This window comes from Columba livia, chromosome W, assembly GCF_036013475.1.
Source record: "Columba livia isolate bColLiv1 breed racing homer chromosome W, bColLiv1.pat.W.v2, whole genome shotgun sequence".
NCBI classification, from domain to species: domain Eukaryota; kingdom Metazoa; phylum Chordata; class Aves; order Columbiformes; family Columbidae; genus Columba; species Columba livia.
This window is the reverse complement of record NC_088641.1, coordinates 15,634,452-15,778,630: the sequence shown is the minus strand read 5'-3', so window position 1 is coordinate 15,778,630 and position 144,179 is coordinate 15,634,452. Positions and strand designations below refer to the sequence as shown.

General features: G+C 43.4%; 1 long non-coding RNA gene across 1 annotated transcript; it reads right to left on the bottom strand.

The window, feature by feature from the left end:
- Nucleotides 1–45,294: 45,294 nt before the first annotated feature.
- LOC135577151 (uncharacterized) lies at nucleotides 45,295–122,798 on the bottom strand. The gene is made up of 3 exons (XR_010468735.1): nucleotides 121,388–122,798; nucleotides 81,548–81,648; nucleotides 45,295–45,405 (listed from the first exon to the last, which is right to left on the bottom strand). It is a non-coding gene; the product is annotated as an uncharacterized LOC135577151 (long non-coding RNA).
- Nucleotides 122,799–144,179: the final 21,381 nt, after the last annotated feature.

The window sequence follows — 144,179 nt, the reverse complement described above, 5'->3', positions numbered from 1 at the left end:
CAACTTGTGGCGACTCCATCGCCACTACTGTATACCTTGAAGGTGCTAGCAACCCGGTATATGCTATCCTGCGTACAACTTATGGATAGTTCCCTGACCGGTCCCACTTTCTTTCTGTTCTTGAAAAGAATGCCTTCTTACCAGAGGTCCTTGTCTGTCCCCACAACAATCCGATTGAGATGAGGAGTCTCCCCAGAGCGATCTCCAGGGTGCATCAAGAGAGTCCTTGACTCAACCGGTCATGCAGCCAGGCAGATCAGGTTCTCCTGGCTTGCTTGCCAGCTGAAATGAAAAAATAAACTTAACAGCAGAGTCGATACTGTTAAGTGGCATTCTTTATTTCATCAGTGCTGGGGAACACTGGGGATCATCCTCTATAAGTGCTCCAGTGACTGGATGCTCTTGCATTGCTTATGTTCACATGATTATTACATATGCATTACAATTTTTGAAAATTTTGACATACAATACATCTATACTAAGAAATAATTGATGATGTTAGTTATAATTGTTTAGCTTCTTACTTACAATACACCTATTAATTATTAGTTAAATATAAACTAAGCACTCTGCTTCTAAACAATGTATTACTTAATCTTCTGTCTCCTCCTTATTATGCAGAAGGATCTAAAACCTGAAAAATATCCCTTTGTTTTGCAGGTGTTCAGAAAGCATTTATCTCTTGTCAATTGGTTACAAGAATTTGTCAGCTTCTCTTCAGGATCCTCACTATTCTTGTGTTGTTGTACCCTGATTATCTCCTCAAATGATATCTGAATCTGTATTTTATGTTGTCGGAGTGCTAAATAATTGTATAAACCCTGTTTCTAGTCGGTTTATTGGCCACACTTTTCCGGCTAGAATAAAGTCTGTTTTGGAACTTGTTGTCCACATAAAACTGACTTTTGGTCTTCTGTAAAGACAACTTCTGCTGAGACTGGAGAGCACTCATCTCAGGGGAAGAATAAAAATCAACAACTATTCACACCTCTGCAATAAATATATGTGAAGCAGCCCTGTTGTGGATACGAGATGGACAGAACACTTGGGCTACCAGAATAAAACTTGTTATTTGGAATATACTCAAAAGGATTCATGTGTAACACCATTAAAATGGAATGATAGTGTTCGTGAGTGGAATCAAGTGAAACAACATCTCCAGAGAGCACACTCAGCTTATGTGCAAGGCCTGGTTCAGGCCCTGCAAAAAACAATTGCATGATTTGCAAGAATTAACGCTGCAAGACCTAATGGATAACATTTTCTAATAGCGTGAAGTGGTTAGACCCAAAAACATGGTTTTCAGGCCTCAATCTGCATACATGGGTTTTTGTGGGAATTGGATGTGCTTGTGTAATATTTTTTCTTTTAGTCCTCTGGATCAGCTGGAGAATGATACAGAATGTAAAGAATAAAGCCAGGGTCCTTGCTGCACTCACTGTGAACCCGATGTTCAAAAAAAAAAAAGGGGAGAGAGATGGGAACGACAGGACCTGCAGTTCCAGCTAAAGGGCCTTGGACAAGGTTATACAGAAGTATGTTTTTTATGAGTGTAAGGAGTGATAGCCCAGACCAGTGAGAATGAAATCTCAGACCGGAAAACTGCCCACATATATATGTTGTGTGAATGTTGGGCCTGGGCGTGTGAATAAGTGGGTCAGAACACCGCCCACAAGATATGCATGGGAACGTGACTGAAAACAGTCACAAGATGAGCGTGGTGTGTTTGGAATAACATCTTTTGAAAAGACATCCTGTCTAGCCTCTTGGTCCAGGCCTGTATCTGTAAACCTATAAATTGAGAACTTAATAAAAGTCAGCTCAGCTTGGCTCAGCTCTCCTCTGCTCTGCCTGGCTCTGCTCTCGCTGCTAACACAAATTCTGTTTTTGTGCATCTCTGTCTGCATCTGTATGCATCGTTCCTCATCACTGCAGATGACATCTTAGTGGGCAGAGACAATAAGGAACGGTTTCAGCAGGTAGATGAGACTATCTGGAATCTACTGGAAAAAAAAAAAAAAGGATATTCCACCTTCCAAATGCCAAGGTTCCAGGCAGGAAGTTCCTAGGGGCTTGGTGGACAGCAGGAGCTATTGCAGTACCTTATGATTCCCTATCTGCTATTGAGAAGGGGCAGACCCTGAACAGCAAAAAGGAGTTGCAACACCTATTGAGCACATTGGGGTAGTGAAGAAAGACATAGCAGGATTTTAGGTGATTGCCTGCCCTTTATACAACCTCCTTCAGAAGAAAAGGAAATGGGATTGGACCTTGCAGCATACAGAGGCCCTTAAGATGAACTTAAAATCTATCACAATCTGGGCCTGCTGCACCCACAAGATCAATTAAGGGTGGAATGGGTTTTAGCAGAGCATGCTTCCTATTGTGGCATATTAGAAAAGGGACCCCAAGAGTCAGCCAGACCCTTGCTGTTTTACCAAAAAACGTGAGTGTTGTGTGAGTGGTTTTAACAACCCCTGAGAATATTCAAAGTGATAATGGAACACACTTTACAGCCACAGTGGTTCAAGATTGGGCTCGAGGGGAAGGTATTAAGTGGGTGTTCCATACACCATATTATCCCCAAGCCAATGGGATCATTGAGTGGACTAATGGTCTGAATAAAAAGCATACTGGTGTCCCAAAACCCGGTTGGGACACATAGCTAACACAAGCAGTCCTCATTGTTAATAACCTCTGAGGGAGTTATGGAAGCCCCCAAATTAGGGCATTTTGTCCTGAGATCAGGTACCTTAGAGTTTCTCACAGGCCTATGTTATCTAACGGAGAGGTTCTACTTGTCAAGCATACAAGGTCAGTAAAACAATTAGTGTGATGTATGTGCTTTTTCTACACCACAGCTGCAAGTCACTTGAGCGTATTTACATTTAACCAACCTCCTTGCCATTCTTTCGCTATATTCCCATACAGTGAGAATACTCAGTATTGAATCACATGATGTTAATTGCTTCATGATGCTATATACCATACTAACAGTGTTCAAGAAGTGTCTTTCAGATTAATGCAGTGGTGATGTAACCAGAGCTGGCTTCAACAAGTGGCACCTGGCAACTTCTAATTTGACAACTTTAACCAACAAACTGTGGGCACAAGCTGCACTAGATACACCATCTTTCCTGCCCTGGGAGACTGTTGTGATAAATGAAGCATAAAGTCATTAACTAAATTAACTTAATGAACTTTTCAAAAGGATGGCTGTCACGGAGGCACCCCGAGGTTAGTTTAAGGGACAACAGGGTCCAAAACAAGTTTTATTAAACTGGTGAGAAGCAGGGTTTTAGCACTCCAAAAGTGACTTAAATACAGGTTCGGATATCAGTTGAGGAAAATTATTAAGGGGCAGCAACTAATACAACAGGCGGTCCACAGAGTGCATGCACATGGCCTCACCCAAAACAATGCCGGAGCTGTCTCTGAGTCCGGGAGGAGTACACACTTGCCTGAACAAGGTGCGGGATTATTTTAAAAGAGATACATGTACTCGTAGTGAGTACGGAAAGTTAGTACATTCGCAATTGTGCAAGGGTAAATTTATAATACACTCGCAATCCTGCGAGGGTTAATTTACTTACACGTGCAAATGTGCACGGAATATTACACATGCTTATGTGGAAGCACGGGAGGAAAATACACTCGCAATTGTGCAAGGAAATAATTTATACACATGCTCGTATTGAGCATGGAAAGTTACACGTGCTTATGTGGAAACACGGGAGGAAAATACACCTGCGATTATGTGAGGATTAATTTTACACGTGCTCATATTGAGCACAGAAAGTTACACGTGCATATGTGCACGGAAAGTATAAATATACTCGCAATCCTGCGAGAAGTTTTACTCACACACGTGGCGGCAAGGCAAGCGGAGTCTCCATCCTGGGGAGGGGGGCTCTCGGCAGCAGCATCTTGCTCGTGCCCCGAGAGACCCGCGACAATGGGCGAAGTCTCGACAAGAGTCCCGTTTTTTATATTGGCTGATCAGATCTGACTGTAGGCATTCTAGAAGCTTCTCTGCACCCTCACATCTGTGTATATATGGATATATGTACATACGTATATATGTAAAAGTAGTAATTAACTAGAATGTATTGATAAGGCCTAAGCATGCCATAAATGGTATGGAATAAGGAGTGGAATGTATTGGTTTGACTGAAAATGAGTTAATTTTCTTCATGCAGTTAGAAACCTTTCTTTTTCGTAGACAGCACAGTCATTATTTGGACTTAGTTTGAGAACAAGAGATAACACCCTGGGACAGAGTTAATATTTTTAATTGCTCTGGTCTGTGAGCCAAGGACATTCTGAGCGCTCTGGGCCTTTCTGCCTTTTTCCTCTTTTCTCTCTCTGGGATCAGCTGTTTGGGACCAGGGTGCTGCTTCCTGGGACTGGCTGCTCAGTGTGGATGGAGTTCATGAGGAATTGCATTGAGTATCTTTTAATTTATATTCTATTGCTATTTTTATAGATATATTTACTACTTGTGTATTTGTATTTTGTTATTTTATTAAACTGTGTTTATCTCAATCCAAGTTTCTCCCTTCCCTTTCAATTCTCTCCCCTATTTGGGGGGTGGGGAGGGGAGTAAGTGAGCAGCTATCGTGGTTATATTGGTAGCTCGAGTTAAACCATGACACCATGGCAGGAGGACTGGAACTAGATGATCTTTAAAGGTCCCTTCCAACCCACACCATTTTATTATTCTATGATATTATTGTTATTATTATTATTATTATTATAACAGTGTTTCAGAAGTGAGTATGGGAATGCATTTCTATAGACACTTATTTAGATTCCTTCTGATTCTTCACAGGTGTTATGTAAATAAATGGCATACAAGTTTATGGCAGTCAAAAATACAGGGTGTTTCGAAAAGATGGTCACTTTGAGAGGCATTTGGGACGAATTCAACTCAATGTTGTCCGTACAGCAGGTGGAGGGAACACAGAACATTTATAAAAAGGTTATTAAAACTTGATAACTCATTAAACCATTTTAAGTCTTTGGTTAATTGTAACATGTTGCCATAGTGAAATATACTGCTTTGAAATTGGGTCCATCTTTTTGAAAAACCTTGTACTACAGCTTGATCTGCATTTTTAACACTTTTTTTAAAATTGAAAAAGTCATTTTGGCACATCAAGAGTAAAATTTTGAAGTTTAAAACAATATAAATATTAAAACAATTGATATGAATTATCATTCAAATTTTTCATTTAAAATACTGTCTTTTAAAATATTTTTTTACTAAAACTATTTAATAAATTAAAGAGGTGCTTCTGGTGATGATAATGTACATTATTTGATTAAAATCTTCTCAAACATTTTTACTAGAATCTCACATAAGCTGATATGGCCGATTACATACTTAATTGCAGCATTTAGTCTTGTATTCTAAACACAGGATTGACTTCTATTTAGAATGGAAGCTTTCTATGTTATTAAAAAAATGATAATTATTTTTGCTACTGAATGATATCTTTGTGTGTGTATGTAAACAGCTGTTTATGTATCTGTATGTAACAATGTATATTTTACACAGTTGCTTCATATAAAAATGCAGTTTTGGTCCAGGCATATATTATATTACAGTATCACAGTATCACAGTATGTTTGGGATGGGAAGGGACCTCAAAAGATCATCTAGTCCAATCCCCCTGATGGAGCAGGAACGCCTAGGTGAGGTCACACAGGAACATATCCAGGCGGGTTTTGAATGTCTCCAGAGAAGGAGACTCCACAACCTCCCTGGGCAGCCTGTTCCAGTGCTCTGTTACCCTCACTGAGAATAAGTTTCTTCTCAAGATTAAGTGGAAACTCTTGTGTTCCAGCTTAAACCCATTACCCCTTGTCCTATCATTGTTTGCCACCAAGAAGAGCCTGGCTCCATCCTCATGGCACTCACCCTTTATATATTTATAATCATTGATAAGGTCCCCCCTTAGTCTCCTCTTCTCCAAACTAAAGAGACCCAGCTCCCTCAGCCTTTCTTCATAAGGGAGGTGCTCCACTCCCTTAATCATCTTCGTTGCCCTACGCTGGACCCTCTCCAGCAGTTCCCTGTCCTTCTTGAACTGAGGGGCCCAGAACTGGACACAATATTCCAGATGTGGTCTCACCAGGGCGGAGTAGAGGGGAAGGAGGACCTCTCTCGATCTACTAACCACCCCCCTTCTAATACACCCCAGGATGCCATTGGCCTTCCTGGCCACAAGGGCACAGTGCTGGCTCATGGTCATCCTGTTGTCCACCAGGACCCCCAGGTCCCTTTCCCCTACACTGCTCTCTAATATGTAATTTCCCAACCTATACTGGAACCTGGGGTTGTTCCTGCCCAGATGCAGGACTCTACACTTTCCCTTGTTAAATTTCATTAGGTTATTCCCCGCCCAACTCTCCAGCCTGTCCAGGTCCCGCTGGATGGCAGCACAGCCTTCTGGCGTGTCAGCCACCCCTCCCAGCTTAGTGTCATCAGCAAACTTGCTAATAGTACACTCTATTCCCTTGTCTAAATCATTAATGAATATATTGAATAATATTGGCCCCAGTACTGACCCCTGAGGCACTCCACTAGATACTGGCCTCCAACTAGACTCCGCACCATTGACTACCACTCTCTGGCTTCTCTCCTTAAGCCAGTTTGCAACCCACCTCACTAGTCTATTGTCTAGACCACACCTCCTCAACTTAGCTGTGAGGATGCTGTGGGAGACTGTGTCAAAGGCTTTACTGAAGTCAAGGTAGACCACATCCACCGCTCTGCCATCATCCATCCATCTTGTTACATTCTCATAAAAGGCTATGAGGTTGGTCAAGCATGACCTACCCTTGGTGAAGCCATGCTGACTGCCCCTAATAACCCTCTTATCCTTGATATGCCTTGAGATGGCACCAAGGATAAGCTGTTACATTACTTTCCCAGGGACAGAGGTAAGGCTGACCGGTCTATAATTACCCGGGTCCTCCTTCTTGCCCTTTTTGAAGACTGGAGTGACATTTGCTTTCCTCCAATCCTCGGGCACCTCCCCCGTTTCCCAAGACTTGGCAAAGATGATGGAGAGCGGTCCAGCAATGACTTCAGCCAGCTCCCTCAGCACCCGCGGATGCATCCCATCTGGACCCATGGATTTATGGATGTCCAGACTATTTAATTGCTCCCTAACCCAGTCCTCATCGACTAAAGCAAACTCCTCCATTGACCTGGCTTCATCCGGGGTCTCAGGGGTACAGGGCTCCTCAGGACAGCCTCCGGCAGTGTAGACAGAGACAAAGAAGGCATTCAGTAATTCTGCCTTCTCTGTATCTTCTGCCACCAGAGCACCCACCCCATCCATCAGTGGGCCTACATTGCCTCTGGTATTAGTTTTATCTGCTATGTATTTGAAAAAGTTCTTTTTGCTGTCCTTGACCCCCTCTCGCCAGCTGTAATTCTAAGGAGGCCTTGGCTATCCTAGCTGCCTTCCTACATCCTCTAACAGCAGCCTTATATTCTTCCCAAGCGGCCAGCCCCTGCTTCCACGACCTGTAAACTCTCCTCTTCTGCTTGAGCATACCCAACAGATCCCTATTCAACCACGCAGGCCTCCTGGCTCCCTTCCTTGACTTCCTTCGTGTGGGGATGCTCTGATCCTGAGCATGGAAGAAGCAATCTCTGAATGCAATCCAGCTATCTTGGGCCCCTTTTCCTTCAAGCAGTCTTGCCCATGGGATTTCCCCCAGCAATTGCTTGAAAAGGACAAAGTTAGCCCTGCTAAAGTCCAGGGTTGCAATTCTACTTGCTATTCTGTTCCTGCCACACAAGATGCTGAACTCCACCATCTCGTGGTCACTGCAACCCAGGCAGCCCTCAACCTTTACTGCTTCGACCAGACCCTCCTTGTTAGTGAGGATGAGATCCAGCAGTGCACCTCTCCTAGTCGGCTCCTCCACCATCTGCATGAGGAAGTTATCATCAACGCACTGGAGGAACCTCCTGGACTGTGGCTGGCTGGCTGAATGGTCCTTCCAGCAAACATCAGGGAAGTTAAAATCCCCCACAACAACCAGGGCCTGTGACTGTGAGGCCACTCTCAACTGCCCATAGAAGGCCTCATCAACTTCCTCAGCCTGATTTGGTGGCCTGTAACAGACGCCCACAACAGTGTCACCCCTGCCAGCCTGCCCCTTGATCCTGACCCATACACTCTCAACTCACTCGTCATCCGCTCCTGGGCAGACTTTAGTACATTGTAGTTGCTCTCTCACATAGAGAGCAACTCCACCACCACGTCTGGCTGGCCTGTCTTTCCTGAAAAGGGCATAGCCATCCATGACCACATTCCAGTCATGTGAACTGTCCCACCATGTTTCCGTAATTGCCACCAGATCATAATCTCCCGACCGAACACAGGATTCTAACTCCTCCTGCTTATTCCCCATGCTACGTGCATTGGTGTACAGGCATTTCAGGGAGCGAGCAGAGCACACCAATTTCTCCCTAGGGGCATAGGAGGCCACCCGGTCCTCATCGGTTTGAGAATGCTGCCCCACCTGGACAAGCCCAGCTACAGCCCCATCCCCCTTCGAGCCTAGTTTAAAGCTCTCCAGATGAGCCCAGCTAATTCCTGCCCCAGCATCCTTTTGCCCCTGCGGGATAAACCTTTCCTGCGTGACACTGTCCGGACTGGTGTCTTATAACACCAACCATTATAAAAAAATCCAAAGCCCTGCCTGTAGCACCAGTCTTGGAGCCAACCATTAAGAGACTGAATTTTCCTATTCCATCCCAAATCGTCACTAGAAGACGGAAGGAGAGAAGAGAAGATCACTTGAGCCCCTGAGTCTTTCACCATCCTTCCCAAGACCTTGAAATCGTTCTTCATTCCCCTCAGACTACGGGAAGCAGCTTCCTCCCCATCTGTCTGGAAGACCAGCAGCGGGTAGTAGTCTGTCGGGTGCACCAGTTTGGGGAGCTCTCTAGCAATATCCTTGATCTGGGCTCCAGGTAGACTACAAACTTCCCTAAGATGAGGTTCAGCTCTGCATATTGGGCCCTCTGTTCCTTTCAGAAGGGAATTTCCTATTACAATCACCCTTCTTTCTTTCTTATCAGAGGCAGTCTTAAGTTGTGAAGTCAACCGCCTCTTCCTATGTGATCTTGTAGGCAGGCTTGGCACCACCTCCTCACCTACCTCTTCTTCAAGATCCAGGGCCTCAAACCTATTACGGAGGGGCACCTGGGGAGACAAAGCAGGCAGGGAGGGGGGCTGCCCGTGACGCCGAACCGGAATACACTTCCAACCCTCGTCGTCTTTTAGGTCCCCTACCTCTGCCCGACAGCGACAAGGGTGGGGCCGTCTCAGGACTTCCGCCTCTGTCCGAGAGGGCAGGAGGTCCATCTCCTTTTGGGGGGTACCTCCCTGGGACCTTTCCGACTGTCACGTCAGGGTGTTACTCCACCAGTCGATCTCCCTTTCGCACTCCCTGATGGTCCTCAGCGTCTCAACCTCCTCCTTAAGTTTCACAACCATGTCGAGCAGGTCTTGCACCTGCTCACACCTCACAAAAGTGGACTGCTGGCCTCCCTCCCCCGGCAGCAGCAGGCTCTGGCACTCCCTGTAGCCGGAGACCTGAACAGCCACCGTTCAGGACAGAACCTCCTCAGTCTGCGTAGCCACAGTCTGTTTGAGACAAACTCTCCTCCTGGAGGCGACCATGGTCGTCAGCAGTCTGGGATGCTGGCAATAAGTTAGAGGGGCTGACAAGCGACAAGTGCTCTCTGCACCCTGCTACACAAGCTACCACACCTGCTGCTGCAGCACAGTGTGGTTGGGACTCACCTGCTACGCAACCCGGTTGCTCCTCCCTACACCTGGTGGCCAGCGACCGGTCACTGCCCTCCCAAAGGCTTTTTCAAGACAAGGGGAGAGGGTGTGGTCACCGTCACCGTGGGAACGCCCCCCGCCACGTCAGCCGCTCTCTCGCAATGGCTGCCGGGGCTTTGGGGATCGGGACTCGCTGGGAATCACGCTGTCCCTGTGCGTTTCCCTCTGAGCTTCCTAATCTCGGCTGAACCTCGTGGTCGGCTGAACCCCGCCGGCTCCGACTCTCGCTGGGCTGGCTCCGATCAGCTGACTCATAATTTCAAATTCATAATTTGAAACCTACACTAAGTTCGCTGAAAACCAAATAGAGAGAAAGAAGTCTACTGAAGGAAGAGCCTCACACATTTCTTTTAAACCCACACTTGTTTCTCTAATTTACCTTACCTCCTGACTTCAAATAAACTTTTTGTTCATAAATGTACATAAGGAAGCAGTGAAAAATCACTGTAAAATTTAGTTAAGTCTTTAACTAGGAGAAGAGTGGATATTTTTGACTTGCTAGTAATTATTTTTCTTTCAGGTAAAAGCAAAGTATTTTTTTTCATATTTTGGGTCAAAGCAGAATAACAATTTTTATGTCATGATGTTTTGATTGGCTTTCACACTTCAAAGTTTATACTTTTAAAGGGAATTTCTAAACAAAGAATAATTGGAAAAGGAATCACTGGAACATCTTATTTACAATAGTGGCATAAGAAAAAAGGCTCAATCTGAAATATTTTAGGCTTTAATTCAAAGCAAGGAAGTTGGCAGAACTGATACAAATTCACAAAACATGATATCACTACATCTAATTTTTTAAGTTAAAAGGATTCAGTGGAAAATATTTGTCCAGGTCCTGTTGTGCCTAATAACCAAAAATAATCATTGGTAATTGCCCTGGGATAGAGCTAATTTTCTTGCTAGTAGCTGTTATAGTGCTGTGTTATGGATTTTGTATGAGAAGAATGTTGATAATACTCTGATGCTTTGGTTGTTGCCAAGCAATGTTTAAACCAAGTCAAGGACTTTTCAGTGAGAAGGCTTCAGGTGCATAAGAAGCTGGGAGGGAGCAAAGCCAGGACAGCTGACCCAAGCTGGCCAAAGGGGTTTTCCTTACCATTTGATGTCATGCTCATTATATAAACTGGAGATGACTGGGGGGCAAATACTGCTGCTCGGGAACTGATAGGCTATTGGTGTCATGGGCAACAAGCAACTGCATTGTGCATCACTTGTGGTGGTATTATTATTATTTCTTCATTCACTGTCCTATTAAACTGTTCTTATCTCAACTCATGAATTTTTTTCCTTACCCCCTTTTGATTCTCTCTCCCATCCCTCTTGGGGGGGGGGGGGTGTGAGTGAGTGGCTGTGTGGTCTTAGTTACCGGCTGGGATTAAACCACGACAGTCCTTTTTGGTGCCCAATATGGAGTATGAAAGATTTGAGATAATAACAGATTAACTAGAACATATAAAGGGATTTATATCTGTTAACAGTTGCGGGTCACACTATTGAGTCATCTGTTCTCGATATTAGTTTACTTGATCTGCATTATGCTCTTGTTTTTGCGGTACATGTTAAAGATCAGTGTTGGCTTTTGCAGTTTGCTGTGCTCTGCAATTAGCGATGCTTTGCTTGGGAAACTTGTTATTAAAACACTGACCTTGAGCTTAATCTGGTATTTGAGCTTTGTACCAAAGCCATTACTGTACTTTGGGTACTATCTCATGGAGACAATAATTATACCTCTTCCTCTGAGAAGTTTTTTAGGGAGGAAATACAGAATGGCACCTTTGCTGCCTTCTGTGATCTTTCCTCCTTCATTAGAATAAATTGTGAGTATCTTCAACATCCTTGGGTAGTTAAAACATTTGTATTGCTGTTTCTTAGGACTATTGTTTCCCTTTTGTCTAAGGTTAACAAGCAATTTATGAATATCATTCAGAGATCTGCCCCAAGGCTGGATAGTTATGAGTGTCAGGGTGTGTGGAATAGCATGGGCAAATGTCTAGAACAGTGGGCACCTCCAGTATTTTAGAACTTCACCCTTGAACAAGTGCAGACTCCTGAAAAGCTAGTAGAACATTTGGAATAAGTATGCTGTCACCCTGGCAGTTCCAGGGAGACACAAATCACTGCAATGTGCTGGGGCCTGGCCCATGCCTACTGAGCCCTGTTTAACACTATTAAAAACCCTCAAAGGGAAGAGAGGGTCTTTGGATCTAATGACAACGTGACAAGCACTGCAGTTACTCCACCCCCTGTGACAGCCACTGTGGCTGCTCCAACCCTGGTGACAGGCACTGCAGATGGGCCAGAGGACCAATCCGTGCTAGTATCTGTTGCCCCTATACAAAAGAAGAAAGATGGAAAGCGAGAGTCAGCTCATTTAGTAAGGGATGAGGATGAAAAAGCAGGGTGATCATGAGGAGGGAAGGAGGAAGAGGAAGAACATGAGATGGTAACCACTCAGTCCCTAGCCCTGAGTGAGCTGCAAGACATGCAAAAACATTTCATCCGTCGTCCAGGCGAGCACGTTGTCACGTGACTGCTCTGATACTGGGATAACAGGGCCAGTAGCCTGGAAACAGAGGGTGAGGAAGCCAAGCAGCTGGGATCCCTTTCTAGGGAAGGAGATATTGACAGAATCAAAGAATCACAGAAAGGTTGGGGTCAGAAGGGACCTCTCGAGATCATCTAGTCCAACTCACCTGCTAAAGCAGTTTAACCTAGAGCAGAGCACACAGGAGTGTGTCCAGTCAGGTTTTGAATGTCTCCAGAGAAGGACACTACAACCTCTCTGGGCATCCTGTTCCAGTGCTCTGGCACCTTCAAAGTAAAGAAGTTTCTCCTCATGTTCAGATGGAAACTCCTATGTTTCAGTCTGTGCCCGTTGCCCCTCAGCCTGTCGTTGGGCACCACTGAAAAGAGTCTGGTCCCATCCTCTTGACATCCACCCCTGAGATATTTATAAACATTGACAAGATCCCCTCTCAGCCTTTTCTTCTCCAGGCTAAACAGACCCAAGTCTCTCAGTCTCTCCTCATAAGAAAGATACTCCAGACCCCTAATCATCTTCATAGCCCACCACTGGACTCTCACCAGTGTTTTCTTGCCCTTCTTAAACTGGGGAGCCCAGAACTGGACACAGTACTCCAGATGTGGCCTCACCAGGGCAGAGTAGAAGGGGAGGATAACCTCCCTTGACCTGCCGACCACACTTTTCATAATGCACCTGTCCTAGTTTTATTAAAAAACAAGTTTCTCTTTTAGTAATTTTGCCTGTCAGCTAAAGCCTTCATATTAACTGCATTTTCCTGGAGAACCAGACACATGTTTTGGTAAACATAGCAATGGAATGCAAACTTATTGATAAGCATGGATGGACATCTCGCGAGAGGGGCAACGAGAAACCGGTGACCAAGAAACTGACCAACTATGTATAGCATTCCATTCACATGAATACTTCATATAAAAGTGGGAGATCACGAGGATCTCCTGCCTTTTTCCTTTTCCTCATGGCTGACATTAGGAGAGGACCTTGCTAGTCATCCCTGCGAACTGAGGCCTAGTGAGAGACTAAATCCAGCTCCGGTTGGCTGCAGAGTCTAATCCAGGACTTTGGGTGCCGGCTCTGCAGTTGCTGAGACTTTCAAGATTGGTTTTGTATATTTTGTATTATTTTCTCTATTCTTATTAGTAGCATTAGTAAAACATTGTTAATTTTTCCAACTCTCTTCTCTCTGTCCTTCTTTCCCTCCCGATCGCCTGTCCTTAGTGGAAAGGGGGGAGAGGGAGGGGCAAAAGGGGTTAAGTGGGGGGGAGAGGAGGTTAACAATACGTCTGCCAGGGTTTTATTATCACCCCGCAATCTAAACCCTCGACAGCACCCCACAATGCTGTTGGCCTTCTTGGCCACAAGGGCAAATTGTTGACTCATGGTCAACCTTTTGTCCACCAGAACTCCCAGGTCCTTCTCCACAATGCTGCTTTCCAGCAGGTCTACCCCTAACCTGTTCTGGTGCCTGGGGTTATTCCTACCCAGGTGCAGGACCCTACACTTGTCCTTGTTGAATTTCATCAGGTTCTTCTCTGCCCAGTCCTCCAGCCTGTCCGGGTCTCGCTGGATGGCAGCACAGCTTTCTGGTGTATCAGCTACTCCTCCCAGTTTGGTATCATCAGCAAAATTGCTGAGGGTATACTCAGTCTCTTCATCCAGGTCACTGATGGACAGGTTAAACAAGACTGGACCCAGTACTGACCCCTGGGGAACCCCACTAGCTCCATGTCTCCAACCAGACTCTGCACCATTGATCACAACCCTCTGAGGTCTGCCATCCAGCCAGTTCAGGATCCATCTCACTGTGCATTCATCTAACCTGCACTTCCTAATCTTACCTATGAGGATGTTGTGAGAGATGGTGTCAAAAACCTTACTGAAGTCAAGGTAGACAATGTCCACTGCTCTTCCCTCATCTACCCAGCCAGTCATACCATCATAGAAGGCCATCAGGTTGGTCAAACATGATTTCCCCTTGGTGAATCCAGGCTGACTACTCCTGATAACCTTCTTTTCCTCCACATCCAGATGAGATGACATCCAGAATGAACTGTTCCATCACCTTACCAGGGACAGAGGTGAGGCTGACTGGCCTGTAGTTTCCTCCATCATCCTTCTTGCCCTTTTTGAAGACTGGAGTGACACTGGCTTTCTTCCAGTCCTTAGGCACCTCTCCTGTTCTCCATGACCTTTCAAAGATGATGGAGAGTGGCTTTGAAATAACATCTGCCAACTCTTTCAGCACTCGTGGGTGCATCCCATCAGGGCCCATGGATTTGTGGATGTCCAGTTTGCCTAAATGATCTCTAACCTGATCCTCCTCAACCAAGGGAAAGTCTTCCTTTTGTCAGACTTTTTCTCCTACCTCTAGGGTCTGGGATTCCTGTGGGCTGGTCTTAGCAGTAGAGATGGAAGCAAAGAAGGCATTCAATAACTCTGCCTTCTCTGTATCATCCACTGCCAGGGCATCTGCCCCATTCAGCAGTGGACCTACATTTTCCCTCACCTTCCTTTTGCTGCTGATATACTTGAAGAAGCCCTTCTTGTGTTCCTTGACATCCCTGGCCACATTTAATTCCAAGTGGAGCTTAGCCTTTCTCACCGCATCCCTACATACTTTAACAGCCCCCCTTATATTAATCTCAGGAATATAATACAAAGAGATTGCAAAAGGGGCACAATCCCTCAGCATTTGGAGATTACTCCCGTCAAGCCTGAAGGAAAGGTATCCCTTCAAGGAAGATATTATATGCAACTCAGGCAAGTGGACTACTGTGGAGAGAAGTATCCATTATCTGAGGAAATTAGCCATGCTAGAGATTATTTATATTGACTTAGACAATGTGGAGTTATCCACAGATCCAGATGAAGTCCAATGCACACAGCCCAGGTGGTGGAAGGTTGTATGGAGCGCACCATCATCATATGCCACCTCATTGCAAGTACTGAGCTGGAAAGATGGAGAGAGGCCAATGGTGGATTATGTGGTTGGCCAACTCTGGCAATATGGAGAAAATCTCTCTTACTCCCTCGTCTCAGCTGTGGAGAAACTACCAGACATGATAGCCAAGAAACTGTCTCAGGAGTTCCAGCAATTCAAAGAGGATATGTCCTACAGCCCACCAGTATGGACCAGCATCTCAGCTATTAGGAGTTAGCATTTTTTTACTCAAGAGAGGGGATATAGAGGGTATACACCACAGGACACCCTGTGGTTGTATTTGCATGACCACGGAGATGATATGAGGAAGTGGGATGGAAAACCTACCTCAGTATTAGAGGAACAGGTATGTGAGTTGCAAGGAAAAACAATCTCAAATAAAGGTTCTTCCAGAAAAATCACTGCTCCAGTCTCCAGCAGGGCCATTCCCCACACAAAGCAGAAGGGCTGATCTCACTTCTGATCCTGTGGAAGTAACTTCTGATTTGTATTTATGAGAAGTGAATAACAAGGATGAGATTTGAACCCTTGTGTGCCACATTAACACATTCATCATTAATGAATACTATGATCAGGATGAGTGTTGCCCTGCCTCCAGCAAGGTGGAGGAAAGGGACAACCAGGTTTACTGGACTGTGTGGATTCAATGGCTTGGCGCATCAGACACACAGGAGTATAAGGCTCTAGTAGACATGGATGCAGAGTGTACCGTAACACTATCAAGCTATAGAGGGGCAGAACCCATCAGTATTTCTGGAGTGACTTGGGGATCCCAACAGTTGACTGTATTAAAAGCTGAAGTGAGCCTAACTGGGAAGGACTGGGAAAAGCACTCCATTGTGGCTGGCCCAGAGGCTCTATGCATCCTTGGCATAGACTATCTCAAGAGAGGGTATTTTAGGGACCTAAAAGGGTACTGGTGAGCTTTTGGTATGGCCACTGTGGAGAAAGAGGACATTAAACAGCTGTCTGCCTTGCCCTGTCTTGTGGAGGACCTTTCTTTTGTGGGGCTGCTGAGGGTCTAAGAACAACGGGTGCTGATCACTACCACGGTGGTGCACCGGCAGCAATATCACACCAACCAATACTCCCTAATTCCCATCCATAAGCTGATTTTTCAACTGGAGAGCCAAGGAGTGATCAGCAAGACTTGCTCACCCTTTAACAGTCCCATATGGCCACTGCGGAAGTCCAATGGAGAGTGGAGACTAACATTAGTCTATCATGGCCTGAATGAAGTCATGCCATTGCTGAGTACTGCCATGCCAGACATGCTAAAACTTCAATACCAGCTGGAGTCAAAGGCAGCCAAGTGGTATGCCACAATTGGTATTGCTAATGCATTTTTTCTCAGTCCTTTTGGCAGCAGAGCACAAGACACAGTTTGCTTTTACTTGGAGGAGCATCCAGTACACTTGGAATTGCTTGCCCCAGGGGTGGAAACACAGCCCTACCATTTGGCCAGACTGCACTGGAACAAGGTGAAGCTCTGGAACACCTGCAATACATTGATGATATTATTGTGTGGGGCAATACAGCAGAAGAATTTTTTGAGAAAGGGAAGAAAAATGTTCAAATCCTGAAAGCCAGTTTTCTATAAAACAAGGTAAGGTGAAGGGATCTGCACAGAACATTCAGTTTTTAGGAATAAAATGGCAAGATGGATGTCATCAGGTCCCAATGGATGTGATCAACAAATTAGAAGCTATGTCTACATCAACTAGCAAAAAGGAAACACAATCTTTCTAGAGCATTGTGGGTTTTTGGAGAATGCACATTCTAAACTAGTCTGAATGTAAGCCCTCTCTGTCAAGTGACCCAGAAGAAGAACGATTTCAAATGGGGCCCTGAGCAACAGTATGCCTTTGAACAAATTAAACAGGAGATTGTTCATGCAGTAGCCCTTGGGCTGATCTAGGCATGACTAGATGTAAAACATATGCTCTGCACAGCAGCTGAGGAGAATGGCTGGAGCCTCTGGCAGGAAGCACCAGGGGACACTTGAAGTCAGTCCCTAGGGTTTTGGAATTTGGGATACAGAGGATCCAAGACCTGCTATACTCCATCTGAAAAAGAGATATTGGCAGCATATTGAAGGAGTCTGAGCTGCTTTGGAAGTGATTGGTCCTGAAGCACAGCTTCTCCTGACACTGGTACTGGGCTGGATGTTCAACAGGAAGGTTCCCTCTACACATCATGCAATTGATGCTACATGGAGCAAGTGGGTGACACTGTTAACACAACAAGCTCGAATAGGAAGCCTCAGTCACCCAGGAATCTTGGAATTGATCATGGACTGTCCAGAAGGCAAAGATTTTGGAATATCACCAGAAGAGGAGGTGACGTGCTGAAAATGCCCCACTATATAATAAACTACCAGAAAATGAGAAACAACATGTCCTCTTCACTGATGGGTCCTGTTGTATTGTGGGAAAGCATTGGAGGTGGAAAGCTGCTGTGTGGAGTCCTAAATGACAAGTCAGAGGAGCTGCTGAAGGACAAGGTGAATTGAGTCAGTTTGCAGAGGTGAAAGCCATCCAGATATTGCTGAATGAGCAAAATGGCCGGTACTTTATCTCTGTACTGACTCATGGATGGTGGCAAATGCCCTGTGGGTGTGGTTGCAGGAATGGAGGCAGACCAACTGGCAGTGGAGAGGTAAACCTATCTGGGCTACTGAATTATGGTGATATATTGCTGCTTGGATAGAGAACTTGGTTGCAAATGTACATCATGTAGATGCTCATGGACCCAAGAGTCAGGCTACTGAAGAACATCAAAACAACCAGCAGGTGGATCAGGCTGCTGAGACTGAAGTGGCTCAGGTTGATTTGAACTGGCAACGTACAGGTGAATTATTTACAGCCCAGTAGGCCCATGATACTTCTGGCCATCAAGGAAGGGATGCAGCATATAGATGGGCTCGTGAGCGAGGGGTGGACTTAACCACGGATGCCATTGTACAGGTTATCCATGAATGTGAAACATGCACTGCAATCAAACAAGCCAATCAGTTAAAGCCTGTATGGTATGGAGGATAATGGCTGAAATGTAAATATGGGGAGGCCTGGCAGATTGATTATATCACACTCCCTCAAAGCCACCAAGACAAGCACTACGTGTTTACAATGGTGGAAGCAACCACCAGATGGCTGGAAACATATCCTTTGCCCCATGCCACCACCTGGAACACTATTGTGGGCCTTGAAAAGCAAGTCTTGTGGTGACATGGCACTCCAAAAAGAATTGAGTCAGACAATGGGACTCATTTTAAAAACAATCTCATAAAAAAATGGGCCAAAGAACATAGTATTGAATGGGTATATCACATCCCCTATCATGCACCAGCTTCTGGGAAGACTGAACAATACAGCAGTTTGTTAAAAACTACCCTGAAAGCAATAGGAGGTGAAACCTTTTAAAAGTGAGATAAGCATTTGGCACAAGCCACCTGGTTAGTTAACGCCAGGGGATCCATCAATTGAGCTGGCCCTGCTCAGACTGACCTTTCACATACAGTAGAAGGGGATAAAATCCCTGTGGTGCATGAAAGGAATATGTTGGGAAAAACTGTCTGGGCTATTCCTGCCTAGGGCAAAGGCAAATCTATCCGTGGGATTGCTTTTGCCCAAGGACTTGGATGCACTTGGTGGGTAATGCTGAAGGATGGTAAAGTCCAATGTATACCTCAAGGGGATTTGATTCTTGATGAGAATAGCCAATGATTTTAATTGTATGATGTTAATAGCTACATAACTGTCATCACTACTATGGTTGCTATATGCCATATCAACAGTATTATAGTAAGAATCATCCAGTTCAATGAACTTTGATGAAACTGAACAAAGTGCAGTGATGATGGAACCAGAACTGGCTTCAACAACTATTGCCCAGCAGCTTCCTCCAGATTGACATCTTCAGCCCGCAGACCACAGGCGTGGACTGCACCAGATATATGAGCTACAAGCTTTGGATGCAGCAGTGACCCAACCTGAGCTGGCTTTGGTGCCCAGTAACTCCACACAACACACCACCTCTCCTGTCCTTAACAGATGAAGCCCAAAGTCATAGACTAAATGAACTCAGTTTTGTTGAGGTGAGCAGCTCTGGTGCTGGCACTATCCACAGTAGTGTGCCTTAGTGTGGTGCACAACGGGGTTTCCTGATCCAGGGGGACCTCAGGGGGAGCAGAGAGAGCCACCAGAAGCCCACAGCTTATGTGACAGCAGCTGGGTGGGGCCAGGAGCAGTGGTGGCCAAGCCCCTTCCCCCACATATAAAATAAGCCCTCAGGGAGCACCAGCGATCAGAGTGGGCAAACAGGGTGTACCGCAGCAGTTTGAGCAGCAGGAAGGGTACGCAGGAAGGGTGGTGAAGCTCTGCTAGCTCACCGGGGAGCAATGTTGTGCACCTGGCAGAAAGCTGCGGCCTCTGTAAGCTTGGCACCCACCACAACTGATGCAGCTGCTCAGACTAAAATCCAGTGGAAACATGCTGCCACCCAGGTGTCAGGCTGCAGGGTGTGCCCTACTCTTGTGCCAGTACCAGACAGCAGTAGTGAGCACACCTGTGGGAGGTGCACCCAGGTGGAGGAACTCCTCTGCTTAGTGACAGAGCTCCAGGAGGAGGTGAGTAGGTTGAGGAGTATCAGGGAGTACAAGAGGGAGACTTACTACTGGAGTTGCACCCTGCCTTCCTTGAGGCAGGCCCAGCAGGTAAGCAGGGCACATGATACAAAGAATTCCCTATCCTCTCTGCATGGCTTAATGTGGTGACTTAGGGGATAGGGGGCAATGGCAACATGTTCCTGCCTGACACAGCAGGCAGGTCTCTGCTGTGACTACCCCACCTTCCCAGGTTTCCTTGTGCAACAGGTATGAGGCTCTGCAAGTGAAACCACACAATAATAAGAACGATGGTTCAACTGAGTTGGAGGTGTCACAGAGGTTAAGACAGTCTATGTCCTCTATCAAAACCTCCTTCATAAAGAAAAAAAGGCAGGTCATTATCATAGGAGACTCCCTTCTGAAGGGAACAGAAGGCCCAATATGCAGACTGGACCCACTTCTTAGGGAAGTCTGCAACCTTCCTGGGGCTTGGGTTAAAGAACTGAAAACTACCTGACCTGCTACAACCTTCAGATTAATATCCATTATTGATTTTTCAGGTAGGCAGCGATGAAGTTGCAACAAGAAGTCTGAGGGTGATCAAGAGGGACTTCAAGGCCTTGGGACAACTGGTCAAGGGATCAGGAGCACAAGTAGTGTTCTCCTTTGTTCCCCCAGTTGCAGGGAACGATGAGGGAAGAAACATGAATGCCCAGCAGATAGCTGGCTGTGGGACTGGTATCACCAGCAGAATTTTGACACCTGGCATGCTGGTAACAAAGGGGGCACACCTGTCTCAAAAGGGGAAACGAATCCTTGCACAGGAGTTAGCAGGGATTAGTGAAAGAGCTTTAAACTAGATTTGAAGGGGGAAGGGGAGAAAACCAGGCTCAGCGGAGATAAGCCTGGGGATGGCATGACAATGCTTGGGCGACAGGGTGCTAGAGAGGTCCTTCAGTCTGCTTTCTCAGTGGAGAAAGGTAGGGGATGGAGAGCTGTGCTGCAGCAAAGATTCAAAGGTTATTGATGTGTTAGAAACCTGAGAATGGTCATGTAGAAATTAGGGCTTGTCCCTGCAAAAAGGTAGCAGGATCAATAGCACAACTGAAGTGCATCTGTACCAATGCACACAGCATGGACAACAAACAGGAGGATCTGGAAGCCATTGTAAAGCAGGAAAACTATGATATAGTTGCCATCACAGAAACATGGTGGGATGACTCACACAACTGGAATGCTGCAATGGATGGCTATAAACTCTTCAAAAGGGACAGGCAAGGAAGGAGAGGAGGTGGGGTAGCCCTGTGTGTTAGGGAGTGGTTTGACTGGCTAGAGCTTAATGATGGTGACGATAGGGTTGTGTGTTTATGGATAAGAATCGGGGGAAGGCCAACAAGGTAGATATCCTGGTGGGAGTCTGTTACAGACCACCCAACCAGGATGAAGAAGCAGATGAAATATTCTGCAGGCGGCTGAGAGAAGTCTCATGATCGCTAGCCTTTGTTCTCATGGGGGACATCAACTTACCAGATATCTGCTGGAAATAAAATACAGCAGTATAGGAGGCTCCTGGAGTGTGTGGAAGACAACTTCCTGACACATCTGGTCAGTGAGCCAACTAGGGAAGGCGCCCCACTGGGCCTGTTGTTTGCAGACAGAGAAGGGCTTGTGGGCAATGTGATGGTTGGAGGCCGTCTCGGGCATAACATTCATGAAATGATGGAGTTTTCTGTTCTTGGAGAAGTAAGGAGGGGGGTCAGCAGAACTGCTACCTTGGACTTCTGGAGGGCAGACCTTGACCTGTTTAGGAGGCTGGTTGACAGAGTCCCTTGGGAGGCAGTCCTGAAGGGCAAAGGAGTCCAGGAAGACTGGTTGTTTTTCAAGAACAAAGTCTTAAAGGCAGAGGAGCAGGCCATCCCTGTGTGCTGAAAAATGAGACAAGGAAGAAGACTGGCCTGGCTGAACAGAGAGCTTCGGCTGGAACTCAGAAATAAAAGGAGAGTTTATGACCTTTGGAAGAAGGGGCAGGCAACTCAGGAGGAGTACAAGGATGCTGTGAGGTTACACAGGGAGAAAATTAGAAGGTCCAAAGCCCAACTAGAGCTGAATCTGGCTACTGCCATAAAAAGCGATAAAAAATGTTTCTATAAATACATGAACAACAAAAGGAGGGCTAAGGAGAATCTCCATCCTTAAGTGGATGTAGGGGAAACCATAGTGACAAAGGATGAGGAAAAGGCTGAGGTACTGATGTCTTCTTTGCCTCAGTCTTTAATAGTAAGACCAGTTGTGCTCCAGGTACACAGCACCCTGAACTGGAAGACAGGGATGGGGAGCAAAATTAAGCCCAAATAATTCAAGAGGACCTGCTATACCACTTAGACATGCACAAGTCTATGGGTCCAGATGGGATCCACACGAGGGTACTGAGGGAGCTGGCAGAGGTGCTCACCAAGCCACTTTCAATTACTTATCAGCAGTCCTAGCTAACTGGGGAGGTCCTAGTTGACTGGAGGTTAGCAAATGTGACGTACATCTACAAGAAGGGCCAGAAGGAGTATCCAGGGAACTACAGGCCTATCAATCCGACTTCGGTGCCAGAGAAAGTCATGAAGCAGATCATCCTGAGTGCCGTCACTCGGCACATACAAGGCAAACACGCGATCAGGCCCTGTCAGCATGGGTTTATGAAATGCAGATCCTGCTTGACCAACCTGATCTCCTTCTATGGGAAGGTGACACACTTAGTGGATGACGGAAACGCTGTGGATGTTGTCTACCTAGACTTTAGTAAGCTTTGACACTGTTTCCCACAACATTCTCCTGGACAAACTGGCTGTTCATGGCTTGGATGGCCGTACTCTTCGCTGGGTAAAAAACTTGCTGGATGTCTGGGCCCAAAGAGTTGTGGTGAATGGAGTTAAATCCAGATGGCAGCTGGTCGCAAGTGGTGTTCTCCAGGGCTCAGTATTGGGGCCAGTTCTGTTTAATATCTTTATCAATTATCTGGATGAGGGGATTGAGTGCACCCTCAGTAAGTTTGCAGATGACACCTAATTGGGTGGGAGTGTTGACCTGCTTGAGGTTAGGAAGGACCTACAAAGGCATCTGGACAGGATGGATCAATGGGCTGAGGCCAACTGTATGAGTGTCACGGAGGTATCCCAAAAGTCAGTTTTAGGTGGACAACAAATTCCAAGAGAGACTTCATTCCAGATGGAAAAATGTAGCAAATAAACTGACTAGAAACAGGGTTTATACAATTATTTAGTACTCCAACAACATAAAATACAGCTTCAGATATCAGTTGAGGAGATCATTGGGGTAAAACAGCATAAGAATAATGAAGATCCACAATGTGCACGTATTCACTCACAAGAAACAAAACCAGAGGCCTCTGACTCCAGGGTACCCACAAGAAGTAATCACTCGCCTGGGTTAGGCGAATGCTAACACTTGCCTGGGTTAGGCAAGGACTCATTCAAGGATATATCCTGTAAAGAAAAATAACCACTCACCCAAATGAGGAGGTGAGGCGCTCTCAATCTTGGGAAGTCTCCTTAGAGGGCACCCCAGTCTAAAGGGAGGGCTTCAGTTCACAGACCCGCTGCTCCGAGAAGACCACTCAAAGGGGGTCTTCAGCAAGGACCCCATTTTATAGCCTGGTCAGATCTGGCTGTGGGCATTACAACTGTTGAGGTTTTGATTGCAGGGTGACAATAAAACCATGGCAGATGTATTGTTAACCCGCTCTCCCCCCGCTTTCCCCCTTCAGCCCCTCCCTCTCCCCCCTTCCCACTAAGGACAGGCGACTGGGAGGGAAAGAAGGACAGAGAGAAGAGAGTTGGAAAAAATAAAAATGTTTTACTAATGCTACCAATAAAAATAGAGAAAATAAAACAAAATACACAAAACCAGTCTTGAAAGTCCCAGCAACTGCAGGGCTGGCACCTGAAGTCCTGAACTGGACTCTGTAGCCATGAGGAAAAGGGACGAGATCCTTGTGATCTCCCACTTTTAAATGAAGTATGATGTGGGACAGGATTTGGCTGGCATCAGCAAAACTCCCAGCACTTATCAATTGATAAAAGGAAATGTGCTGGAGCTTGTTGGTCACAGACCCTGGTGACAAAAAACAGAAACAGTACTTAAAGACAGGATGTGCTAAACCCTTTGTGTAGATAAGAATTACGAGTTACTAAGGTTGTCAAGAAGGAATTGCTGCTGCTGCTACACTAAGGAGAGTGCATTAATCAAGATAGCAACTGCCTAAACAAACATCAGCCAACCAGTAGGTATCTAGCAAGAATAACAAACCAATCAGCGTGTGACGCACTGTTTAGGATAGGTATAAAATATGTTAGAAATTACAATAAAGTTGATATTTTGCTTGCATCAAGCTGTGTCCCGTCTCTCCATCGCGGCAAATTGGTGACCCCGACATGATCGTGTGACGTGATTCCAGGGCTCAAGAACCACCTATCTGCGAGGCATGCTGCGAGTCCCACAGAATGTTGAATGAGCTGCTGAAAGGAAGCAGGAGCCGACCAGCCTGAAATCCCTCCAGAGTAGAGAGGTGAGCTGTGGGAAACATGGGAAATCAAGCGTCTTCCCCAGAGAGAGACGTATATGAGCTTATGAAAGCTCTCCTTCAAAAGCATGGAAAGAATGTCTCTGGGCACGATCTTAAAGCGATGCTTAAATGGGTGCAAGCTAAAATACCCACTGTAACTGCATCTACTATTTTTACGTGGGATCTTTGGGATGACGTGGGGGTGAAACTGTGGGATGCGGCAACAACGGGGAACGCCAAAGCACAGTGCATTCTCCCGTGGTGGAGAAGTGTTTTTGAAACTTTGAAAGCCCAGGAAAAGGGACCAAAAGACAAAAAGGAGAGGGAAGGAGGTTCTTCTGTGGGACCCACTGCGCCGCCTCTGGAAGTGAGTGCTGCAGGGTACCCCCCTGAGGAGGACCCCTTTGACCCGGGACCGGTGGATCCTGAAAAAGAGACGGACTTGTACCCTCCTGACCCGCATGATGTTTGGGTAAATATAAGGCGACAAGCCTTAAAGGAGGGGGATTTGGACATTGTTAAGACTATTGTGGCCCCTGTCATATATCAGGGCCGAGGAGGGCAGCAACCACAGTGGGAGGCTATATCTTTTTCGGTGGTTAAGGAATTGCGCCATACTGTTACTGAGCATGGACTTTCTTCCCCGTATTTTGCAAATTTATTATCCTCTGTTTTTGATACTTATGTTATGACTCCGCATGATTTAAAATCGTTAGCACAACTGTTGTTGACCCCAATGCAGTATACCTTATGGGAAACACACTGGAGGGGGGGCTTCAAACGGTTCTTGGAGGTTATGCACACCACAATAATGCAGCTATAGCTGCGCTGACTATAGAACATCTCACAGGAACAGGTCAGCACTCTGATCCAGTAGCCCAAGCCAGGCGCATCCCCTGGGAAGCTCTTGAGGATACTCGTGAAGAAGCAAAAAAAGCTTTTTTTAAGGTTCCTGATTTACAAAAGCCGAAGAAAGCCTTTACTACGATAACCCAGGAACCCCGAGAGCCTTATATGCAGTTCACTGATAGACTGAAAAAACAGGCTTTAGACCGACAGACAGATAATGCAAATGCGCGAGAAATTTTATTATTGAAACTAGGTGTTGAAAATGCTAATACGGACTGTAAAAAACTTTTGAAATCTCTCTCTAACCCAAACCCCACATTGGTTGAAATGGTAGAAGCTTGCAACAGAATTGGTACTGTGGATCATAAATTTGAAGCCATGGCCGCCGCTTTTGCAGCCATGCGTGGCCTGGAAGGGGCAGGTACCTGTTTTGGTTGTGGTAAACCTGGTCATTTAAAAAGGAATTGCTTAACCACCAATGCTAGTACCAGACCTCAGGCTCCTGGGATTTGCCCTAGATGCCGAAAAGGGTGTCATTATACTAATCAATGTTGGTCCAGATATGATTTTCAAGGCCAGCCAATACAGGGAAACCGACCACGGAGCGCAGAGCAGCGGCGCGTGCAGACACAGGTGCCGCAGCCAACGGCACCGGTGCAGGCACCACCTCAGACCTTCTAGCCCCCGTGGAGGGAGGCAACGGTGCCTCAAGTCTTTGCCCAGCAACAGCAGGCAGTGCCGGACTGGACCTGGCAACCTCTCACACAGTAACGTTACTTGATCCCTCAGTCCATTTATTGTCAACAAATATTACGGGACCCTTACCCCCTAAAACACAAGTGCTATTGTTAGGAAGATCATCTACAACATTGTCAGGACTTTTTGTACTACCAGGGGTCATTGACTCTGACAGTACTGATGAAATTAAGATTATGGCATGGACCCCATTTCCCCCCTGCACAGTACCGAAAGGTAGCCGTATAGCACAATTGATACTGATCCCCACAGGGATGGACTCCCCAATTTCTAGTCAGCCTCAACACAGACGGGGAGGGTTTGGATCTACAGGGAGCCCACAAATTTTGTGGGTACAATCTATTTCTCAGAAGCGCCCTGTATATCAATGTACTCTTACTCGTGGGGACCAACAAGTTGTGTTAAGTGGAATTATTGACACAGGAGCTGATGTTACGGTGATATCGCAAGCTAAATGGCCCCCGCGATGGCCTTTAGCTAATGTTTCCCAAACCTTAGCAGGAATTGGAGGGACTGGTAGTAGTCACCAGAGCTTGGAGCTAATCCAAATTCAAGGTCCGGAGGGGCATATAGCCTCTGTTAAACCTTTTGTGTTGCCGGTTCCTATGATTCTATGGAGGCGTGATGTGTTGTCTCAGTGGGGAATGTCCATTTGGACCCATTTTTAGGTGGGGCCATTGAGGTGCGCGACACCCTAAAATTGACATGGAAAACCGATGCTCCTATTTGGGTAAATCAATGGCCTCTACCACTGGAAAAGCTTCAAGCCCTTCAAGAATTAGTTGCGGAACAGTTAATGGAAGGGCATATCGTACCTTCTACCAGTCCTTGGAACTCACCTGTTTTTGTTATAAAGAAACAAACTGGCAAGTGGCGCTTGCTCCATGACCTTAGAAAAATTAATGACGCTATGAAAGACATAGGAGCCCTCCAACCTGGACTCCCATCCCCTACTATGATTCCTCGAAATTGGCATTTAACTGTTATTGACCTTAAAGACTGTTTTTTTAATATCCCGCTGCACCCAGACGATGCCCCTAAATTCGCTTTTTCGGTTCCAAGCGTCAACATGCAAGCTCCGTTGCAAAGATACCAGTGGGTTGTGCTGCCACAAGGAATGAAGAACAGTCCCACGATATGTCAGTGGTATGTAGCTAAAGTACTTAGTCCAGTTAGGACCGCAATGTCTGATGTCTTATTGTATCATTATATGGATGATATCCTAGTGGCCGCACAACATCACGAGGTCATGGAGGAAGCTGTGGCCCTTGTCACGGCTGCTGTTAATTCAGCAGGCGTCTGTATTGCGCCAGAAAAAATTCAGAAAATGCCGCCATGGAAGTACCTAGACTGGCGCATAAGGGCTCAAACCATAGTTCCCCAACCATTGCAGATACAGACAGATGTAAGAAATTTGCGTGATGTACAGAAATTGTTGGGAACAATTAATTGGGTCTGACCAATGTTAGGGATTACTAATATGAACTTAAAGCCTCTATGTGAACTGCTAAAAGGAAGCACCGACTTGTGTGCCCCTCGCAGCCTCGGACCAGAAGCTATTGATGCCTTGCAGAAAGCTGCTACAGCAATTACTCATAGGCAAGCACATCGTTGGGCACCCGAGTTGTCTTTTTATCTTATCATTCTGAATCCTGCTAGATAGCTGTGTACCCGACAACCCTTCACGCTGATATTCCAATGGGACTCACAGAAATCAGATCCCTTATTAATCATTGAATGGGTTTTTCTACCGAATCAATCTACAAAAACTATCCTCACACAGCATGAGATGTTTGCTTCTTTAATAATTAGAGCCAGACAACGCTTGTTAACCTTATCAGGGACAGATTTTGCTTGTATTTGCTTACCTGTAACCACTTTGTATTTACAGTGGCTTTATCAACAGTCAGATGCCTTTTGCGTTGCGTTAGCTGATTACATGGGTCAACTTACGTCCTACCCGCCTTCGCATAAACTGTTTAATGTTGACTTCCACCTCATCTCTATACCGAAAAGAAGCTACCAGCCGTTACAAGCCCTTACTGTGTTTACAGATGGGTCTGGGAAGTCACACAAATCAGTTATCCTGTGGTGGGATGATCAGCGAGGGCGATGGGACTCAGACATACAAACCGTTCTTCTCAAATTTAAGCGGAACCTCTTGTGTTCCAGCTTGATCCCATTACCCCTTGTCCTATCATTGTTTGCCACCGAGAAGAGCCTGACTCCATCCTCGTGTCACTCACCTTTTATATATTTATAAACATTAATGAGGTCCCCCCTTAGTCTCCTCTTCTCCAAACTAAAGAGACCTAGCTCCCTCAGCCTTTCTTCATAAGGGAGGTGCTCCACTCCCTTAATCATCTTCGTTGCCCTACGCTGGACCCTCTCCAGCAGTTCTCTGTCCTTCTTGAACTGAGGGGCCCAGAACTGGACACAGTATTCTAGATGGGGTCTCACCAGGGCGGAGTAGAGGGGAAGGAGAACCTCTCTCGATCTACTAGCCACCCCCCTTCTAATACACCCCAGGATGCCATTGGCCTTCCTGGCCACAAGGGCACAGTGCTGGCTCATGGTCATCCTGTCGTCCACCAGGACCCCCAGGTCCCTTTCCCCTACACTGCTCTCTAATAGGTCATTCCCCAACCTATACTGGAACCTGGGATTGTTCCTGCCCAAATGCGGGACTCTACACTTTCCCTTGTTAAATTTCATCAGGTTATCCCCGCCCAACTCTCCAGCCTGTCCAGGTCCCGCTGGATGGCAGCACAGCCTTCTGGTGTGTCAGCCACTCCTCCCAGCTTAGTGTCATCAGCAAACTTGCTGATAGTACACTCTCTTCCCTCATCCAAATCGTTAATGGATATATTGAATAATACTGGCCCCAATACTGACCCCTGAGGCACTCCACTAGATACTGGCCTCCAACTAGACTCCGCTCCATTGACTACCACTCTCTGGCTTCTCTCCTTAAGCCAGTTTGCAACCCATTTCACCCATTTTACTCCGCCCTGGTGAGACCCCATCTAGAATACTGTGTCCAGTTCTGGGCCCCTCAGTTCAAGAAGGACAGAGAACTGCTGGAGAGGGTCCAGCGTAGGGCAACGAAGATGATTAAGGGAGTGGAGCACCTCCCTTATGAAGAAAGGCTGAGGGAGCTGGGTCTCTTTAGTTTGGAGAAGAGGAGACTAAGGGGGGACCTCATTAATGTTTATAAATATATAAAGGGTGAGTGCCATGAGGATGGAGCCAGGCTCTTCTCGGTGGCAAACAATGATAGGACAAGGGGTAATGGGATCAAACTGGAACACAAGAGGTTCCGCTTAAATTTGAGAAAAAACTTCTTCTCAGTAAGGGTGACAGAGCACTGGAACAAGCTGCCCAGGGAGGTTGTGGAGTCTCCTTCCCTGGAGACATTCAAAACCCGCCTGGACATGTTCCTGTGTGACCTCACATAGGTGTTCCTGCTCCAGCAGGGGGATTGGACTAGATGATCTTTTGAGGTCCCTTCCAATCCCAAACATACTGTGATACTGTGATACTGTGAAGACTAATCTAGTGCCCGCTATATGGGCCATCCTTAAACAGGACTGGGATCAAACAAAAGAGAGATGCTACAAACGATTTGCATGGAAATGGGAAAGGGGCGAAAAATGGTTTTTGAAATGATCCTCTCCTGTCTGATAATATTAGGATTTAATATAGGCATAGGAACACTTGCACATCCAGGGATCCAAATTAGCCCTCGACAAAATGCATGGGTCACAATAGCTAATTTAACAAATCAAGACTCCATGTGCTTGAGCATGGCTACACCTGGGGATCTGTTTAGAACTTGCTTAGTTGGGGTGCCCACATGGTGGCCAGATCAGTTTAGAGGCTTTGTAAAGAATGAGACTGTTCTATTGCTGCAAACCATCCCTCAGATTAATCAAACTTTACAAAGTAAAGGAATAATCACAAGAGGGATGAAACCAGCACATTTTGATGAAGCCTGGCAAGCAGAAATAATTCTAGCTCTTAATAATACGATGAAAAATGATCCAGAGGAATTAGATTTGCTGGGGTGTTTAAATACTACTAATGCAATGAGGAACGGAGGATGGTTCCTGTTTAAGCCTCGATCTATGCAACAAATGAATGTCCCTATGACAGAATGGGCCACCGTCAACCCACATGACCCAGATTTCAGACTTGCTGTTGGTCCTTATGCAACATACTTTAGGTTAAATTGTACTGACTTCCCTGCTAAACGTCTCCCCCCAGGACTATTTTTAATTTGTGGGGATCGAGCATGGGCGGGGATACCCAGGGACCCCCATGGAGGACCTTGCTATTTAGGTCAATTAACACTTTTCCACCCCTCGTTACATCAATTATTTAATGCGAGCTCTCACATCCGAAATAAGCGATCTACACATGAATTAGATTGCAAAGAAATAGGGGACCCCATATTGTGGGACTGCACTGTCACCGTCCTTGCCTCTATCTTTGTGCCAGGTGCTACCGCAGCAAGGGCCATGACCTCACTCAAACAGCTCGCATGTTGGACAAAAAAGGAGCTCAACTTGTCTAGACAAATTTTAGGAGACCTAACGCAGGATGTAGCTAGCGTTAGACATGCTGTTATTATTGTTATTGTAGCTTTGCTTATTTTAGGTTGTATTCTAAGTTGCATAAAGAAAACTTTAGAAACACTAATGCATGCTACTTGGGTAGTACAAAAGGAAGGGGGAGATGTGGGACAGGATTTGGCTGGCATCAGCAAAACTCCCAGCACTTATCAATTGATAAAAGGAAATGTGCTGGAGCTTGTTCGTCACAGACCCTGGTGACAAAAACCAGAAACAGTACTTAAAGACAGGATGTGCTAAACCCTTTGTGAATTATGAGTTACTAAGGTTGTCAAGAAGGAATTGCTGCTGCTGCTACACTAAGGAGAGTGCATTAATCAAGATAGCAACTTCCTAAACAAACATTAGCCAATCAGTAGGTATCTAGCAAGAATAACAAACCAATCAGCGTGTGACGCACTGTTTAGGATAGGTATAAAATATGTTAGAAATTACAATAAAGTTGATATTTTGCTTGCATCAAGCTGTGTCCAGTCTCTCCATCGCAGCAGTATGATGTGAATGGGATGGAATACTTCAGTTGGTCAGTTTTTTGGTGACCTGTTTCTCATTGCCCCTCTCACGAGATGTGCATCCATTCTTATAAATGACCTCGCATTCCATTGCTATGTCTACCAAAACATATATCTGGCTTTCCAGGAAAATGCAGCTATCACAGTATCACAGTATGTTTGGGATTGGAAGGGACCTCAAAAGATCATCTAGTCCAATCCCCCTGCTGGAGCAGGAATGCCTAAGTGAGGTCACACAGGAACATGTCCAGGCAGGTATTGAATGTCTCCAGAGAAGGAGACTCCACAACCCCCCTGGGCAGCCTGTTCCAGTGCTCTGTCACCCTCACTGAGAAGAAGTTTCTTCTCAAATTTAAGCGGAACCTCTTGTGTTCCAGCTTGATCCCATTACCCCTTGTCCTATCATTGTTTGCCACCGAGAAGAGCCTGGCTCCATCCTCATGGCACTCACCCTTTATAGATTTATAAACATTAATGAGGTCCCCCCTTAGCTAATATGAAGGCTTTAGGTGACAGGCAAATTTACTGAAAGAGAAACTTGTTTTTAACAAAACCAGGACAACAACATAGTCCAGAAGCTTCTCTGGGCACCTCCTTTGTTAAGGACCCTGTCAATTGACCGAGGGTCCCACCCCTCCTGCCCCACCAGCTGGTGGAGGTGAAGTCACCCTGCCCTGTGGTGGGGGAGGATGTGACTGTCAGAACCTTGGTACCACCCTAGGTGTTTATGTGGGGACAGAAACAGTGGGGCGCAAAAGGTGCTAAAGAGCCATCCACTGTCCCATTGAAGGCTCCGGATCTCAGGGGGATGTGCAACTGCCACAATGAGGTAGCAACAAGGCCAAGTGCCGGGTCCTGCAGTAGATCACACAGGTACCGCTGGGTCTCCTTGACAAAACAGGTCAGTGTGCGCTGGAGCCCAATCGACACCCGCCTTCCCACCGCCACAGCAAGCTGGACAGGGCAAGGCTTTTATTAGTGTCTCATCTGTTGTGCTACAACTGTTATCCCAAAACCAGGATTCTTTACTTGGTGTGCATACAAAAGAGGCAAATTTAGAACGCCAAGATGAGACACAGCCTATCACAGAGTTGCGCAAGTCTGAATGCTGGAATAAAGCTAGCATGCTAGAAAGAAAAGTAGCAGCTGTTAGACACAAAATCTTATAATCACGTTCATGCAGTAAATAACTAAATTACTCATGATCTTCTGTATTATCACAAAACGCACATTTTGAGTCAACGGATTCTCATGATTTAGCAGTCTGTGAACTTACTTTACCATATAACAGACAAAGACCTATTAAACTGTAGTATGCTTAAACAGATACCTACAAATAAAACAGGTTAATGAGGAAAGCATCTTGCAGACTTCAGCAAGTTTTCTGACCTGTGTGTTATCAGTTAATTCTCTCTCAGCTTGTTGAAGTTCAAACCGTTCCGCCTGTAAAACTGTCTGAAATGATTTAGTGATCTCTTGTAGAGATTTATTTTGTCCTGCTCTTCTCACCTTAAAAACAACATTAATTGCAACAAAGTATTATACTTCAAGGTTCTATCCTCCAGCCACTTTTCCCATTAATTTAACTTATACAGCATCCAACACTGATTCCAATATTTAACAAGATCATCTTTCCTCCTTTTTCCAAGTTCTGTCCTATGTTTTAAAACACCTCCCAATATCGATTTCTTAGGAACATGACTGAAAACAATCATTTGTGACCCCATCTTGTAAGTAAAAACCATGAGAAGAGGGAGGGAGGGAAGCACAGGGCTGCTTGCACTGTGAGTGGGAAAAGTGGGAAGAAGGCCCACAATGTACCCACATGAATAATATCATAAAGAAATAACTGCAAACAACAACCAACAAAACAATTAACTCACATTCCTGACAAGCTGCTTGATTTTCAGAGAGGCAATACACAGAAGCACGTAATATGTACTGTAAAACTCACAGATAACACATTGATAGCAAACATTAGCATTCTCTACTGCTACTTTCAAGACCAGTGCTTCCTTAGCTTCTAAGTTTTCAACCTGCTTATTGATGGCCTCTTGAAGATGGTCAATAAATTGCATGTAATTCTTATTGGGACCCTGATTAATAGCTGTAAATGATTTGGCTGCTTTGTCAGTTTCAGGCACCTTTATCATAGCTTGATATGCAAGGTATGTTGACTGCCTCAGGATTTCAGAAACTTATTGTGCCTGTAATTGTGGTGTGCCAATTAGTGTCTCTTCCAAGAGTTAGGGAATACTCGCTCCTTTCAATGAATCCCCATCGTTCCGTCCTAAATGATCCATAGCTGTTACATTGCATAGGTCTAATTTTGCTTGAGTCTTTCATGGTTTTTATCAGATTTCGGGGCAACACATACACATATTCCTTTTCCTTTTATCTTTTCAAGAAAATGCTGCAAACCCTCATCCTCATCTGAGTCATCAGATAACGTGGACTTGAATGGTGCTGGAGAATCATTAGTTGGCATTTTTCCTCCCTCCACCACGGACTGCTGAGCCATCGGGGGTGCCGAAGGCACAGCAGGGGATTAAGTAGGGAGGGTATCAAAGACACGAACCAGGTAAGCTTCATAGCGATTTTCAGGTTTCTTATCAGGTTGCAACGCTGCAAAAACTCCGGTAGCAGCAGATCATTCAGCCTTAAGATCTTTTAAGGTAGTAAATATAAGCTTCTATGTAGTTGCTTATGATTTAGCTTCTTTATCTCCATTGCTGAACTCATCCCATAATTTCTGCCCTATATCATCCCAAAGTTCAAGTTTAAAAGCCTTCTCAGTTTCTCCCAGGTAGCCGTTAGTTCTACACCAAACTAACAGTCAACGTATGTTACTTTCTTCATATTTAAGTCCTCTCAGAGAGAATACGCAAAAGGAGCTTAACTATGGCCTGTTCTTCAGAGGATGCGTTTTGCCCCATAACTTCATTCTTCCCTCCTCCTGCCCCCAGACGCTCACCTTTTCCGGTGATTTCATTGACAAATTTGTCCCCGGAGCATCCGTATGCCTCCGCCCGGTTCTCAGTCCAGCTGATCTGCCTCTGGCTGGGCCGCTCCAGACTTTTCCCCGATTGCAGTGAGACGCTGTTCAGAGTATCATGTCGGGGTCACCATTTGTTGGAGCGAATAAAGGACTCAGCATTCCAATTCAATGTGAATCACGCAAAGCAAATTTATTACAGAAACAAGCCTCTTTATATATGCAGTTATTTCCTGATCACGCATCCATGCTCCAAGCATGCATTAACTGATTGGATATCATCTATGTTCATGAGCTGTCCACGCACCTGAGTCTCACTGCTGATAGGTCACAGAATCACAGACTCACAGAATGTTAGGGATTGGAAGGGACCTCGAAAGATCATCTAGTCCAATCCCCCTGCTGGAGCAGGAACACCTAGATGAGGTTACACAGGAAGGCATCCAGGCGGGTTTTGAATGTCTCTAGAGTAGGAGACTCCACAACCCCACTGGGCAGCCTGTTCCAGTGTTCTGTTGATTTATGCTGTGTTGCTGCTGCTGAACTGTTTTACTTCCACAGCAGATCCTGTTTTCAGCTTTCCAATGTGGCCTTGAAATTCCTTTGGGCCTGGCTAGTTCAATAACAAATCCCCCACAAAAGACCATGAATTTACAATAGATGCACTTGGTATGGTCCAAAATAACCTTTCTTTGGCTCTCAGTTGTATTCAGGCACAACTGTGGATGCAATCAGTGGCCACCTCAATCATAAGAGAAGGTGAAGAAGGCACTTTCCCCACTGAAATTCAGAAAATTGTTTGGGACAGTGCCACTGAATTTGAGAGAGAACTCTGATCCTGGTGGACTTTGGTATATTTTACTTATGACCCCATCACAAACATGGACATGACCTTTGTGTTAACCATACACAATGCTTCAATATACATAATTTACCCTACAATTGCATTAGGGTTGAACCACAATGGAGCTATACTCTGTCTTTTTGAGCATAGAGTATGGGCCCAAAAAGTGGATGAAAAATGGCAAACTGTAAATTTAGAATCTTGCATTGTGTGAGAACAGCAAGAATTCATCTGTGAAAGTAATACAATCAGTGCTCAAGACATTTGTCTGGACAGTGAGCAGAATGTTTGTCATTTTGAGGTTCCTCCTGACAATGAAGAAACAGTATTAGTGTATATTGGCAAAGGTTGTGTGTGCTTGAGAACTGCTTGTAACTCTGTATTAGTAGATATGGTGACTGTAAATATTAGAAATCATTCAAATTTTTGTTTGTAATTTTGTCAAAATTACTGGATGTGATTTTTCTTATTTAGCACCAGTCATATCTCATCAACTTATACAGTCTAATTACACACTGATTAACGAATTACTACCTACACCTATCAGAATGAATCTCACATTGGTAAAGCAATTGTTGCAACACCAAGACTTGATCAAGATCTTGGAAGACGTTTGAGTAAATGGACAGAAAACCTTGATAACCGTTCACCACAATGCTGAAGAAGTTCACCGTGTGTTGAGAAGAGTAGAAAAGGACGCAGAACATAAGTGGTGAGACACACTTTTCGGGTGGTCACCTACTGCTACAGGCATCCTGAACAAGTTGTGTCATCCCATTGTTGTTCTCTTGGTATTAGTTTTGATAGGTTTTGTTCTGTCTGCAGTACTGTATGTTTTGAATTGGAGAATGGTAAAGCGTTTGACACATTTGACATCTGTACTTAATGCTCACAATTTGTTTAGTGTGCCCTCCAATGTAGACATCCCTAAAACCATTGACACAAAGCGGATCACATGGATATAAACCACTTTCCTTTTCTTCCCCTTATACTTTCTATCTCTCTTTGAGGATTTTGTTACTGCCATGAGGTTCTGATAACAACATTCAGCCACGGGGTGGTGTAAGAGTTGGTCCGAAGAACAGTATTTGCCTGAACATCGCCATCAGGGACTTGGAGAACAGATGCCCTGATAGAAAGGAGAACAGATCCCCTGATAGAAAGAATTGTACAAGGACTTGGAGAGCGGCCTGAGGAAAAGAATTGTGTTGTACAGGTGTCTCCGACCTGGGGCTACAGGTAACAATAGCTGCTGTCCAGAAGATGGATTTCACCTGCTGCCTCGGCCAAACTTGGTCCCACCTCCTCCCTGTTACTAAGGGAAATGAAGAAGAGCATGCACAGAGGCTTGCCAAGGGTCTTGAGGTCACCCAACAGACAAGTAAGAGACCCCTGAACGCGAGGCGACACAGGCACAGAAGGGTTCTGGCAAGTGAAGTGGGGACTCTTTGGGCCTGCGCAGTTAAGCCTGGATTGCAAAACAAAGGTGGAGATTGGCCTCAATCCATGGGAGCGAGGGGGGGTGTGAAGAAGCATAAAAGATGATTCCTGACTGAACATCATTGAGATCTCCCCACCAAAGGATCCCGGATCACGACAGAGACCTGGCAAGATGCTGCTTACAGGACCTGAGACCATAGGGACGCCTTTGGGATTTGTTGGTGCTTCCAGGTGCTTGCCCTGCAGCCACTGGAGTGACGCCAACTCTACATCGGGTAACCCTGCGCTACCTTGGGAAATTCAAGATTGGTTTTGTATATTTTGTATTATTTTCTCTATTTATTAGTAGCATTAGTAAAGCATTTTAAACTTTTTTTATGAGGAGCAGAAAAGGCCTTGACTCTGTGTAAGCACTGCTCAGCAGTAACTAAAACATCAGTGTTATCAATACTATTTTCATCAAAAATCCAAAACATAGATTTATAGATGCAACTATGAAGAAATTTAACTCTATCCCAGCCAAAAGCAAAACACCTTGTCTAATGTAGAGTTCTGTTCCCATTTTTGTGAAGTCCCATGTTTCTCCAGTGCTATAAAAAGAGCAATATATAGGAACATATTAGATGCTGTTTAAAATCGCAGAAAGTAAAGAGCATTTATGTGCTGTTTTGACTGAAAGCGAGTTAATTTTCTTCATGCAGTTAGAAACCTTTTTTGTAGATAGCACTGTCATTGTTTTGATTGTTACTTTTCTTGCTGCCATGCTGGCTTTATTCCAGCATCCAGGCTTGTGCAACTGTGTAATAATATCTCATCTCTGTGTGCTACAATTTGGCTTTTTTGCACACTGTGTGACAGAACCCTATTTTAGGGACAACAGCATGAGGCAGCTAGTAAGGGGGGCATGGATGGGAAAAACCTTAGAATCATAGAATCATTCCAGTTGGAAGAGACCCTCAGGATCATCGAGTCCAACCATAACCTAACTCTAGCACTAAACCATGTCCCTAAGAACCTCGTCTATATGCCTTTTCAACACTTCCAGGGATGGTGACTTCCACTTCCCTGGGCAGCCTTTTCCACTGCTTCACAACCCTTTCCATGAAGAATTTTTTCCTAATATCCAATCTGAACCTTCCCTGGAGCAACTTGAGGCCATTTCACAGAATCACAGAATCACAGACTGTTAGGGATTGGAAGGCACCTCGAAAGATCATCTAGTCCAATCCCCCTGCCGGAGCTCTTGTCCTATCACTTGCTACTTGGGAGAAGAGACAAACACCCTCCATGCTACAACCTCCTTTCAGGTAGTTGTAGAGAGCAATGAGGTCTCCCCTCAGCCTCCTTTTCTCAAGGATAAACAGCCCCAGTTCCCTCAACTGCTCCTCATAAGACTTGTGCTCCAGGCCCCTCCACCAGTGTCGTGGGGGAGTAATTTAGGGTTCTGCTTGCTGCAGAACAATGTTTAGATTTCTTAAAGAGAAGCTCGACCTTAAAGAGTTCGGTGGCAGGTTTGCTCTATTATTTACTGCGTGGGGGAGATATACCAAACCAAATATCGCTTACCTTCTTTCCAGGTGTGTGTATCTGTTCACAAAGCAAACCTTCAGGCATCTTCTCTCCCTGAGGACTGTTCGGTCCAGGGGCTGTGTTTTGAAGCTCCTGAGGCAAACTCTCAGGCAACGCGTATATCCATCATGATGCAAACATTCAGGGTTCTTCTTCCCCTGATAACTGCTTACTCCAGAGCCTGTACTCAGACCTCCAAAGGCAAACTTTCAGGGGAGACCCATAATTGTATGCAAAGCAGGCTTTCAGGAAGCAAAATTTTCAGGAAAAATATTTAATGGAATAAAATAACAAAAGGGCTGGCTCAAGCCAGGTACCAACATGGAGGTCCGCCTGAGCATAGAAAACTGCAAACTTTTATATCTTTACAGACCGTTCACACCAAGATTCAGTCCAATAGCAAAATTTAACCACCAGGTCCTTTGCTCCCTATTGGACCCTTTTTCCCTGACTCTACGTGGGCCTCTGTTTTGTTCAGTTGTTGACATTGTTTTCGGTTCATATCCTTGAAGGTGCCATTTTGTCTGGATAAATCCTTTCTTCTCAGCAAAGTGCAGATATCTGTGATGTCTCCGTGTTAGCTTTGGATCGTTGTTCTCCCAGTCAGTCCCATTTCTCCCAGCAAAATGCAAACTAGACTTTATCTTGCAGGCATTTAGTGTAGTCTGCAGTTACTTTTGGTAAACACAAGTAGGACCTTACAGCTTAAAATTTTAGCAAATCTAGTCTACCAAGTAACATGAAGCAAAGAGTACACTAAAAATCATACAAACTTATATCTCTAAACAATCCATTTAGTATGCATCTACTTAAGCTAAATGATCAATATTGAACTTGAATTGGACTCATTCACTGACCTGTGAGTAGTAAAACCATTGCCATACAGCTCACTTATTTCGCAGTGAGAGCTCAAAGTGGGCTTATCCAGGCTGTTGTATATATAGAATGAAGTGGTTGACTCATAGTCAAATTGCATACAGTAGGAAAAGTCTGCACAAGACTCTCTGCACCTACAAGCCGCTGGCGTTAAGTGTGCTGTTCTGCTTCTCTGTGAGTCTCTTGGAAGGAGTTCTTGGTCCGGCTGCAGCTCAGGCCTTTACATCCTCTGGAGTCTGGACCAAACCGCTACTGGTTTGGCTGGGGGGGGAGGGGGGTCGAGTGCATCCGCCACAAACAGCTTTGTCATCCTTGACTGACATCCACACTGATCAATAAGAATATTCCATGCCATTAGTATCATGTTTCATATTTAAAGAGTCGGGTTTTCCATCTTGTGAGATGGAGACCCGTTCCGCTTGAGCTCTGTCAAGGGTTAAGATTGCGGGGTGACAATAAAACCCTGGCAGATGTATTGTTAACCCCCTCTCCCCCCCTCCCCACACTTCCCCCTCTCTCTCCCCCCTTTTCACTAAGGAGAGGCGATTGGGAGGAAAAGAAGCACAGAGTGAAGAGAGTTGGAAAAAATTAAAGATGTTTTACTAATGCTACTAATAAGAATAGAGAAAATAATACAAAATATACAAAACCAATCTTGAAAGTCTCAGCAACTGCAGAGCCGGCAACCAAAGTCCTGGATTAGACTCTGCAGCCAATCGGAGCTGGATTCAGTCTCTCACTAGGCCTCAGTTCACAGGGATGATTAGCAAGGTCCTCTTCTAATGTCGGCCATAAGCAGAAGGGAAAAAGGGCAAAAGGGAAAGCAAACGAGATCCTCGTGATCTCCCACTTTTATATGAAGTATTCACGTGAATGGAATGTTATACACAGTTGGTCAGTTTCTTGGTCTCTTTCTTCTCGCCGCCCCTCTCGCGAGATGTCCATCCGTGCTTATCAATAAGTTTGCATTCCATTGCTAGGTTCACCAAAACATGTGTCTGGCTCTCCAGGAAAACGCAGCCAACATGAAGGCTCTAGCTGACAGGCAAATTCACCGAAAGAGATACTTGTTTTTAACAAAACCAGGACAAGCTATCTTTGGGTTGAATTCAGTTTGGGAGTTTTTTAGTTCAGTCTTTTGCCATCCTGCTGTTTTGCAGTAGGCCTCTGGGCCTTTCTGCCTTTTCCCTCTTCCCCCAGGATCAGCTGTTCTGGACCAGAGTGCTGCTTCCTGGGACTGGCTGCTTGGTGTGGACAAAGTCTTTGAGGAGTTGCATTGAATATCTTTTATTTTGTATTCTATTTCCATTTTATATATATTAGTAGTAGCAGTATAATAGTATTATTTTGTTATTTTTATTATTTTATTATTTTGTTATTTTGTTAAACTATGTTTATCTCAGTCCTCGAGTTTCTCCCTTCCTTTTTGATTCTCTCCCCTATTTGGAGGTGGGGTTGGGGGGAGCGAGCAAGTGGATATCATGGTTTAGATTGCTAGCTCGGATTAAACTGTGACAATTAGTTTCCAACTTTAATATTTTGCTTGCATGAAGGGTGGCACGACTGCCTGCTTCCTACTTTTGCCCTGGGTATAAACAAGTAAGTCCTAAACTCTTCTGTGATTCTGAAACCAGCCCAGCCCTCAGAGAGCATCAACATGTCAGGCAGGACAAGTTTGAGCCTCATGTCAACATACTCAGTCAGATTGTACCAAGAGTGTAGCTTGGGGCAGCATGAAGGCTGCCTGGGGCTGCTTGAGACCCTAGTTAAAAGTCCAGATTATTTGCCTGAACTGATCTTTTTTTAATGAGCTGTGAGAGAAAAAGCTAAAGTAATTTTGAACTCACTGTGTGAAATGCATTTATACCTTATTGTCATGGTTTAACCCAAGCTAGCAATATAACCATGATAATCACTTGCTCACTTCAGCTCCCCTCCCACTCCCAAATAGGGGAGAGAATTGAAAGGCAAGGGAGAAACTTGTGGACTGAGATAAACACAGTTTAATAAAATAACAAAATAACACTAATATACTACCACTACTACTAATATATATAAAGTGGAAAGAATATAAAATAAAAAAATAGAATATAAAATAAAAAGCACCCTGGTCCTGAACAGTTGATCCTAGAGAGAAAAAGGCAGAAAGGCCCAGAGGCCCTCTGCAAAACAGCAGGATGGCAAAAGGCCAAACTAAAGAAATACCTGAAAATAACTCTCCCAGTGCATGGAGTATTCTTATTGAACAGTCTGGATATCAGTCAAGGTTTGCCCCATCTATGCCTCACTTCCTAGCTGCCTCACACCTGTGGACAGAGAGCCTTGTCTCTCAGACCAGAGCAATTAAAAACATTAACTCTGTCCCAGGGTGTTATCTTCTTGTTCTCAAACTAAAACTAAACAATGACCATGCTAGCTACAAAAAAAGAAAGGTTTCTAACTGCATGAAGAAAATTAACTCGTTTTCAGTCAAACCAGCACACTTATGACAGCAGCGAAGATGCCCTTGGGTCCCTTCTTTTTGCCCCTCAGCTTTAAAAAGTCTTGACACTGCATGAGAGGAGAGGTGTTCCAGCCCTATGATCGTTTTTGTGTCCATCCTCTGGACCCACTCTAACCAGTCCATATGTTTCTTGTTCTGTAAACACCAGAACTGGATGCAGTACTCCAAGTGGGGTCTCGTGAGAGCAAAGTAGAGGGGGAGAATCACATCACTTGACCTGCTGGCCATGCTGCTTCTTATGCAGCTCAGGATGCAATTGTCTTTCTGGGCTGCAAGCGCACGTTGCTGTCCCATATGCAATTTTTCATCCACCAGCATCCCCAAGTCCTTCTCCACAGGGTTGCTCTCAATCCGTTCATGCCCCCCGGTCTGTACTGATATTGGGGATTGCCCAGACCCAGGTGCAAGACCTTGCACTTGGCCTCATTGAACCTCATGAGATTTGCATGGACTCACTCCTCAAGCCTGTCAAGGTCCCTCTGGATGGCATTCCTTCCCTCCAGTGAATCAACCACACCACTTAGCTTAGTGTCATCAGCAAACTTGCTGAGGGTGCATTCAATCCCACTGTCTAGTTCATTGATGAAGATATTAAATAGCATTGGTCCCAATATGGACCCTTGATGGACACCACCAGTTACTGGTTTCCACTTGGACATTGAGCCATTGACTATAACTCTTTGAATGTGGCAATCCAGTCAATTCCTTATCCATCTAACAGTTCACATCAGGCTGTCTAGAACAAAAGAGAGATTTGAAAAAGGATATGAGCAGACTTTCATAGATGGAATTTTCATAGTAGCTGAAAGTGGACAAATACCTGTGTACCACTTAATAGACTATGATCATGAAGCAACTAAGATAATATTTTGCCCTGAAGAACTTCAAAAAGTGAATCCTGATGAGGACAGAATCTAGAAGAGAAGATCTGTGAGAAAATACAGAATCTAAAGAGATCATTGCTGCAAAAGGGGAAAAGTAGAAAGAAACAGTTGCTGGTAAAGTGGTGTTGCTGGCCCCATAAACTTAACAGCTGGATAGAAAACTCTCAGGTCCAGGACATCTACTGCTTGACAGCAGAGCGGGGGAAAAAGAAGGATGGCAGACAGGGGTTTCTACATCCCTCTACCCAGCAATGTCAACACCAGAATCTTCCCACAAAACATCAAATGGAACTTTACGGTATAGTTGTTGAGGTCACTGAAACTCTCAGGCAAGTGGGAGGTGGGGTTGGTAGAAATGCAGTACCTGCATGTACAGTTGGGAATTTTGCAGTTTATTGCACTGTGTTCTGACTGGCAGTCATAATGAGATCATGACAGTGATGTATATTAAGTGATACTGGGTGCTGATAACCACCAGCACATCGACAGGATCAGCACTGAAATTAAGACTGATCAGAACAAGCAAGCCTCATTCTGCTTTGAGAAGGTGACTGTGAAGCTGAATTTGTGGCCCTGGAAGCCTCTGATATTTTAAGAAACCATGCCAAAATGATAGCAGTAAAAAATCAGGGGGGCCCATCCTTGTACATGAATTATAATATTACAGAGCCCAGGTCGGCAATAGTGTTCACAGAATCACAGAATCACAGAATGGGTTTTCAAGGTGTTCCTGTAATGTACGGTGCAGGTGTCAGAGGAATATTCCATAGCCTGTTTTGAAAGGCTATCCCACTTTTGAAAAGGGGTTTGGAAATTGTTATGCCACATATTAAAAGTGCAATTCAAGTTATTGCAAAAAAGGTGTTTGGACATGTTTTCAAGTTTTTCATGGACAAATTGGAAACATGGTCAAATCAGGAGGGGTCAGGTCTTGCTTATATTCTAAGAAAAAGCCTTAAAAGAAAGACTGCCATGTCATGCTCCCAGAGGAAAGGGAAGGAAGGTCCCCCCACAGCCCTTTAAAACAAAAAGGCAGGAGGGCACCAGGCAACATTCTGACCAGGACAAGAAGAAGAACAACAAGCCAGGCCAAATGGTGCAAAAGAAACAGAAAACCCAGAGAAAGAAATCCCATTCTAAAAGAAAAGGAAATATATTTTAAAAGGTATTGTCACTGAGACACCCCAAAATGACTCTAAGCAAATGTAAGCTTAAACCAACTTTAATTTGGAACCAAAACCAAAACCAAATGACAGAAACCAATCCAAGCAGGGGGGTAATCCAAAAATCAATCAGCACTCTGGCAACATTTAATAAACTGCAGGTTCTATATACTAGTTGGGGATATTATTACCACACAACCACACAAGAATGATGATCCACATGGTACACACTCAAAAGAGAAACCTCTCTCACTCAAGAGTACTCAGAAGAAATAAATGCTTGCCTGGGGAGGGGTGGGGCAAGGGCTCACTCAAGGATATATCCAGAAGAAATAATCACTCACCAAGGAAAAAGTGAGGGTTCTCAGTCCCGGGAAACCTCCTTAAATGGTGTCCCTGTTTAGGGGGAGGGCTCCGATCACAGACTCGCTGCTCTGAGAAGAACAAAGGAGGTCTCCGGCAGGGTCCCCATTTTATATCCAGGTTGGATCTGGCTGTGGTCATTATGAGTATGGTCCAGAATCTTCTCTGGGCCTGGAGCGCCTTGCTGACTGAGGACCCTGTCTGTTGACCAGGGATCCTATCCCTTGTGCTTCCCCATTAGGTCCCTCATACTCTCCCAGCTGGGGGGTTGTACGTGACTGGAGTAACCATGTACCATGGTTAGCATCTGCCAACCAAGGTGCATACATTAGCACAGCACTGTTGTATTGAAAGCTCTGGACCTTATTGGGGTATGTGTAACTGCTACAGGTATGTCTTTCATTCATGCCTGCTCAGAAGAATGTACCAAATCTGTGCTGGATTTGTTTGAAGTGTCCTCAGCACAGACCAGCATTGAGAAAGGCCTGTTTATTGAGGTGCTTCCACTTTCTTGTATTGCAGAGTCTACACCTCTGAACTTTTTCATATCTGCAAACGAGCAAGATTACATAGATGTTAAACCCACATTGCTCTACCTTTGCTGCAAGATTGTAAATGCTGACAGGTCCAACCTTGGAGCTGGTGAGGCTGTAGTGGTTAAAAATTAAAATAATTAATCCTGTGAGCAATTACTAAAACGGAGAAATAAACTTAACAGCAGAATCAATTATAGTGTTAAGCGGCATTCTTTTACTGACAGCACTGGGAAACATTGGGAATTATTCTCCATAAGTGCTCCAGTGACTGGATGAGCTTGTGTTGCTTATATTCACACAATTGTTGCATATTCATTACAATTTTTATGGATTTTTAACATACAATACATCTGTACTAGGAAATGATTGCATAAACATAAGAGCAAGATGGAGTTATTTATTTTACGGTCTTTGCTGCCATCTAGCGTCTTTTTACTGGTACCACAGTCTCTTTTGGGGGGCTTCTGGTGCTTTTCAAGTGTCAGCTGATTGACCTCTCCATGCTGGCAGCTCTTCGCACAAGAGCAATTAGTGCTCACGTAAGTGACTGATTAGTTTCTTCCTTATGATGCAACTATTAATTTCTAGTTAAACATAAGTTAAGTACTCTGCTTCAAAACAATATATCACTTAATCTTCTGTCTCTAGCTTGTCATGCAAGAGAATCTAAGACTTGGAAAATATCCCTTGGTTTGGCAGGTAGTTAGAAAGCATTCATCATGTCCATTGTGTGTGTATGTGTGTGTGCATGTGTTATTTAACATCACCCCATCAACATATTTTATAAATGGACACTACAGACAGCAAAGTTTCAAGTTTTTAAGAATATTTTATTTTCAACAGTAAACCTTATAGGGTGAGCCACTGTTGCAGGTGATGTCCAGGCACCAGATGCAGTTTTTTCCACATATTCCGTCGCTGCTTTACCAAAAGTACTGTGATGAGCAAAAGAGCAAAACTTAGAAGAGGACCAATAAACCCACTGAATTGCTTCAACAGTAGCTTCTTTCTTTTAAGGGAAGCGCTTGCACTACTCAAGCTTTTAATGAATTTGTGGCCCTTTCTCAGCATGCGTATCTGATGGGGTGTTAATGGAATATTCCTTTTCAAGGTATTCAGGGCAATTTTAGAAATGGCCTTTATCAAGTTATCAGAAACAGTGCAGAGTATTATTATTATTATTATTATTATTATTATTATTATTATTATTATTACTGAACACCAGACTACTTTTTTTCAATATGTAAATAGCTGACTGCTCTGGCAGGAAAAGACCAGTTCTTAGTCCAAAAGCCTCTGGGGTAGAAGTGTTTAAATCAACAACGAGGTACCCACATGGTGTCTTTGTAGCACCTTCAAATGTTTCTAAAAAGAATAGGGCCATGTCAGGATATGGTTGTCTGGATAGGGATGAAACCTGGAGCTTATTTCAGAAGTTCTTAAATAGCACCATATATTTAGTGTTGAGAGTGATGGTGTGAATCTTTTTACCCCAGCAAGAAACATTCTGGACAATGTACAGGATGTAAAGATTCCTGCAATGCACTTACTTAGTCAAAGCTTTCTCAATTTCATCACTCTCACAAGCAGAGTTCATCAAATCATCAACCACAACCATATTTACTTTATTAGGGGGAAATAAATAATTATGGTTAAGGCCTTCATGTAAGTCCTCCACAAATTTGATGAAAGGTTATTTACAGAGCAGTTCCTGACACAGCAGTCGCCAACCACTGTCACACCATGCGGTATTCTCAGGTGTCACCCCAAAAGTCAATTTTAGGCGGACAACAAGTTCCAAAACAGACTTTATTCTAACCGGAAAAGCGTAGCCAATAAACTGACTAGAAACAGTGTTTTGAGGTGCGGAAATTACTATACAACCTGTGAGATTATAAAGAAGGTATGTTTATTCAGCACTGGGCACATGGGGGATAATTCTGCCCAAGACGTGTGCAAATTTCCAGCAGCTGCGAACTTGATTAAATGCTGTAAAGTATTACATATTCATGAAAATTCTAGGAACACCTATACATATTTATAACCTGTCCGTGAGAAGGCGATTCTTATTATAATAAGTTCCAGGAAATAATTTCCATAGTCTTTGGCCCCTCCTGGTTGCACCTGCGCAGTGCCACCTGGTGGTCGTGGGCTGGGATTTCCTGGATGAAGGCCCACAGTCGTCTTCGCTGTACACTTTTACTTCCGGCTTGGTGTGCTGAGTTGGAAGGGGCTCAAACTGATGAGCTGGTTAGAACCGGCTTATCTCCTGTCCTGTGCCCAAGATTCTCGTTATCTAGTTCAGCCAAGGATGCAGCTAGGTTTTTTATCTTTGCAAGGCCTGTGAAGTCTTCAGGGAACTCCTGTTTCTCATACAATAAGTTACACAAAGTTCTAAGCTAGGCAACTGCTATGTGGGTTAAGTGTTAGCTCTTTAAGTGTTAGTCAGTTAGTTCCCTGTATCAGTTTATACAATTATTTAGCACTCCGACAACATATAACACAGGTTTGGATATCAGTTGAGGAGATTATTGGGGTACAGCAAAATAAGAATAATGAGGATCCACAGCATGCATGCATACACTCACAAGAAACAAATCCAGATGTTTCTCATTCCAGGGTACTCACAAGAAATAATCACTCACCTGGGTTAGGCAATGGCTAACACTTGCCTGGGTTAGGCAAGGACTCATTCAAGGACATATCCAGTAAATAACCACTCACCACAGGAGGAGGTGAGGCGCTCTTAGTCCTGGGAAGTCTCCTTAGACAGTGTCTCAGTCTAAGGGGAGGGCTCCAGTTCACAGACCCGCTGTTCCGAGAAGACCGCTCAAAGGGGGTCTTTGGCAGGTACCCCATTTTATAGCCTGGTCAGATGTGGCTGTGGGCGTTACAAGGTAGTCCAGAAGCATCTCACCTACTCTGAGAACCTCCTTTGTTGAGGATCCTGTCAATTGACTGAGAGTCCCACCCCTCCTGCCCCACCAGCTGGGTGGAGGTGAAGTCACCATGCCCCGGGCAGGGGAGGATGTAGCTATCAGCACCTTGGTACCACCCTAGGTGTGTACATGGGGACAGGCACAAAAGGTGCTAAAGAGCCATCCACTGCCCCGTTGAAGGCTCCAGATCTCAGGGGGATGTGCAACTGCCACACAGGCATAACAGACAGCAAGCAGTCAGCATTCTCCAAAAGAGTTTTGGCAAAATAACTTTTTCCCACAGTTGGCTAGGCCCTACCAGTACAACAGAAAAGAGGTGACTCCAGCACATGCTCATAATAAAAAACATAGGGGAGGCTTTTAAATTTTTTTGATAGTACCCTTTTGTCATAGACCACCTTCTGCATCTTCCCAAGAGGCCCGGTTTCTGTTGCCCATTCCTGCTTGTTCCTGATGATAGAGCACAGTTCTATCATGATCTTTTTAGGTTTGTCACTATCTGGATTTATGCCGCAATACAACATGAGATCCCTCAGGGCCTCAAAATTAATCTTTTCCCTGTTTGTTGCATTTAGAGTGATGCTTTTAACCTTTAAACAACACTTTCCTCCAGACTGCAAGTAGCTGTGAGATTTGAGGCCTGATGATGCAAACTCAGCAATGTGCTCATCTGGCAATAACTCACTCATCAACTCACCTAAATGGTTGCCAAGAGTAATACCATGATAATGTTCATCATGTAAAAGAAGGAAACAGGTCTTCGGCTATCTAAGACTGTTTTTTGACTTAAAAATCCCCCAAGACTTTACCCTTCAGAAAGGAGGAATAGGAATAAGAGGATGATGCATATATTAACATGTAGCTGATCCTCAAACAGGGGATTGTCACTCAGCATGACTTTCCTATGCACAGTTTGTCATGTAGCTCTTTCACTCTGCTTAGCATTTCTGTATCCATCATGTCTCTCATGGCTAAAAGCACTGCAGGTCTCCCAGAAAAACAGAAATTATTCTCACTGTTATTTAGATCAATTAAAAAGCACCATTTTTTGTCTATAGATTTTGGAATGGGGGAAAGACTGCAGGACTGTACATACCCCACCCCAAACAGCTTTAACAATGATAGCCAAGTGGAAAGTCTGATCAAAACAGTTTTTACTTTTACTTTGAAGGAGAGTACCAACCCATGACATGCGAAAATCACTTTACAACCTGTGAGGTTATAAAGAAGGTATGTTTATTCAGCACTAGGCACACACGGGAATAATTCCTCCAAGGTGTGGCGCTTTCCAGCAGCTGCAAACCTGGTTAAATGCCGTAAAGTATTACACATTTATGAAAATTCTAGGAACGCCTATACATATTCACAACCTGTCCCTGAGAAGGCGGTTCTTATCACAATGAGTTCTGGGAAATCATTTCCATAGACTCCACCTTTGCCCCCTCCTGGTTGCACCTGTGCAGTGCCACCTGGTGGTTGTGGGCCGGGGTCTTTGGATGAAGGCTACTCAGCTTCCTTACTGTGTCCTTTTTACCTCTGGCCTGGTGTGCTGAGTTGACCAAGGCTCAAACTGATGAGCTGGTTAGAACTGGCTTATCTCCTCTCCTGTGCCCAAGATTCTCATTATCTTGTTCACCCAAGGATGCAGTTGCATTTTTTATCTTTGCGAGGCCTGTGAAGTCGTCAGCGAGCTCCTGTTTCTCATACAATAATTCACACAAAGCTCTAAGCTAGGCAATTGCTATGTGGGTTAAGGGTTAGCTCCCTAAGTGTTAGTTAGTTCCCTGTATCAATCCACCCTTTTCTAAGAGGTTAGTAAATTCTTTTACTAATATGATGATTCTTTATCTAATGTCTTTGCAAAATACTTATTAGATTCTAACTTCTGTCCTAGCTGGTGTTTCTTTCAGTTGCTATAAGTATCTTCAGTAGTCTGGCAACACCACAGAAAACACCTCATCATTATACAGACCAGTATCTCTAAAACTATTATTCCCAATAAAGCTACAAATAAGGATCGTAGCCAAGCTTGGTTGGGAAGCCAGGAAGTGAGCCTTTCCCCATGATGTATTATCTTGAGTAACTAGATGGAGGATCTGAGATTGTTCGCATATCTTTTGAATGTCTGTTTCTACCCGTTTATCCTGATTAATATATGAACAACTTCGGTTTATCGCTACACACCTCCTTCTTTTGCAGTCAGGAGGTCTAGAACCATGTGATTTTGTAGGACTATTTTGCTTAGTGATGATATCTCTTCCTGGAGCCCTTGAAGAGCATCCGTAGTGGCATTTTCGATTTTCTCTATTGTGGCTGATATATTTACTATGGCTTTTTCTAACTCACTAACTCTTAGCTGAGGAATAAACCATCTAGCAAAACTATGAAATCCAAAGGGTCTCTTTATGAGAGGGTTATTCGGCACTGAACGCGTTTTTCTCCATAACTTCCTAACAATACCCGGGGGTGGGTATGAATGGTTAAACACCTGTACAAGGGCCTTGCCAATTATCAGGTAGACTTTTCCTGGCTTGCCTATCCCCGCAAAGCCACCACCACCCAGGAGTTAGACTACAATTTCTTGCTATATTGGAAGGGAAATTAAGGTTTCCAGTGTTTTGTATGCTGCAATTAAACCCCAGTTCTTTCAGCTTGGTTATATTAAAGGTTCCTACACTCTGCAACTGACTACATTCACTGCAATTAAGAAACTTTTCCCAACTAGTGGTTTTATCCATGCAGTTCATACATCTGGAATAAATAGTAATTTCAATTTGATTCCAAGGTACCAATTTGAAATGTCTTCCTATGGTTTTACTCAGGTCCTGCCCATAAAGACAAGTTTGCCTCCGATTTGCATCCCACTTTCCCCATCCACCCCCTTCTCTACTCCAGTCTGGATGGGGTACACCGAATAGTGGTAATTCCATTCCTCTTGGGAGGACCGTGCATATCCAACAGTCTGAAAGATTCAAATTGTTCTCAATCATTTGAGTGAGCATACATGCCAATTTTTACATGCCAACTATGTCCTAAAGCTAATGATCGTGAAAAACATAATTTTCCAGGTTGGACCTGGGTTACCCTCCATGGTGCTTTCCAGGCTTTCTTCACTCTAGAATGATGAATCCAGGAGTTCTGTTCTTTAATCTTGATAGCAGTGAAGGATGTCAGGAAGATTTGAAATGGACCTTCCTATTGCGGTTCCAAAGTCTTTTCTGCAAGAGACTTCACATACACATAAATAAAATGTGGCCTTCTATCAGAGGATATAACAGCTGGAACTCCAAACCTTGGTATTATTTCTTGTACTAATTTTCTAGTCACCTCCCGAGCTTTTGCTGTTCTGGTAGGGAATGCTTCTGGCCAACCTGAAAAGGTATCACTTGATACCAACAAATATCGGCACCCCACTTTTCTTGGGAGTTCCGAAAAATTAATTTGCCATTGTTGCCCAGGTCCATTTCCTTTCCCACTTTGACCCATTTATGGCTTGGGTATATTCTTAGGATTAGTCTGGAGGCAAAGATCGTATTGCTGTGCCTTACGGTAGTATACAAATTTCTAGCTACTATTTTTCTGATCAAATGTTTATATAGTCCTTCTGCTCCCCAATGTCCTTTCCTGTGCTCTTCCCTTACTAAAGGCCAAACTAAATAAGAGGGAACAATAAGTTTTCTCTGTGGGGTGTGAGCCCACCCTTCCTAACAATCACTTTCAGGAGGCTGGGGCTCGTTTGGCTGAAGCAGCAGGCAAAGTCCACACAGCAGCCATTATTAGTAGCAGCCCCCCCGAATTGGAGAAACAGTGCAACACAATGCTTCTCCTCAGGCCTCTCTCTAATTCATTGTCCATCTGTTCTTTCGGTCTCACCTTCAGTTCTCTAAGTTCTTGATGGCGATGTTCAGGCAAATACTGCTCCATCTTCGGACCGACTCTCACACCACCCAGTGCCTGAGCATCGTCAACGGGAACTTGTGGCAACAACGCAATCCTCAAAGGGAGACAGAAAGTAAGAAGGAAGAAAAAGGAAAGGAAAAGATAAGTGATTTATCACGCGATCTGCTTTTTATCAATGAATTTAGGGATGTCTACATTGGAAGGTACACTAAACAAATTGTGGGCATCGATCACAGATGTTAAACGCGTCAAATGCTTAATCATTTTCCAATTTAAAATATACAGTACTGCGGACAGAACAACACCTATCAAAACTAATACAAAAAGAACAGCTATGGGGTGACACAACTTGTTCAGGATGCCTGTAGCAGTAGGTGACCACCCGAAAAGTGTGTCCCACCACCTATGTTCTGCACCTTTTTCTATTCTTCTTAACACACGGTGATTTTCTTCAGCTTTATGGTGAACGGTTATCAAGGTTTTCTGTCCATTTACTCAAACTTCTTCCAAGATCTTGATCAGGTCTTGGTGTTGCAACAATTGCTTTACCAATGTAAGATTCATCCCGATAGGTGTAGGCAGTATTTCTTGAATCAGTGTGTAATTAGATTGTATAAGTTGATGAGATATAACTGGTGCGAGATAAGAAAATTCACATCCATTAATCTTAACAAAATCACAAACACAAAAATTTGAATGATTTCTAATATTTATTATCACTGCATCTACTAATGTAGAGTTGCAAGCGGTCCTCAAGCACATACAACCTTTGCCAATATATACTAATACCGTTTCTCGATTATCAGGACGAACCTCAAAATGGCAAACATTCTGCTCAGTGTCCAGACAAATGCCTTGAGCACTGATTGTATTACTTTCACAGATGAATTCTTGCTGTTTTCACACAATGCAAGATTCAAAATTTACAGTTTGCCATTTTTCATCTATTTTTAGGGCCCATACTCTATGCTCGAAAGGACAGAGTATAGTTCCATTGTGGTTCAACTCTAATGCAATGATTGGGTAAATGATGTATATTGTAGAATTATGTATGGTTAACACAAAGGTCGTGGCTGTATTTGTGATGGGGTTATAGGTAAAGTTTACCAAAGTACACCAGGATTGGAGTTCTCTCTCAAATTCAGTGGTGCTGTCCCAAACAATTTTCCGAATTTCAGTAGGAAAAGTGCCTTCTTCACCTTCCCTTATGATCGAGGCTGCTACTGATTGCATCCACAGTTGTGCCTGAAAACAACTGAGAGCTTAAGAAAGGTTATTATGTACCACAATTTGTGGTCTTTTATATTTACTTTTGGTAGCTAATTTATTCATTAATATTTTTGAATCAATACCATTTAAGACTTCCAGTCCTGTCCCCAACACACTAGTTAGATCTCTAACTTAATTCTTTACTATCCCACTCCCATTCAATTACTATAGTAGGTAAGTGAAAAGATGTAGGAAAGTATTAGCAACTTAATTGCACTATTGGTCATTTTAAAATTTAGGCCTTCAGATTTGATTCTTGAATGATTTGCATTATTCTCTGTGTCCCTCAGAGTTCTCCTGCAAAAGGAAAACAAACAGGGCTCGCCTCCTCGAGGCAAGAATAATTAGAATGATGGAATTATCCAGTGGGTGCAGCTTGTGGGTTTGGAAAAGTTCCAAACCATTCTCGCAATGGTTTCACAGTGTTTTCACCTGTAGCCCTGCCAAAAGCTTCAGCTTGGACTGATCCTGGGGTTGTCTCCTACCCCCCCCCCCATCATCCCTGTTTGCTTAAAAGGGCTAAAATAATCCACTTGCCAGGCATCCCACAAACTTTTACCCTCCCTTAAATGTAGAGGGTTGCCTTCTATAGGGTGCTTTTCAAGCTGTCTCTGACAATGATCGCTGGCTAGGGCTTCACGATACAAATCTTTAGCTCCGGTGTGTTTGCGCTTTGCGTGTAACCATTCTAACAAGTGTTCCCAATCTTCTGAAATTTGGTCCTTTTGTACAGGGGCTAGTCTTGCAAATTCATCAGCTCGGTTATTCCATTCTCTTGTGGATCCCCCATCTACCTGAGAAGCCACCCAGCCCACAGCTTGTCTAGCTGGGTTTTTCAAAGCTCCTTCAGACAGTGAGAAAATGTTACAGTAGTGTTCCATCTGAGCATACCACTTTCGTACTGAGGCCTTTTGGGCCACCCGGTCAGGGATAGGGGTCCCAGTAGTGACTGTTTTTATGACTTTAAATAGACCTTTTAATACGATTGGCTGCTGTTGCATAATCTTCTCTACTTCTACCAGAGTCAAGCTACCAACAAACAAACTTTTCTGCCAGGTACACTCTGAGATAACCTTGGCACTCAGGGGAAGGGGGTATTGTTCTGTCAACTCTAAGGCACTGAGGATGCAAAAATGTCACTTTAAGGGAGAAACTCCAAACCTTTTAGCATCTACTTTGCTTAGAGCAGAAATCTGTGCACCGGTGTCGATTAAAAAGGTTACAAGTGCATGCTTAGGACTCACAATAGCTGTGATCAACAAATCTTCCCCCTTTGTGTGTGTGAGCTGTCGGATATAAATCCACCCTCCACCCCCCCGCCCACAACTAGGGAATGGAGGTTCTAGTTTCCCTGTTTCTGGGAGAGACTCTGGAAGTCCCCTTATGAAGAGAGTTATAATGTTAGGATTCACAACATTATTGGGGATTCACATTCACATTCGGGAATCAATTTTCTTTCATGTATAATTTGCAAGCAGGCTGCTTTGTGTACACTTCCTAGCAGATGATCAGATGTGCCAGTGACTGCTAGGGGTTCTCTCCCAGTTAGGGATACATGCCACATGTAGTCTGTTTTAGATTCTTTAGGGAGGCGACCATACTCTTTTTTCAGTTTGGTCGGCTCAGTGGCAGTGTAAGGTGTTTGCTTAGTTGTAATGTGAGGGTCAGTATGTTCCTCATTGATTTGATTTATTTGTCGGATACTTTTCTCCTCTAACTCCCGCTCCCTCAGCACTCCTGTGTTTATTAAACATTCCTTTAGAGTAGCTTTTAAGGAGTGGTTTTCTTACCTCTCTTTTTCTAGTTGTTGTTCTAAACTGAAGGTAGTTTTTTGCAAAACCTGCACCAGATTTTCAAGGGACTCTATTATTTTACTTTCATTTCTATGCAGCATAAAGTGATCTTCAATTGCTGCAACTAGGCTGGCTCCTAGAACAGCGCAGACAACAGTTTTATCCTTATTTGATCCAAACTTAGACTTAGTTTGCAAAGAAATCACTTGGTCCACTACACTTTGCAAATTAGCCCAATTGTCACGAGCCCAGTTTTCTCTGGGTACGGAGGGTCGGGCTCCATACTTTGCTAAAAGCGTGTAGAACGAGTCCCGATCTTTCGCTAACCAAAAATCCTGATTGTCAGCTTTTCCAGTCATTAAGAAGGGGCGGTACACACTCTAGGAAGGCACAACTTAGTTACAAAAACCACAGCAACCTCTGCGTCACCCTTCTCTTTCCCGAGTGGTTGAAGGGGCCAAAATTCTGCTACGGCGAGGCACAACTTAGTTACACAAACACACAAGATTGCCCCTTCACTCTCCCTAGCAGACAATTCTCATCAACATGAGAGCAACACCCCTTTTGCACTTTGAGATCTTTTGGTTTGATTCTGAGAGACAGAGGCCTCTCACTATTTACACTCCTCTGTTTCCCAGAATCCCATCCTCGTCGCCAATTAAATGTCATGGTCCATTCGTCAATGGACTCATGATGGTTCTTTTACCTTGATCTCAGAGCACAAAATTAAGGCGACCTAAATGCCAAGGGGTTATAATTCAATCAAGCAGTGTTACTTTATTAATTTGCCCGTAAAGCGGCACACGATATATAGAGAGAGAGAGTAAGGAAAAGAAAAGGGAAAAGAAATGGGGAAAAGTAAAGGTAAAGATGAGAAATGAGGTTGCGTTTATCACCAGTTGAGTTCCAAAGGCGTCCCTCTGGTCTCCGGTCCCGTAGAGCCCTGCCGGTCCTCCGTCATGGTTCGGGATCCTCTGGTGGGAAGATCTTCAATGGTGTCCATTCTGGAGTCACCTTTTATGCTTCTTCACCCCCTCTTGCTCCCATTGTTTTAGGCCAGTCTCACAACCCAGGCTCGTACTGCGCAGGCTCGAAAGATTCACGCTTTCTTTTGCCAACGCTTACGTGTCCAGCATTCAGGGGTCTTTCTCTGGTCCATTAGGTGACCTCAGGACCCTTGGCGAGCTTCTGGGCATGCTCCTTTTTGTTGGCCATTGTTTGAGGGAGCAGGTGAAGGACACGTGTAACTGAGGCTGCAGGTGAGAACACATCTTCTGGACGGCAGCTATTGTCCCTGGGTCGAAGAGACCCTCATAACAATCACTTTCAGGAGGCTGGGGCTCATTTGGCTGAAGCAGCAGGTGAAGTCCACACAGCAGCCATTGTTAGTAGCAGCCCCCCCGAATTGGAGAAACAGTGCAACACAATGCTTCTCCTCGGGCCTCTCTCTAATTCATTGTCCATCTGTTCTTTTGGTCTCAGCCTCAGTTCTCTAAGTTCTTGATGGCGATATTCAGACAAATACTGCTCCATCTTCGGACCGACTCTCACAGGCATATATAAAAATTTATGAATGCCTACTTTTTTACCCGATTTGTATTTCAAAGTTTCACAGAAATATGCCCTTTCACTTTGGCCAGTGGCTCCCTTTACTACTATGTAATCGTTACTTATTGGCATTAACGCTTGATTGAGGACTGAAAATGTTGCTTCCGTATCTACCAAAAATTCTGCTTGTTTTTGTTCTTTCCCTGTCTTCCTTATAACCAGAGGATCGGCTAGGGTAGATTTCCCAGGTCCCCATCAGTCTTTTTCAACATTTGCTACTGTCCGATTCTCCCTCTGCCTACTTCCTCTGCGCCTTTCCTGACATTCACGTTTCCAATGTCCTTTTTTTCCACACCTTGCACATTGATCTCTCTCTAAAGGCTTTCAAAGCCTTCCAACTCTTTCAGTTCTCAGCTCCCTACTTTGTTGCAGTGCTGCTACTATCATACGCCTATCCTTTTAATGATCTTCCTCTTCTCTGTTACTGAATACTCTCCAGGCTTCATCTAACAACGTTTCCAAATTTCTACTTTCTGTTGTTTTCAGTTTCTGTAACTTCCTCCAAGTATAATTTGCTGATTGACCTATAAATAACGACACTAACTGCTGTATCCCTGCTTCTGAACCTGGGTCAAGAGGTGTATATCTTTTCATGGTATCTTGCAACTTATCTAGGAATTCTGTGGGAGTTTCTTTTGGCCCTTGCCAGATAGCGTACAAGGCTGACCAATTAATCATTCATGGGATGGCTCACTCCATCCTTTTCACAACCCAGTCTCTATAATGGCTTAATAAATTGTTATGTTTGATTCTGTTCAGATCCCAATGGGGATCCTGCAAGAGGAAGTAGTCATTCACATCACTCAAAGTGGAGCCTTTGCCAACTAGATCAATAACTAAATTTTGGGCAGTTCTCAATATTAACTGTTTTTCAGTTTCTGTCATATGGTCTAATAACAGTTGTATATCGTTCCAATTGGGGTTATGCTGTTTGATCAGGAACTGAAAATGCTTAGTGACCCCCACAGAATTGCTTTGATAGTTCTTGGCTACCATTTTCCATGTTTCAAGATCGAATGAAGAGAAGGGTACCTTTATTAAGACTGGGTCCCCCTCTGGCCCCACTGACTCTCTAAGGGGAGCTTGCAATATTTCCTTGCTTCAGGTGCGAGAGGATATAGGGCTACCCTGAGAGGTATCCAACTGCCCCACCATGGTCCAGTCTTCCCCAGCTGCTCTGCGTTCCTCCTGCTCCCCCACTGCTCTGCATTCTTCCCACGTCCCCCGCTGGAGGTTGTAATACTCTGGCAGGTCCTCTGATCTGGGATTTCTTACTTTTTCTGGGTTTAGACATCTTTCCTCTATATCACATCCTAAACAACATTTCTGGGGCTTATTGACTTTCTCTTTTTTATTATTTTCCCTTTCTAAAGCTAGTACCATAAGGTCCTGGGGAGGCTTTAACCCACAGTCCTTCTGATACTCGTGGTGATTTCTGAGGGTGAAAAACATATCTGCATATGTGACCTCATGCCATTTTCCTTCCCTTCTCAAAAATAACATTAATTGTAGCAGGGTGTTATAATACAAAGTTCCATTGATGGGCCACTTCTCCTCATCCCCTAATTTATAGAGTGGCCATCATTGATTACAATACTTGATAAGGGTCCTTTTGCTTTCCATACCCTCCGTCCCAACAATTTCCTTCCGATGACCTAATATACAATCGAAGGGGCTTTTCTTTATAACTCCACTTTGAGTGTTACCCATTGTGGAATTTGTTTTTCTTTTTTCTAGCTAGTCCTGCTAGCCACACTATTCCTGATACAAGCCAGGATGCTGTTGGCCTTTTTGGCCACCCAGGCACACTGCTGACTCATATTCAGCCAGCTGCCAGTCAACACCCCAAGATCCTTTTCTTCCAGGCATCTTTCCAGTCACTCTTCCCTGAGCCTTTAGCATTGCCTGGGGTTGTTATGACCCAAGTGCAGGACCCGGCACCTGGCCTTGTTAAACCTCATACAATTGGCCTCAGCCCAATGATCCAGCCAATCCAGATCCCTCTGTATGGCCTTCCTACCCTCCAGCAGGTCAACACTCCTACCAATTTGGTGTCATCTGCAAACTTGCTAATGGTGCACTCAATCCCCTCATCCAGATCATTGATAAAGAGATTAAACAGAACTGGCCCCAGTACTGAGCCCTGGGGAACACCACTCGTGACCAGCCACCAACTGGATTTGGCTCTGTTCACCACGACTCTTTGGGCCTGGCCTTCCAGCCAGTTCTTTATCCATTGAAGAGTGCACCCATCCAGGCCATGAGCTGCCAGCTTCTCCAGGAGAATGCTGTGGGATACGGTGCCAAAGGCTTTATTGAATTCTAAGTAACAACATCCACAGCCTTATCCTCATCTACTAGGTGGGTCATCTTGTCGTAGAAGGAGATTAGGTTGGTCAAACAGGACCCGTCTTTCATAAACCCATGTTTACCGGGCCTGTTTCCTGGTTTTGTTAAAAACAAGTTTCTCTTTCAGTGAATTTTGCCTGTCAGCTAAAGCCTTCATATTAACTGCATTTTCCTGGAGAACCAGACACATGTTTTGGTAAACCTAGCAATGGAATGCAAACTTATTGATAAGCACGGATGGACATCTCGCGAGAGGGGCGACGAGAAGCAAGTGACCAAGAAACTGACCAACTGTGTATAACATCCCATTCACATGAATACTTCATATAAAGTGGGAGATCACGAGGATCTCGTCCCTTTTTCCCTTTTGCCTTTGCTTTTTCCCTTCTGCTTATGGCCGACATTAGGAGAGGACCTTGCTAGTTGTCCCTGCGAACTGAGGCCTAGTGACAGACTGAATCCATCTCCGGTTGGCTGCAGAGTCCAATCCAGGACTTTGGTTGCCGGCTCTGCAGTTGCTGAGACTTTCAAGATTGGTTTTGTATATTTTGTATTATTTTCTCTATTCTTATTAGTAGCATTAGTAAAACATTGTTAATTTGTCCAACTCTCTTCTCTCTGTCCTTCTTTCCCTCCCGATCGCCTGTGCTGAGTGGGAAGGGGGGAGAGGGAGGGGCAAAAAGGGGGAAGTGTGGGGGGGAGAGGGGGTTAACAGTACATCTGCCAGGGTTTTATTGTCACCCCGCAATCTTAACCCTCGACAGCCTGATAATATGGTTCACTTGTATGTGCTGTGTAATACTATCCACAGGCCACAGACCCTTTGGACACATTGCTGTCTCTGCCATCCTGAAGTCTCCATTGTGTACTCTCTTGGTTTGCCCCTTCTTTTTTCATTATTGAATTAGGTGACTGATTTATTGAAATAGAATATTTTCCCTCAGTATTTGTGCAATTTAAGAATTCGATGAAAACCAAAAAGTCAGTTTTCATGTATAGAGGTTCAACCACTGGATTTCTGTGAAAAGAAAAAACAGTGTGCTGGTTTGGCCGAAGCGAGGTAATTTTCCATGAGGTTAGTTAATTTTCTTGTTGACAGCTAGCATGGCCCTTTGTTTTAAATGTAGTTTGAGAATAATAAGATAGCACCCTGGGACAGAGTTAATGTTTTCTTCCAGCAACTTTCCAGTACTTGGGGCTTAGCATGAAGGAATGTAAGAACTCACTGATGTTGATACTTATTGATATGGAAGCCAAGGTCATCCCTCAGTTTCTCATGTTTTGCAATTAAACAGATGCATAATGCAGGGAGGAGCAGATAGATCCAGGACAGCTGACTCAAGTTGGCCAACGGAAGTATTCTATACCATGAACATCACATGTCATATTTAAGTAGGAAGTTGCTGGGAACCGCCCTCTTTCCTTAATGGCCACCGTCCCTGAAGGGGTCCTGCTCCTGGGGCCAATTCCCCTGACTTCCCTGCATCTTGCTGTTGTTCTTTGTGTCTTTACTGAACTTGCTGCGCTTGCAGTGTCTGCCCTCTGGCATTCCTTGCTGGAAGAACGCATTCTAGTGGCCAAGTATTTGCTTTGTATCACTCTTCTATTATTATTATTTTATTAAATCTGTTTCTATTTCAACCCATGAGTCTTTCCTACTCTTTCCCTTACTTCCTCCCAGAGAAGGAAAGGTGAGAGAGCAACTGTTTTGCCATTTAGCCACTGGCCCAGTGCTAAACAGAAACAGTCAGTTCTACTTTTCTTGGCTAAGGCTAAAGGTCAATGTCAACAAGTTTTAAAAAAACTGCAGAGACATAGAGTAAAGCTTTTGTAGCAATCAAAAATGAAATATTTGAATTAGTGGAAATTATAGAGAATCTTATTTATAGCTACAGCTTGGTATCTGTGATGGCAGCAATGCAATTTGCATGAGATTGAAGTTGGGACAAGAATGTGAAAAGCCAACAGGTCAGTAAGAGAATAAAATATTTTGGCTAGGGGCCAGTTGCCAAATCCTCTTGTAAAGGCAGTTCATAAACCACATTTTAACTCTAATGAAAACTGTGAAACTCGAGATGTTTTCTTGTTGTTGTGATCTTGGCTTTGCTTTGCTACTCTGTGAGTTCAACCAAATAATCATTTTTAATTACTCTTTTGGGGAGGGGTTGTATTTTACTGGAGGCCTCAGGATATGGACTTATTAACTTCCAGATGTCTGACTGATGTGATCATTTTCTCCTATTATCCAGAGAAAGTCACAGCAACTCTGAGACACTGATGGTTAGTGTGAGGGAAGGTATCTGCTACAGTATGTAGGAACTCATCATGACTACATTCCAAATCTGATGTAAGATTCCTTCATTTCACACACTGATTTTCTTTTTTCTGTCCCTATGGTTCAGGGTCTTTATGTCTTTGTGTTACACAAGCACCTTTGTTGTCCTGTGAAAGCAAGTTATACTGTAGACAGATTGATTCTAGATTTTTGACTGCAGCTTTTTCTGCATGTTGAAGCTCCTCAGCTGTCTCCTGGCAAACTGTTAAATTGATTAGGCTTCTCAGCTTCTCATGTAAGTTGGTGTCTTACTCCCCAGTTTACTGGATGTTAGAGAAGTTCTTTTTCCCTAGATTTCCCACAATGGAGACTCAGGCATGGATTAAAAAAATTCTTCTAAAACAAATAATATATTTGTAAGGTACAGCATAGACCAGCTTGATCTGGGTGCCTCCTGAAGAGGGACCCTCAGCAGAAAAAACTTGGACAACTATACTCCCAGAATCCAAGCCCCCAACCCCCGTGCATCACCCCAGTCCAAGTGCAAAATTAGAATCTGGGATCTCCCTGTACTTAATTTGATCTCTTCATTTTCATCAGGTGGGCTGTCAATTAAAGTTCTGACCTTCAGTTGCTATTTTGCACCTGCAGCTGGAGAAAATAAGTTCTTGGTAACAGCCAAAACATTCTTCCGTTAGATGCTGTTCTGTTCCTTTACTTATCTCCAAGTACGCAGCTTCCCTTCTCTTCTAGCTTGAAGACTCCGTGGTCTTTTCTTGCTTAACGAAGCAGAAAGTTCAAAGGTTCACAGCTTGCAGAAGTTATGCTAAGAAAACTTCTGCTAAGTGAATTCCATATAAGCAATTTCTAAACAAGTTCTATAGGAAGCAGTATACCAAATAATTCAATAAGTTAAGGACATCTAGTCTGTAACACTGGACAACATGGCTTCTCAGGTCCATGTGGCAAGCTTTTACATTCCTGGGCTCCTAAGCAGTGGATGAGCAAATAGGTAAAAAATATATATATTTTTTGATTGTCCTAAAATATAATATTTTAGAGTTCAATATTTTGACTTTCCATCACAATTAGAGAGGAAATAGATTGAATTTTTTTCCTCATCTGAAATTCTGACTTTCATTCAGCTCCACTTTAATGAAGTGGCAAATGAAATATAGCAAAAAACTATTGGGCTGTGCACCAAAACAAGCACTTTCAAAGACTGATAAATTACTTTAAAAGTTTGTAATGGTGTCACTGTTTAATGCAGGGCAACAATAAACCGTGGCAGATGCTCTCTGTTAGCCCCCTCCCCCTCACCCCAGCCCTCCCTCCCTCAATAGGAGGAAAAGAGAGAGGGACTTGCAAGTCAGAAAAAAGTTAAAAATGCTTTACTAATGCTACTAATAAAATAGAGAAAATAATACAAAATATACAAAACCAATCTTGAATTCCTGGCACAGCTCAGTGATGGCAGCTGCAGGGCAGGCACCCGGAAGTCCTGGGCTGGGCTCCGCAGCAAACCGGAACTGGATTCAGGATTCACTGGAACTAGGCCTCTGATCGCAGACACCACTGGCAGGGTCCTCTTCAGATCCCGGCCATAGTCGAAGAAAGCGAGACCCTCGTGATCTCCCCCTTTTATATGCTGTATGACGTGGATAGGATGGAATACTTAGTTGGTCAATTTTAGTCACCTGTTCTGTTCATCCCTCCTTGCAAATACACCCTTCTCACTTACGGGACATGCATTCTTATCAGAGACCTTGCATTCCATTGCTAAACCTGGTAAGGAGTGAGTTGCCAACAGTAGATCATATAATGGAGAGAACAGTAATTATGATCAGGAGTTACAGAAGGGTCCAGTAGAGGAAGAGGCAGTGGTAAGAAAAGAATGAGAAGGGATATTACGACTGGAGTCTTTTGGTGCTTTAATTTAAGTTTATCCATACCAGAGATCAAATTTCAGAAACATAGAAATGTTGTTAACTTTATATGCCTAGATAGACCAGGTAAAATAACTTTTAATCAAATTTTATGATATTTTAAATTTTATTTTATTTAATTAGGTTACCTAGTTCACTAGAGAAGTCATAGAATAGCTGGCTCCAAATATTCCTACTCTTGAATACGGCTCTGGTCATAGGTTCTAGTTTGTTATCTCAAGATAGGATCCTAAACAAACACATTAATTATTTGTTTATCATAGTTTGGATTAATACTGTACTCCTTTGTCTTTTTAAACTTATCAAAGGTGCCAGCAGACTGGGAAAGGGCATCCTTGCAGCCTGTCAGTCAAGATAGTGCCACAGTCATGGTTTAACCCCAGCCAGAAATTAAGCACCACACAGCTGCTCACTCACTGCCCTCAGAGTGGGACTGGGGAGAGAATCAGAAGGGTAAAAGTGAGAAAACTTGTGGATTGAGATAAAGACGGTTTAATAGGTAAAGCCATGCATGCAAGCAAAGCAAAATAAGAAATTAGTTTGCTACTTCCCATCAGCAGGCAGGTGTTCAGCCATCTCCAGGAAAGCAAGGCTCCATCACACATAATGGTGACTTGGGAAGAAAAAAGCCACAACTCTGAATGTTTCCCCTTCCTTCTTCTCCCAGTTTCTATTGCTGAGCGTGATGTCATATGGTATAGGATATCCCTGTGGTCAGTTGGGGTGAGCTGTCCCAGCTGCGTTCCCTCCCAACTTCTTGTGCACCCCCAGCCTACTCACTGGTGGAGTGGTATGAGAAGCGGAAAAGGCCTTGATGCTGTGTAAGTATAGCTCAGCAATAACTAAAACATCAGTGTGTTATCAACACTATTTTTATCATAAATACAAAACATAGTCCCATACCAGCTATGAAGAAAATTAACTCTATTGCAACCAAAACTAGTGCAGCTGTCTTTAAGCAGAGCCCACAAAATGGCAATGCTTTCAACCCTTTTGGAGGATTTGGTAACAACTCATTTGCTGCTTGTGGTGGGTCACCAGGTGCCCACCAAGTCACTCTCTCACTCCCCCTCCTCAGCAGAAGAGCGGGGAGCAAAGAAGATTAAAAACTTGTGGGTAAAGCAAAAGACAGTTTAATAAAGAAAAGCATAGACCATGTGCAGAAGCAAAGGAAACAAACAAAAAAATTTCTTCCCATCAGTAGTCAATGTCCAGCCACCTCCTGGGATGTAGGGCCTCAGTAAGCACAGCAATTGCTTCAGAAGACAAACACCTTAATAATGAATGCCCCCCTTCCTCCTTTCTCTTAGTTTTTATTGCTGAGCATAATGTCATATGATATGGAATATTCCTTCGGTCATTTTGGGTCAGCTGTTATGGTTATGTCCCCTCCCAACCTCCTGCCTACCCCCAACCTACTGGCCTTTGAGGGCAGGAGGTTGGACAGACAGTCTTGATGCTGTGGGAGCACTGCTCAGCAGTAGCCAAAACATTGGGGTGTTATCAACATAATTCTAGTTATAAATACAAGGCACAACACTATGAGGCCTGCTATGGGGAAATTTAACTCTGTCCCAGCCAATCTGGATGCTTGCATTCAAACTTCACTTGAAAACAAATAATTTGTAATCATATTCCTTTCAATGGCCTTAGAGTTCCAGTCTTCAGAATCCCAGTCTTTGCCCTCATGGTTCAAAGTTAAGTGTTGCTTCTGTACTTTCTCACTCACTCCACCAGTGAAATGATAATATGCCACAGGTCAAGAAAAAGTTTTTATTCAGGTATTTTCAATCAATTTAATTTCTTGTCAATTAACAAACTTTTAATTATTGCTTCTGCTATTGAAGAATATAAACAAACAAACATATGCTTACAGAAACACACTTTGACTCCCTTTTGGACACTTCTCCCCACTTCCTGGTCTCCAAACCCCTTGCCGCATGCACATTACACTCCCTTCGGTGAGGTGAAAGATGGTGCAGGAGACTGGGGTCAGTGCATGGTGGTTCCTACCCAATTGCTCCAGCATGGGGTCCTCCACCAACAACAGTCTCTTCACAGTGTGGCAGTTGCACATCTCCCTGAGATCTGGAGCCTTCAATGGGGCAGTTGATGGCTCTTTTAGCACCTTTTGTGCCCCACTGTGCCTGTCCCCACATACACACCTAGGGTGGTATCAAGGTGCTGACAGTCACATCTTCCCCTACCCTGGGGCAGGGTGACTTCACCTCCACCAGTTGGTGGGGCAGAAAGGGTGGGACCCTTGGTCAATTGACGGGATCCTTAATGGGACCCTGAGTCAATTGACAGGGTCATTAGCAGAGGAGGTGCCCAGAGTAGCTGCAAAGCTTCTGGACCACATTGCAATGCCCACAGCCAGATCTGACCAGACTATAAAATGGGGTTCTCACAGAAGGCCCCCCTGGGAGTGGTCTTCTCGGAGCAGTGGGTCTGTGAACTGGGGCCCTCTCCTTAGACTAGGATGCCATCTAAGGAGACTTCCCGGGATTGAGAGCACCTCACCTCCTCATTTGGGTGAGTGATTATTTACTGGATATATTCTTGAATGAGTCCTTGCCTAACCAGGCAAGTGTGAGTCCTTGCCTAACCCAGGCGAGTGATTATTTCTTGTGGGTACCCTGGAGTCAGAGGGCTCTGGTTTTGTTTCTTGTGAGTGTGTGCATGCACGCTGTGGAACCTCATTATTCTTATTTTGCTGTACCCCAATAATCTCCTCAACTGATATCTGAACCTGTATTTTATGTTGTCGGAGTGCTAACTAATTGTATAAACCCTGTTTCTAGTTGATTTATTGGCTGCACTTTTCTGGCTAGAATAAAGTCTGTTTAGGAACTTGTTGTCTGCCTAAAACTGACTTTGGAGTGACACAGTCATAGAATCATTTAGGTTGGAAAAGACCCTTAACATCATAGAGTCCAACTGTTAACCTAACACTGCCAAGTCCACCACTAAACCATGTCCCTAAGTGCCACAGCTACATGTCTTTTAAATACCTCCAGGGATGGTGACTCAACCATTTCCTGGGCAGCCTGTTCCAAAGCTTGATAACCCTTTCAGTGAAGAAATTTTTCCTGTTATCCAGTCTAAACTTCCTCTGATACAACTTGAGGTAATTTCCTCACATCCTATCACTTGATACCTGGGAAAAGAGACTGACAGCCACCTCATTACAGCCTCCTTTCAGGTAGTTGCAGAGAGTGACAAAGTTACCCCTCAGCCTCCTTTTCTCTGGACTAAATGACCCCAGTTCCCTCAGCTGTTCTGAACACAGTATTCGAGGTGTGGCCTCACCAGTGCTGAATACAGGGGGATGATAACTTCACTAGTCCTGCTGGTCACACTATTTCTGATACAAGCCAGGATGCTGTTGGCCTTTTTGGCCACCTGCTGGCTCATATTCATCCGCCTATTGGCCAACACCTCCAGGTCCTTTTCCACCAGGCAGGGATGTTATAAAAAACCATACAAAATGTGGAGCAATAAGGGATTGTGTGGGAATAACCAAAGAGTTGACAGGGAGGAGAATTGTAAGTATGCTCAAGTGGCTGCAGCTGGGGTGTAGAAAAACACATAAATCACAAGTAGAACCTCTATGTTTAGATAACAGGACTGTGAAAAAAGTCTCAAAGGCACCTTATCATACATGATTGAGATTCCTGAAGGCAAAGATCAAAGCAGTGTGGTAAACTGCACCTGCATGAATCCCTATATACAGGCCGAAATGAGCAGGCTCGTTGATCTTCACCAAGGGCTGAATTCTGTAGCGTCTGTGTCTCTGCTTGTGTGACCTCTGCCTGGGAGCTTGAGTGCTGTTTTGGAGATCCCCCAGTTTGAGAGGTAACAAAAATAAATTTGCTCTTTGTGTTGCATCTGTGGCTTTTGGTTGTTCCTGTGACCTGCCTGGGTTGGCTCGCACAGGGATATAGAAAATTATGAGGTAATGCCAAAAACTTAAACTTCACCTTTTCCTTTGCTAAACAATCCAAAGCCTGGAATGTCAGCCAAGACTGAAAGATGCAAAGACAGAAGGAGTTGAAAGTAAGTTTATAGTTCCAAGTGATATTCTGTAAAGTAGTCTGAAAAAATCACAGAATCACAGAATAACAGAATGTTAGGGATTGGAAGGGACCTCAAAAGATCATCTAGTCCAATCCCCCTGCTGGAGCAAGAACACCTAGGTGAGGTCGCACAGGAACATGTCCAGGCGTGTTTTGAATGTCTGCAGAGTAGGAGACTCCACAACCCCCATGGGCAGCCTGTTCCAGTGTTCTGTCACCCTCACTGAGAAGAAGTTTCTTCTCAAATTTAAGTGGAACCTCTTGTGTTCCAGTTTGAACCCATTACCCCTTGTCTTACCGTTGGTTGTCACTGAGAAGAGCCTGGCTCCATCCTCGTGACACTCACCCTTTATATATTTGTAAACATTAATGAGGTCACCCCTCAGTCTACTCCAAAATAAAGAGACCTAGCTCCCTCAGCCTATCCTCATAAGGGAGATGCTTCACTTCCTTAATCATCTTTGTGGCTCTGCGCCTCATCAACTAAGGCAAACTCCTCCATTGTCCTGACTTCCTCTGGGGCCTCAGGTGTACGGGGCTCCTCAGGACAGCTTCCAGCAGAGTAGACTTGTCAGTGCTTCATATCATGAGGGACCAGGAAAACAAGCAGTCCCTGTTAACTCGACAAATGCTATGAACAGTCGAGTTTTGCTCCCTGTTCTGTTGGGAAGCAGCACTGCAAACAGACGGAGACCATGAGCCACGAACAGAACAAACATATGGATATTTTTAGCACACTGCTCTAAATGTATCAGCAGTCTGTCTACCTCACACTGTAGCTCTGGGGGATATGATAGAGACATGTTTTTTTAGGAGTCATTGCACCACTGATTATTTTGCAGAATTATACTCTATTGAAAAGTTTCCAAATACATGCGACTTTTGCTAACCTATATGATATGGGTACTATCACTTCCTAGTTAGATTATCGTATCTATGCTTTTCGCATTGCTAATGTTACCCCCACAGAAGCCTATGTAACCTTTGTAAATGCCACTAAATCCCGAGTAATTTTACACAATGCTGAGTTGCATGTTGTGCCTCATTCCCAAGGAATCTGCACGTGCTTTTTGCTCATAGAAATCTCTATCTGTAAAAACTTTTTGAGCATACAACCACAATATATTTGTTTATTTATTTATAAGTTATATATATACTACTGCACTAATATATGATATACATTAAAAACATACACAAAAATAGAAAAAGAAATTTAAAAATTATATAAAACTGAAATAAGCAATATTTTAAAATATTTGTTATTTATTAACTCTACAGAAACCTTTTTGCTCTCACTAAAAACATTAGTGTTATTATTATTAATAGTCATATCTTTAGTGAGATCAATGTGATTGAATATGTTTCATTATTTTTTAAATCTTTGTTTAACACTTTGTGATATAGCAATTTGAAGGTCTGGTTCTGAGTTCAGTTACTGTGATACTTGGTTTTCATGGCTGTCATAGCTGAAAAAGATACCTCACAAAGATGTGTAGATCCAAATGGAATAAGTGCATCATTGACTGTCCTCACTAAATCATGATACTAATTTTTCAATTCTGTACACCAATTATGCAAAGGTTTTTGTTGAAATTTGGCTAGTAAATTTCTATCTTGGCTGATGTCAATCATTTGTTTTTGCAGCCTAATCAGAAGGTGTTGCATTTTTATATTTTTAACAAATCTTTGTTTGGAAGATTTTTAAACAGGTTAGAAAATTTTGTTTCTAAGTTTTTTTAAGTATACAGATATGAGAATGTTTATAGGTGCCACATTGACAGCATTTTCAGCAGCAAAATCACATAACGATGGAAACATTTCCAAGCATACATTTTCAAAACATTCTCTGCATAGCATGAGATCCTTTCAAAAAGCAGTTACTTTCTCACTCAGTTAAAACATCACCTTTTCCTTGAAGGGAAACATTAAGTGTGTTCATTTTTTTGAATATCTGCTAGGTAGCATACTACTGACAGATACTTGTCATCATGGAAAAGGTGAGCAAATTTGGAACATTTGTCTTTCTGTAAAAGAAAAATGCATGACTCATCTTTAAGTTTGAAAACTCTTTTAAGCACTGTGCTGGTTTAACTGAAATTGAGTTAATATTCTTCATGCAGTTAGAGTCTTTTCTCCTTTGTAGCCAGTCTTGTAGACAGTCTTTTGTTTAGATTTACTATGAGAATAATGAGATAACGCTGCTTCTTCTCTGGGATAGTTAATATTTTCTTCCAGTAGCTTTCCAGTGTTTGGGATTTGGTATGAAAGGAATGTAAGAACTCACTGATATTTTGGCTGTTGCTAAGGAAACCAAGGAGTTTCTCGGCTTTCCAGCTGCAGGTGCAAATTGGTAGGAGGGGGCCACAGGCAGGATAGCACCTAGATTGACATCTGGATTTATCAATGAAACATTCCCCACCATTAGTGTCATACTCGGTATATAATTTGAGCCAGCTTTTCTGACTCGTTAGTTCCATTCAGATTTTGCAGTTCATTAGTTCAGTTAGTTCTGTTCAGGAGTTCCATTCCACTGGGAGTTCAGTGTTAGTTCAGCTTTTTGTTGTTCTTCCATTTTGCCTTTTTTTACTCTCTCTAGATCTCCCTGGGATCAGCTGTTTGGGACCAGGGTGCTCTCCTCTCCAGGGCTGGCTGTTCAGCATGACTGAAGTTTTGTGAGGGATTGCACTGAGTATATTTTATTTTATTTTAATTTATTAATATGATGGTTTATATATATTAGTAGTAGCATATTATTATATTGTTGTCTTATTAAACTGTTTTTATCTCAACCCACAAGTTTCTCCCTTCCCTTTCAGTTCTCTCTCCTATCCCACTTGGGGGATGGGGATAGTGAGTGAGCGCCTGTTGTGGTCTTAGTTGCTAGCTGGGTTAAACCACGACAAGCACTTTGCCATGAGATAACCAGCAAACCTCTGTGTGGTACAAAAAATTTTCATGGTCACTCCCCATCTCATTACAAAGTATTGTATTTAAAGGTCTTATTTTTATGAACTTAACTATATCAATGACATCCTGTAGCATTTTGTGCACTTCTGGTTCCCACTTAGCTGCAATAGTTTGCCTATGTATGATGCAGTGAATGAATTTCACAAGTGGTATTATCTCTGTAACCTTAACCCAAAATTCTTATTTTATTCTAGTCAAAGCAACCACTCCAGCAGTGGTTACACTGACACAGTTTTTCCATAAAGAAATGTTTTTATTAAAGAGTTGAGAATATATCTTCTCCAGTACATCTTTCTTTCCTTCAGTGGCTCAAAAAAAGGTAGTTCTTAGTGTATTTCATTCTTGAAACAGAACCTAGGAAATACCATAAGCTGAGACATTAGAAACATCTGTACTTTCAGCCAGCTGCATAGCAAACATCCCACACTGCGTAATTTGTTCTAATACCTGTTTCTTCAAATCTTCAGCAATGTTTTCTATCCATTTTTAACAGTATTTGTGGAAAAAGGAATATATTTTAGTATGTTGCCATATTGTTTTCCGTGTACTATTTCAGCCATTTTTACAGCAGCAAGAAGAACAAGTATTTCCCCACTGGTATGTGGCTTTTTGTCTTTCACTATTAAGCAAGAAGCCTCAAAACAGGCTCCTAAACATTTATAATTACTTTTTGTAAAGTACTGGATTTGGTGTCGCATAAGTTGAAACCACTGAAAAAATTGCAGGGGTTTGTCTTCATGTTCTGGATGCCTAATTTTTAAATGTCTTGCTAATTGTGATGGCTTTGTATCATTAGCTAATGGCTCAAGGCACAATGTACACTTATTACACTTACTCAAGGCACATCATTAACAACAGTGGATATAAATCCAAATTTCAAATAGTTTTCTTGACAAATTTTTTTGGCCAAGTTCTTGTCAGATCTGATTAGATCGTCATTATTTTTACCTGATGATGTGGCTAATGAAGTCCTCATACTAGGAGTAGGAGAAGCGTCAGCTCTGCCATTTTCTTGCTTGCTTGTACTAGCACTGTTATTATAGTATTATATTCAATCCACAGTTTCTTTGCAGGAATCTTTTTAAGCCACTTGTCCATTTTATGAGGGTTAGCTTAGTTAAAACTTAGTTTAGTTAAAACTATATAACTGTACTGGTTTTGTCTGGGATAGAGTTAATTTTCTTCATAGTAGCTTGTATGGGGCTATATTTTGGATTTGTGACAAAAACAGTATTGCTAACACACCAATGTTTCAGTTATTGATGAACGCAGTGCCAAGGCCTTTTCTGTTTCTCACACTGCCTCACCAGCAAGTAGGTTGAGGGTGCACGAAGAGTTGGGAGGGAACACAGCAGGGACAGCTGACCCCAGCAGATCAAAGGGATATTCCCATATGGGGTTTATGTGGCAAGGTTTTGGTAGCAAGGGGTGGCAGGGGTGGCTTCCGTGAGAAGATACCAGAAGCTGCCCCTGTATCAGACACAACCAGTTCCAGACAGCTCCAAGACAGACCCACCACTGGCAAAAGACGAGCCAATCAGTGACAGTGGTAGTGCCTTTATGATAACATAGTTAACAAGAGGGAAAACTGGTTGTGCAACAGCAGCTGGGAGAACGGAGTGAGAGATCAACTATGCAGACATCAAGGTCAATGAAGGAAGGAAAGGAGATGCTGGAGCAGAGATTCCCCTGCAGCCCATGGAGAAGACCATGGTGATGCAGGTTGTCCCCCTGCAGATCATGGAGGGCCCCATTCTGGAGCAGGTGGATGTATCCTGAAGGAAGCTGTGACCCTGTGGGAAGCCCATGCTGGAGAAGGTTTTTTGGCAGGACCGGTGGCCCTGTGGGGGACCCACCCTGGAGCAGTCCAGTCCTGAAGGACTGTACCCCATGGAAAGGACCCATGCTGGAGTAGTTTGTGAAGAACTGCAGCCTGTGGAAAGGACTCACATTGGAGAATATTGTGAAGGACTGTCTCCTGTGGGAAGAACCCCATGCTGAAACAGGGGAAGAGGAGGAAGGAGGAACAGAGACAAATCGTTATGAATTGACCGCAACCCCCATTCCCCATCCCCCTACACCACTTGGGGGGAGGAGGTAGAGAAGTTGAGTGAAGTTGAGCCTGGAAAGAAGGGAGGGGTGGGGGGAATGTGTTGCTTTTTAGATTTGTTGATGTTTCTCTTTATCCTATTCTGATAAATTAGAAAAAAATTAAATCAATTTCCCTAAGTTGAGTCTGTTTTTCCCATAACAGTAATTGCTGAGTCATCTCCCTAGTTATATTGGCTTTTTGTTGTGTTTTCTCCCTCTGTTCTCTTGAGGATGGGGAGTGATAGTGCAGCTTTGGTGGGCACCTGGTGGCTAGCCAAGGTCTACCTGCCACAGTTCCATACCATGTGATGTCAGGCTCATCAATAAATTGATGGAGAAGAAGGAGGAAGGGAGGATGTTGAGAGTTATGGTGTCTTCCCAAGTAACCTTTACATGTGATGGAACATGGTTTTCCAGGAGACGGCTAAACATTTGCTTGCCAATGAGAAGTAGTGAATGAATTCCTTATTTTGCTTTGCTTGTGCCCACAGCTTTTGCTTTACCTATTAAACTGTCTTTATCTGAAACCACAAGTTCTCACGCTTTTACCCTTCTGATTTTCTCCCCTATCCTGCTGCACAGGGAGTGAGTGAGTGAGTGAGTGAGTGATGTGTGGTGCTTAGCTGCCTATCAGGGTTAAACTACAGTAGTCCTTTTTGGCACCCAACGTGGGGCTTGAAGGGTTTGAGATAATGATAGATTTGATTGGAGTGTGCTAGACCAGATTTATAGCTGTTATTGCTGTTTAGCTATAAATTGGCAGACTCCTGTGCTTGTCATGGGGCTTGCTTGCCTTACTATATATTAGAGTCTAGTGTTCATTAGTGGCTGCTTTTTCCTTGTGCTGCTTACTGTACTGATGATCATCTTACTCTGCTGTGCCTGATAACATTCTGGTAACAGCAATGGCCATGCACCTGGGCTGGCAGATGGCTGGAGCATCACTGCTGTTTCTGTGATTCTGTACTGGACAGGCTTGAACTCCAGTGTAAACTCGAGTCAAAGGGACTGTGACCTGTGAATTAGTCCATGTGGGAGCAGGACACCCCAAACTATCTGTGGATGTGGATAAGTCCATACCACAACAGGTATACCCCTGAAGGGACTGTGTCTCATAGATAAGGCCACACTGGAGCAGGTACACCCCTAAGGTACTGCAGTCTGTGGATAAGTCCAAGCTGGAGCAGGGGCGAGGGGAGGAGTTCATTGCAGTATTAAACCCTATAATCTGGCCCAAAGGGACAAGAGGTGGAGATTGTAATGGATATACCTTTAAATTGTTGTAACCCATTATTTGAGTTGCATGTTATACGAAGTGCTGTAGCAGAAACTACCTGAAGCAATGGAGGATGAGCCTTACAAGAAGCAGTGCAAGTGCAGCAGTGACCCGACTTGAGCTGGCTTTGGTGCCCAACAACTCCATGCAACACACCACCTCTCCTGTCCTGAGTGACCACCATAACAGATGGAGTGCAAAGTCATGGACTAAAAAGAGAACAAGCAACGTCAATAGACATTTTATGGTAATTTCACAGGGGTGGTCCATTGTCCAAGGGAATGATATCTGTGTATATATCAAAGGATGAGAAGGGGAATGGTGGCTAATGAGGTTAATAGTGTGGGACCTAAGCATGACATAAATGGTATGGAATAAGGAGTGGATAAACTAATGGTTTTCATACTTTTACCCTTCTGATTCTCTTCCCTATCCCACCAGGAGAAAATGAGTGAGAGGCTGTGTGGTGCTTAGCTGCCTACTGGGGTTAAACCACAAGACACATGATGAATTTTCTATCAGATTGAAAGAAACTATCCAAAATTTACTAAATCCATAGTCAAATAAAAGTAGTGAAACATCATATCTGTCTCAATAAGTTTTTTCAAGACACCTGTCACTCTAGTAATTAAAAGATTCCTTGCTTCTCAAACTGTACAAGCCACTGCCAAATAAAATACACCCATATAATCATGTTAAATTAGAGTTACAATAATATTAGGCAATGTTTAATAGCCTTTTTTAAGCTACCAGGAAAGTAAAGTCTTGTCAAGAAGACTGTTACTCTTCCACGGTATAAATCAATAAATCTTAATTGTAGTGTGTACCTTGACTTTCTTCTACCATAACATGGATAATAAACAGCAGGAAGTTAGAGACTCCTTAAGTAATTTAAAACAACTAATAAACTATAATTCAAGTTACTAGTTAGGTATATGAATTAGTTAATATCAGTCAATACTTGTGGTGTGTTAAACTTGGCTGGCCTCCAGGTGCCCACCAAGTCATTCTGTAACTCCCCAACTCAGCAAGACAGGGGAAAAAATATAATATAAAACTCATAGGGCAAGATAAAGGCATCTTAATAAAGAAAACCAAAGGCCACGTTTGGAAGCAAAAACAATATTATTCTCTACTTCCCATGAGAAGTCAATGTCCAGCCACCTCCTGGGATGTAGGGCCTCAGTATGCATAGCAATTGCTTCAGAAGACAAACATCTTAATAATGAACGCCCCCCTTCCTCCTTTCTCTTAGCTTTTATTGCTGAGCACAATGTCATATAGTGTGGAATACCCCTTTGGTCATTTTGGGTCAGCTGTTATGGTTATGTCCCCTCCCAACCTCTTGCCTACCCCCAGCCTACTGGCCTTTGGGTCAGGAGGTTGGACAGACGGTCTTGATGCTGTGGGAGCACTGCTCAGCAGTAGCCAAAACATTGGGGTGTTATCAACATAATTCTAGCTACAAATACAAGGCACAACACTATGAGGCCTACTATGGGGAGAGTTAACTTCATCCCAGACAGACCCAATACAATATCTCAGAAGTATTCAAATATATTTGATTTCAGCAAAATATACTAAGTGTAACAATCTGATAATGCAGCTGCTACTGTCAAGGCTGTAAAAGTCTATGTTCTTTTTCACTGTTTTTGCTCAGTGTTTGATCCTGCTGATGTCAAACTCCATAAATTGATGAATACATGCTAGAAAGTAATTTATCAATTTCAGCCATTCCACCAAAGCAAAATGTATAATAAATTATAGCTATCCATAAGTGATTTATTTCTAACCACAAATTACTAATATTTTCACCAATATTCCTAAACTCCCATTTCTCTAGTCATTGCAAATATGGGTTAGAGGTTTTCCCTCTCCTTTCCTCTAAACCGGCTCTTTTCTGGTAGCACTTCTTCATTGTTTCACAGCAAAAGAGATTAAATTTAACTTTTTAGTTAATTGTTAGTTCTTTTCGAGAAACATTATACTTTGATAATGCACAGTAAAATTCCAGGCAACCTCTATTCTAAGAAAGCATTGATCTTAGCTGTCTGATCCTATAAATGATCAGAAATAGTATGTATAAAGTAAATTAAAGATAAACCTTCTCTCTCCTCCCCTATGAAGGGGGAAGAGAGAAACCATAACCTGGGATATTCTTAAAAGACATAGTATTTGCTGAAATAATGGGAAGAGTTCTACTTTTATTAGCCTTCATTCTATATCACCAATTCTGGAGTCATAAAACTGCATCTGTACTGTGGGGATTTACAACAGGGCACAACACTTTCTAATGATTAAGAGTCCTGGCCAGGTTCAAAAATGTGTTAGGTGCTTAAAATAGGAATTAGATTAATTTTTATGTGATCTTCAAAATAGGAATAGCTGGAATAGCTCAGGAGCTTGGCAGTTGTATCATACTGAAAACCAATTAGAATCTGCAGAATAAGAATACTTGATGCTCACTAGCAAACACACATGCACCCACACACTCCACACTCACAAGTCCCCCTGGGTACACCAGCATGGACCCTTGCCTGACTGATACCTCAGCCCAAATCCAAGGTTCCCCTACTCACCGGCTAGTCCAGCTTGAAGTTTGCTAGCAAATACACATTCCCCCCACTCAGTTTGGGGAAGATACAAATAGCTCCCTGCCAGCAGCCAGCACCAGGCACATGGACTGTGACCCATAGTCCCACTCTAGCTGCTGGCACTGAGCACTTCAGTTGCCTCATTCGTGCTGGTGAAACGAAGACATAAACTTAACAGCAGAGTCAATTACACTGTTAAGCAGCATTCTTTTATTTTATCAGTGCTGGGGAACACTGGGGATCATCCTCCATAAGTGCTCCAAAGACTGGATGCCCTTGCATTGCTTATATTCACATAATTATTACATATGCATTACAATTTTTGAAAATTTTGACATACAATACATCTATACTAAGAAATAATTAGTGATGTTAGCTATAATTGTTTAGTTTATTACTTAGAATATGCCTATTAATTATTAGTTAAATATAAACTAAGCACTCTGCTTCTATACAATGTATTGCTTAATCTTCTGTCTCCCTCTTGTCATGCAGAAGGATCTAAAACTTGAAAAATGTCCCCTCGTTTTGCAGGTGGTCAGAAAACATTTATCTCAAGTCAACTGGTTAATGATGGGTACGTCTTTTATAACTTAATCACAGTATACATTAATTTGGCAGCTTCTCTTCACTGGTCCCCCCTAGTAACTGATTTTCAGGACGTACACTCTTCCCAATCCAGTGGCTGACAGTCACCACCCCCACTTGCTTCAGTACCTGGCACTGAGACCCTCACTTGATCTAGTAGCTGATGCCACAAGCCAGGGGTATCTACACCCCCAGTCTGACTCCAGCAGCTGGCACCCAGTCCACTCCCACCAGTCCCTCAGTAGCTGGTGCTCCAGGCACAAAGTCTGTGGGTCCCTCTCTAGATCCAGAGAGTTATGGCAACTGCAACTAATGACACCAGGACTCTCACTTGCTCCAGTAGCTGACACCACAGGCTGAAGGGTATCCCAAGTCTTGGGAGACGGGAGAGGTGCCTGAGGACTGGAGGAAAGCTAACGTCACCCCAGTCTTCAAAAAGGGAAAGAAGGAAGACATGGGTAATTATAGACCGGTCAGCCTCACCTCCAGTCCTGGGAAAGAAATGGAACGACTTATCCTTGGCACCATCTCAAGGCATATCAAGGATAAGAGGGTCATTGGGGGCAGTCAGCATGGCTTCACCAAGGGGAAGTCATGCTTGACCAACCTCATAGCCTTTTATGAAGATATAACGAGGTGGATAGATGATGGCAGGGAGGTGGACGTGGTCTACTTTGACTTCAGTAAAGCATTTGACACAGTCTCCCACAGCATTCTCATAGCTAAATTGAGGAAGTGTGGTCTGGACGATTGAGTAGTGAGGTGGACTGCGAACTGGCTGAAGGAAAGAAGCCAGAGAGTCATGGTCAATGGGGCAGAGTCTAGTTGGAGGCCTGTATCTAGTGGAGTGCCTCAAGGGTCGGTGCTGGGGCCAGTACTGTTCAACATATTCATCAGTTACTTGGATGAGGGACTAGAGTGTACTATCAGCAAGTTTGCTGATGACACCAAGCTGGGAGGAGTGGCTGACACGCCAGAAGGCTGTGCTGCCATCCAGCGTGACCTGGACAGGCTAGAGAGCTGGGCGGGGAAAAATTTAATGAAATATAAGGGCAAATGTAGAGTATTGCATCTGGGCAGGAACAACCCCAGGTTCCAGTATAGGTTGGGGAATGATCCATTAGACAGCAGCGTAGGGGAAAGGGACCTGGGGATCCTGGTGGACAGCAGGATGACCATGAGCCAGCACTGTGCCCTTGTGGCCAAGAAGGCCAATGGAATCCTGGGGTGTATTAGAAGGGGGGTGGTTAGTAGGTCGAGAGAGGTTCTCCTTCCCCTCTACTCTGCCCTGGTGAGAACACATCTGGAATATTGTGTCCAGTTCTGGGCCCCTCAGTTCAAGAAGGACAGGGAACTGCTGGAGAGAGTCCAGCGTAGGGCAACCAAGATGATTAAGGGAGTGGAGCACCTCCCTTATGAGGAAAGACTGAGGGAGCTGGGTCTCTTTAGTTTGGAGGAGACTGAGGGGTGACCTAATTAATGTTTACAAATATACAAAGGGTGAGTGTCACGAGGATGGAGCCAGGCTCTTCTCAGTGACAAACAATGGTAAGACAAGGGGTAATGGGTTTAAGCTGGAACATAAGAGGTTCCACTTAAACTTGAGAATAAACTTCTTCTCAGTGAGGGTAACAGAGCACTGGAACAGGCTGCCCAGGGAGGTTGTGGAGTCTCCTACTCTGGAGACATTCAAAACCCGCCTGGACAAGTTCCTGTGTAGCCTCACCTAGGTGTTCCTGCTCCAGCAGGGGGATTGAACTAGATGATCTTTTGAGGTCCCTTCCAATCCCTAGCATTCTATGATTCTACAACCCCAGTTCAAGACCAGTAGCTAGTACCAAATTTCACACACAGATCTCACCAGTAGCTGGCACTTGGTCCTTGCAGCACACATACACATGGATCACAGAGCGAGATTATGCAGAGAGATAGTTCAGAAAAGATTTAGTAAGAAGAGAGGACAGACTGCAGTGATCAGGCACAGGGATCAGTCCAGCAAACATACTGACCAACACAGTTTTAGACTGACTGGTCCATTTTTATATTCTTTCTGTCTACCCCCCTCTTTGTTCCTCCCTTCTCCCCCTTCCCCTGCACATTGCTTCATCAGCTGGCATACTTCCACATACTCCCTCCAACATCCTGGAATCCTCAGGTTTGCATCCTTATCAGTTCCAAAGTCCTAGTTTTCCTGCAGTTTCCTAATAGCCCATCGATTAGTGTGACTGATCAGATTTGCTTCTGGTTGTCTTTGTTAATGCTAATTAGTCAGGTTTTATGACTTTTTTTGACTCTCTCCTTATCCTCCCAACTGAGAAAAACAGCCCTCTGAGGGAAAACAAACAAACAGTTATCTGAGAAAAACAATATCTCTGTATGTTCTTGTATATGGCTCTTTTGACCAGATACCCTTAAAGGAGCACACACTTTCCTTCCACATACCTTTACAAAGGCGTGCATGTTTTTAACCCTTTTCAATGGGAGGAGAGGAAGGGGTCTGTTATGTGTGAAACAGAATGGTGAAAATTTGGATTTGGCTCAGAAGTCTCCAGAGGAGCAGGTTTAGAATTCTCTTGTTTTTGCCAGAACCGTTCTTCCTAGTTCTAATGCCCCTAACCTTTATTTAATTTAATACTGGGGATATGTATCTGAGACATCTAACATGACTTCCAAATAATCTAAAAATATTAAATACATTACTTAACATAACAGCTAAACTTTGAATGGTAAGAAATAAAATTATTCACTAATAGCAATCAGATACAGAGTCTCCTACTTGTGGTCTATCTTTAGTCTTAATCTGTAAGGAATAAAGTATTACTAAGCGATGCCATAGGTGAAATGAACTGGGTAGTGTAAGCCTTGGGCCCACGTGAACAAGCAGCAATATTTAAGAACTGTAGCAGAAAACCTAACATAGAGACTGTGATGCGACTAGATTGTTTTTGTTATAAACAGTATGACTTGTGCTGCACAAAGAATAACATGGGAGCATGGAGAAACTTGAAGTCAAGGTTGAAGCACTTAAAAGGAGGAGGCAAGTAAATATTGTTTTGACATTTCAAGGAAAAAACAAACAACAACAAAAAAGTGTGGGAATGGCAGGATGTATGGTTCCAGCCACCTGGATGATAAAGGAAGATCAATACTAACATGACCATCTGGACAGTCAAAGTAGACTAATACTAACATTATTAAATCACACCAATCAGTCAAAGTCTTGACAGGTTACACAGGATTGTGTGTTTGTGAAGGAGTGATAGCCCAGGCCAGTGAGAATGATATATCGGACCAGAACACCACCCCCAGGATGTATGGTGTGTGAACGTTTGGGCCTGGATGTGTGTGTTTGGAATAACATTTTTTGAAAAAAACATCCTGTTTAACCTCTTGGTCCAGGCCCATGTCTGTAAAGCTATACATTGAGAAAGGCTAACTAAAGAAGGCTCAGCTCAGCTCGGCTCTGCCTGGCTCTGCTCTTGCTGCTAACAAGAACCCTGTCTGCGTCTCTGCTTTTCTGTGTGTGTCTGTATGCGTCATTCTCATCGCCGCAAATGGTGCCCCTAGTGTGAGTGTCTGACCCCTGTGAGGATCTTAATCGAGCAAAAAATACAAAAAAACAAACACAAACCACAGGGAAAAATAATAATAATGTTTCTGGAAAAAAACATTTCAGAGTATTGTTTATTGAATGCTTCATTACTGTTCTAATTATTCACATGACGTGCAATATTTAGTGAGGATTTAATCTTTATTTTTTATATATAAAAGGAAGAAAATTCTAATCTTCCAGGAACCAACAGTCTGAGGGAAAGTGATTGGTTGGATTGTTATGCTTAAATGATTTTAAGAATAGTTTATTGAATATTTATATTCCTTTTCCTGACATTTCACTAGGTCAAGATAAGCTTATATATTACATTATTGTTTGTTAAGTCATTGATCATTGTGGGAATATAACAGAAGACTTATGAGAAGGATCATAAACATGCTCAAGTGATTGGCACCTGGGGTGTAGAAAAACACATACATCATACTAATTGTTGTTTCATCTTGTGTGCTTGACAAGTAGAACCTCTGTGTTTAGATAACATAGGCCTGTGATAGACTCAGAGACACCCTATGGAACATGCTTGAGATTCCTGCTCTGCTGTGAGGAATATCAAAGCACTGAGCTCCACGGTACCTGCATTCCTGCCTTTGTGCCTCTACCCAAGTGCTGTTTTAGGGGAGGTTTAGGCTAGACATTAGGAAAAGGTGGTGGAGCACTGGAACAGGTTCTCCAGGGAGGTAGTCATGGCTCCAAGCCTGACAGTGTTCAAGAAGAGACTGGACAACGCCCTCAGACACATGGTGTGAAATGTGGGGTTGTCATATGCAGGGACAGGAGTTGGACTTGATGATCTTTGTGTGTCCCTTCCAACTCAGGACATTCTATGACTCTATGATTCTGTCCCCTGGTTTGTGAGATAATCGTGTTAAGGAAGTTTCTTTTCCCTAGGTTTCCCACACCAGACACTCAGGCATGGATTCCAGAAATTCTTCTTAAATAATGCGCTGGTTTGACTGAAAATGGGTTAATTTTCTTCATGCAGTTAGAAACCTTTCTTTTTCATAGCTAGCACAGTCATTATTTGGACTTAGTTTGAGAAGAGATAACACCCCAGCACAGAGTTAATGTTTTTAATTGCTCTGGTCTGAGAGCCAAGGACTTTCTGAGTGCTCTGCCCACAGGTGTGAGGCATCGAGGAAGAGGGGCATGGATGGGGCAGAGCTTGACAGACATCCAGATAAGATAAGAGTATTCCATCCCATTAGTGTCATGCTTCATATATAAGGAGAGTCAGGACCTTCCATGTGTCTCACTCTCCCTCTCTGGGGTGCTCTCGCTCTTGCTCATTCTTGGGCGTTTGTGTTTTTTTTTCTTTCTTAGCTCTTTTTGTCAGAGCCAGGGGAGTTTTGGTTGGGATGTTTAGTTCAGCCTTTTTCCATTTTGCAGAGGCCTCTGGGCTTTTCTGCCTTTTTCCTCTTTTTTCGCTGTTGGGGACCAGATGCCGTTTTCTGGGACTGGCTGCTCAGCGTGTTCATGAGTATCTTTTATTTCTATTTTATCTATATATTTACTAGTAGTGTATTAGTATTTTGTTATTTTATTAAACTGTGTTTATCTCAGTCCAAGTTTCTCCCTTCCCTTTTGATTCTCTCCCCTACTGCGGGGGTGGGGGGGGGGGAGGGGGTGAGTGAGCGTCTATCATGGTTGTATTGCTAGCTTGGGTTAAACCATAAATAATTTAGTCACAAGGCACAGCGTAGAGCAGCTCGAGCTGAGTGCTTCCTAAAGAGGACAATTATAACCCCACAATCCAAGCCCCCAACCCCCATGCGTCACTCCAGGCTACTTACAAAATTCAAGTTTGGGATCTCCCCATGCTTCATTGGGTCTGTTTCATCAGGTGGGCTATCAGTGAAAGTCCTGACCTTCAGTTGCTATTTTGCACCTGCATCTGGAGAAAAATAAGATATTGGCAAAAGCCAAAACACTCTTCTGTTTCTCATATTCTGTTAGACGCCATTTCCGTTCCTTTACTTAACTCCAGGGATGCAGCTCCCCTCATCTTCTAGCTTGAAGACTCTGAGGTCTTTTTTGCTTAATCAAGCAGAAAGTTCAAAGGTTCACAGATTGCAGAAGGTATGTTAAGCAAACTTACTTATGCTAAGCGAATTCTATATAAGCAGTTTATAAACAAGTTTTATAAGAAGCAGTACACTCAATAATTCAATAAGCTAAGGCAGTCTATTCCCTAACATAGGAGAGAAAAAAAGTACACTTTACCTAAGGAATTTCAAAGATGGGACTTGTGCAAAAACCTAGTAGACAAATGCCAAAGTGTGACTGTTTAATGGGAGACCTTTCTAGTCAGTTAAGAGGCAATGTAATCATCAGAATGCATCCAGAGGAGGGCAACAAAGCTGGTGAAAAGGCTGGAAGGAATGTCCTATGAGGAGCAGCTAAGGACTTTGGGCTTGTCTAGTTTGGAGAAAAGGAGGCTGAGGGGTGACCTCTTTGCTCTCTATAGCTTCCTGAGGAGGGGAAGTGGAGGGGGAGGTGTTGATCTCTTCTCCCAGGCATCCAGTGACAGGACACATGGGAATGTTTCAAAGTTGTGTCAGGGGAAGTTCAGACTTGACATTAGGAAAAATTTCTTTACCGAGAGGGTAGTCAAATGCTGGAACAAGCTTCCTCGAGAGGCAATCAATGCCCCATGTCTGTCAGTGTTTAAGAGGTATTTGGATAATGCCCTTAATAACATGCTTTAGCTTTTGGTCAACCCTGAAGTGATCAGGCAGTTGAACTAGATGATTGCTGTAGGTCCCTTCCAACTGAATAATTCTATTCTATTCTATTCTATTCTATTCTATTCTATTCTATTCTATTCTATTCTATTCTAAACAGGCATGTCTTCATCTTTAACTGGAACAAACCCAGCTGTCTCCCTATATCCACACCCTAGGTAACTGTCTGAACAAAGGAGCTAGTCTACATTTTGAAAACTTTTAGTTGTGTCCTTATGAGCTCTCTGAGATCAGCTGAAAGGGAAATCTCTCTGAAAGATGAAAGGGAAAAATGACCCGTCAGAGTGGTCACAGGGTGCAGGATGCTTTGTAACTTTATGCTAGCTCTGATTTGGACTCTTCAAAGAAGGGAGTAAAGTTTTGGGAGGTTGGGGAGTCTTGGATGTTGTGGCAGTTGCACATACCCTGATGAGATCTGGAGCCTTCAATGGGGCAGTTGATGGCTCTTCAGCACCTTTTGTGTCTCACTGTGTTTGTCCCCCACATACACACCGAGGGTGGTACGAAGGTGCTGACAGTCACATCCTCCCTCACCCTGGGACAGAGTGACTTCACCTCCATCCAACTGGAGGGGGCAGGAGGAGTGGTGATACCATAAAACTGGCAAATTAATAACTCTTAAAACCACTTTTTAAGGTTTTAAAAGTAGCATTCCCTTTATTAATCAGTGCTGGGGCCACACTGGGGATGTTCCACCATGAATGTGCCAAAGATTGATCATTTTTACTTGGTTATATTGACAGAAAAATTACATATTCATTACAATTCTTGGAATTTTTAAAAATACAATGCACCTATACTAAGAAATTATTATGTAAATGTGTAGTTATTTCACAATCTTTGCTGCCATCTAGCTGGTATTTCAGCCTCTTACAGTCTGTTCAGTGGTTGCGACTTCCATCTTCAAGGGTCTTCTCTCATGTCCTCTCCTCATTGGCAACTCCTCGAGCAAGCGCAATATATACCTGCTTATATAAGCTACTCTTCGAGCAATGCCTGTGGTTTCTCTAATTAGTTATTACTTTAAAATCCCGTTCCTAAAGAATATGTCATAAATCTCTAGTACACGGTCTGCTTACACAAGGAACTTCATGATTGTGTTGATACCGTAAAAATCAGTAAATTAATAAACTCTTAAAACCACTTTTTTTTTTGTTTTAAAAGTAGTATTCCTTTTATTCGGTGTTGGGACAGCACTGGGGATGTTCCTCCATAAGTACGTCCTCAACTGATCATTCTTGACTTATATTGGCAGAAAAACTACATATGGATTACAATTCTTAGAAATCATTAACATATCACATGCCTATCTAAAGAATTATTTACATAAACATGAGGCTACTTATTCTATGGTCTCTGCAGCCATCTAACGTCCTTTTGTGGGCATTACAGTCTCTTACATCCTTTTGGTAGTCATTTCTTCTTCAGGGGTAATTTCTCATCTTCATCACATGCCCGCTAACTGAACTCTTCACATTGGCAGCTCTTTGAGTGAGCACAGTAAATATGTGTTCACACAAGCTTATCCATTAAGCAACACTAAGCAACATTTGTATAGTCTTTGGTTAAGTATTACTTCAGCATCCTGCTTCAAGTTCTGTTTCTAAAGACCAGGTCTTGTTTTAGAAGAATATGCTGTGAATCTATGACAGTCCTAACAATAGGGTATAATTACTAAGCACAAAGTTACCTCTGGTACAAGGTCTGCTTATACAAAGGACATTATGGTTGGTTAGTCTTAAAAAAAATGCTACGTTCCTATATTTTCCTAAGCTATATGAATGATCAGAAGTACGTCTTAATAATCAGAAATACAGGTATCAGTGTGGCTAGTTATGTTACAGACTTTTGTTTAGTCTTTAAAGGTCACTAAGGCCCTAGCAATCAGCAACATTTTTCTAAGCTATATGTGCTCTATATCTTAATATTCAGAAATACAGGTATTAGTAGGACCCTCGGTCAATTGACAGGGTCCTCAATAAAGGAAGTGTCCAGAATAGCTGAGAAGCTTCTGGACTGTGTCATAATGAGTACAGCCAGATCTGACCAGGCTATAAAATGGGGTCCCTGCTGAAGACCCCCTTTGAGTGGCCTTCTCAGAACAGCAGGTCTGTGAACTGGAGCCTTCTCCTTAGATTGGGATGCTGTCTAAGGAGAATTCCCAGGACTGAGCACACCTCGCCTACTCTTTTGGTGTTTTTCCCTTATGGATATATCCTTGAATGAGCCCTTGCCCAACCCAGGCAAGTGATTATTCTCTTCTGTGTACCCTTGTGTGAAAGAGGCCACTATTTCTGGTTGTTTTTTTTGTTTGTTTTTTTTTTTTTTTTGTGAGTGAATGCATGCACATTGTGGATCCTCATTATTTTTATGTGGTCAAACCCCAATAATCTCCTCAATTGGTATCCAAATCTGTGTTTTATGTTGTCAGAGTGCTAAATAATTTGCATAAACCCTGTTTCTAGTCGCTTTATTTGCTGTACTTTTCCAGCTAGAATAAGGTCTGGTTTGGAACTTGTCCACTGTGTGCACAAGCGCAGACATGTCACAAGAAGAGCTAGAGGCCACGAATGCATTTGCAAAAAGCAAGTTTTATTTTAGTTACCTCTCTACTGGGGGATCTCCGAAGCCACACCTAAGCTCCCATGCAGAGGTAACACAAGCAGGGATGCAGGCGCTGGTAAGTTCAGCCCTGGTAGAAGATCACTGGGCCTGCTGAGCTCGCCTGTATTTCAAGGCTTCAAGAAGGCATAGCCTCTTGCTCTTTCTCACAACAAAGCAGGAATCTCAGACATAGCGATAAGGTGCCTAGAGTTTCTCACAGGCCTATGTTATCTAACAGAGAGGTTCTACTCATCAAGCATACAGGGTCAGTGAAACAATTAGTGTGATGTATGTGCTTTTTCTACAGACAGCTGCAAGTCACTTGAGCATATTTACGTTTGACCAACCTCATCGCCATTCTTCCACTATATTCCCATACATCCGCCTAAACTGACTTTTGCGGTGCCTCCATGACAGATGTTAAGGCAACTTAGTGAAAATCAAAATGTGCATCTGTGTGTTTATATAGAAAAAAAAATTGAGGCTGAGTGTGAAAACCCATTCTTATTAACGTTACTAGATTATTAAAACTGTTTTCATTAAAAATTCAAGTTCCAGAGTCTTCCTGCCTCTGGAGAAAGAAAGAAGACTCTAAGGAGGGGGCTGAAGATATAACGCATGGTTTCATTCCAATGCATTTATTTGGCTTTATTTAGAATTTAGCTGCATTCTACTTTTAGAATTTACACTAAATAGGACATGCCAGAGACATATGGCCTGAAGAAGTGTTTTTGCAAGGTGAAAAGCAATAAAATATGAGTCAAGAAAAATATTCAAAGAAAAAATGAAAGCTTAAAAAAACATATGTAGCCAGCTTTTGTCCTCTTTGGGCAGATTCCACAGTGAATCAGGAGACCCTTTTTTAAAAATTTTAACTGCTAAATGAAGATATTTTCCTCATTTTTCCAAAAAAGATAAATTTCAGTGCTAAAAAAAAACCAGCCCAGGTTTAGGTGAACAAACTGTTCAAATTATTCTAGTTTAGACCTACCTTCAATGAACTGAAGTCATTCTAATGAAAGGGTTGAGAAAGTTGTCTTTATGTATGCACTAGACCTTTGGTAGGTATGATCCAATTTCTCTTTGAGGTACAGGATGGTCTTTTGGGACAGAATCAGTAGAACAGATTGAGTCTGTATAATCAAAATGAGTTCAAGTATAATTTACATTGAAGACCTTGTTTGTTTCATGTATGTGCTTGCTTGCTTTTCCTTTAGAAAAAAAGGCATTGATTGCTTCATATCTTTTGGCAACTTCATCTGTAGAATTTGGTGAGAAAGAACATCTCCCTACACCTAAAGACATTGTTTTTATTATTACAGGAATTTAGTTCACTGGCTAATAAGAAGCAATCATGCAGTCAAGCATAGGACCATTAATGAACAAATTAAATAAGCTGTCCACGAGTCACGAGTCACTTAGTATCTTGTTTGTTTGTTTGTTTCACATGAGATGTGCAAGTCTTAGCTGTATTGAAGAGCTTAATTTGCAAGGTTAACTAAACATGCATCTTTGATACGTGAATATGTAATAGGAAATTTTGAAGCAGTAGGACACTGCTCATTATAGTAGGAGTGCAGTACATTGACTTTACAGTCTACTAAGTAATGAAACATGCAAGACTTCAAGGCCTGATCCGAAGCAGCACAACAGTTTTGCAAATGACTTAACTAGGACCAAAGTCTTACCTGAAGGCGATTATTCTAGAATTACAGACAAATTTCACAGTAGAACTGGCCAAATGAGAGTAAATTTGATTCATTAGTCTTAAATGACTGCAAGGGACCTTCATTTTGCTATTATATGCATGGAGCATATTTGTTGTTCATCTATATTCAGGCTGCTAAATATTCTTGTTTTATGAAACTGAAAAGCTTATTACATGCAAAACTGATGTGCTATCATCAGCATGTTTATAAATTTAAAATTAATTAAAACTATAATTTAAGTGACTGTTGTACTTCCACAAGTAGCAAGGCAAAGCGTTCATGAACAATCCTTAGATTAAAATGTGTTTGCATATGCTATTTGGTGAATACATATGAATAACACACAGTTATGTAGATAGAAAGGTCAGTTAATGAACAACTTCCTGCCTGTGGGAAAATAACAGAAGACTGGTGAGGAGGATTGTAAACATGCTCAAGTGACTTGCAGCTGGGATGTCAAAAAACACATATATCATACTAATTGTCATTTAGTCTTGCGTGTTGGACAAGTAGAACATCTGTGTTTAGATAATATAGGCTGTGATAGAAGCACCCTATCGAACGTGCTTGAGATTCCTGCCCTGCTGTGGGAAAGATAAAAGCACAGTGGTAAACTACGCCTGTGTGAATCCTTGATAAACAGGCAAATACAGCAGATTTGTTGATCCTCTAGCACAGACTGAGCTCCACAGCACCTGCATCCCCACTGGTGTGTCTCTGTCTGGGTGCTGCTTCAGGAATCCCCTGGTTGGTGAGGTAATGACAATAAATTTACTCTTTGCATTTCATCCATGGTTTTGTGGTTGTTATATAAAGTAATCTAACACTTTTCTTAATTTGGCTGCCCAAATTATTTTGATGAAAATGAAACAGCAAGCTAGCCATGTGGTTCTGCTCCATGTTAAATACCTTTTGCTATTTTGTACTGGGACTCATAATCTTTTCTGTCCTTGATTGGTTCTCCATATAATAAATATTCAATATTTTAGAAATATTGAAGGTGAACTAGAAAATTCCAGAAAAAAAGGGAATTTTTTTCTTTCCCAAATCTCAGATATCTGAATTTGAATGCTATGTCAATCTTGGATTTTTATGCAGCATTTAGGGTAGGTCTGAACACATGGTGAATGGTATGTTCATGACCAATATATGGTGTATATATATTCAAAGCTTATTCATGTATCTTCTAAAAACTCTTGGTTTTGATAATTTGTTGTTTGGTTTTGGTTTTTTTTTAAATAATTAGGAGTGGGTACTCTGAAATTTGACCCTCCTTCTGCTACCAACTTAATAACTTGCCCAAAAATTGTCACCTTCATCAAACTTTGAGGAAACTCACAAAGGCCTCAAGTCAGTGGGATACAAAGACATACCAATGTGCTCTGATACCTTAAAGTTTTTTCACACAAGTTCTATTACTGAACTTGGATCAGTGCTGCTAAATATAAGCAGTTACAAAATCCCTTTTTTCCTGTCTTGTTTTTGATGTACCACAGAAAAGAAGCTAGGATCTTCAGCATGGCCTGTAATATTGCATAGGAAAATCATGCTTCCATGACAAGGACAGATTTAAATATGATAGAGTCAAGTAGAACATTGGTCACTACTTATGTTCCCAAAAGGCTTCAAGATTTTCACTCTCTCATTTTCAAAACTTTCAAAACAACTACAAAAGGTTCAAATTCCGCTAGCCCAGCATATGGTCCTTTATCGGCTGTAGCTGTTTGCTTATCATTCTTGGACAAAATCACAAGAAGGCTTTTGATACATCATGTGGTGCTGACACTCACTGGACAGAAGAGCAAAAAAAGATTCACTATATTTGTCATATCTCACACAAAGAGAAAGACTACTCAAAATGGAGACACTGGAACTGCTGTATCTATAGTGACAAGGTACTGTACCTACCTTTTTGTTTTCTAGACATAATTAAATGAGAGAGAAGCACTCTTTCCACACCTCCCCTGCCATAGTTGTTTTAAAATGTCTGTCAGATTTCAGATATGATAGAGAGGAAACATTTTTTTTTGTGATTGACACTTTTTTTTTAAGTTGAGAAAATTCCTAGTCATGTCAGTCAGCTTTTGGATGAAATACAGGTTTTGCTATAGCTATCCTAGATGCTGTCACTAGCCAGTTATTTGGGGCCTAAACTGTATATTATAATTTAAGACAAAACTTTAGAGTATAAAATATTTCTCATGTTTTGTGTATTCATGTTTGAACTCAGAACTGCTGCACTACAGTGTTTGCAGTAGTAGGTGGTACATTTGAAAGGTCTGGTTCTTTTTCCAAATAATAGATTATCTCTCCCTATAGTCCTCACATAAGATGCAAGAAAGTATTTTATCCTTTTCCTGAATGTTTCAAACAAGTCTAAGTGTCCTATTTCTATTTTCAGGATATAAAACTCCTCAGATATTTTCAGGAAGTTTTCAACATGCAACCAAATTCCTGGAACCTTTATCTCAACAAAAAGCCAACCTTTGCATAGAAGTACCTCGTTTTGATGGTCAGAGACAGGCTCTTACTTCCTTTTTTCTAGTAAATAACAGATTATTTGCAGCTACAAAGATGACTTTCACTTTAACTCTTCCAACATTTTGTTGTCAGAACCTGGAAAAAATATCACTCTCATGAGTGGATCAGCATAGCTGACTTGCACTTCAATAATGAGTACTCTATAGAAATCCATTCAATGGTTAAGTTGGTAGCTGGAACTCTGAAAATGATCTGTGTCCTCATTTTCTTTCCCTTGGATTATCAAAACACTTTTAGCTCTCTATGAAGCTAATAAAGGTTGTGAGATCTCTGCGCCTTGGAGACAATCAGACCACTTCTGTTTTGTAACTAGATTTTGGTGACTTTGAATAGCAAAGCTTAACGAGAAAAATCAGTACATTAAAGACTAAATCTACAAATATTTTGCAGTCATGCAACATTAAGCAAATTTCAGGCAAATAAAGATGTGTGGTGTTCAAATTTCCATTAGTCATTTCAAGTAGAAAAACTGACATTATTATTAATTAAATGGATAGGCAATTCAACTTATTCAACCAAGAAACCACAGTGAAATATTAGGCTACTTAACTGTGATGGACGCACTTCTGTTTGAACTAACTGAACTTTGGTCCAGGCAGATGCTCAGCAAGTAGGCCTAACCGAAGTTAATCCTATTGTGTGGGGCTACCAGTGAGAATACAGCACCAAAACAAACAAAAAAACCCCTGGTTTGGGTGGAGACTGGGCTGAGAAGCAGCCAAAACTGCATAAACACAGCAGAAAATCTGACTGCAAATCAACCATTTTACGCTATAAATATTTGTAGCTATCAGGGTCTGTTGAGCTATCCCTCCATAGCAGCTGGCTATGTGGTGGTGATTTCCCTTTGAGTAGGGACGCCTCTCAAGGTTACTCCTCGAGGCTGAGAGATCCCTTACCTGACACCAGGCATCAATGGGTTGGTAAGTGACATTTTTTGCATGCATGTGATATTTAAGATACCTATAGTAAGCTTACGCGATAATCTTTGAATCCCGTATTAAGTGTAGTAAATAGTATTGACCACTAATCCATCCGTACTTATTAAATATTTTGGATACCTAAATTTACTGATTAGAACTCAATAAACTAACTACTAGATCAGATCTGAGTGATCTCTGATCCTTCTCCTTCAACATAGCTAAAACAAATATTTCACTACAAAGGTACTTTGATACTTCCTTTTTTGCATTTGTATGAGGTCAGTTGTCATTGAGGTACTGAAAAAATATAAAATGAAATGCATGTGGACTTCACTAAAAGTAGGTCCCATTCCTCCTTTTCAAGGTTTCATCACTTGCTTAAAAATCACAGGCCTGTACATCACTGAAGATTAATGGTGAGCCAACATAAGGAGCCATTGAAGGAGGAATGTTGTTTTCACAACTGTAAATCTGAAACATGATAAAGACTGAGAGACATCTATCAGTCTTGAATGTAAAACAAAATCTCTTTGAGCTAATCTCGGAATGCAAAATGATTCCTGTGTTTAAAAATTAAGCTAGGGGGAAGGGTAGACAGAGAGCCAGGAATCCGTACTTTAAATGGAAAGAAATCAATAAGGGGAGGGGGTTGTTAGAATTAGATTAATGAGATAGGCAAACTGAGGCAGGCATCAGGTAGTCTGTAAACCCTGCAGTACCCAACCAGTGGGAAACAGGGGATGGAATTTGTGGCTGGGATTAAAGTGATATAAGCAGGGGCTTTTTGCCCTATTCCATGTGCTTACCATTAGGTAGGACACCTGGTTTTGCAAAATTGTTTGTAAATACACTTTGCTGAGAGATCCTGCCTGAGCCTGTTATATTGGCAAGATGATCGTTTCCTACACCAATAACTTTCAGAACTGTCTATTTAAAAAATATGGAAAAAAATGCAGAGCATCTCCCTGCCTCTCCAGCACATTGTTGAAATTTGCTGTTTGATACTGGAATACATTCTTAAATATATGTGGTTATGTTATATATCATTTTAATGCGCTTTTCTCACTTTATGTTTTTTTTTTTTTTTGCTACTGACTTATTACTTGCTGTTTATTTTATATTTATTTTAGACTATGGAAATGATGTTAGACAAAAAGCAAATTCGAGCAATTTTCTTATTTGAGTTCAAAATGCATCATAAAGCAGCGGAGACAACTCGCAACATCAACGCATTTGGCCCAGGAACTGCTAACGAACGTATAGTGCAGTGGTGGTTCAAGAAGTTTCGCAAAGGAGACGAGAGCCTTGAAGATGAGGAGTGTAGTGGCCAGCCATTGGAAGTTGACAATGACCAATTGAGAGCAATCATCAATGCTGATCCTCTTACAACTACACGAGAAGTTGTCAAAGAACTCAACGTCAACCATTCTACAGTTGTTCAGCATTTGAAGCAAATTGGAAAGGTGAAAAAGCTCGAGAAGTGGGTGCCTCATGAGCTGACTGAAAATCAAAACAATCATCATTTTGAAGTGTCAGCTTCTCTTATTCTACGCAACGAAAAACCATTTCTCAATCGGATAGTGACATGCGATGAAAAGTGGATTTTATATGACAACCAGCGACAACCAGCTCAGTAGTTGGACCAAGAAAAACACACAAAGCACTTCCCAAAGCCAGACTTGCACCAAAAAAAGGTCATGGTCACTATTTGGTGGTCTGCTGCTGGTCTGATCCACTGCAGCTTTCTGAATCCTGGCAAAATCATTACATCTGAGAAGTATGCTCAGCAAATCAATGAGATGCACTGAAAACTGCAATGCCTGTATCTGGCATTGGTCAACAGAAAGGGCCTGATTCTTCTCCACAACAATGCCTGACCGCACACTGCACAACCAGCACTTCAAAAGTTGAACAAATTGGGCTACGAAGTTTTGCCTCATCTGCCATGTTGACCTGGCCTCTCGCCAACCAACGACCACTTCTTCAAGCATCTTGACAACTTTTTGCAGGGAAAATGCTTCCACAACCAGCAGGATGCAGAAAATGCTTTCCAAGAGTTTGTCAAATCCCAAAGCACAGATTTTTATGCTACTGGAATAAACAAACTTATTTCTTGTTGTCAAAAATGTGTTGATTGTAATGGTTCCTATTTTGATTAATATAGATGTGTTTGAGCCTAGTTATAATGATTTAAAATTCATGGTCCAAAACTGCAATTACTTTTGCACCAACCTAATATCACTGATATCCCTGTGACTGGCTACCAGGACCAGCCTCCACTTTCCAGTATGTCAGCAAAGGAAGCTCCCACTCAATACATACACAGAGGCCACTGTTTCTGATGGTGTCATTCACCATATATAAATATATATAAAAAGTATATCTATATATGGTATAGATATGTGGTAATCATACTTATAAGGATTGAGATAAACTGAATATAGTTGGGTTTTGCTGTTCTGACAGCTTTCACCTTTTCACTTCTACCAAGCACTGTGCAATTCATCAGATCAGCTTATAGGGGTATTGGAACATGAGGCTTTTGTCTCTCACTCAAGAGAACCCATTTATTTTGTGCGTGGTGATGTGGATGTCTCCTTCCTCCCCTATTTCTTCTTTCCTCTAAGACACTCCTGGTAGCAGTTGGCTTAATTTGGATCAAGTTTGCTCATTCAGAATCACTTGAGAATACTGAATTCCTGATTAGTTATAAGCACTGTTATTATATGGAGAGCTAGTTTTATGGAAATCAGGCTTCTCATTAATGTGGAAAGACTGGGTAGACAGAACCAATGTGATCCCAGTTGGAAAATAGTCATTATAGTGAAGACAGACTGAATTTAGGAAAAAAACTACTTGAAGAATCAAAGATTTATTTTAGTTGGTTGTTTTAGAGGGCTTTTGAGGAACAAGTTACTGCCTTAGGCAAAAGATTCTATGTTCACTTCTAGCTAGTTCAAATGAAATTAATTTTGGATCCAATTATCTTTTCAAGTCTGTGAATGAAGGTGAGAGTTGGCATATTCCTGCATGAAAAGAAATTTCAGTATTTTTCCCCCATTCAGTCTTTGCAAACATTGTTTAAGGAGAAATTCTGAGTGGACTAATACTGGGCAGAGGATGGGAGCAGATATCATCTCTGTAATAAGTGATGGTCAAAATTGTTAATGTTGAACAAATCGAGTAGGATTCAATTGTATTATGCATATTGTTGTAAGCAATAACTGCGCTTGTGCAAGTTTGATTATGTTTTGTAGAACCTTGTAGTAGTAGTTAAGCCAATGCCTGGATTGCCTGGATGGTGCCACAGATAACAGGACTCCCGGATGGTGCTACAGATAACAGAGCGCCCGGATGTTGCAACTGATAACAAAAGTTCCAGAGACGGAAATTCCCAGCACGTGAACGAGCGTATAACATATATAAGCACATACGAAAAGTTGATTGGGTGTGCCTGTTGGCGGAACTGAGCTTCCCCCGGTCACCCAGCGCTGTTTTGCCTAATTACCGCTTGCTAAATAAAATCGATTGATTGACTCAGAATCGATTTATTGGCTCTTATTTATAACAATCTCTGGCCTTAAATGTTCCCAAAAGATATTGGTTACCATAAGAGTTCTTTCCTACAGGAAGCTTTCATCCTCTTTTTGTTTTATTCCTACTCTTTCCCTTGAGTAAGACAACATGGACTGAGAACAGCAAGAAATCCTGTACAATTACCTAATAAAACTTGCCTCTTGGGAAAGCATGAGGAGTTGGTCTGTTATCCTTGCTATAAGCTTCTTAAAGGAGATGATTGTGGAAAGGGATGCAATATTCTTATGACATTTAGCTATTTACACAAACTGCAAGACCACAAGCATCTGAAAGAAAGACTGATAATTCTGCATAGCCAAGCATGAAGAATGTGAGACATTTGCTTTTGTGACTATGACAGTGAACTTTGTCTATATGGTTACTATTGATGTGTGACACGTGGAAAAAGTTAGCTTTGGGTGGGTTTACATAGACAAGGACTTGTTGTGTATTGATAAGGGTCATGGCTGAAAACATTGTGGCAAAACTAGTTCAGCCAGCCACAGGAGGTGACACATTCAGTGTAGGGGGAACTGCAATTTACATATCAATGGCAAGCTAAGAGCCACAGACCAGGCCGGCTGACTGATACCGGAGGTGGAGGATGTGCTGGAGGGCACATAGCCCCATCTTCTGATATGCCCAGCTTGGCAAACAAAGGGGAAAAGCTGAGACCCTTCAACGTGGCCCAGGACTTGTCGAGACTTGTCGATCTTTCGCAATCACCCCTGTTGGAAAGTAAAATGTGGGAAAGCAAGATGTGTGGTTCCAGCCACCTGGATGACAAAGGAAGATCAATACTAACATGACCATCTGGACAGTCAAAGACATAATACTAACATAATAACATATAAAGGGCCTTGGACAGATTACTTTGAAGTACGTTTCTCGTAATTGTAAAAAGTTATAGCCCAGACTCGTGAGAACGGTATCTCGGGCCGGATAACCGCCCCCAAGTGCATGGGATGTGTGAATGTCCTTGGGCCTGGTCTGTGAATGAGTGGAAAAACAAGTGAGACAAATATCACATGAGTTTAGTGTGTTCTAAATAACAATTAGTGGAAAAGCACCTTTTTGTAAACATCTTAGTCCAGGCCTGTACTGTAAATCCTATAAATTGTCAATGGTGAATAAAGAAAGCAGCCTAGGCCTGGGTCAGCTCTCTGCTTGGCCAGGCTCTGCACTCCTTCCTGAACAAGATCTTTGCCTCTGCGTGAATTTCTGTCTGCGTCCTGGTATGCGTCATTCCTAATCGCCGCAACCTCTTCCCCCTGGATTTCTGAATGACACAAAGGAGAAAAGCTGAGACCCTTCAACACGGCCCAGGACTTGTCCAGACTTGTTGCTCTTTCACAGTCACCGCTTTCCCCCCCCAGACTTTTCTCTACTCGGAGAGCTATAAAAAAGCTCACCTAAAACAGCACTGCTAGCGAATCCAGCACGCTCAGGACTCTTCGCCCACCAGTCCAGCTTCACGGAGGGAATCCAGCACCCTGAGGACCCTCACTAGACCAGCTTCGCCAAAGAGAATCCACCACCCTGGGGACCTTCAGCCCACTAGCCTCACCTCGGGAACTGAACCAGACACTGGAGGACGCTGCACTCCTGAACTGCAAACCCCAGCATCCTCGCCGTGGAACACCGAGGCCACACATCATCATACAAGTCCTGTCATCCACACTGTGGGGCCGTAAGAAAGACTGGATCCCTCACTGTTTTCTTTCTTCATTTCTCTCTGCTCTTTCCCTCTCTCCTTTTTTCTATATCCCTATTTCTTTGTCTCTTCTTCTGTGATATATTACTCTCTTCCTCTCTCTCTTATACCTTAGTTTTCCTTCCCTCTCTAACCACTCTCTTTCTCTCTTTCCCTTTTGATAAGGGTAACATCAACTTTAAGCTCTGCTGTTGGATTCTGGTTAAATTTCATATTATAGCTACTAATGGTTGCCAATACATCACTCGTAGTAGGACTTTTGCTGTTAATGTGTTGATAAGTTCTGTTATACTTTTTCCAAGTCACTATTCGCTGTAACTGGTATTCCAACATGTACTTTTAGTAAAACTCATAATTGAATTGGACCCCGGGAGTGATTGTCTGTCATTCACTTCACATAACCGCGCAGAATTAACCCAGAGTTAACTCACACCTGGTCTCATCTGTTGAGTCAGGGCGTGTGTCGCGTTCAGAGTTAACTCATCCCTCATCCCATCTGTTGGGACAGGACAGGACTGACTGTGCAAGGCAGCAAACTCCAACTTGGCTCACTGTGGTGTGCAATACGCTCACTGGCAAACTTCTGTTGGAAGTCAAATTCCATTCTGAGACGAGAAAACTGACCATCTTCAGGATGGTCCAAGTGAAAATGAAGGATCCTGAAATTCATGCAAGCATTGCTTGTGAACTCCAAGGGGGAGATGTGGAGTACTTTAGAAGTAGGACAGAGGACATGGGTTACTACAGGATAACTTTATGCTGAGATTTCAGTGAGAAATCTGAAGAATGAGAAACAAATCCTTGATCAGGATAGGTCCAAGTAACACACCACAACCCAGGCATTGGCTGAGGCACTGCACGGGCAGCGCATGGACAGCTCGTGAATGGGGTGTGGAATGGGGTTCCAAATATGGTATATAAACAGCTGGAAAATGAAAATAAATGCTCTTGGATCACCACTGAGAGTCCCTGCTCCTCAGTGCTTCCACGGGGAGATCTTGATATCTTAAGAAATTACAATAAATGTAATATAATTTGGAATTTCAGAAAAACCTAATATTTGTTTCTCCATGCCAGAAAGCTATAGCACCTACAGTGTCCACTTTAAAATGCTACACTGTATTCTAAGGGGAAAATGAAGTCAATCTAGGTTTGCCATTCTATCGTTCCATAAAAAACAGAATAAAAAAATAATAATCCTTAATTTAGAATCATAGAATCATTTCAGTTGGAAAAGACCCTCAAGATCATCGAGTCAAACCATAACCTAACCTAACTCTAGCACTAAACCATGTCCCTAAGAACCTCGTCTAAATGCATTTTAAACACCTCCAGGGATGGTGACTCCACCACTTCCCTGGGCAACCAGTTACAATGCCCAAAAACCCTTTCCGTGAAGAATTTTTTCCTAATATCCAATCTAAACCTCCCCTGGCACAACTTGAGACCATTTCCTCTTCTCCTATCACATGCTACTTGGGAAAAGAGACCAACACCCTCCATACTACAACCTCCTTTCAGGTAGTTGTAGACAGCAATAAGGTCTCCCCTCAGCCTCCTTTTCTCAAGGCTAAACAGCCCCAGCTCCCTCAGCCTCTCCTCATAACACTTGTGCTTCAGGCCCCTCACCAGATTCGTCGCCCTCCTCTGTACTCTCTCTAGTACCTCAATGTCCTTCTTATGATGAGGGGCCCAAAACTGAATACAGTGTTCAAGGTGGGGCCTCAGCAGTGCCAAGTACAGTGGCACAATCACTTCTCTAGTCCTGCTAGCCACACTATTCCTGATACAAGCCAGGATGCTGTTGGCCTTTTTGGCCACCTGGGCACACTGCTAACTCATATTCAGCCAGCTGTCGATCAACACCCCAAGATCCCTTTCTGCCAGGCATCCTTCCAGCCATTCTTCCCTGAGCCTATAGCATTGCCTGGGGTTGTTATGACCCAAGTGCAGGACCTGGCACTTGGCCTTGTTAAACCTCATACAATTGGCCTTAGCCCAACGATCCAGCCCACCCAGATCCCTCTGTATAGCCTTCTTACCCTCCTGCGGATCACCACTCCCACCCAATTTGGTGTCATCTGCAAACTTACTAATGGTGCACTCGATCCCCTCGTCCATATCATTGATAAAGAGATTAAACAGAACTGGCCGCAATACTGAGTCCTGGGAAACACCACTCGTGACCGGCCGCCAACTGGATTTGGGTCCGTTCACCACAACTCTTTGGGCCCGGCCATCCAGCCAGTTCTTTATCCATTGAAGAGTACACCCATCCAGGCCATGAGCTGCCAGCTTCTCCAGGAGAATGCTGTGGGATATGGTGTCAAAGGTTTACTGAATTCTAAGTACACAACATCCACAGCCTTATCCTTGTAACAAGCAGTTCCGAGAAATGTTTGTTCATTAAAGCTCCTGGAGATGTTTGTTTGAGGTCTGAGAAGTGTTTGTATGCTTACTTGCTTTGTCCTGCTTGATGTATTTACCTTACAAGGAGATGTTTGTTTGAGTTCTTACTTGCTTTGTCCTGCTTGATGTATTTACCTCATAAGTAACCAAAGTAAGGCGATCGAAACTGGCTACACAGCAGTCAACGCTCACATGATACGAGCCTTCAACATGAGTGAAAAGTTACACCCGGAAGCTGTGGACCAGAGATGGACTATAAGAACCAGAGAACTGAATCAGCTGTGTGCGTGTGCCGCAAGGGAGACTGAGGTCTCTAGGCCGCACCCAGCGCTGTCTTTGCTTATTGCTTGATTAGAAATAAAACTTTTGTTACTTACAAGACTAAGTCAAAATTTATTACAATTTGGTGCTGTGACTCGGATGAAGGATATTCGGCGGCGATCCTTTTTGAGGGAGGCGCCCTGCTTCTTTTTCTAGTGGCCCTTGGAGGATTTTGTCGCCACCCTTCACCGACGAACCTTCTAAATTGCAATAAGCAAAGTAAACGCCGGCAGCCCCTTAAACTTTGTGCACGAAGACCCGAGTGAAGACGCAGGACGCGTGAGTATAGGCCGGATTTCCACTCGGGTTGGGGCTGGGATTCCTGGGGTACGACGACTGAGACGTCCAATTGCGGGCGAAGCGAGTGCGGACCCTCCAGTAGTGCAGTTCTCGTAGCCCGTGAGGGAGCGAGTCACGAACGAGGGGAGCGTGTGTGAGTGTGCGTGAGTGTACCCTGGAAGATGGGACAGAAGAAAAGTAGACCTTCTGGTCCCATGGGTGGGGATTCGCAAGCGAAACTTCCATCAATCTCCCAGGATAGTCCACTAGGATTGATGATTAAATATTGGAATGATTACCCCTCTAGACGGGGTAAGAGTAAAACAAAAATGATACACTATTGTATGGTAGTTTGGGGTGGTAAGGAAATTCGTAAGGACCACCTGTTTTGGCCAGTGTTCGGATCCTTTGAGGATTGGATTTGCCAAGCCTTGAACCTTTATGTTAACTCAAAGGAACCATTTAGTCAAGAGGAGAGCAATTATGCACGCTTATGGATAGGGTCAGAGACTAGGATCAATCTGTATCCGTTAAAAGAAAAGGGGGATAAGAGGCACAATAAACAAAGAAACAAGCGGCATGAGGAAGAAATTTCCGTAGCACCCCCACCTTATGTGCCGCCGCCACCACCCCCGGTGCCGGCCCCTAGTCCAAGTGCTCCACCGCTGGCACCGAACCTGGAGGAAACGGACCTTAGTCAACCCACAGGACCCGTCACCCGTAGTAAGACTAGACAGCAGCAGTACCAGATGACGGGACAATTATATCCGTTGCGAGAAATTGCGATGGGAGGTCCACAGGCGGGAATGGGGTATGTGGTGGTGCCCCTCAATTCTGGAGACGTTAGAGATTTTAAAAAGGAAATGGGGAGTCTATTAGAGGACCCGCTAGGAGTAGCGGAGCGAGTTGATCAATTCTTAGGACCTAATACATATACGTGGGATGAACTGCAAGCAATCATAGGAATATTATTTACTGCCGAAGAGAGGGGAATGATCCGTAGAGCCGGTATGCGAATCTGGGATGAACAGCATCAACAGGGTCCTGCAGCCGACACTAAATGGCCGCTGCAAAGGCCCGACTGGAATAACCAGGACCCATTACACAGGGGTCACATGCAAGATCTGTGGACGATATTAGTCCAGGGTATTAGAGAATCTGTACCAAGGGGGCAGAACATTGGAAAGGTGTTTAGTGAACACCAGAAAAAAGATGAAACGCCCACAGAATGGCTAGAACGGCTTAGAAAGAATTTACAGTTATACTCGGGATTAGATCCCAGTACCCCGGTAGGGGAAGCGTTGTTAAAAACGCAATTTGTAGCAAAATCCTGGACGGATATTCGGAAGAAACTGGAAAAACTTGAGGATTGGCAAAATCGTGGATTAGATGAACTACTAAGGGAAGCTCAGAAAGTGTATGTCAGGAGAGAGGATGAAAAAGAGCGGAGGACTGTACGAATGATGGTTGCAGCAGTCAGAGAAGGTACAGCTCAGAAATCCAAAGATCGAAGGGCAGAGTATAAGGGGCCTAGTCCTAAGATAAGACCCCTTAATAACGAGACTACAATGGAACGGGGTGAGCTGATAGAATGTTTTTACTGTGGAAAGAAAGGGCATATTAAGCGGAACTGTAGGAAGAAAATGGCGGCTGAGAAAATGTTTAAAGCGGAATAGGGGTGTCAGGGGCTCTTTTTGCTGGGGACCCAAAAAGGAACAGAGCCCTTGATAAAATTGAAAGTGGGCCCCCAGCAGCAAGAAATTGAATTTCTTGTCGATTCCGGGGCAGAGCGATCTACCATACAAGCCTTGCCCAGGGGATGCAAAATATCCTCCGACACCATGCAAGTAATTGGGGCAAAAGGGGAGCCATTTCGTGTTCCCGTTATAAAGGGGGTAATTATCAAAACCGACTCCAAAATAGGAGTGGGAAATCTGCTTTTAGTTCCAGAAGCTGAATATAATCTCTTGGGGCGGGATTTAATAATCAAATTGGGTATCAATTTAGAAGTAATAGGGAAAGAAATTCGGATAAGATTATGTCCCCTCAAAGTGGAAGACGAGAATAAAATTAATCCTGAAGTGTGGTATACAGAGGATTCAGTAGGGAAACTGAACATAACGCCCTTTAAAGTTAAAATCTCTAACCCAGAAATACCCATTCGGGTAAGACAATATCCAATATCTGAAGAAGGTCGAAGGGGGTTGAAGCCAGAAATAGAGAGATTGTTAGAAAAAGGCTTGCTTGAACCTTGTATGTCTCCTTTTAACACCCCCATTTTACCTGTAAGAAAAAAAGATGGGAAATGGAGGCTGGTACATGACCTGAGGGAGATAAACAAAAGGACTGTGAGCCGATTTCCTGCAGTAGCTAACCCGCATACCCTCCTGAGTCATCTAAGCCCGGATGATAAGTGGTATAGTGTAATAGACTTAAAGGATGCCTTCTGGGCTTGCCCATTGGATGAGGAAAGTAGAAAATATTTTGCCTTTGAGTGGGAGGACCCAGATACTCATAGAAAACAACAGTTACGCTGGACTGTACTTCCCCAGGGGTTTACGGAGTCGCCCAACTTATTTGGGCAAGCTTTAGAACAAATTTTACAGGAATACGAACGTAGCCCTGAAGTGGTGCTAATACAGTATGTGGACGATCTATTGTTGGCAGGGCAGGATGAGGAGGGGGTTAGACAAGAGAGTATAAGGTTATTAAATTTCCTTAGTTTACAGGGACTCAAGGTATCAAAAAGTAAACTTCAGTTTGTCGAACAAGAAGTAAAATATCTGGGGCACTATTTAAGCAGGGGGACCAAACACTTAGACCCGGAAAGAATAAAAGGGATCCTGTCATTACCAGCCCCAAAGTCTAAGAGGCAGATAAGACAAATATTAGGACTGACTGGATACTGCAGACATTGGATCGAAAACTATACAAAGAAAGTGAAATTTTTGTACAAAAAACTAACACAGGAAAAATTAGTACAATGGACAGAACAAGATGAGGAACAACTGAACGATATTAAGAAAGAACTGGTGAGTGCCCCTGTGTTAAGTCTACCAGACACACAAAAGCCATTTTATTTATTTACTAATGTGGACTCAGGAACTGCATATGGAGTATTAGCGCAGGAGTGGGCTGGACATAAAAAACCAGTAGCCTACCTATCCAAATTGTTGGACCCCGTTAGTAGGGGTTGGCCTACATGTTTACAGGCAATAGTATCAGCTGCACTATTAGTGGAAGAAATGCAGAAAATAACATTTGGAGGGATCTGCATGTATTAACACCGCACAATATACGAGGGGTGCTGCAACAAAAATCCGAAAAATGGATAACGGATTCTAGGTTATTAAAATATGAAAGTATTCTAATTGAATCCCTAAAATTGACTCTGGAAAGCACCTCTTTACAGAACCCCGCACAATTCCTATACGGAGAACCTAGTGTAGAATTGACACATAATTGTTTGCAAGTAATTGAAGAACAAACCAAAATAAGACCTGATCTAGAAGAGGAAGAATTATCAGAAGGAGAAAAATTATTTGTAGATGGCTCCTCCCGGGTGGTGGAAGGAAAGCGAAAGTCAGGATATGCAATAATAAATGGGAAAAGTAATGAAGTCCTAGAATCAGGACCACTAAACCCTGAATGGTCTGCACAAGCTTGTGAATTATATGCTGTTCTAAGAGCCTTGCAATTAATTGGCACGGGTAGCGGGACTATATACACAGACTCAAAGTATGCATTTGGAGTAGTACATACATTTGGCAAAATATGGGAAGAACGAGGACTGATAAATTCACAAGGGAAAAATCTAATACATCAAGGACTGATTATACAAATCTTGCAAGAAATAAGAAAACCTAGAGCAATAGCAGTGGTTCATGTAAAGGGGCACCAGAAAGGTCTGAATCCCATTATTAGGGGAAATAACCTTGCAGACGAAGAAGCAAGAAAGGCGGCCTTATTAAATCTTAAGAGATTGACTTGTGAGATTCCAGACCCAGAGGAACTAAGAAAAGACTGCCCAAACTGTGGGCAAGGGACAATGTGGGAAAATTATTACCCTTGCTATGAATGTTGGAAAGAATTTAATGTAGACGCCATTCCATGCACCTGCCTAGGCCTAAGAGATAAATGGTGTCCCAGTCATCTGGGCATATACGTTTTTAGCACTGTAGAACAAGAGAAGCTTGCTAAATTAGGAGCAAAGCAGCAAGGCAAACAGTGGAAGCTAAAAGATGGGAGGGAAGTAGTTCCAAAAGTAACTGCAATTAGTATAATGAACAGATTACATGATATCACACATTGGGGAACGCAGGCATTAGTAGATCAATTTGCTACAAAGTATGCTTGTATAGGAGCATACAATATAGCAAAACGAATTGTTGAAAAGTGCCTCACCTGTCAGCAAGTGAATAAACAGCAAATAAAGAAACGAGTTCCCGGTGGGAGGGAACTCACATTTCGACCGTTCTCAAAAGTACAAATTGATTTTACAGAACTACCCAAGGGCGGACGTTACCGTTATTTGTTGGTGCTAGTAGACCACCTTACACACTTTGTGGAGGCATTCCCAACAGCTAGAGCTACTGCACGTACAGTAGCAAAAATACTGTTAGAAGAAATAATTCCCCGATGTGGAATAATTGAAGCCATTGATTCCGACCGGGGCCCACACTTTGCATCAAAGATTATTACAGAGACCTTCCAGGCACTAGGTACCAATTGGCAATATCATACTCCATGGCATCCACAAAGTTCAGGAAGAGTAGAACGAATGAATGGAGAGATAAAGAAACAACTAACAAAACTGATGATAGAAACCAAAATGTCATGGGTAAAGTGTTTGCCCTTAGCACTATTAAATATAAGAACGCAGCCGAGAACAGACCTCGGGATCTCACCTTTCGAGATGTTATATGGTATGCCCTATGATTTAGAAATACCACAGGACCACCCAGAAATAAAGGATTTCCAAATAAAGAATTATCTAATACAGTTATTAAAGCGAAGAAAATACCTTTGGGAAAAAGGATTAGTGGTACAACGACCGCCCTTAGACATAAAAATACATACTCTAGAACCTGGAGATAAAGTGCTTATAAAGACCTGGAAGGAGGCATCACTAACCCCTCGATAGGAGGGACCTTATGTTGTTTTACTCACTACAGAAACAGCTATTCGGACCGCTGAGAAGGGGTGGACACACGCCAGTCGAGTGAAAGGCCCGATCAAGACCAACACGTGGACTGCAGAATCCACAGAGGACCCTTTAAGGATTAAACTGAGGAAGCAATAAATGGACTTGGACTTACCAACCTGTATCGTGCAAGTACAGAAAAACGATAAAGCTGATTATAAATACCCTATTTGTAAGGATTATAACGTTAAATGTGATAACATAGGTTGCAACTGTTATCCGTTTGTATGCTTTAAATGCACAGTGTGTCAGGAAAAACTGGTGGTTGCATTGCCTAGACGGTATTCCCCCTCGAGGAACTTGTAATCAGTGTTATTCAATTGAACAAGAAATTACTGAATTAGCATTAAAACTTAAAGTCTTACGAGAAGAAATCGAGACCAAAGATCCTAGTTGGTGGAACATATATGTCTATGGAGTACGACCTGAACGGTTTTGTTTCCACCATAATGAGCCAACTCCTCTGAAATTACAGATAGTAAAAGTGTGCTGTCGAACCACTGTAAAAGAAATAACGTGCCATTCCCCCTTGGTAAAAAGCTGCAACTGGGAAGCTTACAAGCGACGGTGCAGTTGCCGGAAACATTCGGGGCCTCCTGAAGAATATTCTTGCTGCCGAGAAGATGGTTTACCCCGTGGCTCGAAGCAACCGAGTCGACGGGCGAGGCAGAGGAATAACACAAAGTGGGGGCAAAAACCCGAATCGAATTGTGCAGCAATGTTGGGAGAACTACCCCAGTGCTAGGCAGCACAACAAATTGCAAAATCAAAGCAAGCTGAACCTAGGCAAATGCAACGCCACCTGGTATGCTGTATTAATATTATTACTAATGGCCAGTAATAGGGAGTCAGCACATAGACCATACAAATGGACCCTAATTCAGATAGAAGAAAGCCGAGTGATTAAAGAGAATATTACAGTAGGATCCCATAGTTTTTCTGTAACCCTTTGTCAGTTAGCACCTATACAACCATGCTTAGATCAAAAAGGTTATTATGTTTGTCCCTCTTCCAATCCAGGGAAGAGTTACTGCAACTATCCTAATGAGTATTATTGTGCATATTGGGGTTGTGAGACAATTGCTTCAGACTGGAAACCGGTTGTGCGAGATAAGTTTTTGAATATAACCTGGGGGCCCAGCGGTTGCCAACCTCCTAAGTGAGACTCAACCGGAGGTACAATAAACCCAGGTAGTTGTACACATTTGACACTCACAGCCCTGCAACCAGAGCACCAAGGATGGACACTAGGAAAAATTTGGGGAGTCAGATATTGGGAACCAGGAAAGGATCGAGGAGGGCTCATAAAAATCCAGAAAGAACCTGCGCCTGAAGAAAGAGCCCAACCAATAGGTCCCAATGTAGTAATAACCGAAGAATTAGAAATTAACAAGACAATAACAGATGGTCTTGAAAACACACAAGACTCTAATACTAACGAAAATTCACTTTGGACCCTAATGAATGCAAGTTATCAGGTTATCAACAGGACCTATCCAAATTTAACGCTAGAATGTTGGTTGTGTTTTGATCCAAAACCGCCATACTTTGAGGCCATTGGGCTCGGAGCAACACCTAAACTTGCCAATGGAACAAATCCTGACTCTTGTAAATGGAGTAATGAGACCCAGGGAATCTCATTGCAGCAAGTGCGGGGTAAGGGGATATGCATTGGTAAGGTACCCCCTGAAAAACAACACCTATGCATGAACAGAACACGCACCGGTCAACGGATAACAAGAATTAGGAGGCCCAGCAATTGGATAATACCAGTTAATAACTCTAAGTGGATATGTTCAAAAAGCGGGCTCACCCTGTGTTTCCATGAAATATATAAAACTATTAGAAGAGTTTTGCATACAAGTGGTAGTTATTCCTAAAATTACCTATCACCCAAAGGGATATGAAGAAATCGTGGTAACTCACCAGTCAGTAAAAAGAGAACCAGTTACTGCCATAACTGTAGGCGCCCTACTAGCCCTTAGTGCGGTGGGTGCAGGAACCGGCATCGCCTCAATAGTAAGTCAGAACCACCAATTTGCAGCACTAAGGGTGGCCGTTGATGAAGACCTGTTAAGGATAGAGCAATCTATAAGTGCGCTAGAAAAAATCGGTAAGATCTCTGTCTGAAGTAGTCTTACAGAACCGACGAGGTTTGGACCTACTATTTCTTAAGGAAGGAGGACTTTGTGCGGCTTTAAGGGAAGAGTGTTGTGTATATGCCGATCACACAGGACTAGTAAGAGACACAATGAATAAACTACGAGAAAATATAGAAAAACGAAAAAAAGAATATGAATCTCGGCAGAGCTGGTATGAGAACTGGTTCAGACAATCACCCTGGCTTACAACCCTCCTATCCACTATAGCAGGACCACTGATTCTTTTAATCCTAGTATTAACATTCGGACCTTGTATCTTAAATAAAGTAATAGCGATCGTGAAAGGCAGACTAGAAGCCGCTCACTTGATGTTGATTGAGGCAAAATATGAGAAATTGCATGATCAAAACGACACCGAATTATTAGTATTAAGTGGTCAAGAGTTGCAACGCTTTAACGAACAAAATAAGTAACAAAATAGAAAAGGGGGAAATTGTAACAAGCAGTTCCGAGAAATGTTTGTTCATTAAAGCTCCTGGAGATGTTTGTTTGAGGTCTGAGAAGTGTTTGTATGCTTACTTGCTTTGTCCTGCTTGATGTATTTACCTTACAAGGAGATGTTTGTTTGAGTTCTTACTTGCTTTGTCCTGCTTGATGTATTTACCTCATAAGTAACCAAAGTAAGGCGATCGAAACTGGCTACACAGCAGTCAACGCTCACATGATACGAGCCTTCAACATGAGTGAAAAGTTACACCCGGAAGCTGTGGACCAGAGATGGACTATAAGAACCAGAGAACTGAATCAGCTGTGTGCGTGTGCCGCAAGGGAGACTGAGGTCTCTAGGCCGCACCCAGCGCTGTCTTTGCTTATTGCTTGATTAGAAATAAAACTTTTGTTACTTACAAGACTAAGTCAAAATTTATTACATCCTCATCTACTAGGTGGGTCACCTTGTCGTAGAAGGAGATGAGGTTGGTCAAGCAGGACCTGCCTTTCATAAACCCATGCTGACTGGGCCTGATCATATGGTTCTCTTGTATGTGCTGTTTGATACTATCCACGGGCCACAGACCCCTTGGAGATCAGGTTGGTCAAACAAACTACTCCCTTCTTTTTGTCATAAAGTGCTGAAAATGTTTGTGAAGGAAGTTTTATATGATTACAACTAAAAATCTGAAAGAATACTGACACATATTCTGCCACTCAGTTCCTGAGATCAGCTGACTGGAGGCAGCTCGGCAGGTCCCGATTAAGCGAAATCTTCGAGGTACAGAGAAGCCTTTTTTTGTTTGTTTGTTTGTTTTTTGTTTTTTTTTTTTTTTTTTTTTTTCTCTCAATTGGGCACCTTCCTTCTCGAGAGACCCGGAAGCTCCCAGCAGCCCTTGTGAGAGCAGCTGACATGGAGTGGGCGTTACCTCGGCAAGGGCGATCACACCCCCACCCCTTGTCTTGAAAAAGCCTCAGGGAGGGCAGCAATGCGTCACTGCCCACCAGGTGCTGGAAGGGGCAATCGGCTTGTGACACGGGTGAGTAGCACCCACGCTGTGCTGCAGCAGTGGGTGTGGTAACTCGTGCACTAGGGTGTAGAGGTTGTCACCTTTTGCTAGTTAGACTCTCTCACCTATTGCCACTGTCTCATACTGTTGCCAACCATGGTCTCGACCAGAAAGAGAGCTTGTCTGAAGAAGACTGTAGCAACTCAGACAGACTGTCTGCCCCAAACCGTGGCTATTCAGGTTTCTGGCTGCAGGGAGTGCCAGAGCCTGCTGCTGCTGGATGACGATGGCCAGCATCCCACCTGTGTGAGGTGTGAGCAAGTGAAAGATCTGCTCTACATGGTTGCGAAGCTTAAGGAGGAGATTGAGACGCTGAGGACCATCAGGGAGTGTGAAAAGGACTGGTGGAGTAACTCCCTGGCGTGCCACTCAGAGAGGCTCCAGGGGGATACCCCCCAAAAGGTGATGAACCCCTTGCCCTGTCGGGCAGAGGGAGAAGACCTGAGACAGCCCCTTCCCTGTCGCTGTCGGGCAGAGGTAGGGGACAGAAAAGATGACGAGGGTTGGAAGCTAGTTCCAGTTCGGGGCCGTGGGCAACCCCCCTCCCTACCTGCTTTGCTTCCCCAGGTGCCCCTCCGTAACAGGTTTGAGGCCCTGGATCTTGAAGAGGAGGTAGGTGAGGATGTGGTGCAAGGCCCACCTATGAGGTCACATAGAAAGAGGCAGTTGACCCCACGCCTCAAGACCGCCTCAGATAAGAAAGAAAGAAGGGTAATTGTAGTAGTCAATGCCCTTCTGAGAGGGACAGAGGGCCCAATCTGCAGAGTTGACCCTCATCATAGGGAAGTGTGCAGTCTACCTGGAGCCCGGATCAGGGACATCACCAGGACGCTCCCCAACCTGGTGCACCCAACGGACTACTACCAACTGCTGATCTTCCAGACAGATGGGGAGGAAGCTGCATCCCGCAGTCTGACGGGAATGAAAAAAGATTTCAAGGCCTTGGGACGGATGGTAAGTCTGGGGCTCAAGTGATTTTCTCTTCCCTCCTTCCAGTTTTGGGTGATGATATGGGAGGGAATAGAAAAATTCAGTTCCTAATCAACTGGCTACAGGACTGGTGCTACAGGCAGGGCTTTGGGTTCTTTGATAATGGCTAGTTTTACAAGACACCAGTCCAAACAGTGATACGTGGGAAAGGTTTATCTCACAGGGGCAAAAGGATGCTGGGACAGGAATTAGCAGGGCTCATTTGGAGAGCTTTAAATTAGACTCGAAGGGGGATGGGGTTGTAGCTGGGCTTGCATCAGTCTAGAGTTCATGAAGGCTGGGAGGCCCCCCATACCCCTGGGGTGAAATTGGTGTGCTCAGCTCGCTCTCTGAAATGCCTGTACACCAATGCGTGCAGCATGGGGAATAAGCAGGAGGAGTTAGAAACCTGTGTTCGGGCAGGAGATTATGACCTAGTGGCAATTACGGAGACATGGTGGGACAGCTCACATGACTGGAATGTGGTCATGGATGGCTATGTCCTTTTCAGGAAAGACAGGCCAGCCAGGCGTGGTGGTGGAGTTGCTCTTTATGTGAGAGAGCAACTACAATGTATTGAGTGTTGTCCAGGCATGGATGAGGAGCGAGTTGAGAGCCTGTGGGTGAAAGTTAAGGGGCAGGCTGGCAAGGGTGATACTATTGTGGGTGTCTATTACAGGCCACCAGATCAGGGTGAGGAAGTTGATGAGGCCTTCTACAGTCAGCTGAGAGCAGCCTCGCAATCACAGGCCCTGGTTGTGGTGGGGGATTTTAACTTCCCTGATGTTTGTTGGAAGGACTACTCGGCCGGCCAGCCACAGTCTAGGAGGTTCCTCCAGTGCATTGACGATAACTTTGTGATGCAAAGGATGGAGGAGCCGACTAGAAGAGGGGCATTGCTGGACCTCATCCTCACTAACAAGGAGGGTCTGGTTGAAGTGGTAAACGTTGAGGGCTGCCTTGGTTGCAGCAGCCATGAGATGGTGGAGTTCAGGATCTCATGTGGCAGGAGCAGGATAGCAAGCAGAATTGCAACCCTGGATTTCAGCAAGGCAAACTTTGGCCTTTTCAGGCAATTGCTAGGGGAAATCCCATGGGCGAGGCTGCTTGAAGGTAAAGGGGCCCAAGTGTCGCGGTTGAGACGGACAAACGACATGGACCAAGTTCTTTCAAGATGAAAGTAATAGATGCCATTTATTGCTACAAGTGCATTTTTATACAATTCTACCAGTTCATGTGTCTTTTCACTATTGGTTACAAGTTACAGCACTAACATCTCATTGGTTAATTTTTCTATCATCCATGTTATTCTTCTATCCCCTTCTCTCTCACGGGTACATCTCTCCTCTCTCTGGATACTCCTTTACTCCCATCCTTCTCAAGGGTAAATCTTAATATCTCAAGGCTGATCTCTACTCTCATATTTTCTGTCAAGGATTCCACAGACCCACTGCAGTTTCCCACACCCAAGATAGTTGGTTAGTGTTCAGGGACTGTTTCTACCAAGCACAAGATCAGAGGATCCCGACACGTAGGAAGTCAAGGAAGGGAGCCAGGAGACCTGTGTGGTTAAACAGGGAACTGATGGGTATGCTCAAGTGGAAGAGGAGAGTTTATAGATCATGGAAGGAGGGGCTGACCACTTGGGGAGAATATAAGGCTGATGTCAGAGGGTATAGAGAGGCAACTAGGAAAGCTAAGGCCTCCTTAGAATTAAACCTGGCCAGAGAGGTCAAGGACAATAGAAAGAGCTTTTTCCAATACGTGGCAGATAAAACCAACACCAGAGGCAATGTAGGCCCACTGATGAACGAGGTGGGTGCCCTGGTGACAGAAGATACAGAGAAGGCAGAGTTACTGAACGCCTTCTTTGTCTCTGTCTACTCTGCCAGAGGCTGTCCTGAGGAGCCCAGTACCCCTGAGGCCGCAGAGGAAGGCAGGATAATGGAGGAGTTTGCCTTAGTTGATGAGGACTGGGTTAGGGAGCAGTTAGGCAATCTGGACATCCATAAATCCATGGGTCCGGATGGGATGCACCCACGGGTGCTGAGGGAGCTGGCTGAGGTCATTGCTGGACCGCTCTCCATCATCTTTGCCAAGTCTTGGGAAACGGGAGAGGTGCCTGAGGACTGGAGGAAAGCAAATGTCACTCCATTCTTCAAAAAGGGCAAGAAGGAGGACCCGGGTAACTATAGACCAGTCAGCCTCACCTCCAGTCCTGGGAAACTGATGGAATGACTTATCCTTGGTGCCATCTCAAGGCATATCAGGGATAAGAGGGTCATTATGGGCAGTCAACATGGCTTCACCAAAGGGAAGTTATGCTTGACCAACCTCATTGACTTTTATGAGGACATAACAAGATGGATGGATGATGGCAAAGCAGTGGACGTGGTCTACCTTGACTTGAGTAAGGCATTTGACACAGTCTCCCACAGCATCCTTATAGCTAAACTGAGGGAATACGGTCTAGATGATTGGGTAGTGAGGTGGACTGTGAACTGGCTGAAGGGAAGAAGCCAGAGAGTCGTGGTCAATGGGGCAGAGTCTAGTTGGAGGCCTGTATCTAGTGGAGTGCCTCAAGGGTCAGTACTGGGGCCTATATTATTCACTGTATTCATCAATGATTTGGACGAGGGAAGAGAGTGTACTATCAGCAAGTTTGCTGATGACACCAAGCTGGAAGGAGTGGCTGATACGCCAGAAGCCTGTGCCGCCATCCAGCGAGACCGGGACAGGCTGGAGAGTTGGGCAGGGAGAAATTTAATGAAATATAACAAGGGAAAGTGTAGAGTATTGCATCCGGGTAGGAACAACCCCAGGTTCCAATATAAGTTGGGGAATGACCTATTAGAGAGCAACGTAGGGGAAAGGGACCTGGGGGTCCTGCTGGACAGCAGGATGACCATGAGCCAGCACTGTGCCCTTGTGGCCAGGAAGGCCAATGGCATCCTGGGGTGTATTAGAAGAGGGGGGTTTAATAGGTCAAGAGAGGTTCTCCTCTCCCTCTACTCTGCCCTGGTGAGACCACACCTGGAGTATTGTGTCCAGTTCTGGGCCCCTCAGTTCAAGAAGGACAGGGAACTGCTGGAGAGAGTCCAATGCAGGGCAACCAAGATGATTAAGGGAGTGGAACATCTCCCTTATGAGGAAAGGCTGAGGGAGCTGGGGCTCTTCAGCTTGGAGGAGACTGAGGGGTGACCTAATTAATGTTTACAGATATAGAAAGGGTGAGTGTCACGAGGATGGAGCCAGGCTCTTCTCAGGGACAACCAATGATAGGACCAGGGGTAAGGGGTACAAACTGGAACACAAAAAGTTCCACTTAAATTTGAGAAGAAACTTCTTCTCAGGGAGGGTGACAGAGCACTGGAACAGGCTGCCCAGGGAGATTGTGGAGTCTCCTACTCTGGAGACATTCAAGAGCTGCCTGGACGCCTTCCTGTGTAACCTCATCTAGGTGTTCCTGCTCCGGCAGGGGGATTGGACTAGATGTTCTTTCAAGGTCCCTTCCAGTCCCTAACATTCTTTGATTCTGTGATATTCTTTCTTGGTGTTTCCTGATCATCAAAGTAACAAAAGCTCTGGGAAATCAGTCTGATGAAGTGACTTTCCCCATTTCTACACACCATTTTGATTTAGTACATTGATTTTCACCATACTGAAAAATTCACTTTAAATTGAGGTTATAGTTACAAAATCATTGAAATTGAGAGAAAAATGTGCTATGTTTATGCAATCATTTCCTAGTACAGATGTATTGTATGTTAAAAATTCCCAAAAATTGTAATGAATATACAATAACTGTGTGAATATAAGCAAAGCAAGTGCATCCAGTCACTGAAGCACTTATGGAAAATAATTCCCAGTGTTCCCCAGTGCTGTCAATAAAGAATGCCTGCTTAACAGTATAATTGATTCAGCTGTTAAGTTTATTTCCCTGTTTCAGTTAGCAAGCCAGCCAGGAGGACCGACTCTGCCCGGCTGCAGGACCCGTTGAGTCAAGGACTCACTCGGGTACCCCTGGAGACTTTTCTAGAGACACTCATTATCTCAATCAGATTGCTGCAAGGACAGACAAGGACCTCTGGTAAGAAGGCATTATTTTCTGAAAATTGGGACCAGTCATGTGGTTTTAAACTATCCATAAGTCGTGACACAGAATTTTACACAGGATAGCATAAACCAGGTTGCTAGCACCTTAAAGGTATACTGTAGCTGCTGTGGATTTGTTTGTGCGGACAACTTTTGATATTGGTTATTACATTACTCCATCGTGGTGTAAAGCTGGCTCTGTATATAGCTGTAAAGCATACTGTAGTTTTGTTTAATTTTTGGATACACCTTGGTTTTGGTTATGCACTTTAATGCCTAAAGATATAGCAGAAGCTGCTGTGGCTTTAACTTGTAAGGAATGTGAGTGTTCTGAACCAATCTACGTTGTAAACTGTCCTAATTTTGGTATTGAGTGTTATATATTAGGTCTAGTGCCTGAGTTATTTTCTGATGGCTGTAAGCTTTGTAGAGAGTGGGATAAACTTAAAGTACAAATTGTGAAGTGGGTGGATTTTGGCATTATCTGCGGGGTGTTGGCAGAGGGATTAATACTCTTAGTTTGTGTTTGGAATAAGATTAGCTGTGTTGTTCCGTATAAAGCATAATGGGAGGACAGCAAAGTAGTGAAGTTTTGACAAAGAGCCCTTTAGGGTGTATTTTAGCTCACTGGAAAAAGATCGGGGAACCACCCAGTGGAAATGTGAATAAGAAAACATTGATAAAATACTGTAATCAGTGGTGGCCATTGTATAAATTAGATGATGAGGAAAAGTTGCCTCTTAATGGAACTTTGAATTATGGTACTTTATTGCAATTGATGTTATTCTTGAGGAAAGAAGGAAAATGGAGTCAAGTTATGTATGCTATGTTTTTCACTTTGTGAAATCACTCAGAGTGGCTGAAAATGTGTGGTATTAATTTGGCACCACAGGATCCTTTTGTTTTAACATTGAAATAGGAGAGGAACAAAGTGCAAGGGAAGCAGAAATGATGTTGTTCAGCATGTAGTACAGGACAGAGGTGTTTAAAAGTAACTCCACCAATGAGGGGGGAGGATAGGCTAGAAGATTATGTATCCCCGCTGGGGGGTAGTGTTGGAGCAAAAACAGGGCTCAGCATTCCGATTCAATGTGAATCACGCAAAGCAAATTTATTACAGAAACAAGCCTCTTTATATATGCAGTTATTTCCTGATCACGCGTCCACGCTCCAAGCATGCATTCACTGATTGGATATCATCTATGTTCACGAGCTGTCCACGCGCCTGAGTCTCACTGCTGATAGGTCTGTTGATTTACGTCGTGTTGCTGCCTTGTAGCTGCTGAACTGTTTTACTTCCACAGCAGATCCTGTTTTCAGCTTTCCAAGGTGGCCTTGAAATTCCTTTGGGCCTGGCTAGTTCAATAACAAATCTCCATCTAATAGAAACCCATCCACAGGGTAGAACTGAAGATAATGTGCCTTCACCTTCTGATGTGGGATCTGATGAAGCCTCGGAGAGCGAAGGGGCACAAGAAGAGGAGAGTAGGGAACTCTCTTTCACCCCGATCACAGCCTGGACCCGTAGTAAAACAGGACCAATCATACAAGCACCTCTTAGGCAAGCAATGGGACCAATGGGGCCCACACGGATCAAAGTTCCCTTTACCATGAGTGATGGAGATGCTTGGAAAGAGGTGGTGAAAAATTATCGGGATGACCCTTCAGGGACTGCTGAGAGATTTGAGCTGATTGTTAAAACTCAGGACCCAGATTGGAAGATATTGATGCAATGTTAGATGCAATGACAGAAACTGAGAAGCAATTAGTTTTGAAAACTGCACAAACACAGGTGCAAGTTCAAATCAATGAGCGAGCCTTGGAAGGGCAGGTTGATCAGCATATCCCGTTGACTGAACCAGAGTGGGATCCAAATAATGATAATCATGATTATTAAGCGATATCCAAAATGGATTGCATTTGTATTAGAAAATGCGATACCTAAAGCTGTGAATTGGTCAGCGTTGTATGCTATAAAGCAGACTCATTCTGAAACACCCACAGAGTTCCTGGATAGGCTTAGACCTGCAATGTGCAGATATACCACTATGGATCCATCAACTGAGGAGGGGCAGATGCAGTTGCACTCCTTATTTTTAGGGCAATCAGCCAATGATATTAGGAGAAAGTTACAGAAGCTGGAACAGCTGGATATACAGGACTTAGAAAAATTGGTTGGAGAAGCATGGAAGGTATACAGGAATCGGGATACTAGTGAAAGGAGAAAATTAGGAAGGACAATTGCAACTGCTACTGTAGCCGCATTAGAGAGACAAGGGCAGGGTCCACGGGGGCCTTCAGGAGAATAGGGTAGGGGAGGGCTTCCTAAGAAGAATGAGGAGTCCCGACCCAGGCCCCAGTTAAAATGGAATCAATGTGCTTTTTGCAGAGAAGAGGGGCATTGGAGATGAGATTGCCCAAAATTGAAGACTATAGGCATAGAAAAAGTTGATTGATGGGAACCTGGGGAATCTACCCTAGCAGATCCACAGCTTATAGTAAAGCTAGGGAAACAGGGAAAAGAAGTGGAGTTTTTAATTGATAATGGAGAATCCTTTTTGGTCTTGAATCAGGAAGTGATACCAGAACCTGTAACGGTAAAAGAGCTCAGGACATTTCTTGGAATGACAGGTTGGTGCAGACTATGAATTTACAATTATGGACTTTTAGTAAAGCCTTTATATGAACTGTTAAAAGAAAGCAATTCCAAGTTGAATTGGATGAGAGAAGCCAAGAGGGCATTTTCACAACTAAAAAAGGAACTGATGAGGGCCCCAGCTCTGGGCCTCCCAGATGTCACAAAACCATTTTGGTTATTCTCCCACTGAAAGGCAAGGCATTGCTCTGAGTGTCCTCGCACAGCAATTAGGACCCTATAAGCGAGCAGTGGCCTACTTCTCTAAGCAATTAGATAAAGTGAGCAAAGGCTGGCCTGGATGTCTTTGAGCTGTGGCAGCAGCTGTACTCAATATACAGGAAGCTTGCAAGTTCACTATGGGACAGAAAATGACTGTGTTAGTGTCCCATACAGTCACAGCAGGAACAAAAGGGTAACCATTGGTTATCCCCCTCAAGATTCCTGAAATACCGGGCGTTGTTGGTAGAACAAGATGATGTAGATATTGTCACTACTTACATTGTCAATCCAGCTTCTTTCCTCTGTGGATCTGTTTCAGAACCTGTAGTCCATGATTGCATGGAAACAATAGAAGCTGTTTACTTCAGCAGACTGGATTTAAAGGAACAGCCACTGGAGGATGCTGAAGACTCCTGGTTCACCAAAAGAAACAGCTTTGTAAAGCAAGGAGTATGCGATGACTGCGGCGATTAGAGACGATGCATACCGGGACGCAGACAGAGATTCACGCAGAGGCAGAGATCTTGTTCAGGAAGGAGTGCAGAGCCCGGCCAAGCAGAGAGCTGACCTAGGCCTAGGCTGCCTTCTTTATTCACTATTGACAATTTATAGGATTTACAAGTACGGGCATGGACTACGATGTTTACAAAAAGTGTTTTTCCACTAATTGTTATTAAAACCACACTAAACTCATGTGATGTTTGTCTCACTTGTTTTTCCACTCATTCACAGACCAGGCCCAAGGACATTCACACATCCCATGCACTTGGGGGCGGTTATCCGGCCCGAGATACCGTTCTCACGAGTCTGGGCTATAACTTTTTACGATTGCGAGAAACGTACTTCAAAGTAATCTGTCCAAGGCCCTTTATATATTATTATGTTAGTATTATGTCTTCGACTGTCCAGATGGTCATGTTAGTATTGATCTTCCTTTGTCATCCAGGTGGCTGGAACCGCACATCTTGCTTTCCCACATTTTACTTTCCAACAGGGGTGACTGCGAAAGATCGACAAGTCTCGACAAGTCCTGGGCCACGTTGAAGGGTCTCAGCTTTTCCCCTTTGTTTGCCAAGCTGGGCATATCAGAAGATCTTGTTTTCCCACATTTTACTTTCCAACAGCTGACATCTACCCACAAGGTGTACCCTTGAGAGAGAAGGGAGTAGAAGAGTAACATTGATGATAGCAAAATTAGCCAATGAGATGCTACTGCTGTAACTTGTAACCAATAGTGAAGAGACACATGAATTGGTAAAACTGTATAAAAATGCACTTGTGTCAATAAATGGCATCTACTACTTTCATCCTGGAAGAACTTGGTCTATGTCCTTTGTCCATCTCAACCGTGACATCTGGTGACCCCGACATGATCCTGCATGAAGAGGATTTTGCAAGAAGAAGAGACAGCGGTGAAGCTGTGACAGCCGAAGATGAGCTGTGGAGACGGAGCACGGTAGAGCTGATAGAGCAGCAGGAGGGAACTGCCAAAGATTCGGATCCTTGAAAAGAGACCACGCCAAGAGTTGGTGAACTACCAGGAACATGGGGGGGAACTTATCTAAAGAAGAGGGTACTGTATTATCTACATGGAAATTGTTTCTGAAGAAGCAGGGTATTAGCCTTCTGGAAATGAATTTATGAAGGCCTTGTAGCTGCTGAACTGTTTTACTTCCACAGCAGATCCTGTTTTCAGCTTTCCAAGGTGGCCTTGAAGTTCCTTTGGGCCTGGCTAGTTCAGTAACAAATCTCCATCTAATAGAAACCCATCCACAATTCCCCCTTCTTGTTCTTGAACCAGCCAGGCCTTGTTTACAATGCGCTGAATCATCTTTGAAATACACTGCAAATACACTGCAACATGCAGCACATGATTAACAACATAATTGCAATTACATATAATGTAGTTAAGCCTTACATAATAAGATCAAACAACTACCCACCTATTCCCAAGCTTTTAAGCCATTTGTCAAACCCTAATTCTACTACGACAATCTTATTAATGTGCTGTTTTAGTTTGTCTAAAGTACTATGAACAGATTCAGAATGATCAGACAAGTTAATACAACACATTCTCTTGAATTCTTCACAACCATGACCTAGTGTTAAAAGTAAAAGATCTATAACTGTGCGATTTTGTAAAGTAGCATGCCTAATACCATCAACATCTACTATTAATTGAGTTAGTATCTCAGAAGTTAGATTAACCTATTTAAGAGACCAACAGCTTAACTTTGATATGTCTCCTAAAGCTTTACCAGCTGCTAGACTAGGGAGAAAGAGTGTAGTAGATACTATGGTAGGAATGTCTCCTAATTTTACCTCATCTTTGCATTGACTATCTAAGTGTAATATCGCCCTTTTGGCTCTCCTGCTGTTTGTTCAAATTACCATTCTCTACAAAAGGTACATCACCCGCTTGCTAATGGGCTTCTAGACCACCAGGTCTGTGAGCATCTATAACACTGAATTAGGATCCACGGTTTACATCTGAAACAGTCCTCACAACTTCTCTCCCTCCTGTCCATCTACATCTGTTGAATCTTTGTTGTCTTTATTCAGCCATTGCTTGACCCATTTCGCGGGAATCCACTTCAAACATTGGCCTGTAATGACACAAGCATAACCTTTTCCCCAAGTTATTAATTGGAAAGGACCTTCCCATTCACCTGTAACACCATTGTGCACTTTGACCTGACACTGATTTTCCCTAAGGTCTGTCAGATGGCCTTTTAAACTTGTTCCACAGCGAATCATAGGTGGAATATCGAACCCTTGGGGGAGGCGTAAAAAGTTCAAAAAATACAATGCATTGCTCAGTCTGTCATATGGAGTAATGCAGTCACAGTCACTTATCCTTTTTTTTTTTTTTTTAAAACAAACAAACAAAAACCAACCAAAAACAAACCAAAAAACAGTTCGGAATCAGATACGTGCGTTGGACCTTGACTACGTACTCAGAATCACAAATCAAATTCAGAGGTTCCTCCTTAAAAAGCTCTAAGTAATGTAAAGCTGCGCCAAGTTCTGCTAATTGGGTTGAACCTTCAATAATTTTTACAGAATGATGCCAATTGTTATCTTTACGCCAGACCGCTACAGCTTTATGAGACTTCCCAGAACCATCAACAAAAACCGTGCAAGTATGTAGGATCAGACCAACTACAAGTATTGTCTGTGACCTGATGTTAAAGACTTGCAGGTTCTGCAGCAATTTACATTTAGGCATGCCAAAAGCTGTGCTGTTAAGAAAATCAGCTAGTGCAATTTACAAGGACGTAGATTACAAATAAAAAAATCAGAATTAAATTTCACAAATGGTACATATATGACAAAAGGATCATGGCCTATTAAGACTTAAATTCATTCCCTGCATTTCTTGATCAGAGTAACAACTGGTATATAAGTCTGTTAGCCTTCTCATCTTACTGTCCCATAATAGCCACAGGTTGTTTCTATGTTGTAGCTGTAAATAGACAAATTTGCAAGTCCAATCGAATGCAGTCAGCCTGTAAGGTTGTCATAAATCGATTCATCAAAGTTTCTAACTCCATTTTGGCCGTCATATTTATTGGTTATTGTTTTCCCTTACCGGATCAAAGTCCTGTTTCAGTTCTGTCAGTGTAGCGTTTGCTTTATCGAAACATTGGCTGTTAATACTAGTGGAATACAGCATTCAAAATTTCCTTGGAGATTTCTCACTTGAAGCAAGCAGATCTGCACCATCCAAGCAGCTTCTTGTAGGACATGCATCTAAACAGAATTCTCAGAAAACGTTATTTGAGCTTACAATTTACTTAACAAATCTTGACGCAAGAGAGTGTACAGGGCTCTCTGGCAAATGCAAGAATTCATATGGTAAAACTTTGTTCCAAATTTGGCATTCCATTGGTCTCAAAAAACAGCCTTTCTTTCATTCTCTCCCATGACCTCAAAAACTGTCATGGTGAATTTATTAAGAAGTCTCTTACAACTAGTTACCACAGAATAAGTCTATTAACAAATTTTTGGTTTAATTTCCCAGTTTCATTAGAACTACAGATCTGCTAGGGATGCCTTTAAATTTTACCCTCAGACTGCTCCATGCAGTGTTACAGTTCTCTAGTAGTAACATTGTTGGGGGAGGGCGGGGGGAATAAAACCTCCCTCTCGCTCCCATCTGAGATAGCAAGATCCCCAGCCCAACATGAAAACAAATCAGGCCAAACTCCACATCAAACCAGCCTGGCTCCACTCCACACCAAAGTCAGTACCAGTCTGACCCAGAGAAGCACTCAGCACTCTGAGGTAAAATGACCACCTCTTTCCCCAGATGTGCTGGAAACAAAGAAACAAGACTGAAGCAAAAAGAAACAGCACTGACAACCTTTGGGTGGAATAAAGCCCCCCTTTCTCCGCTTAGCAGCGAGCTACCTGGTTTTTCTGTTTTTTTCTTTCTCTTCTTGCTGCAGTTTAGATATAGCCAAAGCCACGCAGGCGGCATAATCGCCAGTATGAAGTAGGAGGCTCTGGCAAACTCCTCAGTTACAATGAGCTGAGTTTATCTTGCAGCTTGACACAAGCCTGAAATTTATGTTCAAGCACAGGCCTGGGATATTTTGCTTTTTTGTTTTCCCATTTCATTCCAAACATAATATACTTTATATGCAATTCCAATTAGCTCAACAGCCCTTACATTCCTCAGCCCCATTTACCTTTTACAATTTACAGATGTCAAAAACCAGTATATTAAACATCAATCCATTATTCCATTTTCCTAGATCCAAATCAGTTCATATTCTAGCAGCTTTTAAATACAACCTCATACAATACCAAGTTCACATCCATCATAGCATTTAGTTTTATTTCCCATACCTCCAACTAGCACATAAATTCAACGCGAATCAAAGTTTAACAACTTTAATTCTTTTCTGGTCTCAAAATTACTAGATAACAATATAAGCTGTTAGGGAGTGGCTTAAAGATAAAGGACATGAATCTATGGAGCAGTTGCACGATCAGAGTTTGTTCTAATAAGAGTTGTGTTCTAATGTTTGTTGTAATAAGAGTTGTGTTCTGATAAGTTAATGGTTTGACATGTTTTAGGAGCTTTGCATAACCAGGCCTCAGTGCCTCAATAGGCCTCAGCAGGGACTGCTGATCATGAGGGAACAGCAAGGACACTGTGACCTTGACAAGTCTTGTAAACAACTCCAGGGAGGGGGGAGTTGAAAAGGGGCAAAACTCACGGGGCCAGCTAGCTGCAGGTAGGAGGGTCAAGGCAAATGTAACCTTTGGATCTAAGCCAATCAGCAGGTGACAAGTATGCATAATTACTGTAACCTGTATAAATATGTGTCGTTAACGGTTTTAAAGGGACAATGCGTTATCACTCACACTGAGTTGGCCTAGCTTGTTCCTCCACCGCTTGCAATAAGCAATTACTCTAATGTGTAAGGATGCATCCTAAGGGGGAGCAAGGCGGTATTTCAGTAGTGGAACCGGTTCCCATTTTGTACTTATCTCCCCAAACAAAATTCTTTTGTACCAAATATGAATGATTTTCCTCCCCCCGCCCCATACTGCTGTATGATCGGGGGTGCTGATGGTACGACAAGGGTTGGGGTAGGGAGGGGGTCAAAGACACGAACTGGATAAGCTTCACAGTTATTTTTAGAGTTCTTATCAGGCTGTAACGCTGTAAAAATTCCAGAAACCGCAGCCCGTTCGGCCTTAAGTTCTTTTAAAGCGGACAGTATAAGCTTCCAAGTAGTCGCTAGTGATTTAGCTTTGTTATCTCCGTCGCTAACCCGATCCCATAACTTCTGCCCTATATTGTTCCAAAGTTCAATTTTTAAAGCTTTTTCAGCCTCTATCAGGTAGCCGTTAGTTCTACACCAAACCAACAGTCTACGGATGTTACTTTCTTCATATTTAAGTCCTCTCATAGAGAGAATATGCAGGAGGAGTTTAACTATGGCTTCTTCCTCAGAGGACATATTTTGCCCCATAACTTCACTCTTCCCTTCTCCCGCTCCCAGCCGCTCACCCTTTATGGTGACTTCTTCAAAAAAAATGCGGAACATCCGTACGCCTCCGCCCGGTCTTCAGTCCAGCTGATCCGCCTCCGGCTGGGCCGCTCCAGGCTTTTCCCCGACCTCAGTGGTACGCAGTTCAGAGTATCACGTCGGGGTCATCATTTGTAAGAGCGAGATAAGGACTCAGCAAAACAAGTCGATTCAATGTGAATCACGCTAAGCCATTTATTACAGAAACAAGTCTCCTTATATACGTAACTATATTCTAATCACGCGTCCACGCTCCAATCATGGATTCGTTAAATGAGTATCGTGGGCTGTCCGTGCTCTGGAGTCTCACTGATGATACGTCCGATGATTCACGCCACGCCAGGACCCCGGTGATTGTGGAACGCCCCTCTTTCTCACAGCGGACTCTGCTCTCAGCTCCCCGAAGCGGCCTTGAGATTCCTTTGAGCCAGACTAATTCATCAACAAAGTCTTTATTTACCAAAACCCCCTCCACAAGAGGGTACTATATTATCTACATGGAAATTGTTTCTGAAGAAGCAGGGTATTAGCCTTCTAGAAATAAATTTACGAAGGACATTATTATGGGGCAAAGCACTAGCCAAAGATCCAAAGAAACAACTTAACTCTTAACGATGTGGTGCTTGTTGCTGGAGACTTTGAGAGGATTAAAAGAGCAATGGAAACAAGCAGAGACAGTGGAGGGGGGTGGCTTTCCTGGACTAGATTTGGAAAAAAAAAAGTGCACTGTTCCGAACCGTCCTGCTATTAATGATTCTCCAGCACCGTTCAAGTCTGCATTATCTGATGACTCGGACGAGGATGAGGGTTTGCAGCATTTTCTTGAAAAGTTAAAAGGAAAAAGAGTATGTGTACGTGTTGCTCCGAGATCAGATAAAAACCATGAAAGACTTAAGGAAAATTAGACCTATGCAATGTAACAGCTATGGATCATTTAGGACGGAACAATGGGGACTCGTTGAAAGAGGCGGGTATCCCCCAAATCTTGGAAGAGACACTAATCGGCACACCACAATTACAGGTGTGATTAGTTTCTGAAATCCTGAGGCAGTCAGCAAACCTTGCATATCATGCTATGATAAAGGTGCCTGAAACCGACAAAGCAGCCAAATCATTTACAACTATTAATCAGTTTTTTGAGACCAATGGAATGCCAAATTTGGAACAAAGTTTTACCATATGAATTCTTGCATTTGCCAGAGAGCCCTGTACACTCTCTTGCGTCAAGATTTGTTAAGTAAATTGTAAGCTCAAATAACGTTTTCTGAGAATTCTGTTTAGATGCATGTCCTACAAGAAGCTGCTTGGATGGTGCAGATCTGCTTGCTTCAAGTGAGAAATCTCCAAGGAAATTTTGAATGCTGTATTCCACTAGTATTAACAGCCAATGTTTCGATAAAGCAAACGCTACACTGACAGAACTGAAACAGGACTTTGATCCGGTAAGGGAAAACAATAACCAATAAATATGACGGCCAAAATGGAGTTAGAAACTTTGATGAATCGATTTATGACAACCTTACAGGCTGACTGCATTCGATTGGACTTGCAAATTTGTCTATTTACAGCTACAACATAGAAACAACCTGTGGCTATTATGGGACAGTAAGATGAGAAGGCTAACAGACTTATATACCAGTTGTTACTCTGATCAAGAAATGCAGGGAATGAATTTAAGTCTTAATAGGCCATGATCCTTTTGTCATATATGTACCATTTGTGAAATTTAATTCTGATTTTTTTATTTGTAATCTACGTCCTTGTAAATTGCACTAGCTGATTTTCTTAACAGCACAGCTTTTGGCATGCCTAAATGTAAATTGCTGCAGAACCTGCAAGTCTTTAACATCAGGTCACAGACAATACTTGTAGTTGGTCTGATCCTACATACTTGCACGGTTTTTGTTGATGGTTCTGGGAAGTCTCATAAAGCTGTAGCGGTCTGGCGTAAAGATAACAATTGGCATCATTCTGTAAAAATTATTGAAGGTTCAACCCAATTAGCAGAACTTGGCGCAGCTTTACATTACTTAGAGCTTTTTAAGGAGGAACCTCTGAATTTGATTTGTGATTCTGAGTACGTAGTCAAGGTCCAACGCACGTATCTGATTCCGAACTGTTTTTTGGTTTGTTTTTGGTTGGTTTTTGTTTGTTTGTTTTAAAAAAAAAAAAAAAAGGATAAGTGACTGTGACTGCATTACTCCATATGACAGACTGAGCAATGCATTGTATTTTTTGAACTTTTTACGCCTCCCCCAAGGGTTCGATATTCCACCTATGATTCGCTGTGGAACAAGTTTAAAAGGCCATCTGACAGACCTTAGGGAAAATCAGTGTCAGGTCAAAGTGCACAATGGTGTTACAGGTGAATGGGAAGGTCCTTTCCAATTAATAACTTGGGGAAAAGGTTATGCTTGTGTCATTACAGGCCAATGTTTGAAGTGGATTCCCGCGAAATGGGTCAAGCAATGGCTGAATAAAGACAACAAAGATTCAACAGATGTAGATGGACAGGAGGGAGAGAAGTTGTGAGGACTGTTTCAGATGTAAACCGTGGATCCTAATTCAGTGTTATAGATGCTCACAGACCTGGTGGTCTAGAAGCCCATTAGCAAGCGGGTGATGTACCTTTTGTAGAGAATGGTAATTTGAACAAACAGCAGGAGAGCCAAAAGGGCGATATTACACTTAGATAGTCAATGCAAAGATGAGGTAAAATTAGGAGACATTCCTACCATAGTATCTACTACACTCTTTCTCCCTAGTCTAGCAGCTGGTAAAGCTTTAGGAGACATATCAAAGTTAAGCTGTTGGTCTCTTAAATAGGTTAATCTAACTTCTGAGATACTAACTCAATTAATAGTAGATGTTGATGGTATTAGGCATGCTACTTTACAAAATCGCACAGTTATAGATCTTTTACTTTTAACACTAGGTCATGGTTGTGAAGAATTCAAGAGAATGTGTTGTATTAACTTGTCTGATCATTCTGAATCTGTTCATAGTACTTTAGACAAACTAAAACAGCACATTAATAAGATTGTCGTAGTAGAATTAGGGTTTGACAAATGGCTTAAAAGCTTGGGAATAGGTGGGTAGTTGTTTGATCTTATTATGTAAGGCTTAACTACATTATATGTAATTGCAATTATGTTGTTAATCATGTGCTGCATGTTGCAGTGTATTTGCAGTGGCAGTTGCACTTCCTCCCTCTGAGAACTTCTGTGGCAGTTGTACATCCCCCTCTCCTTCAATGGGGTAGTTAATGGCTCTTTTGTGGGACCCAGAGTCGGTTGGACAGGGTGGTTAGCAGAGGAGGAGGGGGCCAGAGAAGCCAAGAAGCTTCTGGAATGCCCACAGCCAGATCTGATCAGACTATAAAACAGGGTCCCCACCGAAGATTCCCTTTGTATGGTCTTCTCGGAGCAGCAAGTCTGTGCCGGAGCCCTCCCCTTAGGTGGGAACGCTGTCTAAGGAAACTTCCCGGGACTGGGAGCGCCTCACCTCCTCATTTGGGTGAGTGATAATTTAAGTCCTTGCCGATTAGGCAAGTGTAGTCCTTGCCAACCAGGCAAGCGTAGTCCTTGCCTAGCCAGGCAAGCGTAGTCCTTGCCAACTAGGCAAGTGTAGTCCTTGCCTAGCCAGGCGAGTGTAGTATCTGGGGCAGAGGGCTCTGGCTTTGTTTCTTGTGAGAGCATGAATGCATGCTGTGGATCCTCATTATTCTCATTTGCTGCACCCCAATAATCTCCTCAACTGATATCCAAACCTTTATTTTATGTTGTCGAAGAGCTAACTAATTGTATAAACCCTGTTTTGGTCGGTTCATTGGCTGTACTTTTCCAGCCAGAATAAAGTCTGTTTTGGAACTTGTTTTGCCCCCTAAAACTGACTTTGGGGTCCCTCTGTGACACTGGATCTGCCACAACAGATTAAAACTGACAATGGTCCTGGATACACTGCCAGATCCACGCAATATTTTTTTTATATAGCATTGGGGTGGTTCACGTCACAGGTATTCCACATTCTCCTACCGGACAGGCTATTATTGAATGGGCGCATTCCACGCTGAAACAAATGTTAGAAAAACAAAAAAGGGGGAATATGGTGCCTCAGGAACAATACAACATGCAACATTACAAAATTGAGCCGCCATAGATTTTTTGTTGTTGGCCCATGGCCATGGATGTGAAGATTTTGACGGAATTTTTGTATGAATCTGTCTGATCATTCTGTATCAGTCCATAAAAGCATATAACAGCTATGCAAGGGAATACAAAATTACACGTTGACGATGGATGGGATTGGTTAAATGGTTTGCTTCAGGGCTGGGGGTTAAATGGATGGCTGTTGTCATTGGTGAAAGGAGGGCTATTGATTGTGGGAATGTTTTTATGTATTATGTTGATTATGCCATGTTTGTACCTTGCTCCCTATGCATTTCAGTCTAAAAATTTAACATTTAACTTTCTACAAAACCATTGCCCTGTACGTAATAAGCGTTCAGCATCTAACCCCTAGTAGAAAGACCAAGTTTCACCAGTTTGTATATGTGATGTTTCCAACTTTGGGTATTGTTGAATTAGAATGAGCTATTGTTAACATTTCTACTACACTTGGAACTACCCAAAATGCTACTATAGATTCTTTAAAGAATCTACAATCCAAAATTAATTTGCTCTCATGACTAGCTATCCAAAATTGCTGGGTCTTAAGAATATCTTTTAGTCTCACAAGGAGGTGTTTTTGCATTAATAAATACTACCTGTTGTTTTTACACTAACAAATCTAAACAAATCTAATACAATGTAAATATAATTCAACAACATGTCCATACCTTTCACCAAATAGCTTTAGAACAATCTCTGCTCGAGGGTCTGCCAGCCAGCTGGTCATGGCTATGGTCTTTGCTACCAGACCTCAGAACACGGGCACAGGCAGTTTAATGATATTAACTCTCATTTTAGCTGTCAGAATTGCGCTTTTATGGATTATATAATATCTTGTATCAAATAATTGTGTGCATCACTTCTATCTAAACTGGTACTGTATACTCAGTTGTCTCAGTTGACAAATATTCTCAGAAGTCACAAGAACAACATTGGGCTTGATGCAGATATATGTCTCCTCTGCCTCACACATTAGGAGGTGTTACCATTTAGCCCTGGGCCAGCAGCTAAACAGTAGACAGCTGCTATCTCTTGTCATTCCTTGCCTGGGAGGGAAGGAAGGGAAAAGGAGGAAACACTCCTTTGAGTTGAAATGGAAACAGATTTAATAAAACAATAACAAAAGAAGAGTGATACAAAGCAATACTAAGCTTCTGGAATGCACACTCCCAGCAATGAGTGCCAGAATGTGGACACTGAGAGCACGAGTCCAGTAAAATGCAGAGATCACATAGCAGGCGTGGGGAAGCCATGGGAGCAGACCCCTCACGGATGGTGGCCATCAAAGAGGAAGAGCTGTCCCCAGCAACCTCCCACTTATATATGGAATGTGACATTCATGGTATTAAATACTTAAATTAAATACTGTGCCCCCCCTCCTAGCAATTTGCACTTGCAGATGGACAGTTGAAGAAGTCCTTGGTTTCCCTGACAACAGCCAAGATATCAGTGAGTTCTTACATTCTCTTCATACCAAATCCCAAACACTGGAAAGCTACTGGAAGAAAACATTAACTCTATCCCAGAGTGCTATCTCATTATTCTCACACTAAATCCAAAATGAAAGACCGTGCTAGCTAGTAATAAGAAAATATTCACACAGAATCAGAATCACAGAATCGACTGGGTTGGAAAAGACCTCAGAGATCATCGAGTCCAACCCTTGGTCCAACTCTAGTCTGTTTACTAGATCATGGCACTAAGTGCCATGTCCAATCTCAGTTTAAAAACCTCTAGGGACGGCGAGTCCACTACCTCCCTGGGCAGGCCATTCCAATGCCTGATCACTCTCTCTGTAAAGAATTTCTTTCTAATATCCAGCCTAAATTTCCCCTGGTAGAGTTTAAGCCCATGCCCCCTTGTCCTATTGCTAACTGCTTGGGAGAAGAGACCAATCCCCACCTGGCTATAACTTCCCTTCAGGTAGTTATAGAGAGTGATGAGGTCACCTCTAAGCCTCCTCTTCTCTAGACTAAACAACCCCAGCTCCCTCAGCCTCTCCTCATAGGTCTTATGTTCAAGTCCCTTCACCAGTCGTGTTGCTCTTCTCTGGACCCGCTCCAGCACTTCAATGTCTTTCCTGAACTGAGGGGCCCAGAACTGAACACAATACTCCAGGTGTGGCCTCACCAATGCAGAGTACAGGGGAAGGATCACTTCCCTTGTCCTGCTGACCACGCTGTTTTTGATACAGGACAGGATACCGTTGGCCTTCTTGGCCACCTGGGCACACTGTTGGCTCATGTTGAGCTTCCTGTCAATTAGCACCCCCAGGTCCCTTTCTGTCTGACTGCTCTCCAGCCACTCTGCGCCCAGCCTGTAGCGCTGCAGGGGGTTGTTGTGACCAAAGTGCAGCACCCGGCATTTGGCCTTATTGAACTTCATCCCATTGGAATCAGCCCATTTTTCCAGTCTATCCAGATCCCTCTGCAGAGCCCTCCTGCCTTCCAGCAGGTCGACACTCCCTCCCAGCTTGGTGTCATCAGCAAATTTGCTGATGATGGTCTCAATCCCCTCATCTAAATCATCAATAAAGATGTTAAACAGGACGGGACCCAACACTGACCCCTGGGGAACACCACTAGTGACTGGCCGCCAGCTGGATGCAGCCCCATTCACCAGCACTCTCTGGGCCCGGCCCTCCAGCCAGTTCTTAACCCAGCGTAGAGTACACTTGTCCAAGCCATGAGCTGCCAGCTTTTGCAAGAGTATGTTATGGGAGACAGTGTCAAAGGCCTTGCTGAAGTCCAGATAGACCACATCCACAGCTTTCCCCTCATCCACCAGGTGAGTCACCTGATCATAAAAGGAGATCAGGTTGGTCAGACAGGACCTGCCCCTCCTAAACCTGTGCTGGCTGGGTCTGATCCCTTGTCCATCCTGAAGGTGCTGTGTGATTCCATTCAGGATGATCTGCTCCATAACCCTGCCAGGCACCGAGGTCAGGCTGACAGGCCTGTAGTTGCCAGGGTCAGCTCTGCAGCCCTTTTTGTGGACTGGGGTAACGTTGGCCAATTTCCAATCATATGGGACCTCCCCAGTGAGCCAGGACTGTTGGAAGATGATGGAGAGCGGCTTGGCAAGTTCTTCTGCTAGCTCCCTCATCACCCTAGGATGGATCCCATCTGGTCCCATAGACTTGTGAGGATCCAGATGGCTCAGTAAATCACCAACTATTTCCTCCTGGAATACAAGGGGCCTATTTGGCTTCCTATCTCTGTCAACCACCTCCAGAGATGAGTTGTCCTGAGGGCCACCTGTCTTACTGGTAAAAACTGAGGCAAAGTAGGTATTAAGTACCTCAGCTTTCTCCTCATCTTTGTTAACTATATTTCCTTCAGAGTCCAACAGAGAATGGAGGTTTTCCTTGCCCCTCCTTTTGTTATTAACATATTTGAAGAAGGACTTTTTATTATCCCTGACAGAATTGGCCAAATTAACTTCAAATTGCACTTTTGTTTCCCTGATTTTTTTTCTGCATGATCTAGCTATTTCCATAAATTCTTCATAAGTAGCCAGCCCTTTTTTCCACAGTCGGTAAAGTCTCTTTTTATTTCTGATTTCATTCAGAATCTCCCTGTTTAGCCAAGCCGGTTGTCTTCCCCGCTGGCTAACCTTTCAGCACACTGGTATAGCCTGTTCCTGTGCACTCAAAACCACCTGCTTGAAGCATGTCCAACCCTCCTGGGCCCCCTTGTTTTTAAGCATTGTTTCCCAGGGTATGCTCTGAACTAGACTTCTGAATAGGCAAAAATCTGCCCTCCGGAAGTCCAGCGTAGAGGTTTTGTTAATGGTTCTCCCTGCATCTCTGAGTATTGAAAAATTCTATTATTTCATGGTCGCTATGCCCCAGGCAGCCTCCAACCACTACATCTCCCACCAGCCCTTCTCTGTTTGTAAACAGTAGGTCTAGCGGGGCCTTTCCAATGGTAGGCTCATTTACCAGCTGATGAAGGAAATTGTCCTCTATACACTCTAGGAACTTCCTAGACTGCCTCTTCTGTGCAGTATTGAGCTCCCAATATATATCCAAAATATATCACACATTGTTTCACTATTTGATTAGCACAACTTTGCATTTTAGGTCAAATTGCATATCTTTTAACATTTGCCTCTCGTATGGCTTTTGTGGAATCAGGGCACCCATTATCACTCCACTGGCCACTTTCTTTGCAGTTTCATCAGCTTTACAATTGCCTCATATAATTTCAGATTGTCCAAATTGGTGAGCCTTACAATGCATCACTGCCACCTCATTAGGTTTTAGAATGGCTTCTAATTGCGAGGGCGAATTATCATGGACTCCACACAATCCAATGTGAATTCAAGCAAAGCCAATTTATTACAGAAACAAGCCTCCTTATATATGCAGTTATTTCCTGATCACACGTCCACGCTCCAAGCATGCACTAACTGCTTGGATATTGTCTATGTTTATGAGCTGTCCACACGCCTGAGTCTCACTGGTGATAGGTCTGTTTACAGCTTTCCAAGGTGGCCTTGAAATTCCTTTGGGCCTGGCTAGTTCAATAACAAATCTCCATCTAATAAAAACCCATCCACACATTAACTTCAAGAAAATCCCTTAAATCTTCCACATCTAATAGCTTCAATATTTCCTGCTCATGTTTGATAGGTGACCCTTGTGAAATCTGAAGTCCTCTTTCTTTCCATATTTCCCCATGTCCATGTACAATTCCAAAAGCATATTTAGAGTTTATATATATATTAGCTCACTTATCTTGTGACAGTTCTAAGGCTCTGGTCAAAGCAATCAGCTCAGCTTTCCTGTGCACTCAAAACCACCTGCTTGAAGCATGTCCAACCCTCCTGGGCCCCCTGCATCTCTGAGTATTGAAAAATTCTATTATTTCATGGTCGCTATGCCCCAGGCAGCCTGCTTGAAGCATGTCCAACCCTCCTGGGCCCCCTGCATCTCTGAGTATTGAAAAATTCTATTATTTCATGGTCGCTATGCCCCAGGCAGCCTCCAACCACTACATCTCCCACCAGCCCTTCTCTGTTTGTAAACAGTAGGTCTAGCGGGGTCTTGCCCCTGGTGGGCTCATTTACCAGCTGATGAAGGAAATTGTCCTCTATACACTCTAGGAACTTCCTAGACTGCCTCTTCTGTGCAGTATTGAGCTCCCAGCAGATATCCGGCAGGTTAAAGTCACCCACAAGAACAAGGGCCGTCGATTTTGAGACATCTGCCAGCTGCTTGTAGAATAATTCATCTCCTTCATCGTCCTGGTTGGGTGGTCTGTAACAGACACCCACGAGGATGTCAGCCTTGTTGGACTTCCCCCTGATTCTGGTCCACAGGCACTCAACCTTGTCACTGCTGACCTCAAGTTTAACAGAGTCGAGTGACTCTCTAACATATAAAGCCACCCCTCCACCTCTCCTACCCTGCCTATCTTTTCTGAAGAGCTTGTAGCCACACATAGCAGCACTCCAGTCATATGAGTCATCCCACCATGTTTCTGTGATGGCAATTATGTCATAGCTTTCCTGCTGCACGATGGCTTCCAGCTCCTCTTGTTTGTTGCCCATACTGCGTGCATTAGTGTACATGCACTTCAAGTGGGCTGCTGATTTCCCTCTTAATTTGGGCTTTCCATCCATAGGCTGATTTTTGGAGAGCCCAGTTTCAATCCCTTCCCCCTTCAAACCTAGTTTAAAGCCCTCCTGATCAGCCCTGCCAACTTATGGGCTATAGTCCTCTTGCTCTCCCTAGAAGGATGAAGCCCATCTGATTTGAGGAGACTGGGTACCACGGAGCTTGCCCCATGGTCAAAAAACCCAAAATTTTGACGGTGACACCAATCCTTAAGCCACCTGTTGATGAGATGGGCTTTTCTGCTCCTCTCTTTATTTAGTTCCTCATCCATCCCAGCTAGCACAGGAACTGAGGCAAATATCACTTGTGCTCCCGTCCCATGAACTGACTGACCCAGTGCTTTAAAGTCCTTTTTAATTATCTTGATACTTCTTCTGTTGATGTCCTCGCTGCCAGCTTGGACTACTAACAGGGGATAGTAGTCTGAGGGCTGAATCAGCTCTGGAAGTCTTCTATTAATGTCCCTCACCCTGGCCCCAGGAAGGCAGCAGACCTCCCTGTGGGATGGGTCTGGGCGACATATAGGGCCCTCTGTTCCCCTCAGAAGTGAGTAGCCGACTACTACCACTCTTCTTTTTTTTTTTCCTCTTACAGCTGCAGTTACGATTCTTTTTGTTGATGAGGTCCATCCAGAGGGCTCTCCAGGTGGATCTTCTTGGCTATCCTCTGCCTGATTTTCAGGGTCCAGGGCCTCATATCTATTTGTTAGGGGCACCAAGGGTGGTGATGGGGTTCGAGAGAGGGTTCTTTTACCTCTCCGATCAGGGACCTGTTTCCATTCCCCCCCATTAATTAGATCTGCTGTATCCGCCTTATGGCAGGAGGGACAAGGCTTTGCCATCTCCTGTTGCACACCCTTAGGAGTCAAAAGAGCCTGACCCCACCAGTCTATTTCTTCTTCACTCTCCCTAATGCTCCTTAGTCTCTCCACCTCTTCCTTAAGCTCTGCCACTAGGCACAGTAAGTCATTCACCTGGTCACATCGTACACAGGTGCCTCCCATACCATTCTCGGATACTAATGCCAGGCACAGACACTCTGCGCAGCCAGAAGCCTGGGTGGCTGCATCCTTCTTGGCAGGTAGTGTCTGTGTAGACACACTCTTTGTATTAACGGCAGCAACAGCTTTCCTTTTTCTAGAAACCATTGCTACCCTTAGCTAAATTGGGGACAAGAAAACAAAATGTAACCCCGGACAAACTCACCTACAAGAGCTAGTTGTGTCCAGTCTACTTGCCCTGCCACACCCCAGTCTGTGTCACCAGCAGCAAGTGAGAGGTCTAACAGCGAGGAGTGACAGAACCTCTGAGCCCTACTGCACGAGCAGCCCCAGTCGCTGCTGCAGCACCGTGTGGGTGGTGCTCACCTGCCTCACAAGCACTTCACCCTCCAGCGCCTGGTGGGCTCCAAGAGGCTTTTTCAAAGCAAGGGGGAGGGGTGTGACTTCCGTCACCGTGGTAACGGTCGCGCCACGTCAGCCGGTTCCGCAAGGGCTGCCGGGGACTCCCGGGTAGCGGAATCGAAAACGCGACCAGAAACCCCTCTCTTTACCCTCTCTTACCTCTGTAGCTTCGAGATTTCGCTCCCGGCTCCGGCCGAGCTGGCTTCAGTCAGCTGATCCGAGGAACTGCATGGCAAGTTCTATTCTAACTGCATGGCAAGTTACTTTGATTTCAGCACAGGAGGCAAGAGAAACACATCAGATATGGTGTAGTCTCACTCCTAGTAAGTGGTCTTAGGCTAACGGGTGGAGTGACAGAGCTGCCACAACAGTGACCCTGTAAACAACCTGACAAAGACTTACCTGGGAGCCTGAGAGCCCAGACACCCTTGATGGGTGCAGAACAAGGAAGCCATGATAACAAACTGACCTTCCAGGAAAACAGAAGTAAGCAACAACTGTTCTGGGAGCAGCAGTCCTACACCCACTTATGTATCTATACCAAAAAGGTATAAAAGTAATTCACTATCTACCCAAGGCAAGCTTCTCTGCAAGAGCTTTTCTGCACAAGATCTCCCAAACAGACCGGATCCTTGCTGGGAATGCATAGCTGAATCCAGACTCCATGACATGGATCATCTATGAAGAGAGACTTATATGTGGTCAATTAGCCTCACTCCTAGGAGCTGTTTGGTGAGTATCATACTGGTAACAACTCAAATAATATATATAGGCATGCATATAGGTAAATCATCAGAAGTATATATTTGCTTTACTGGTGGTAATTTTGTAGTAACTTGTAATATACACTTGTTTTAATAGAAGTGATTTGTAGTGATTTATAATAAGGGAATTAATGGAAACAAAGCCTACATGTCTTTGTGTATTATAGAATCTTACGAACCCATGGTCATGATCTTTACATACCTGCGGGTTGGGGAACCCTCATAGGTCATGACTGTGACACTGGTACTACCTTTCCTAGAGAACTACTCTCCTACCATGATTTGGTGAACCCAGAGTTCAGGTAGAGACTTAGAGAAGTCAGGTCCATAAAGATTCCAAGGGTACTGTTCCTTCTCTCAGAGCTCCCACCAGGTCCATAAAGATTCCAAGGGTACTGTTCCTTCTCTCAGAGCTCCCACCAATCCATTTTCCATGGTGTTTTGACTCGTGACACTAGATAAATGCTCCCTGAGTTATTATTTTATATGTGTTGCTGAGTGTTGCCCTTTTTCCATAAATTGCTGCACTGGATCATATTGCTGTCCCAAAAGCAGGGTTCTTTACCCAGTGTGCAAGCAGTCAAATATACACAGAGTCAAAATATCATTTTATTACGAGATTTATCAGTGTTGGGTGCTAGGTGGTAAAACCACAAAGCTAGCACACCTTCTTCACAGTACTTAGATCATTCATACTTTTGATTTTGGTTAGTACCTCCCCATGTTTCCACCCCCTTTCCAGGACTGGTTAACATGGTTACACAATCATTTTCTTGTACTACGCATGGTCATGGGTTAGAGTTTTCACTTGGGCAGGGGTCTTCATGCCTGTGGGCACGATTTTTATTATTATAATGAGCTTATAATGAGCAAAGTTCATCTAAAGGACACTCTATCTGACAAACTCAACTAATTATGCATGTTCCAGGATGTTCAAACTGCAGTAACAGCAGCTCCTGATAAGGAGTTCCTCACATCACTCTTTGTTTAAGGAGCAGACTGACCCAGTACTGGTCCACTGCTTGCATATCCTTCGGTTAGTAATTGCTGACAGGATTCATTCTTTTAATTGGTAACTACAATTCCCACTTTGAGACTTAAATAGGAAGGGGTTTCATACTTCATATCTGTCTCATATTATCCTTTCACAGACTTGCTTTTCTATAACTGAACAACATTTAAAAAGGCATTGTAATGCAACATAAATATATACAAAAATCAGTAAAGCAATTATAATTATAGTGAGCAATTTCTTAACCCTCTGGCCCAAATCTTGAAACCAGGAAGTCAACCATTTCCAATCCTCTTCGAAACCCCGGGACATATTATCCTTTTGAATTTCATACAGGATCTTAGTCTGTTTCCAAACCTGTAGAAATCCTTCCACTTCTATCCACATATACACAGAAGCTATTATTTATTACTGTGCAGACTCCCCCTTTGGATTCTAAGAGCATATCTAAAACCATCTGTCACCATTTAATTACAGGGCGACAATAAACCGTGACAGGTGCTCTGTTAACCCCCTGCCTCCGCCGCCCCCCCCCCCCCCCCAGCCCTCCCCACCAAGGAAAGGCAATAGGAAGAAAAGAGAGAGGGACTTGCAAGTTGGAAAAAGTTAAAAATGTTTTACTAATGCTACTAATAAAATAGAGAAAATAATACAAAATATACAAAACCAGTCTTGAATTTCCCAGCTCCGCACTGCTCCAGGAGCTGCAGGGCAGGAAGTCCTGGGCTGGACTCCGCAGCAAACCGGAACTGGATTCAGGATTCACTGGAACCAGGCCTTAGATTTCAGGGATGGCAGGCAGGGTCCTCTTCAGATGCTGGCCATGGTCGAAGAGGAATGAGACCCTCGTGATCTCCCACTTTTATATGGTGTATGACGTGGATGGGATGGAATACTCAGTTGGTCAATTTTAGTCACCTGTTCAGTTCACCCCTCCTTGCAAATATGCCCCTCTCACTTATGGGATGTGCAAAATTTATCAGCAACCTTGCATACCATTGCTTCTATTTACAAAAACACGTAGTCAACTTCAGAAAAGTGCAGTTACTTAGAAGAACTTAGCTGAAAGAAAAATTCACTAAAAGAGAAACTGGTCTTTTTTTTAACAAAACCAGGACACCATCCTATTTTGTTCTGTGCTCAGGAAAATGGGTACAGATCCAGCAATCATATTGGTTAGTTATTTCAACCATCTTTAGAATGAGATAATGATATATATTCAGTTCCCATGGACTTCCTGGTTTCAGTTGAGTCCACAAATTTATGATAGAACATTGCATGAGGAGCGTGATTATCACCCTTCTACAGATGCTTAAACACATATCTAAGAAAAGGAATTAACAATACACAAGGTTAGACCTTGCTCACACTCCAAGTCCAATATGACTTAGCATCAGTCTAGTTACAGTCCTGGAGAACTTCAGCTGCAGGGGTATGACTTCTTCAGAAGTCCAATTCTCCTCTGGGGTAGCTTTCACTCGGGAACAACGGATCCAGGAGTCTATACTCTACCTTAATGGCTGTGTAGGTAGCTGACGGTACCAAATAAGGTCTCTTCCAGCGTTCCTTTGGAGGTTCATACTTCCATGTCCAGATATTAACCTTGTCTCCTGGCTGGAAAGTGCACTGGAGCATCTAAATGTATTGGCACTCTTTTATTTGGATACCTATGAAGGGAAGATAAGTTATACAATAATGATAATAAATGATCAGTTAACAATTGACTTCCTGTTACATGCATCTGGCATCTTTCCCTGTTAAGTTATGTACAGGATAAGGCTTGCCATACAACATTTCAAAAGGACTTAACCTTTCTATAACTCTAGGAGTAACTCGAATTCTCACTGGTGCTATTGGTAATAAACCTACCCATTTCATGTGGGTCTTTTGACAAAGTTTCAAAACCTGTCTCTAAAGTTTGGTTTATTTGTTCTACTTTCCCACTTGACTGGGGCCTCCAGGGAACATGTAGATCCCGCTTAATCTGTAAAAATGTAGTGACCCCTTGTACTACCTCAGCTATAAAGTGAGGTCCATTATCAGAGGACATCCCTTCCCAGATTCCAAATCAGGGAATTATTTATTTCAATAGTATTTTAATTAACTCCCTAGACTTGTTGGTATGGCACGGGAAAGTATTTGGCCATCCTGAGAAAGTGTCTACTAACACGAGCAAATATTTTTACTGATTACACTTAGGTAGTTCAGAAAAATCAATTTGCCAATATTCTCCAGGAGCTTGTCCCCTTTTGACCTCCCCTGGAGGAAGTATTTTCTGTATTTTCAGACTATTCTTACAGCAAATCAGGCATTGTCTTACAGTGACATTGGCCAGTTTTTGCATTTGTGGTCCTATAGCATATCTTCTGATACTGGCTATTATGGCATCAGCTCCCATATGAGTCTCTTGATGAGCCCTTGTCATTAAGTCTCTAATTATTGAAGCCGTGACTATTACTTGTCTGTAACCCACCATCCATCTTCAGACTTTGCGCACTTCAATGATTTTGCTAGTTGATCATCTTTCTCTGAGTATTTAGGAAGATCCGCTGGGATTGACCTGATTGGGATCAAATCTCCTTATTGTCAATCCTGATAGGGCAATCCTTTTGGCAGTTTCATCTGATTTTCAGTTTCCTTTTGTTATTTCTGTTTGTCCCTTTTAATGAGCTTTACAATGTTTTATCACCACTTCTCTTGGTTTTAATACTGCCTGCAATAGTCTTAAAATTTCTGGTCCATATTTAATGGGAGTTCCTTGAAAGAATAACAAACCTCGTTCTTTCCACATTGCTCCATGAGTGTGGATCACTCCGAAGGCATATTTAGAATTAGTGTAAACATTTACTCTTTTATCCTTGGATAGCTCTAGAGCTTGGGTTACAGCTATAATTTTTGCCTTCTGAGCAGATGTATTAGGGGGTAGAGCACATGCCTCTACCTTTTCTTGCAGTCACCAGGGTATACCCATCTCTCCGTTCTCCTTCAGTGACACAACTGCTTCCATCTGTAAACAATTCCTAATCAGGGCTTTCCAAAGGTTCATAGAATCATAGAATCATTTTGGTTGGAAAAGACCTTTAAGATCATCGAGTCCAACAGTTAACCTAACACTGTCAAATCCACCTCTAAACCGTGTCCCTAAGAACCTCTCATCATCTTTCAGATCAGGTCTACTGGAATAAACCTGTTCTATAAATTGAAGGCAGTCATGTTCCAGCTGTCCTTCATCACCAGTTGGTAGGAGGGTAGCAGGATTCAGAGTCAAAGAGACATTTAGAGTAACATCATCCTGTTCAACTAGAGCTGCTCGGTATTGGATTAACCTGCTCACAGAGAGCCAATGGTGATCTATCTCTTCCAGCACTGCTAATACAGCATGAGGCACTAACACTGTGATGGGTCAGAGTCAGTTTTTGTGTCGGCACTGCAGCTGCAACTGCTCTTAGACACGATGGCCATCCTTTATTCACATAATCCAGTTGTTTAGAAAAGTATGCAACAGGTCTTTTCCATTCTCCTAAAGTCTGGGTTAAAACTCTCAACACCACATATTGTCGCTCGTGTACATACAGTGAGAAAGGCTTATTAAATTGGTCAGTCCCATTGCTGGTGCTCTCATTAATTCAGTCTTTATAACATTAAAGCTTTTTCAGCATTCTGGAGTCCAATCCAAGATTTCTCCAGGTCCTTTAATGGCAGCATATAATAGTTTAGCAATTAAGCTAAAGTTCGGTATCCAGAGTCTACACAATCCAGCCATGCCCAGAAAACCCCGTAGTTCCTTTTTTGATTTAGGAAGAGCTATTCAGTATATAGCTTCTTTTCACTCTGTTCCAAATTTCCTTTCACCTTGAGATATTTCGAAGCCCAAGTATACCACCATAGTTTGTACCACTTGGGTCTTTTTCTGAGACGCTCACTATCCAGCTAATCCTAGAAAGTTTAATAAATTGATTGAGGCAGTTGTATATTCTTGTTTAGTTTCAGCTCCTAGAAGAATGTCATCCACATACTGTAACAGGGTAATAGAATGATTCTTACCTTGCTAGTTTTCTAATTCTTTAGCAAGTACATTACCAAAGAGCACTGGGCTGCTCTTGAAGCCTTGGGGCAGTACTGTCCAGCAAAGTTGCGTTTTTCTGCCTGTAGTAGGGCTTTCCCATTCAAAAGCTAATATCTTTTGACTCTCCTCCTCCAGTGGTACACAGAAGAAAGTGTCCTTCAAATCCAATACTGTAAAATAAAGATCATTTTCAGGTATAGACAAGAACAAGGTATAGGGGTTTGGAACCACTGGATGCACATCAACTGTTATCCAGTTAATTTTTCTTAGATCCTGTACTAATCAGTATTCTTGAGTTTGAGGTTTCTTTACTGACAAAATAGGAGTATTATATTCAGATTTGCATTCTCATTAAAAGTCCATATTGAACAAACATTTATCAGTGGCTCAAGGCCTATTCTGGCTTCTAATTTAATGGGATATTGTTTCTTTCTTACCAGCTGGGCTCTTAACTTCAGTTCAGTCTTTACCGGTACTGCATTCTTTGCCCATCCAGGTTTCTTGGTTGCCCATACAAGAGGTATTATGGAATCCAGGACTTCTTGAGGTATCTCTGGGTTTTTTCTGATTATTTTTCAGCCAATCAACATAACTGAGCTTTCCAGGCAGACTCTTTTGGTAGGCAAAGCTGTGTTGATTTATCAGAAAAGGTTAATTGAGCTCTCAGCTTACATAACATCTCATCCTAGGAGGGGAAGGGGACACTCCAGCATATGCAGGAATTCATGGGTCAAAGTCATGTTGCCAACTGTACATTCCATTGATTTTAAAAATGGCTTTAGAGTTCACTTTCCTGTGACTTCAACAACTGACGTAGGTTTTACTCAAAGTTCCTTTGCAGCTAGTAATTACAGAATGTGTTGCTCTAGTGACTATTACAAAATCTATGATTTCATTCCTCAGTTTAACTGAAACCAGGGAGTCATCTGGGATAATATTAATTTTCTCCTCCAGTCCCCATCAATTGAAATCAGAATCCTCTAACACAATAAGATCATCAGTAATTCTTGGATTCCCTTCATTCTTGGTTTTCTCATTTGGGCATTCATTCTTCCAGTGTCTTTCCTTCCAACAATATGCACACTGGTTTGCCCCTACCAAAGACTGGTTTTGAGAGCCTCCTTCTATCATTCCTCTTGTTGGTCCCCCTCTACCTCTTCCTCTACCCTTTAATTGTCCACATCCTTTAAAACTGTCCTCATTCATAGCAAGTGCCAACAAAGAAGCTTGCAATTTTCCCACTTCTCCACTCTTTGTAGTCCTTCAAATCCTCTTCTGGTGTTAGGATCCCATCCCGGGTCCTCCTTCAAAGGTAAAAATGGATCTGGGTCCTCTTGCCTATTTCTACATTCCCCTTCCTCCTTCACCTTTTCTAATACTGTCATCCTCTCTTCCAAAGTAAAGAAAGTGTTTGAGTGCCTTCACATCCCCCTAGTTAGGACTGTGAGTTAGCACAACAGTTTCTAGCAACTGATACATTCCTTCTGGATTATTCCAGTAAGATCCTATAGATTGCTTCCAATTTAAATCTGATTTCGTAAAAGGAACATGCACAAAAACCAGTTGCCTCTCCACTCCCATTGCCTGTCTCAGAGGGGCTTGTATTGCAGGGCACTGTCCCCTTGTTCTGACAGCTCTTGTGCTGAAGCTCTCATTCCCAGCCCCACCAACTAACCCCCCACATTCCCTTCGTAAGGTGGGGTACAGTCTGGGAGCTGCTTGGGGGAACTGATGGTAAAATGGCACATCTTATGCTTCCCCCCTTATTTTATGTTTATCATAATTCTAAGAATGTTCACTCATTTTAGCAAGCATAATTATATCATTTCTATACCACATTTCTTTAGGATGTCTGGTTTTCTATATGAAGTCATAAAGGCATCAACATATGGCACCTCTTCTCATTTATCTATTTATCAACAAAATAGCATCAGCTGTAATATAGTACTATACTTTAAAGACCTGTGCTGCAGCCACATTTCTTTCTAGTACTCCAATCATTTCTAAGAGAAAAAAAAAATCACATAGGGTATTTCATCCCACTTTTCCAATCTTCTACAAAGCAACATTAATTGTAAAATACTATTATAGTTCAAAGACCCATTTTTAGGCCATTTTTCACCATCATCCAGTCTATACAATGGCCACCACTGTATACAATATTTTTGAAGTTTTCCTTTAGCTGGGGGATCCCAGCCAAATTTATTCCAGTTTTTCAGGATGCATCCTAGAGAGGAACAAGGGGGTGTATCAGTGGAGGAAGATGAGCACATATAACCTCGGAAAAATTTCTTTAACCAGGGCTTCATACACTCAGCTGTTTCACAGAATCAAAGAATCACAGAATGTTAGGGATTGGAAGGGACCTCAAAAGATTATCTAGTCCTATCCCCCCACTGGAGCAGGAACACCTAGATGAGGTTACACAGGAAGGCGTCCAGGCAGGTTTTGAATGTCTCCAGAGTAGGAGACTCCACAACCCCCCTGGGCAGCCTGTTCCAGTGTTCTGTCACCCTCACTGTGAAGAAGTTTCTTCTCATATTTAAGTGGAACCTCTTGTGTTCCAGTTTGTACCCATTGCCCCTTGCCTTATCATTGGTTGTCACCAAGAAGAGCCTGGTTCCATCCTCGTGACACTCACCCTTTATATATTTGTAAACATTAATGAGGTCATCCCTCAGTCTCCTCTTCTCCAAGCTAAAGAGACCCAGCTCTCTCAGCCTATCCTCATAAGGGAGATGTTCCACTCCCTTAATCATCTTCGTGGCTCTGCGCTGGACTCTCTCCAGCAGTTCCCTGTCCTTCTTGAACTGAGGGGCCCAGAACTAGACACAATATTCCAGATGTGGTCTCACTAGGGCAGAGTAGAGGGGAAGGAGAACCTCTCTCGATCTACTAACCACCCCCCTTCTAATACACCCCAGGATGCCATTGGCCTTCTTGGCCACAAGGGCACAGTGCTGGCTCATGGTCATCCTGCTGTCCACCAGGACCCCCAGGTCCCTTTCCCCTACACTGCTCTCTAATAGGTCATTCCCCAACTTATACTGGAACCTGGGGTTGTTCCTGCCCAGATGCAAGACTCTACACTTGCCCTTGTTATATTTCATTAAATTTTTCCCCACCCAACTCTCCAGCCTGTCCAGGTCTCGCTGGATGACAGCACATCCTTCTGGCATGTCAGCCACTCCTCACAGTTTTGTGTCATCATTAGGAAGAGAATACCCATCTATTCCCTCATATCTACGTGTAGAAGCTCAAGCCCCTGGTGCAGTCCTTTAATGGAATGACTTATGCAGAGCTATATACAAAATCCAGAAGCCAGAAACATATTTTCCTACTACCCGATCCTCCTTGTAACCTTCTTTTATCAATATCTCTATGGCATTAAACCTTTGTGTCACCACCCCGCCATAGAGAAGGAACTGCCAGAGTCCCCAACCAAAATGTCAGTGCATGCTGGAGTCTACACAGCGTCCTGCTCCCCAGCAAATGTGGCAAGACAAACCTGGCAAGGCAGTCAGTGCTGTCCCATCTGGGTGGCCAGAAAAAGTTGTCCCAAAAGCAGGGTTATTTACCCAGTGTGTAAACAGCTGAATATACACACAGAGTGAAGATATTGTTTTATTACAAGATTGCTCAAAGTCGGGTGCTAGGTGGTAAAACCACAAAGCTAGCACACTATTCTCAGTACTTGCATCATTCATACTTTCAATTTTGGTTAGTACTTCCCTACTTTTACACCCCCTTTCCAGGACTGATAAGTAATTTACATATGGTTACACGATCATTTTCATGTACGACTCATACTCATGGATTAGGGTCTTCACCTGGGCAGGGGTCTTCATGCCTGTGGGCATGATCTTTAGTATTACAATAACAGAATCACAGAATAATTTTGGTTGGAAGAGACCCTCAAGATGACTGAGTCCAAACATAATGAAACTCTAGCACTAAACCATATCCCTAAGAACCTCATCTATGCATCTTTTAAATACCTCTAGAGATTGTTATAGACGATCACAATAAATAGCACGCACTCGTCGGAATAAATTGCTTAGAATTTATTGCAGCAAGCGGCAAGTGGGCAAAACAGCACTGGGCGACCGGGAGTCTCCTGCTCCGCCACGGTGCACGTTTTCAGTAGCTGCAAGCCTGGTTAAATGTGGTAGAGGATTACATATTCATGGTTATTCCATGAACGCCTATACATATTCATAACTTTTTCCTCGAAAAGGCCGTCCTTATTAAAATGAGTTCCAAGGAATTATATCTATATTCTTCAGCTTTGGCTCTTTCCTGTTGTGCCTGCGCAGTATCTCCAGGTGGTCACGGGCGGGGGTTTTTTGGATGAAGGCTGCAGTCTATCTTGTCGTGCACTTCTTATCTTTGGCCTGGCACGCTGGGTTTGGCCAAGGCTCCAACGGCTTGAGCTGGTTTTCCTCCTGCTTTGTGCTGAAGACCCCCGTTATCTTGTTCACACAAGGATGCAACTAGGCCCTTATCTCTGTCAGTCTCTTACTGAATGTTCCGCAGGGTACACTAAATTAGGCTTTTACACATATCTGTGGAACAAGTTTTTTACAAAGACTACATACAGGTTGCATTGTTTAATGGTAGCATGTACTAATATCATGTTATATGCTCAGGTTTCACAGCCACTGATAACATATCCATTTAGACCGGTTTGATTAACAAATATATCGTTGATTCTATTACAGAGATAGTGACTGAACCACTTTCCTGGGCAGCCTGTTCCACTGCTTCGCAACCCTTTCCATAAAGAAATTTTTCCTAATATCCAGTCTGAACCTCCCCTGGTGCAACTTGAGGCCATTTCCTCTTATCCTCTCACTTCCTACTTGGGAGAAGAGACCAACTTGGGAGAAGAGACCATGCTACAACCTCTGTAGTGGCAGAGCCCCCCCCCACCCCAGGGGGATGGGGTTGTCACCAGCCTGGCTGAGAGGTGAAGCCAGAGACAAAAGAAACTAAAGGAGCACCATTAGAAGGTAACAATGAGTGAGCAATCCCCGGACACAGCGTGCAGAGCGCGTGGACAGTACATGCAGCCTATCACGTTATTGTATAGCACGAGTTACAACCAATCACATTGTTGTAAGGCGCGTGGACAGGGCAGCTTTGCTATAAAGCTAGCCCAGTCCGACGATAAAGCGAACTCTGTGAACATCACATTGGTGTGTCAGGTTCTGTGTCTCGCATGGAAAAAGCAACAAACCTCCTTTCAGATAATTGTAGAGAACAGTAAGGCCTCCCCTGAGCCTCCTTTTCTCCAGGCTAAACAGCCCCAGTTCCCTCAACTGCTCCTCATAAGACTTGTACTCTAGACCCTTCACCAGCTTCATTGCTCTTCATTGGGCATGCTCCAGCACCTCAATGTGAGGGGCCCAAAACTGAACACAGGGGTACAATCACTTCCTTAGTCCTGCTGGCAACACTGTTTCTGATACAAGCCAAGATGTTCTTGGCCTTCTTAGCCACCTGGGCACACTACCAGCTCATATTCAGCCAGCTATCGACCAACACCCTCCAGGTCCTTTTCTGTCGGACATCTTTCCAGCCACTCTTCCCCAAGCCTGTAGCATTGCATGGTGGTGTTGTGACCCAAGTGCAGGATCCAGCACTTGGCATTGTTAAACCTCATGCAAGTAGCCTCAGCCCATCAATCCAGCTGGTCAAGATCCCTCTGTAGAGCCTTCCTTCCCTCCAGCAGATC